The following is a 142,821-nucleotide window of genomic DNA, read 5'->3' as shown; positions in this document are numbered from 1 at the left end:
TGCAGAAGCCCACACCCTGGCCCAGGCCTCCCCAGCACCTCTGCTCTGGGCTCCTGCTGCCCTGTCCTCTGCTCATTGGCCGGATGAGATGATGGTCAGATTTCCAGTCCAATGGCTGGTCCTAGGTCCTCCCCCACCCCACCCCCCAGCCTTGATGACTCATTGGCTCAAGTTTCCGTTCTCGCCCCCCCCCCCCCATGGACTAGAATTCTGTCACTCCAGGTTTACAATAGAAAAACTGCTTTCCATATAAGGTAATAAGAGCAGACATCCCCACCAGGAGTAAGGGAAGAGGCCTTTGACTGTGATTGCCAACGCCCTTCTGTGGCACCCCCTGGGCCTGCAAGGAAGGGGGTAATGAATGATCCTAGGCTAAGATCTGTACCTAGTGGCAGTTATTGAATGAGTGCTGTGATCATAAGATTCTAGATCGAGGACAAGAAGGAAGCTTCCAGACCAGCTAGGCCAACCAACCCCTCCCCCCACCCCGATTTTACAGATAAGGAAAGTATATTCTTATATCAGAGTTAGAATTTGAACCCAGGTCCTCAGACTCCAGTGCAAAGTGATCTTTCCACTGTGCCAAATGTCCCTGGAGAAATAGAGCAAAGTTTGAGTGGTGATGGGGTCAGGGTCACAAAGGGAGCATTAGGAGCAATTGGAATGGAAAGATCACTGGTCTTGGCTTTAGAAAACCCCAGGCTTATGTCCAGGCTTTGTGGCTCATTCTGTGACCTTTGGTGAGTCATAGGATCCTAGAGCTAGAGCTGAAAAAGCCTTCAGAAGCCATCTAGTCCAACCCTCTCATTTACAGAGGGAGAAACTGAGGCCCAGGGAGGGAAAATGAGTTGTCTGAGGTCACCCCTAAGATCCTAGCTATAGAGCTGGAAGGGACATCAGAAGCCATTCAGTCTAACCCCCCAATTTTACAGAGGGGGAAAGTGAGGCCCCAGGAAGAAAGTGAGTTGTCTGAGGTCACACAGTTGGTAAATGACAAATGGCAGAATTGTGACTGGAGACCAAGCCCTCTGATTCCAAAGCCAATGTTCTTTCCACTTTATCCCACTGCCTCTTGTCCTCTCTGTGCCTTGGTTTCCTTATCTACCTAGAGCTGATCATATCCTCATTACCTGCCTCAGCTGAGGTCAACGGATACAAGAGACTTTCCTGGAACCCAGTGACATCTATTTACAGGGTTAATCGGTGGAAGCATCTTGGGGGAGTTAGTGGATAGAGGACAGCCCTTGGAATCATAAAGGCCTAGGTTCAAATCCTGCTAGTACTTCCTGCTAGTGTGTTAATCAGTTTACAAACACTTGTTTTTTTTTTAATATTTTAACGCTTTTATTTAAAGTTTTGAATTCCAAATTCTAGCCCTCTCTCTCTCCCCTCCCCCTTCCCTGAAATGGTAAGCAATCAGATATACATGTTATACCCATGTAATTGTGTAAAACATATCCATATTAGTCATCTTGTACAAGAAGGCTCAAATAAAAGAAAAAATGAAGGTAAGAAAGTGAAAAGTAGCCTGCTTCAGTCTATATTCAAACAACTTCAGTTCTTTCGCTGAAGGCAGACAGTAGGCTTCATCATTAGTCCTTTGGGATTGTCTTGGATCATTATAATGCTAAGTCATTGTAACAGCAAGGCAATAAACACAACATCAATAATAATTGTGAATATACCTATGTAGTTCTGTATCACAAAGTACAAAAGACTCTCCCTATAGAAGGTAGAAGTAAAACATTTATTCAGACACCAGATAACTAGATCCCATAACCAAACAATCTGTTCCCACAACCAGTCAGCCCACTTTATCATAATAGCAAGGAACTTAAAACACAATATCATAACATGGAGCCTCGCCATCCCAAAACCTCTCCAACCCTCTGTTGGGGTCTTCCCAAAAACAAACTCACAGTACAGCTATCATAGGTCACCTTTCTTTACCTCAGCTCTAATTATCATGACGTCCATTAACAGCCATTAACAGCCATAAGGGCTCTCTCTGCATTTCCTGTGATGCAACTTCTTTTTCCTCTCAGGAAGCTCCTCCCACAACATGTGACTTAGCTTCGTGTGATGTAAGCAGGTCACATGGCCTATTAATGGGTGGGAAAGATCTTTAAATCTAAATTGCTATTACAGTCATTCACAATTCTTCATCGAACAATATTGCTGTTACTGTATACAATATTCTCCTGGTTCTGATCACTTCATTATATATCAATTCATGTATGTCTTTCCAGGTTTTTCTGAGATCATCCTGCTTGTCATTTCTTATAGCACAATAATATTCCATTACAATCATATACCACAGCTTGTTTAGCCATTCCCCAATTGATAGGTATCTGATCTCCAATTCTTAGCTACCACAAAAAGAACTGCTATAAATATTTTTTATACAAATAAGACCTTTTCCCTTTTTTATGATCTCTTTGGGATATAGACCGAGCAGTGCTAGTGCTGGGCCAAAGGGTATGCACATTTTTATAGCCCTTTGGGCATAGTTCCAAATTGCTGTCCAGAATGGTTGAATCAGTTCACAACTCCACCAATAGTACATTAGTGTCCCAGTTTTCCCACATCCCCTCCAACATCCACCATTTTTCTTTATTTTTTTTGTCATATTAGCTAATCTGATAGGTATAAGGTGGTACCTCAGAGTCATTTTAATTTGCATTTCTTTAATCAATAGCAATTTAGAGCATTTTTTCATATGACTATAGATAGTTTTGATTTCTTTGAAAACTGCCTGTTCATATCCTTTGACCATTTATTAATTGGGGAATGACTTGTATTTTTATAAATTTGACTCAGTTCCCTGTATATTTGAGAAATGAGGCTTTTATTAGAGATACTTGTTGCAAATTTCCCTCCCAGTTTTCTGCTTTCCTTATAATTTTGGTTGCACTGGTTTTGCTTGTACAAAACCTTTTTAATTTTCTATAATCAAAATGACATATTTTACATTTTGTAATGCTCTCTATGTGTTCTTTGGTCCTAAATTCTTCCCTTATCCATAAATCTGACAGATAAACTATCCCATGCTCTCTTAATTTGCCTTTGGTATCACACTTTAGGTGTAAATCATGTACCTATTTTGACCTTATCTTGGTATATGGTATAAGATGTTGATCAATACTTGGTTTCTGCCAAATATTTTTCCAGTTTTCCCAGCAGTTTTTGTCAAATAATGAGTTTTTGTTCCAAAAGCTTGGATCTTTGGATTTACCATATACTAGATTTCTATGGTCATTTACTATAATGTAATTTGTACCTAATCTGTTCCACTGATCCACCACTCTATTTCTTAGCCGTACCAGATTGCTTGATAATTACCACTTTATAATACAGTTTGAGATCTGTTACAGCTAGACCACCTTCTTTTGCATTTTTTCCCATTGATTCCCTTGATATCCTTGAGCTTTTTACAGAGCACTTGTACCAGACACTGTGCTAGTTCTGGGGCTACAAAGAAAGGCAAAAAACTTTGTCTCTGCCCTCGAAGAGCTCACATTCTAATGGGCTAGACAACACATAAATAACTATGTACATGCAAGATAAATAAATACCATGGAAACAGGAGGTTGTTGCGTTTGTCGTTCCTCCCTCCCTTCCTTCCTTCCTTCCTTCCCTCCCTCCTTTCCTCCCTCCTTCCTTCCTTTCTTCCTTCCTTCTTTCCCTCCTTCCTTCCCTCCTTCCTTCCTTTCTTCCTCTCTTCCTTCCTTCCTTCCTTTCTTTCTTCCTTCCTTCCCTCCTTCCTTCCTTCTTTTCTTTCTTCCTTCCTTCCTTCCTTCCTTCCTTTCTCTTTCTTTCTTTCTTTCTTTCTTTCTTTCTTTCTTTCTTTCTTTCTTTCTTTCTTTCTTTCTTTCTTTCTTTCTTTCTTTCTTTCTTTCTTCTGAAAGCTGTCTACTCCTTTTCTGATCCATGGTTGCCAACCATGTATTGACTCAGCTTTCCTCCAAGTTAGCAACAAACTGTACCTGCTCAGAGAAGAACTCTAATCTGTTAACATTAAGCCTTCTGGTAGTCATCTTGCCTTGGGGCCTCTGCTTTTGTTGAATGCAAATGTTTAGCTTGGAGAGAATAAGTCTATGATCAGTCCAGCACTCTGCACCACACATTGCCTTCATCGCTCACACATCCTGTCTCTTCTCCTTATAATGACATAGTCTATTAAATGCCAATGTTTGCTATGAGGGTACATCCATGAAGTTTTATTGCCATTTAGGTAAATGGAAGACAGTGTTGGTGATGAGGTCTTGAGACACACAAGTCTTCAGTATTAAGTGACGGTTGCTGTTGTTTCCAACTCCATTCTTCCCAAGGACCACCTGCTATGTCCGATCGTCTGTGCCTACTCTGGCATTAAAATTATCCAGAATGATGAGTTTGCCCTCTTTCAGCATATTGATGATGAGGGTCTCCAGGTTTTCATAAAATTTTTCTTTGACCTCATCAGTGTTTGTCATGGTGGGAACATAGGCACTGATGATGGTGGCATGGGCTTTCTTCCAAGTGGCAATCACATTGTCATGAGCCTGTCATTCACTCCTTTTGGGAGACATACCAGCTTGTTGATTAGGTTAGTTCTGATTGCGAAACCTAAGCCAGCTTTGAGGTGCTCCCCATCACTGCAGCCACCCCAGAAAAAACATGTATCCAGCTCCGACTTCAGTGAGCTGGCCTTCTTTTGCCAGCCTTGCTTCTCTCGAGGCTGCTATTTGGACACCATCCCTGCTCAGTTCTCTTGCAACAAGAGCTGTGTGCACACATTCCATGTACCAATGGTGAATGGAGTCATCTTTATAAAAGTTTTTGTACATTTTTGTGTTTTGACCACAGGGTAGGATTCCCACCTGCCACAGTAAGCAGACCAGGGTTAGGTTAGGTGAAGCAGACAATTTTTAGGGCACTTTTCCTAGTCCCTTCCTCACCTCAGAAGGTGAGCAGTGCAGTCATTAAAAAAGCCGCTCAAACACCCAGGTGGATGCTGCTTCAGTCCAATGAGAAAATGACCCTATACCCTGGGCCACCTTTATGCAGGGTTGTGACCACAGCCCCCAATGTATACATATCTGCTTTGGCACTAGCCCATTACCACAGGATTTCCAGGTAGGTCAAATAGTAAAACAGTACACAATAAAATAGTGAAATAGTTGAATAGTAAAATAATAAACTAATGAAATTGTAAAATGGTAAAAGCGACGTCTTTTGACTTGTGTGTAAATTGGTTTTAAGTGAGGCAGACTTGCATGTAGCCGTCAGCAAGACAACTGGTGATAGCTCGGGATGCAGTGGATGACCTTGGCATCTTTGATATCTGACCAAGCTCTAAGCACTCCACAGCTCTTGCTTCAGCCGCCCTCATGGGCATTGGAACAAATTGTCCTCATCCACCCTTTCCGCCAGGGGGAAGTCTTCACATGCTTGGGGTAGACACTCCCCTAACTCACAAGGCTGGTTGGTTAGGTGGTGCAGTGAGTAGGGTACCAGCCCTGGAGTCAAGAGGACCTGAGTTCAAGTCTGGCCACAGACACTTGACACACTTACTAGCTGTGTGACCTTGGGCAAGTCACTTAACCTCAATTGCCCAGCCTTCTCCCCTCCAAAAAAAAAAGAGAAAGTTAGAGAATCATGAGAGAATGGTGTCATGAAAACCTAGAGAAAAGTGAGTAATCAACAGTGTCAAAGGCTTCAGAGAGTTTAAGAAGGCCCTTTAAGAAGGATGCGAATTGCAAAAGGATTTGGTAGTTTAGAGAACACTGCTAACTTTGGAGAGAACAATTTCAACCCAATGAGGTCAGGAGACAGATTTCAGAGAGTGACGGGAGAGAAATTGGAGTCTCCTATTGTAGATAGATTTCTCGATGAACTTAGCCAAGGAGAGGTGGATCAATCGAGGGTTTCTTGAAGATGGGGAAAACATGAGCATGTCTGAGGGCAGCAGGGAAGCAGCAGAGAGAGAGAGATTTAAGGTAAATGAGAGAGGGGATGACAGAAAGGACAGGTGTCAGAAAGGATGGGATGGAATGGGATCACTGGTGCCTGTAGAGGAGTTCTCCTTGGCAAGGAGAAGGGCTGCCTCGTCATGTGCCAGGGATGAAGGAGGAGATAGTGGGAAAAGGCATCTGAGTGATGTGACATGAGCAGAGAAGACTGAGCTCCTGGTGAATGGCCCCCAATCATTTCAGTTCAATGGGAAGCAAGGTTCTCAGCTGAGAGAGTGTACGGACGGGGAGCAAAGGGAGATTTGAGCAGCTTTGAAAAAGTTTGTAAGAGTGACCGTAGTGATCAGGACAGTGAATCGATTAATATGACATCAGTTAACATAACGAGACAGTACCATAAAGCTGCGGTGGACCCAGTCAGCATGGTTAATCTCCAGAAGTACTGGAGATGGAATATTATATACTCTGTCTCCTATCTCCATGGTTTTTACATAGGAATGCCCTCCCTCCTCAAGTCCTCCTCGATCTGCCTCTTGGAAAGATGGCTTGTCTTGGGCAGAGTCAAGAAAACCTTAGTTTAAAAGTCACCTCTGTTATTTACCAACTGTGGATTCTGGGCCAGTCTTTTAGTCAGCCTCAGTATCGTAATCTGTAAAATAAGGTTAAAAATAGCACCTATCGCCCAGGGCTGTTATGAGGATCAAATAAAATAAGGTCTGTTAAGTGGCCTGTAAACCTTATAGTATTATAAAGGTGTCAGCTGTTATTAAGAGTGTTGCTGTAAAAACCTTCAAGGAAGGGAAGACATTCCACTTCTTAGCTGGTGGTGTTCTCTTCTTCCTCAAATGATCTGTTTTATTGCCGTTCTTCAGTTGTTTCAGTTGTGTCTGACTCTTTGTGAACCCATCTGGAGTTTTCTTGGCCAAGATACTGGGGTGGTTTGCCATTTCTTTCTCCAGTTCATTTTACAGATGAGGAAATGGAGGCGACCAAGGTGAAGTGACTTGCCCAGGCTCTCACAGCTAGCAAGTGTCTGAGACTGGATTTGAACTCAGGTCTTCCTGACACTAGGTACCAGGTGCTATCCACTGAGCCACCTAGCTGCCCCTGATCTTCTATTTACTTATCAGTTTATATATTATATTCTTCCCACCCCAATAAAAAACAGCCCCTTTAGGGCAGGGACCTTTTTTCTTGTCTTCATATGTCTTATTGTGTTTGTCCTTCGTTCTTGAAGAGGACCATGACATTAGGGAAATGATGACATGACTTGCAGTTGACTTTGATTTGAGTGAGGGAGGGCTGTGCAAGGTCACTACCACTAGTACAGTGCCCTGTGGGTAGGTGTACCCACAGAACAGAATACCCAGAGGTGCTCTCAAAAAATGCTGGTGGAATTGACTTGAAACGAAGTGGCAATTTGCATCTATTGTTTGTAGGTCTCTGGGGGCAAAGCAGAATAGGTCTGATCCCCCTTTTGTATGACAGCCCTTCTAATATTTCAGGGAGACTCTCCTCTCTCCCCTAAGCCTTCTCTTCTCCATCCTAAAGGTTCCCATTTCCTTCAACCATTCCTTCGAAGGCACGATCTCCAGGCTGTTCCCCATCCCATTTGCCTTCCTCTGGATGCTCTCCAGTTCATCAATATCCTTCCTAAAATGTGCCAGAACTGAACACAACCTGCATCTCCACTCTAGTCCTGGATACTACGCTTCCTTTAATAGAGTCTACAATTGTATCACACTGTTGACTTATGTTAAGCTTAAAGGTCAGTAAAATCTCCAGATCCTTTGTCAATGGGTACCTTCCCCCTCTCCAGTCTCATGCTCTCTCTGTTTCTGTCTCTCTGTCTCTGTCTCTCTGTACCTCTGATACAGAGGTATCTGTCTCTCTCTGTCTCTCCCTCTCCCTCTCCCTCCCTCCTTTCTCTCTCTCTCTCTCTCTCTCTCTCTCTCTCTCTCTCTCTCTCTCTCTCTCTCTCTCTCCCCCTGCCTCATCTTGCACTCACTTGTGAAGCTGATTTGTTGAGTCAAGTATAACATGTAATGGTGGATCCTTATTATATTGCATCTGATTCTGTTTAGCCCCATGTTCTAGTCCGTAAAGATCAGAGGATCCTAACTTGAGAACCACTTAATTTCACAGAGGAGGAAACTCATCTCTAGAGGTGCTAAGTGACTTGCCCAAGGTCACAGGGTTAGTAAGTGGCTGAGCTGCTATTTAATCAAATCAATAATTTGCACAAAAATGCACTATAAACATTTATTAAGCACCTACTATGTGCTATGCATTGTGCTAAGCCTTTGCAGCTGTTATCATTTCCTCTGGGCTTTGTATCAGTTGTCATTTGTATAAGCATTCTATCTATGCCTTTATCAAAGGCATTGATAAAAAATGGTCAGCATCTGTTGTGTAAAAGGCACAGCAGCAAATCAGCCAGTAGAGCTGGCTTTTAGAGTAGGAGAGTAAGGTGGAAGAAGGTTGTAAAGGTAGGACTTTATGTTTGGTCTTGGGGGTTAGTTGGGAGCTACTAGAGTTTAGAGTGCCAGGCCTGGAACTCATCTTTCTGAGTTCAAATCTGATCTCAGACACTTACTAGCTGTGTGACCCTAGGCAAGTCATCTTACTGCGCTTACCTCAGTTTCTTCATCTGTAAAATGAGCTGGAGAAGTAAATAGCAAACCACTGTTATAATAAATTATTATCATAACATATTATGATGGGAATACACACAGTTACTGGATGTGACCTGAGTGAAGATTCAGCAAAGTAGACTTGAGTGGTCAAACAGATAGGAGGAAAGTCAGGAGACAACAGTGTCATGAACACAGAGAGAGGAAAGAGCATCCAAGAGGAGAGGGTGAATCACCAGAGTGAAGGCCGGTGTCTTGAGAAGTCAAGAAAGCTGAGGATTGAGAAGAGGCCATTTAGATTTGGCAATTAAGAGATCAGAGGACACAATGGTTTCAGTTGGATGATGAAATTGGAAGCCAGATTGCACAGGCTTTAAAAGCAAGTAAGGTGGACATGAAACATTGTCTATAATTTCCATTTTTTAATGTTTTGCTGAATTTGTTTCTTCTCTTCCTCTTATTTTGAAAGATTATTTGTTAAAAAAAACTAAAAGGAAAAGAAAAATTATTAGTTAGTAAGGATGTTTCTCCAGGAGGGGAGAGAGGAGGAATCCAGGGAGAAATTTAGGTGATGTAAAAACAAATTGTCCTTCTGACCTTTTGAAACATGAGAGGTCATAGTCTCTAGATTAATTGCCTTTATCTAAAACAGAAAAAAAGAAAACTTCAAGGCAAAAGACTGTGAGGCCTGTTTTCCCAGGTCGACTTGTCAGCCTGCAGAGGCGAGAATGCCTAAGGCCTCTTCCCTTACAACATTATCTCTTACTGGATCCTGTCAACAAAAGACTGAAAGAGAGGTCATCCGAAGAGAATGGCCTTTTGAAGGCAGTCCCAGTTCCTGTTCTGTAACGATGGCTGCCATCCACCATGTAATGATCAGCAGACCAGAACCAGTTACATAATGTTTCCATATGCTTCAATGTCTTTTCTAGGTACCTCCATCAGACGTCATCACGATTCTCCCAAGAGCACCCTCCCCAGCCTCTTCCACATGGGTTACTGCTGTCAGAGGCACTGTGTGACATTACACAAGAAAAAAAAAAGGAACAAGTGAAAGGAGAAGCAGCAGAGATCCTGAGTATACATTGTTTTCTCAATTTTAGCCCAGTAGGGGAGGAGAAATATTGGAGTGGTGAGATCAAGTGACTTTTTCTCAAGGAGAGAAACACGAACCTGCTTGTAGCATCACAGAAGGAGTTGGTAGATAGATAAAGACTGAAGATACAAAAGATGATAGGGAAGGCAATCTGATAGAGAAAATGGGGGTCCAGATAAACAAGAATAAAAAAGACTCTCAGTATTTGATAAATCCTAAAATATAAACTACTTGGGGTGAGGTTGGGGAAAACTCTCTATTTAATCAGAACTGCTAGGGGAAAAATTGAAAACCATTTCAGAAAAAAATACGTTTGGACCAGAATCTGAAACTATAGTGCCATAAATTCCAAATAGCTGATACAAGACCTAAATATAAAAGATTGCATAAAAAATAATAAGAGGAAACTGGAAGGAAGTAGATTTCACAGCTAGGGCTATGGCCAGGTGGAGAATTCATAACCAAACTAGGAATAGAGATAACCATAAAAGAGAATTTCGGTTATGTAAAATTAAAAAGCTTTTATATAAACAGAAACAATGCAGCTAGGATAAGAAGGAAAACTAATACCTAGGAAAATCATTTGCATAAAATAGTTATTATAAAAGCTTGATATCAAGGATAGATATGGAATTTACATAAACATGTAAGTCCAAGAACTCATTGGATAAATGGTCAAAGGATATGAAGTTTTTTTGAATTATCAGTGATCATATGAAAACAAGCTTCCAATAACTAATAGGAGAAATGAAAATTAAAGCAACTCTGGTATTATCTCTTACCTAGCAAATTGGTAAATATGACAAAATTCAGAAATAATCAGTTGTAGAGTGGATATGGAAAGATAGGCACGCTACTGGTGGAGCTGAGAATTGGTCTGATCATTCTGAAAAACAATTTGTTTATATACTTTGATCCAGAGATACCTGCATTATGCATATACCTCAAGACAGAGCTAAAGAACCTATATAAACCATTAGCAGTACTTGTTGTGGTAACAAAGAATTGTAAACAAAGTATGTGCCCATCAAATGGGGACTGGCTGAACAAATTGTGGTACATGAATAATGGAATGTTATAGACACTATAAGAAACAATGAATACGAGGAATACAGAGAAACATGTGAAGATATATATGAACTGATACAGAGTGAAGTAAAAACAGAACCAGAAAAATAATTTATGCAATAAATACAATGATGCCAATGAAAACAGTAAAATAAAGCTGAACACTATGTAATGACCAGTTTTGGTTGTGCAGAAGAGATGAGATTGAAAGCCTTCAGAATTTTCATCAACGTAATGAGCAATCTTGACTTCAGAAAATCGTTGGAGAAGCATGGTTCTGATTTTAATAGGAAGTGACAATAATAAGGAAAGGAAAGGAAAGGGAAGGGAAGGAAAGGAAAGGAAAGGAAAGGAAAGGAAAGGAAAGGAAAGGAAAGGAAAGGAAAGGAAAGGAAAGGAAAGGAAAGGAAAGGAAGGAAAGGAAAGGAAAGGAAAGGAAAGGAAAGGAAAGGAAAGGAAAGGAAAGGAAAGGAAAGGAAAGGAAAGGAAAGGAAAGGAGAGGAAAGGAGAGGAAAGGAGAGGAAGGGAGAGGAAGGGAGAGGAAGGGAGAGGAAGGGAGAGGAAGTGAAAGGGGGAAGGAAGAGAAGGGAAGGGAAGGAAAGGGAAGGGAAGGGAAGGGAAAGGAAGGGAAGGAAAGGAAAGGAGAAAGGAAAGGAAAAAGGAAAGGAGAAAGGAAAGGAAAGGAAAAGCCATTAATAAATCATTTTTAACAAGAAGATATGAGGAAATTCACCCACCTCTTTCCATTGAACATTTAGGGGAACATGGGTTGATAATGGTACATTTGCTTTCAGGTACAGTCATAGTGTCAATGGGATTTGTTTAACTGTTACTCTTGGTTACCAGTGAGGTAGATGCTCACTGTGTGAAAAGCAAGGGAAATATCTGGAAATACTGATGCTAAAACAAAAGTGGCCAATAAAACTTATTATTAGAAATACAAAGTTAAACAGCTCAGAATCAAGCATAGCTCTCTGAGGCCCTGTACTTAAGACCTCTTTTTCCAAATTGACATTGAATCTTTCCCATGGTGCATGACTACTTTCTGAGTCTAGCTATTCATTTAGTGCTGAACCTGACTGACTGTACCAGTGTCTAATGCTCATCTCTCCATCTTTTCTCCAAGAATGGCTTGATAAACTTTGTAAAATGCTTTTCTCAAACTGAGATGACTTTTGTCACTCACATTCCCCTGATCTACGCATCTAGTAAACCTTTTAAAAAAATGAAGTTAGTTTAGTCTGGCATGACCTGTTCTTGATGAAGTCATGCTGGATCTTTAAAGTCATCACTTCCTTTTCTAGAGGTTCAGTTCCTTTCATTTAAAGTTCCAATTACACATGGTATGCTGGAACCAATTGGAACTAGTGACGACTGATTGTTAAATTTTCAGCACCAACATTTAACATCTCAGAAATCGAAAAACCTTTTTTTGAATGTCTACACCAGTGATGTCAGCCTCAAATAGAAACCCTACATAAGGATCTCTACAGCCAGATATTGACTTAGAAAATCACACATTAACATTATCGACGTTCGATTATATTTTATTTATTTTGTTAAATCACAAATTTACAAATATTACACATATTTATTTTGTTAAATTACAAATTTTATTTGTTAAATCTTACTTATTTTGTTAAATTTAAATTGGTTAAATTTAATCTGGTTTGGGCTGTACTTAGTGTTGTCAGCAGGCTGCATGTTTGACACTATTTGTTTAGACTAGAGATAAGCAAGCTTTTTCCATAAATGGTCATATAATAAATATTTTAGGCTTTGTGGGACAAGAGGCAAAATTGAAGATACTTAAATAGTAAAAGAGAAAATAAAATTCCACATAATTTTGTTGATGAAGTTCAAACTATAATGATAATTTATTATTTTTTGGTAATATAAGTCTACTAATAAAAAAAATGGAATTTTTTGGGGAGAGGGATAACATTTCTGTTAACTGGGGATTTAAGTTAGTGTTCTCTATAATCAAAATTGATTACTAACGTTTATCTGTTAATGTTGATCTGTAATGAGATTTTTCATATTTCATCTTTGAAAATGTCTTTTCACACAAATAGGTACTGCCAAATACTGATATCAGTCACTGAGCAGGTAATTTTAATTGAGTATATTCATTCGTTGGAAGGCATTCATAGAATTCTATTAGATTCTTCTCTTGACATTTGCCTTCTGGCATGTTGTTACATTACAGATTAATCACTTTCAGTGAAAGGTTAGGTAAAAACTCCTTGATTACACAGATAAGTGGCTTTTGCAATATGGACATTTCCTTTGTTCTTCCCTCAAGGTCCTAAAAATGCTGCTAAAACTGTAGTTTGAGCTCAGAAAATATATCCAATGCAAATTGGTGGGCAAACGGAGATCTTGCTTCATGTTTGGACTTTTGACAGCACGGGAAGTGTGTAAAGCAGACTATTAGTTGTTTTCAAATTGACTTTAGTGTTCGATAATAGCGGTTGAGGGTGGTTCTTCTTATTCAGAAAAATTTCAATTTCATCCCCGAGCTAAAAAAAATATTATTATAAAATGAGTTTTTCTTCTTTTTGTGTTTTGATATGACGAGTATGGGCTAGATGTAAAAAAAAAAAACCAAAAAAACGAATGTCACAGTATGGTAATATGCATGGCGCTTGAAATGCTGTCAAGTTCTAACTGTGTCACTGCGGGTTGTGGTGTGCCAAGCAACAGTAAAAATGATGCCAGTCTCTGTCACAACTACTATACTCAGTTCTGCTGTTGCGATTCTGTCTCTCTTCAATCCGATTCACTCGCAAGTCAAGACATCACCCTCTGATGTCGGTCTTCTTCTAAAACAAGGGAACAAACAAACGACAACGCAAAAGCAGTCAACAGACAATATGTAGACGAATGAGCATAGCTGTGTTCCGATAAAACTATTTAAAAATGTAAAAACCGTTCTTAGCTCATGGACCACACGAAAACGATGGCCAACACCTGGTCTACAATTAAGAAAGTAATGAAGGAAAATGTTAATAATGCAGATTAAAATTAAAAATGCATCATGTGCACATTTGGGGGGGGCAGGGAGACCCAGTTGTTAATTACCAGCACACCACTGGAATTTGTTAGTAATTTAAGTTAAGCTTATTGACCTACAGTTTTCAAACTAATAATAACATTTATTAAATATTATTATTTATTTTAATTATTTATTAGTTTTGTTGATTTTGAAATTATTTGACTGATTAAACGAGCATTTATATAGCACTTATAAGTTGGCAAAGAAAACTATGTTATTTCATTTGATCCTCACAACAAAGGTAAATGCTATTATTATCCCCATTTTATAGACAAGAAAACTGAGACTGAGAAAGGTTAAGGGATTTGCCCAGGGTCACACAGCTAATGAATGACCAAGGCAAGATTTGAACACTAGTCTTCCTGACTCTGAGCCCATGACTCTATCAACCAGCCCACCCAGCCGCCGATATTCACTTCCCCCTTTTTTTAATTCAGAATTTAACGAACACCTAAAAGAGAAGAAAATTTCCATATATACAAGGTAGAACAGAAAAAAGATTATATGTGAAATTATGAATCTCTGAGGTTTTTTTGCTTCATGCATCTTATTTATTTTTAATTAATAAGCATTTATTTTCTCTCCCCTCATTGATTCTCTTTGTTCAAAAGCTTTTCAATTTTATGTAGTCAAAATGACCCACTTTTTCTGTTATGGTCTTCTCCATCTGTTGCCTTGTCCTGAATACTTCCCACGACCGTAGTTACAAAAGATATTTTCTTCCTTGCTACTTTAATTTGTTTGTGATACAATCTTTCATATTTAAGTCAAGTATCTATTTGGAGCTTATTGTGGTATACGTATCTTTGTCTAAGCCTGATTTCAACCGGATTACTTTCCAATTTTCCCAGAAGCTTTTGTCAAATAGTTAGTTTTTATCCCAGGCATTGGGGTTGATGAGTTACTGAGCATTCGTAACTATGTTCGTTTGTTTCCGGACACTGTGTACCCAATGTGTCCCACGGATTGACTTCTTTGCTCTTTGGCCAGTTCGAAATCCGGAACCACTAGGTCCCACACATTCCCTCTCATTTTTCCCCCCGTTATTTCTCCTAAGATTTTTGAGCTTTTGCACCTTCATATAAATTTTCTTGGTTTTTTTTCAGCTCTCTAAAGAAATTCTTTGGTAGTTGATTGGTATAATGCTGTATAAGTAAATTAATTTAGAAAATATTGTCTTTTTTATTATATTGTCTCAACCTACCCATAAGCAATGAACATCTCTCCATTTATTTAGGTCTATCTTTATTTCTCTAAAGAATGTTTTGCAGTTATATACATATAGTTCTTATGTGTGTCTTGATAGGTGGATTCCCAATTATTTCATATGCTCGGTAATTATTTTAAATGGAATTTCTTTTTTTTTATTTCTTCTTGCTTGGTTTTGTTGATAAAGTCTGGAGATTTGTTATTTGATTTTATTTTATATCTTCTTTCTTTGCCAGCATTGTTTCAATTAATTTTTAGTAGACTCTCTAGAGTTCTCTAAATAAACTATCACTTCATCTGCAAAAATTATCATTTTATTTTCCCTTTGCTTATGCTTAACTTCTCAATTTCTTTTTCTTGCTTATTGCTACCACTAGCATTTCTAACACCATATCAAATAATAGCGGTGATAATAGACGTCCTTGCCATTAACCATATTAAGGGATGGTCCACTTATTTCTAATCTTCTTGTTAATTTTTTAAACCAGAAATATTGTTGTATTTTCTTCCCTCTTTTGAAAATTATGAAAAGATTTGCCCTTCTTTAATCTTTTGGAACATTTTCCATTTGCTGCAATCTTTCCAAGACCATTGACATTGACTCAGGAATAACATCTGCCTCTTCTTCTGATTCTTGAGAATCTAGTTGGGCAAGTAGATGTCATCTCACTTCTTATCCTGGGAATCAACTACTGCTCAGCCATTTTTGCTCTCTCCTTTCTAATCCAAAGCCCATTCTGGTTGGCATACAAAACAAAACAAAAAACAGAAGCCAGATCTGAGTTAAGCAGCTCTGCCTTAGTAGTCATCACTGTCCTATCTATCTAGAGCAGTGGGTCTGTTCCTTCTTTGAGACTCTTCCCCAGTAAAGCCAAAACAAAAGAACATAATTCTACCATTTTGGTAGTTCTTAGCTTTTCTTCTCATTTTGAGCTTCAGCCTTCCTCTCATTCTTCTCTCAGGATGGAGCCATTCAGAAGCATTCTGGAGCCAGCTCAAACTGGCTTATGAGAGCCAAATGTTAAATCTTCAGTATGAGCCTTTATACCTCAAAAATTAGCAAATGCTATAAATCCGGGCTTGATTTTGTTGCTTTGTTGATTGTCTAGATTTAAGAAAGCTATGGAGAAAATGTTAATAAGGTAAATTAAACTTTAAAGTGTACCATATGAATATCCTCTACCTCTATCCGCAGTGCTGGGTCCTGGACTGACTCTACTAGGGGTAGGGGAGGTGTTAGAATTATATTCCATAGAATCCCACCTATATTTTCTCTGAACCCTGTACAATCTGCTTTCCCAAAATGGAGGGTGGGTGTTAGCTTTCCTCTCTTCTGTCACATACTCTAAAATGCCCCAGTCACTTCTTCCCGTTATTCCTCTCGCTACAACCCCCAATAACTTGGTCTTCTAACCTGAGACTCAGATCTATAATACAGTTATCCCTTCCACATCACAGCTTTCCCCATCATGGTTTTGATATATTATGGGTTGGCATAAGAAATTAAATGGGAATTTTGGGGGGATTTGTGGAAGCCAAAAACAACATGTAAAGGCCAGCAGACGACACAGAGCCTATGACCAAATACTTAACTCAAATTTTATAAGAAGGTACTGTAAACATCCCATAAAAGGAAAAGAAAAAAAATCTGATTTCTTCTTTGCTATGAAGAGAGGGTCAAAAATTTTTATGTGAATTTTCCAGATCATGGGTGCCCCTAACCCTCACGATTGTGGAAGAGATAAGTCTAGATTTCCCCCTCACTGAGTTGCAATGATAATGACAAGTCAAGAACTCATTAGTAGCTCTGCTCTGGGCAGACGACTCCAGCAGAAGCAAATTTCCCAGCCCTGAACAGCTCTGGGCTAGGCTTAAGTGTCAAAGCACTTGCTAATACCAAGGAACCAGCCCTGTTCTAGGAGGAAATGCTTGGTCTGATGCTAGAACTAAGTGCTAGAACAAGTTTGTAACTGTCCTATGACTAAGTGCCCAGCTTTGTTCTAATGTGAATGAATAGAAAAGCATTTTTTAATCATTTGCTTTATGCTTAGAGTTCTTGCTCTCAAGGAGCTGACATTCTAAGAGTGAAAACAACACGAAGAGGAGGGTTCAGCTACAAAGCAGATGGAAAGGCCCTGTGGTCCAGCAAAGCACATGTTAACTCATTTTCTTTAGCATCTTGTCATTGATTAAAAAACAAAATAAAACAAAACCCTATCAATTCCCAACAATGAAACCTTCAATTGTGCCAAGGACTTCAGTTTGTGAGACCTTTCTTTTCTGGGTCTTCAGAAGCTGTGATCTGGGGAGTGCTAGGCCTATGGTCCAGCAAGTCCGGCTGCTATTCCCCAGCGGGGGCCCTTATCTCAGAATCCTTGAGGTGTCCCCACTCGGGTCTGAGATTCAGCATGGGCTATAGTGCCTACAGAACCAGTTCCCAGAACCAGTCCCAAAAGGGTTGCTTCCCCAAACTATGGTTTCAGGGATTGGGCTACAAGCAAAGACAGTGGTCGGGGCGGTGGGGTGGGGAGGGGGGTGGTGCAGTTGTTCCCAGGGTTCTTGGGCTTACTCACTCATCTGTGGCAGTTGCTTGGTGGTTGATGGTGCGTGGTGGGGGTGGGGATGGCAGGCTCTTTCTCTACAAGGGTTGTTCCCCTCTATGATGGCTGTGGGGCACAGACTAGAAGCAGGCCTATGGTCTAAAGGGTGCTGCTCTTCCTGGGACTTGGCTTATCTCCACCAGGGTTTGACAGGAGATAGTGGCAGTGGTTTTACCTGCCTAAAACATGCCATCCCCTGTCTTTCCTTTAAGGTACCTTGCTACTTCAGCTAAATAAGTTGCAATATATTAGTACTTATTTCCCAGGCACCATGCTAATGCTAAGAAGTTACTCTCAAACTAGAACTGAGTTACTGGTCACATACCAGGAATAAATGCCCCAGTTTCTGCCAGGGCCTAAGTGCCAAGTTCTGTATTAAAACTATGTGCCTAGCCCTGGCCTTGGACTTAGGTCTGGGCCCCATGCCTAATGACCTCAGAGGTTCTTTCTAGTGCTAAATCTATAATCCTATGATCCTATTACTATATGCTCAGCCCTGAAATAGGATTAATTGCCTGTCCTTATGCTAGCATCCAGTGCCTCTCACTTATGCTAACACCAGGTACCCAGCTTTGTGCCAGGCCCAAAGGCCTGACCCTGAGATAATATAAACTGACTAGCCCTAAGTTAATACTAACTGCTTAGACCTGTGCAGGTACTAAGTTCTGCCCCCTATACTAGAACTAAGTTCCCAACACTGTTCCAAGACTAAGTGCCTAGGAATATACTGATACTGAGAGTCTAAAGGCCCAGGCCTTTAAAAATATATATTAAATATATGCCCTGTATAGACCAATTACCTAGCCCTGTCTCTGGAGTTCCATCATGTTAAAACTTGGGAAATCAACCCAAGTGTATGTCTAGATCTTCAACAATGTGAGTAAAAATGTCCCCGGTTCCCATATAAGCATTCAAGGTAGTAATGCATATATTGGGTATAGGACAGCCTTTATTCCACTCCACCGAAAATGCAAAAAAATAACAAAAAAGATCCACAACAGTTTGTAATCAGTCAAGATTCCTCTTTTTTTCTCCAGTGGGTCTGAATTTCATCCCAGGGACTACAGTCTTTCAGAGCCATAGTGTTACCCTATCGTTTAGAATCCCCTTGAAAGGGAAACAAACTTGAGGTTCTGGAAGGGCACTCTCCCAACATCCTAGTAAATTTTACTTTCACTCTAGAGCCTCACATAGCATCTAGTCTTATAGACTGTCTTAGTTTATTGAGACCTTGGACTCTCCATGGGAAGGGAAAATGCAATTGGGGGTACTAGATAGGCAACCTCCTTCTTGTCAGAGCTATACTATCTGAATAGCTCATATTAATAGCAGAGGGCAAACTTCAGGTTTATTGTGTCCTCATATCATGACTTAGACTCTCCTGTTGCTCTTCCAGATTTGGCTATCCTACATGAGATGCTCTCCTCCCCAAGAGTCAAGAGCTGCCCAGGAATTCGTATCCATTTTCTCTAGAATCTGGGTCCCCAAACTTTGTATCCAGTAACTTTTTTCTCTCCTTGTGGGTGAAAGTACATGCAATTTTCATGCACCTCTGTCCCAAGGTAGCTCCTAGTAGCTCCCAGGACCTATGTCTTCTCTTTAGCTCTGTTGCTTCTAAACATAATACCCAGAAGGAGGAGGAATCATAAAAAGCCTCTTTTAGGAGATGATATTTGGACTGGGCCTTGAAGGGATGTAGGAATACTAAGAAGGAGGGGTGAAGAAAGTTATGGAAGTTCTTAGAGGATGTGGTGTCCCCTAATTAATTTTACAGATGGGGAAAATGAGGCATTTAAATGCCTTGCTCAATATCACATAGTAGATATATAAGGGTGGTATTTGAACTCAGTTCATCTTGGCTGTAAGCTCAGTGCCTTACTATACTACATTCCCTACCAAGGTCATTGCATTTAGGGTCTCAGACCACATGAACAGAAAGAGGAAATAGATGAAGTAGAATAGATAGGACTTTACAGCTGATTGTATATTGGGGAGGAGGAGGGGAGGGAAGAGTTGAGGGTGAATTCTAGAATGCAAATCTGGGTGCCTGGAAGAACCATAGTAGGCTCTTCAGAAACAGGGAAACTTGGAGGAGAGGTGGGTTTTATATTGGAGGAAAGATGAGTTCTATTTTCAACATGCTGAATGGAGAGACAGAATGGTAGCATGGAAAGTATTAGATTCAGAATCAAAGGTCCAGGGTTCACATCCCTGCTCTGGCACTTACTCAGCTGTGAGACCTTGAGCAAGTCACCAGACCTACAAGTCCCTCAGTTTTCTTCTCTGAAAAATAAGGAAAGCCAGCCTAGAGGGCTTCCAAGGTCCTTTCCAACTACCATCCTATGAGTGCCTATGGCACATCCAAGGGAAGATGTCCAGTAGACAATGCCAAGATGAATAACTGGAGAACATTTGGATAAATATCTTGGGGTTTTTTTGGGAAAATTTTTAATTTTTATTTTCAGTTCCAAATTCTTTCCCTCCTTCTTCCCTCCTCTACCCACTGAGAAGGCAAGAAATATGATATTGAGTAAACATTAATGGAGGGTGAAAGAGATTTTGTCATTGGTGCATACTACAATTCTTCCTTCACATGGCTACCAGCATGTTGTTCCTTAAGTGCATATTTGGCCATCTCTACCTGCCCTACCCCAATAAACTTCAGTGGCTCCCTTCTGCTGCTAGGATAAAATAGAAATGCTGTTTAGTTCTTAAACTCCTTTACAATGAAGCTCTAGCCTATCTTTCTAGCTTACACATACATACACACATACATACACATGCATATGAATATACCTGCACGTAGATATGCATACACATGCAACACATACACAGTATACATACACATACATACACACATACACATGCATATACATATACGCATATGCATATGTGTATGTGTGTATACGTATGTATGTCCTCTATTATTAATATGTATGTATGCATGTATATGTATATATAGCCATATACATGTGGCTATATATATAGAGGAAAAATGAGTTCTATTTTCAACATGCTGAATGGAGAGACAGAATGGTAGCATGGAAAGTATTAGATTCAGAATCAAAGTGTTATACCAGAAGCGAGTGAGACATGCCACAGAGTATAAGTTTTGAATGGAGAAGTTTATTAGCCGGCGGTCATTTGGGGAAAATTCCCAAAGCAAATGACCACGTTTAAAGGGAGAGGGTAGTTTGTATAGACAATACAGGATTCAGTGCTTAAAAATCTCTTAAAGTTTACATATGTTACTTTGCAGACTCAGCAAGCCTGTGTTATTTCACTTTTTATGACCATGATACGTTAGAGGAACCTCCTGAATAGATTGTAAATACAACATATCAGATAGTTGACAAAGTGTCAATTGGAATTACAACCCAGGATCTCTGTGTCCAGTTTGCCATACATCCCACAACATGACTCATGAGATAAGAGCTAGGAACAGTCACATAATTCAAAAGAATATCTGGGGCTGAGGCTTTCATCCTTCAAGGCCATAGGCAGACTGAGGGATGCTCCAGCTGGCTTTGTTAAGGGGGAGACAGAGTTGTCTCTCAGCCCACACAGTTAGTTAAAGGAAGATCGTTAGGCTTTCCTGGTAATCAGCTTACATTCCTTGGAAATGTCGTAGGGGCCCAAGACACTCACCAAACGCCAGGACTGGGGTTTGCAGTTAGTAGCTGGGGGCAGGGTTTTTCTAGCAATAGCTGGCTACTCAGGTATCACAAAAGGTCCAGGGTTCAAATCCCTGCTCTGGCACTTACTCAGCTGTGAGAGCTTGAGCAAGTCACCAGACCTACAAGTCTCTCAGTTTTCTTATCTGAAAAATAAGGAAAGCCATATACATATACACATACACATACATATACAATGTCCCATTGGGTAACTCGACGATCTAACCAAACTGATGAACTCTCTGTCCCTCAAACAGAATATTCCATCTCTTGTCACTGACCAATGCTTTTGCAGAGGCTGTCCCCTATGCCTGGAATGTACTCTCTCCTTATCTGTACCTCAAAAAATCCCTCTCTTCTTTCAAGAAGCCTTCAGCCCTACCTTCTATATGAAGACATTCTTTATCCCCTTAACTGCTCATGCCCTTTGCCCTAATTATGTTGTCTTTACCTATCTTCTATTTATTCCTGTTTATGAGAGGCAGAAGGATATCAAGGATAGAGAGCTGGCCTTGGAGCTAGGAAGACTTGGCTTTCAAGTCCCACCTCTGACCCTCCTGGCTCCATGACCCTGGGGAATCCACTTAACCTAGTACTCAAGGTGACGCTCTAACATGATGGTTCTGTGAACTCCTTTCTCCAAAAAAATTGTCATGAATCCATAGGGTAATTTAATACACTAGTGATAATATTCTTTTATTCATTTAGTTCTCACAATAATGAGAACTTTTAGTCCCCAAAAGCTCTCAATTAAAATTTACATTATATAATTATAAAATATAACATTTTATTCTATATACAATTACGAAGATAAAATTATAAACATAATTATAAAATGATTACAAATATATTATGTGGAACATTCTGTAATAATTAAAAGATATAATCCAGCAAGACCTCAAATGCTTATTATTATCTATAAGACCTCATATTAAATTTTGTTTAACTAAATTTGTGTTTGACAAAATTTACAAATTTTGTTGAACATAACTAACATTTTTAATGAAATAAGTTATCACTTGGAAGATGTTTAATATTCCATAACATTAATAGATGAACTTAAATTCGATGATGGACTTTTTTTTTATTTGAATGAGGTTTGCGATATTTGCCTTAACATCAAACACAGTCTTAAATCTTTTCTAAATCGAAGATTTTTCTGTATTTTGATTTAAAATGAGGATTATATGAAAATGCTCACTCATACAAATATTTGATAGAAAATGGTAGGGGAGTTTTATAAGCTCTCGTGCTGAGATGGAAATTATTTTAAAAAATTTTTAGCTAGGTAACCACTCAACGAAAATTAGTAGTTAGTTATGAAATAAAATATTCACTTTCCTACTGGCTAATGACAAGCACTGTATTAAACGATAAATGTACTTAAAGTTCAATTGCATATATTGCTTCATTTTTAACAATGTACGTATATTCCCATCTGTCGGGAATTGATTTGCGGTTGAATGTTGAACCGTTGTGTTGGTTTGGAAACAATTCGATGACGGGTTGAGAAACAATTCGATGACGGGTTGAGAAACAGAAAGAATTGTACTTAGAAGCAGTCAAAGTTTGATATGATGGTTGCACAAACACCAAAATTGTTGTGCACATGATTATAATGGTTGTCAATTGTTTCAGAAACAAACCTATAATGCTTCAGACATGTGTATGCTTGTTGTCGCAAAGAAAAAAATACGTTTGTAATATAATAATATAGGCTAACTTTTGAAAAGAAAGAATCTCTTCAGATGTGACCTTTTCTTCTACTGCTGGCACACTAGCTACACTCTCATAAAATTCTACTAAACGACTGACCAGTGTTGCCTACCACTTCATTTGAAAATACGCCAGATGGAAGAATAGTAAGCTAAGCGGATGACAAGTTTGTCAGAAAACAGCCTTAATACTGCAATGAGAGGTGATATAAGGTTTGTTTCTGCAGAACATTTGTGATCGTCCATTATGGTTTCAAGATGGCTTTTAATTAGCATACTCTTTGATCGTGGTATTTAAATAGCCTGATATTTACTCTGCAAAAAAAGCAAATGTTTGTAACATCTTGGCCATATGATTTCCAGCTGATGAGGTATGATTGCGGGGTAACAGAGGGGAACAAGGTAGCTACTCTGGTGTAGTGCACAGAACACAAATGAGGGTACATACACCTGAGTCTGACCATCCATTGAGAATTGGTTTGGGCTTGAATTTTGAATCCTTATGTTGGTTTGGAAGCAATTCGATGGCAGGCTGAAAAATGGAAAGAATGCATTGCCCTTAGAAGCAGTCAGAGTTTGATATAATTGCTGTGCAAACACCAAAACTATCGTGGGCATGAATATGATGGTTGTCAATCACTGCAGAAACAAACTTTTTTAATGCTTCAAACATACACGTACTTGTTTTCACAAAGGAAAAATACATTTGTAACATAATTGGACAATTATTTGCTACCTAAGGTGTCATGAATGATTTTTCATTTATTTTAATTTAATTTTCAATTATGCATTCTCTCTTTTCCTCTTCCCCCTCCTCTACCCACTGAGAAGACAATAAAAACAAAATCTGTTATAAATATGTATAGTTATACAAAATGAATTCCCACATTAGCCATGTGAAAGAAAAGGAAGAAAGGAAGGAAGGAAGGAAGGCAGGAAGGAAGAAAGGAAGGAAGGAAGGAGGGAGGGACAGAAGGAGAAAGGGAGGGAGGGACAGAGGGAGAAAAAAGGAAAGAGGGAAGGGAAGTGCTGGAGATACAAAAGTAAGAAAATGAGCCACTTCCTACTCTCAAAAAGTTTACATTCTAATCAGAGAGGGAAGACGATACATAGAGGGGAGCTGAAAAGTTTACGTATTGGGAGGAGTATGACTGTTCCAGTCAGAGACTCACCAGTCATTTAGTCAGCCTCAGAGTGGAGTCATCCTTAGCAGGGCATGACTTGTCTCCCTTAATAGAATAGCTCATTGAGATTAGGGATGATTTCATTCTTTGTGCCCCCAGCATCTAGCACATCACTTGGCAGAGAATGGGCACTTAGTGCTTGTTGGTTGACTAACTGATGGATTGGTGGCTGAGTTTAACAAAGAGGTCGCTATTGAGGTATGGAAGAATAATGTAGTAGCAATAGGGTATTTCAGTTATCCAGTCTCCTACTGAAAAGTTCTTTCAAGAGCAGGGCAGTTAGTAGTTTTTTGATTTGAGGATCATTTCATAGTAGAAGAAGGAAGATGGGGAGATTCTATTCTGGGTCTATTTTGCCAAAATGGAGGAATTCATTGGCGAGATGGAAATGTCAGGAATCTTGGAGGAAAGTGTTCATTATATCTTAGAATTTGTGATAGAAGAGAGAAAAGTTGGGAAGGGTCAAATTTGTGTTCTAGATTCTGAGAAAGCAGTTTCAAAGGGTTCAGAGAAAGGATAGGAAGGAATTCATGGACTATGATTCTACTGGGCTAATCATTCATTCTGGGAGGGATGGGAAACTCAAGAATGAATTTCTGAAGACACAATGGAAAATAATTCCAATGAGGGGAATAAATGGAGTTGTTTACTAAAACCTATGAGGACACACAGGGAACTCACCAATCTACTTACATTTATAAAAGTCAGGTACAACGGATACAAATAAGCAAATAACAGAATCAATACAAAATCATGGCATGCTTCTGTAAGAACAGTGTCAGGAGTGTGAAAACTCAGAATCAGTGAAGGTGAATAAGGAAAGCTGGTGAGAGCAAAAGGGATTTTAGGCGTACTGGGGAAAAGAAGAGAATCAAAGAGGTGATAAGACCCCTGGTCAGGATGAATGGGACAGTAAACTTAGAGCTATTTTGCTTCTGCCAAGGAAAATGATCTTTGGATTGGAAAGGACAGAATTAAAAATAGCAAATAGGAAGTTGATATGCAAGAAAAGTGAAGGGATAGTAGGAGAGTAATTAGCACCCTTCAATGAGTACAAGTCACCTGTCTGAGACGAAGGACATACTTAGGTTCTTTTGGCTTAGCTGTTGCCAGCGATAGCTAAAGATAGTGGAGAATGGGAGTTGTGCTGCAGGATTGGAGAAGGGTAAATATCCTCAGTTTTCCAAAAGAAAAAGACGAAATTGTACCCACCCTACAGACATTGCTAGTGTACTGAATTTTGACACCTGTCAAGGATCTGGATTATGTTCATGGAAGGGGCAGTTCACGAAGATCTCAAAAATCAATGGTGATTGTAAAAAATCCCCATAGCTTCCTTAAAAACAGGTCCTGCCTGACTTCCCTTTTTCAGCTAGCATTACTGAGCTTTGGCACATGGCCACATCACCCAAGATGGAGCCATCCACATGGGAAACACAACGAACTTGCTTCTCTAAGAAGGGATTCTGCGTTCCCATACCACGTGAATGGGAGTAGCCCCTTTCCATTGGTCGTGTACCCGGAACTAGTTGCGCCTTTAAAACTACCAGACAAGGCTAGTTTCTCGCTCTTTCTTTCCGGTGGCGCCTAGGAGTGAAGGTCTCGTTCGCGAAGTGTGGGCACCACGTACTAAGCTGGATGGGGGAAGGGTCACCTTTCCCTTCCCCTTATGCCCTGTGGCGAGAAACGTGCTCGGGGCTTTGGTAATTTGTTCTTTTCCATTCTGGGTTCTGGGAGTTGTGAAGATCCCGGACCTAGGAGCTTGAATCATGGAGACTTTGGAGCCAGGATTGCAGAGTGTTGCCGGATATGGCCACCACCCCAGCAGGAAGCCATTAGAAGCCAGCGACACAAGCCCAGTGGGGCTTCAGACTTGGAACTTGGTGGAACTGATGCTTTACTAGAACCGACCTAAGCTGGAATCTAATGGATTACCTTCCCCTCCCCTTTCCCAGAGACGAAGAAGGCCATATCTTCCAAGGTAGGCATTTGGGAGAGAATATTTGTACGTTTGTTTTTGTTATATCTTTGAAGTCAATATTCCTCTGTAAAAGGTAATCCCCCCCCCCCAAAAAAAATGATGGAATACTCTTTGTTGGGAGGCTTCGGCTCATGGTAGATACTAGATAATTCCCAAACCGCTTAAGAATACTGGAGATCCCTGAAGGAGGAGTGCAGTGTAACTTACCTGGCCTCGGGCCAGTAAGGACCAAGGTAGATTCTGATATTCTAGAATCCATCAGAGGAATGCCTACAATAGCCAATACAGGTTACATAAATCTGTAGTCAAACATTTGATAAATTTTTGCAGAAAAGGGAAAGGGTGGGGTCGATGCCAGTACCGTTAGTAGATTTTAAACTAGTGAATATTCAAACCTATAACTGTGGACTTTTGAAGGAGGCCCTTAGTAGGGTGTGTCTGGGATCTGTGCTTGGCTGGGCCTGTACCTTTTCACATTTGGTCAATGACTTGGATAAAGATGGGAATACAAACCTGGGAGGGACAGCTAACACACAGAACGACAAAGTTAAAATTTTCAAAGATCTTCATTGATCAGAACCAGAGTTTAAGATCTAGAGCTACCGGAAATGACTTAGCATATATTTCATATTCCATGTCTATTTTGTTCCATGCCCCCCCCAAGCTCCTTGAGTACAGATACTGTTCTGTTTTTGGCCTTGTATTTCCAGAACCTACCACAGTGCCTGACACATAGGTGGCTTAATTAATGCTTGTCGAATTGAATTGGATTGAAACTCTGCTTCGCCACTTACTCCCTGCAGATCTTGGTCAAATAATTGAACTCCTCTTGTCTTTTAATTTGCTCATCTGTAAACTCAGAATCTGGGATCCAATTAAACTCTGGGCTGAACTGAATAAATGAAATCTAATATGGATCAGCATAAAACCTTCCACTAGGTTTTTTCCACATACACACACACACACACACAGATACAAAAACCCAACCCCAACTTTGCAAGTACCAGATGGGGGTGGGGGTGGGGCTAGACAACAGTTCAGCTGAAAGAGATCTGGGGGTTGGACCGCAAGCTCCATATGAGTCAACAGTCAAGGTGGCTGCCAAGAAATCATCATTAAGAGAGCCGGAGCTTCCAGGCTTAAGGAGGTGATTGTTTCATTCTCCATTGCCCCGGTTGTACCACATCACAAGTATTGTGGTCACTTTTGGGAGTCACCTTTTTGGCAGTACAGTGACAAGCTAGAAAGTGTCCAAAGGAGGGCAACCAGGATTCTGAAGGGCCTTGAGTCCAGCTATATAAAGAAGGGTTGAAGGCACAATTACAGCAGATTCATGATGAAAAATGCTGCTGGCCTTCTGGCAGGTAAGGGATTCGGAGTTCAAACTGAGACTTATTCTTAGACATGGTCAGGGAAGAATTTGTTTTGCTTGACTATATATCTTTATAAAGGGGTTTATTTTTCTTGCTTTCTCCATGGGGGGGGGGAGCTTGGAAAGGTGGGAGAGAGAAAGTTTTGAGCTCAAAGTAAAATGAAATTGGATTTAGAAAAAAAAAACAAGATTGAAGGAACTTAGGATCTTGAACTTGGAAGATAGAAGAGTGTAGGGGAGAGGTAGTGGGCCCATGATACCATGTTCAGGTATCTGAAGGGATGTGAGGTAGAAGAAAGGATTAGGCTTGTTCTGTTTGCTCCTGTAGAGCTGGGTGGGGAACCTGCAGCCTGAGGCCACATGTGGCCCTCTAGGTCCTCGAGTGTGGCCCTTTGACTCCAAACTTCACAGAACAAATTTGTTTGTGTCACTTCACCTGTCTGCCTCAGTTTCCTCACCTGTAACATGGGGACATCCTAGTATCTACCTCCCAGGGTTGTTGTGAGGATCAAATGAGATCATATTTGTAAAGTACTTAGCAAACCTTAAGCACTATATAAAGTAGTAGTAGTAGTGGTAGTGGTAGTGGTAGTGGTAGTGGTAGTGGTAGTGGTAGTGGTAGTGGTAGTAGTGGTAGTGGTAGTAGTAGTGGTAGTAGTAGTAGTAATAGTACCATCAGTAGTTGTTATGGTTGTGGTTGTGGTTGTTGTGGTTGTTGATGTTCTATGGACATTGAGGTCTCTTCCAGTTTTTTCAAAGCATTTATTAAGTGCTTACTATGTGTCAAGAGTGGGGCAGCCAGGTGGTGCAGTGGATAGAGCACTGGGCTTATAATCAGGAAGACTCATCTTCATGAGTTCAAATGTGACCTCAGATACGTCCTAGCTGTGTGGCCCTGAGCAAGTCACTTCACCCTGTTTGCCTCAGTTTCCTCATCTGTAAGATGAGCTGGAGAAGGAATGGCAAACCACTTCACTTTTCACACCAAGAAAACCTCAAAATGGGGTCACGAAGAATTGGACACGACTGAACAACATGTGCCAAGAGCTGTGCTAAGCACTTTAGATATTGCTCAGGCCCTTGGCACATCCTTGCCCATTTGGCCACCTAGGCAGTATTGAGCTGTGAAAAATGAATTCGGGTACTGAAGACATTTCATTAAACAGACACTTGTTGTTCAGTCATTTCAGTCGTGTCCAACCCTCTGTGACCCCATTTCAGGTTTTCTTGGCAAAGATGCTGCAGTGGTTTGCCATTTCCTTCTCCAGCTCATTATACAGATGAGGAAACTGAGGCAAACAGGGTGAAGTGACTTGCCTTGAATCATACAGCTTAGGAAGTACCTGAGGTTGGATTTGAACTCAGGTTTTCCTGACTTCAGGCCCTGTGCTCTATCCACTGAACCACCTATCTGCTCTAAACAGATACTTAGAGATGCTTAAATGCTTACTATGTGCAAAACACTGTGTTTGGCTGGGGGTGGAAGTTGCATCTGCTTACCAATTCTGAGAGTATGATCCTGAAGAGAATTTGAATTTATTCAAGCTTAACTAATTGAGACAGAGCTGCTTGGAAAGTATTCTTGGCTATGCTACATTCTATACTGGGTTCTTAGCGCTTTCTAGGCCTATGTAAGTACTAAGGCCTCGTTCCATACTGGGCTTAATGTAATTCAACAAACATATATTCTGTGGGAAGCACTGTGCTCAATCTCTGGCCTTGCCCTGGGACCTCATGTCCAGTCCTGGGCTGCTCTTCAGTGTCCTGCACTATGGGAGCATTATGAGGCCTCCTCTGGGCTAGACTCCATAGTATGTTGTGGTGGCTAGAGCACTGGACCCGGAGTCAGGCAGGCCTGGGTTCAAATCTAGCCTTTGTCATAACCTCTCTTTTCTTTCCATTGAGGACAATAATCTCCATTGTACCTGGCTCCCAGGGTTGCTATGAGGCTCAAATGACCTAATGGACATAAAATGCTTTGGAAACCTTAAAGTGCTGTTTCAATTTCAGTTCTTTTTATTGCTACTCTAAGCTCTATTTGGCTGGATTTTTCTTTCCTCTGCATATTCTAGTCATCTCTTGGTGCCAGATTTCAATTGCCAGACTGCTGAAGCATCAAATTGGAGAGCTTTTGCCTGGCTTGTTGGCCCAGAGCAGGAGGAGAACTGGAATGATTTCCTCTTTTTTTTTTTCATGAGACTTTGAAAGTGGAGTCCTGGAATCAGGGCTGTGGTGGTAAATGTTTAACAACTGGCTCTCCAAATACACACATGTAGGACACACTTTTCAGCTTAATTTGCAAATTTAACATTTTCTCCATTACTTTCTTAGTTCTACACAATCGACAAAATAATAAATCACGCCCTGGTTTGTAGCAGTTGTCAATTTCCAAGGTGTGATTGCTCACACTGAAAATTTAACGATTGGCTCTCATGAGCTGGTTTGATCTGGTTCTAGCACATCCCTCACTGGAAGGGTTCTCAAAAGAATTGCAAACTATAACAGTCATGAAAGAATGCTCCAAATAGCTAACAAAAAGAGAAATGCAAATCTGAATAATTCACGCCCAGCAAATTGGCAAAAATGATGAAAAATGGGAATGGCCAGTGTTGGAGGGGCTATGAGAAGACAGGCATGTTAATAATGATGACGCTGTGGATTGGTCCAAGCATTCTGGAAACCAATTTGAATTTATCCTAAGAAAGTGACCAAAATGCCCAAACCTTTTGGATCCAAAGATTCAATTGCTGGGGATATACCCTGATGTGGTCAGTGAGAAAAAGACTCTATGCACCAGAATGTTCCTATCAGCACATTATGTGGAAGTAAAGAACTGGAAACAAACTAGATGGTGCTGATCAGTTGTGGAGAGACAAGACAAATTGCGGTAGGAGTGTGATGGAATATCACCAAGTTGTAAGAAATGTAATGATGAAGACCAAGAATTGTCACAGAGTGAAATCAGCAAAACCAGATAAAGAATGTATACGTGATGGCTGCAACAACATTTCCGTTGGGAAAGAAGCTCAACAAATCCATCAAAACCAAATGTCGTGAAATTGTAATTGATTTGTGATTCCACTCTCCATAGAGGCTCTTCCGAACCTTTCCATCCCTCTTCAAACCTCCCATGGCTCCCCTCCCTCTCCACTCTTAGATGAGAACCTCCCCTGCCAAATGGGAGCCATTTACCTTGAGCTGTCTCTTGTCCTCTCCACCACATATCCCATCATGCATCTAGATGCCTTCTGCCACTGCTATCTCTTTGACCTCTGACTCACACGAAGAGGTGGTCTTTCTCCTTATCAAGGCAGACCCCTCCATTCTATCCCTCTGTCTTCTGCACTCTCTCACTAATCTTCAATATCTCCCTGTCTACTGTCTGCTTCCCTATTGCCTTCAAACATGCCCATGTCTCTCCCATTCTCAAAAAACCCTCATTTCATCCCTCTATCCCTCCTAGTTATCACTCATGGCTAAACTCCTTGAGAAAGCCATTAATAAGTTGCTGCACTGCCTTTCATCCGGCTTTCTTCTTCACTCTCCACAATCCGCCTTCTGATATCATTGTTCAATTTAAAGTACTCTCTCCAAAGTTACTAGCAATCTTTTAATGGAAAAATCTAATGGCCTTTTCTCAATCCTCACCCTTCTTGACCTCTCTGCAACCTTTGACCCTGCTGTTGATCACCTTCTCTTTGATACTCTCTTCTCTAGGTTTTCCTGATAACCACTCTCTCCTGCTTCTCCTTTTACCTGTCTGAATATTCCTTCTCAGTGTCCTTTGCTAGGTTTTCATTAGATCATGCCCACTAATCATGAGTGTCCACCAAGGTTCTTTCCTTCTCTTCTCCCTGTATATTAATTCACATGGTGATTTCATCAGCTCCTGTGGATTTAACTATAATATCTATGCAGATGATTCTTGCTCTCCCAGATTGAGATCTGCTGTATCTTCCCCCTCCTGGTTCTAGGGGCACTCCAAAGGGTTTTGGACATCTCCGCTGTACTGCCACCTACTCAAACCCTCATTGACTGTGTTTCCCTTACTATTAAACCAGTGACTGGTTCTGTATAGGCATTTAACATCAATTAGCTTTTATAAAGGAATGTTTATTTCAAATATATAGCAATAACAAAAGTACAAATATTTCCCCTTAAACACCTTGGAGACGTCACTCCCCCATCCCACTTCAGTCACTGAGGAGAGTGGACTCACTCTTAACATAGCTTCTATATAACATTGGTCCCACCAGGTTTTAGTCCAGATATATCACAACTCCTGAATGTATCAGATGGGTCCTCATCTCAGCTACCACTGGGCTAGGTCCCAAAGGTCACACCTAGAGGTCAGTCCTCATTCTTCTGGACACTGATGCCAAGATAGCTACAAATTTAGATGCTAGGATGATGGGATGCCCAGATGCTTGCTCTCTTTAAGGTCTGAGGCTCCAACCATTAAACCTATGATGAAAAAGGACAAATTCAGAGGCCAAGGATCCAGGCCCATTTTTTACGGAGCCACATGTTGGCCTCAATTGGATTGGCCCAAGGCCATAGTATTGTTTTTCACTGGACTCTGTCAGTGAAGGATTTGAACTATGAGCAGCCAAAAGAATGGCCAAGGCCAACTGGGGCCTTTTTGAAGATGTTCTCGGCTCTTAATACAATTAAAAAGACTCCTCCTAACCATGCGGTTAGCACATCAGAAGCAGTTATAGAATGTGTCCAATGCTCCATGGTGTCTCTAAGGTGCCTGTATTGTATGCCATCATGACTCTCCCAGAAGCAGGCTTTTAGGCCTGTCCCAGGTAAGGGATTCACTCCATTCAAGCCTAGCGTTATGCTCTGTGCATATGGGTCATATATAAAAAAATAAAATAAAGTGGGGTACCGAGAAGTGCTTTTCCAAAGAGACATTTGGGTATGACTGGGAAGACATTGAAGAAGATAATGAATTGGGGGAAATAGAGACTTCAGGCCTTACCAGGAGGGAAGGGGTGCTTCTGTAAGGCAATGTTGGATCTGACGTTATTCATTTCAGCTTCATTGTAATGAGGAGTGAGTCTCAGAGAATTCTGATTTCAACGTCTGCTCAGGAAGTCTCCAGATGGTTGACCTTGCTTGCCTGTATTTTGTTTATTTTGATTCTAACCTGTATGGGAGTGAATAATCAATCCACATTTAGTAAGCACTTACTAAGTGCCCCCTTGTAGCTAGGTGTTTGCTAGGTGTTGGGGATACAAAGGAAGAAGTGAACTGGTCCTTGCCTTCAAGCAGCTTGCATTCTAATGGGGGAGAAAAGATGCATGCATATGAATATAGAGAATGCATATAAAATGCATGCAAGGTAGTTTGGGGTGGAGTGCTCTAGCCATTCTGGGGGCTGGATTGGAGACAGATAACTTGTATGCAGAATGGAAGGAGGACAGTATAGCTGGAAGGCAGAGTTAGAGGAAGGGAATAATGTGTTAAAAGCTCAGAAAGACAGGAAGTGGCCACCTTGGGAAGAAAATGCCAATCAGAGGAGTTTATGCTTGGTCTTTGAGGCAATCGGGGACCACCCAAGTTTATTGAGTAGAGAGTTGATTTGATTAAACTGTCATTCAAAGTCGAGAAGGGGATTAGAATCTCAGTGGAAAAAAAAATAAAATAAAAAATTAAAAAAATTTAAAAAAAATTTTTAAAAAAGAATCTCAATAGAATAGGGTCAAATACCTGCCAAATAAATTATAATTATTGTCAAGAACATATTTATACTCCTTAGACTGGGCAGGGTCAGCCAGGTGGCAGAGGGGATAGAATGTCGGCCCTGGAGTCAGAAAGACTCCTCTTCCTCAGTTCAAATGTGGCCTGAGACACTTCCTAGCTGTGTGACCCTGGGCAAGTCACTTCACCCTGTTTGCCTCAGTTTCCTCATCTATAAAATGAGCTGGAGAAGGAAATGGCAAACTGCTCCAGTATCTTTGCCAAGAAAACTCCAAATGGGTTCAGGAAGAGTCAGACACGATAGAAATGACTGAACAACAACAGACTAGGCAGAGATCAGGGTTTTAACACTAACAGGAAAAGGTAGAAGGTACAGGAACCCAGCTTCAGGGCTCTGCAGAGGGACTGAGAGAGGCCCCCGGGGTTCCGAGGGTTGGATCAAGGAAGGACTTGGAGCTTGATGGCTTCACTTGAGGTTGTTCTGAGTCGCTATTCTAACTCTCCCTCTACATCTGTCTATGGTTCCTTCCAGTGCTCTGTCTCTAACCCTATGATTAAATGAGGGAGAAGGAAGACTTCAGGAGCTTTTTATCATTCTATCTTTCCTTCTGCCATGTGACCCCTAAGCCTCTTCTTCATCCTCAGTGGTCCTCAATCCCTCCCCCTTGCTTCTTTCCTAAGCCATCACTCCTATACTGTCTACACTCTCCTCCTTCCCCAGCTTGACCCCTTAATGAGCCAGCTGAACTCTATACTGTTCTCTTCTCTTAAACCCGTTGCCCCTCGATCCCCGATCATATCTCGCCAGCCCCAGCCGGGGATTAGTGCTCCTGCCATCTGCTGCCCTAATTCCTATTCACGTGCAGCTGAACAGACCTAGAAAAAAATGACAAAACTCTGCTGCCTGGGTCTACTACATATTTATATTTTATAATCACAAATAGGCCCTGGCCGGAACAAGGCAATGCTTTTATAAAAGCTTCTTGAGTGATACTCTGTCCCCCTCACCACCACCACTTTTCCAACCCCTTTCTCCTCTTCTCAAGCTTCTCTCACACCTCTCAATGGAAAACCTTGACTTATACTTTGCTAAAAAATGGAGACCATTCAATGAGAGCTCCCTCTTCTTCACCTTCTCCTCAGTCACTCATATGCCTTCCCTTATCATCTCCTCCTTCCCTCCTGGCTCACATGAAGAGGTGGCCCTTCTCCTTGCCAAGTCTAACCCTTCTACATGTACCCTTGATACATTCCATCCCATTTTCTCCAGTAGATTGTTACCCTTGATACGTCCTGTCTCGTCTTCTCCAGTGGACTATCACCCTTGATACATCCCATCCTGTCTTGTCCAGTGGATTGTCACCTTTGATATAGCCCATCCCATCCTCTCCAGTGGATTGTCTCTGATACCATTTCCACTCATTAATCTTCAACCTTTCCATGTCTACTAACTCCTTCCCTGCTGCCTACAAATATCCCCAGCAAACATCCCTCACTTGATCCATCCATCCACCCTACTTGTTATTATCCCAAGTCTTCTGCTTTTTGTGGCTGAGAAGGCCATCTACCATAGGTGCCTTCACTTCCTTTCCTCTCATTCTCTTCTTAATCTTTAGCCTGGCTTCCAGCCTCATCATTCATCTGAAGCCTCCCTCTCCCAAGTTACCAATGATCTCTTCATTGAGAAATCCAATTTCAGATTTCAAATCCAAATTTCAAACCATTTCTCAATGCTTAGCCTCTTTGACCTCTCTCCAGCCTTGGTGGCAGTAGATCCCCCTCCTCTCCTGGATACTTTCTGTCCTCTAGGTTTCTATGACCTGACTGTCTCTTGGTTCTCCTCCTATCTGTCTATGCAGCCTTCTTCTGCCTCCTTTGCCAGAGCTTCATTCTGGTCATGCTTCCTAATGGTGGTTGTCACCCAAGAGTTTGTCCTTGGCCCTCTTCTCCCTCTCTACTCTCTTACTTGGTGATTTTATCAGTTTCTATGTGATCATTTCAGTGATCATTTCTATTCAAATAACTCAGACTTGTCCAGCTCTCTCTAGACCTCTAGTCTGACATCTCCAACTGCCTATTAAACATATTGAACTGAATGTCCTTAAACTCGACATGTCTAAAACTGATCTCATTATCTGTCCCCTCCAAATGCTTTCTAACTTCCCCCTAGCCATGGAGGAGACCACAATCCTGTCAGTCACCCTGGCTCACAACCTCAGTATCTTTGACTTCTTACTTGTGCCCAGCCACACATATCCAATCTGTTGTCCAGTCTTCTCCTTTCTATTTTCCCAAGGTCCCTTTCTTTTCTTCACTCACACAGGCCCACCTAGTCACTTCATACCAGCAACATTGCAATAGCTTGCCATGTGGTCTCTGTCTCAAGTCTCTCTCCACTCCATTCCATCTTCCAAAGTGATCACTATCAAAGTGATCTTTTTAAACTGCAGGTCTGACCATGTCATTCCCCTACTCAGTAAACTCCAGTGGGTCCCTCTTACCACTAGGATCCAATAGAAAATTCTCCATTTGCCTTTTAAAGCCCTCCATAACCTGAGCCCTTCCTGGTTTGCCCATCTTCTCATATACCCACTGCTTTCTTGCTGGTCTCTTGCTGGTCCTCAATGAGACAGTCCATCTTCAGCCTCCTTTCACCTTCACTGGCTGTTTCCCACACCTAGAACTCTGTCCCTCCTCATCTCCACCTCCTCATTTCCCTGACTTCCTTCAAGAATCAACTCAAATCTCACTTTCTTGCACAAAGTTTTTCCCAGTCCTCCTCAGGTCTTTGCTGGAGATTACCATTTGTCCCCATTTACTTTGGATATACAACTATATGAAGGTGTATGAATAACTTGTATAAAAATTGTATTTACAAATTATGCATACAAACATACCATGATGTACATTGTGTGTGTATACATATATACATACATATACACATATGTACAGTGATTTATGTGTTGTTTCTCTTATTAGAATGTGAATTCCTTGAAGAAAGGGGCTGATTTTCCCTTTCTCCACATCCCCAGTATTTAGTACAGTGCCTGGACATAGAAGGCACTTAGTAAATGCCTGTTGATGATTGGCAAAATTGGCAAAATAATACGGCTTGGGGAAGAAATGAAAGATTATGTAGTTGGTTTGGGATTTGTTGAGTTTGAGATATCAATGGGACAGCCAGGTAGAGATGTCATGTCACTCCTCTGGTCCAGAGTCTTCAATGACTCCCTAGTGCCTGGGAAAAGACAAAGGGACTAGAGATGAAATGATAGATAGCTAACTAGTCTAGGAACCAGGAAGACCTCTGAGTTCAAATTCTATCCCATCTGTTAGCTGCATGATCCTGGGCAAGTCACTTAACCATTGCTGGCCTCTGTTTCATCATCTGTAAAATGGGAATACTAGTAACACCTACCTCCTAGGTGTTGTGAAGATCAGAGGAGGTAATATGTATAAAACACTTGGCAGGCCTTAAAGCTTCTATAAAAATGGGAGCTATTATTATCAGAGCCTCCTAAGTCAAAACTTCAGACTCTTTTGGTTGACCTTCAAGGCCCTCTACTTTCTGGAGTGTTGGTTCCAGCCTTGGTGACAGGGAGTACTTTGGAGATTTTGTTGTTGTATCCCCAGTCCTAAGCCTTGTGCCTTAACACAAAACAAATGATTTGAGTCAAATATTATTCCTCTGCGTGCACTCTATCCTTCTGTCAAACTGGACTCTCTGTCTTCCCCTTCTCCTGCTCAGACTTTCCCACCTCTTTGTCTTTGCTCACACTGCTACCTTTGCCTGGAATGCCTTCCATCTCTTTCTTTCCCTGCTGAATTCCTAGCTTTTCTTTAGAGCCCAGCTTAAACGCCACCTATTTCAGGAAGCCTCTTCTGATTCCCTACTCTAGGAATGGCCTTATTCCTCAGTTAGTAAGCATTTATTGAACACCTACAATGTGCTAAGCACTAGGGAAACAAAGAAAGACAAAAACAGTAGCTCCTGCCCTCAGAGAGCTCACAGTCTAATGAGGAAGACAACATGCAAACAACTGTACAAACAAGATCTAGACAGGAGATGCTAGAAGTAAGCTCCCATAGCACTTGGGTACATGCCATCCACCTATCCATCCATGCATCCACCCACCCACCCACCCATCCATCCATCCATCCATCTATCCATCCATCCATCCATTCGTCCATCTATCCATCCATCCATCCATCTGTCCACTCATCCATCCACCCACCATCCATGCATCCACCCACCCATCCATCCATCCATCCATCCATCCATCCATCCATCTATCCATCCATCCATCCATTCGTCCATCTATCCATCCATCCATCCATCCATCCCCATGCTTTTGCCCTGGTTGACTGCCATGTTTGTACCTCCACCTCAGCTCCCTAGCTTCCTTTAAGACTTGGCTCAAGCACTTTGTGCAGGAAGCCTGGTCAGTGCCCCTCATTAGCACTCTCCACTCTAAAGTTACCTTGTATCTACTTGGGATGTCTTTTGTATATGTACACACATGTTGTTTCTCCCATTAGAATGTAAGCTCTTGCAGGGCAGGTTCTAGCTTCCTTTTTTCTTTCTATTTCCACTCCCTAGTACAGTTCCTGACACATAGTAAGTGCTTTAGAAATGCTTGTTGATTGATTACTGGAGTATACCACCCTAGTGTCCTTATCATATAACATCATATATTATAACATAGTTTGAATGTCTCCAAGAGCCCAACACCTGGTACTATACATAGTTGGTGCACTGAACAAATGAATGAATGAATGAATGAATGTGTATATACCATGCAGCTGGAGCTAGCCCAGCCCTGTTCTTCTCCAGGATTCTCTCATATTCCATCACCAAGCATATGTATACTTGTTGGTAGGAGGAGTGTAGGGGCTGGTCCCACCGTGGGTGGGCCAGGAGATTTGGAGACCCTCTCAGTAAGGCAAGCTTGACATCCCTGAAGGATAAGGACCCCAAATTGACCCTGGGAAGGTAAGTTCCTGAGAAGCTTTCAATTTTATTAGAACCACCAGAGAGAAACTTTCATCCCTCTCAAACTGTAGCTTATAATTATGATTAAGAATAAATATTCATGGACACTATTGGCAAGATGCCTCATCATCATTCTTCCTTATTATCCTTTTGGTATCTCCAACCACTTAGCCTGATTACTTAGGTACTGCAATGATAAGCATCTTAAATACAGCCCCTCCTTTCCTGCCTTTGCTTAACTAGTTCAGGCTAATAGAATTAATGAAATTAAGGGCATGGATTCAGCCAGCCCTAAGCCCCAGCTCAAAGGAGAACAACGTGTCCTCATCTTTCCTCCCTGGGTCCTCAGACACGAGGCTGGAAGTGAACGTGTCCTAATATGGCACCAGGTATTGATACTAATGGCCACATCATGGTCATTGATGGCCAAAGTATAAAGTATAATGGCAGGACCCAGCTAGATGTGTTTGTTCAGTGGACAGTGAATGCCTGGCTCTGGAAAGCTCCTGATTCCCTGACAGCCCCAAGCAGGCACAGCCCAATTGGGAGGAGCAGCAGCACCACCAGCAGAAGCAGCATAGTACATAGAGAGCCAGTCTTGAAATCGCAAAGACCTGGGTTCAAGTGCCATCTCTGACATATACTGGTTGTATGACCTTGGTAGGTACTACAACTACTCAATGCCCATTGGAGAGCACCTGCCCACCTGCACAGTAGAGGGTGTGTCCTCGGTGAGACATCCCTATGTGAAATCATGGGTCCAGTCCCTATCTCATCCACCATCATTGTGATTAAGGCCTCAAGTCCTCTGATGCCTCCCTGTGCTTTGGAGGTAACCCCAGGACTCTCCAGAACCTTGTCAATGATGCCCCAAGTCCCACCAGGCCCTCTTGAGCTTGAAAACCTCTGAGCAAGGGCCTTGCAATGGGCTGGGGGGACTGATGTCTGAGGACCAGCCGAGCTAAGGTCAGAGGCGCTTGGCACCCTGGGCTTGGCTATAGAGTCGTGAATTTGGGGGCCACAGGAAGTGGCCATTTAAAGACTATTGAAGACCATTTACTGAGTTGGAGAAAGGTTGAAATCTACATGGGGAGAAAGATTTGCATCAAAGACATCGCAAGTCCTTGAAGTATATGCCAATGCCTCTGTGATCTCATCGATTTGGATATTCCTTCCAAGGATGTAGATCATAGCCCACGCATGCCTGCCCATGTCCTTCCATAAGAAATATGATTAGTACTACAAGTCCACTCTCACTGCGCCCTTGGATTTGGCACACAATGCCTCATAAATCAGGCTTTGCAGTCCCGCAGCCTACTGCAGTAATTTCAAGACTTAAAGGATGTTTCATAGAAGAGTTAGAAAGACCAGTAAATGCTCAAAGCTCTGGGCCTTTGTTGCCAAGGTCCCTCTTCACTCATACAAAGGAAGGCTTAAGGAGACACCGATATCTTGGAGCCATGGCCTATAGCCTCATAGTGGAGGCAGGGAACTTGGGTTCTACCCCCCAGGGAACTGGGATTCTATAGGTAGGAAACTTGGGTTCTGCAGGCAAGGAACTTGGGTTCTACCCTCAGGGAACTTGGGTTCTACATCAGGGAACTTGGGTTCTACACTCAGGCAACTTGGGTATTATAGGCAGGAAACTTGGATTCTGCAGGGAGGGAACTCAGATTCTATCCTCAGGAAACTTGGGTTCTATAGGCAGGAAACTTGAGTTCTGCAGGCAGGGAACTTGGGTTCTACTCTCAGGAAACTTAGGTTCTATAGGCAGGAAACTTGGGTTCTACCCTCAGGGACCTTGGGTTCTACACTCCAGGAACCCAGCTCTGGTGGTTGAGACCTGTGTGACCCTGGGTAAGTCACTTCATCTTAATGGGCCTCATTTTATTCTAATATAAAAGGAGGCACTGAACCAGCTGCCCAGCCTCTGGGGTCCCTTCCATTTCTATCTATGGTCCTTTAATCCTAAAATGAGAGCATCTAGATGGCACAGACTGGGGCCATGGCTCTTAGAAGGAGAGGGTGAGTTCTCAGCCAGGACTTCTGGTTAGTTAAGCTTCTCATCTGTTCTATTGCAAGTGAGGTATTTGGGATTGGCTACTGAAGCCTTAATTGTATGGTAATAGGGCATGGGTACTTTGAGAAAAGAGCAGGGTGGGATGCCAGGAGGAAGAGGCAAGTCTAGAGCAGAGGCTTACAATCATCTGGTTTGCTTCCTACTTCGTCTTTCTTTCTCCCCCACCCCCACTCTCCCCCAGCCTTGGTCAAATGTCCATACTTCTGATCACTAAGAAGAACATTGAAGAAGTTAAGTCTTAAAATTTTTTTTTAATTTTATTTATTTCTTGGCCCCTGGTCCATGTCTATGTTTCAGACTGAAGCTATTGTCTTTAAAGCTATTTCGTGGCTGCCAGGGATTTTGTCCAGTGAATTTCCTTCAACTAGTCTCTTCCTTTCAGACCACACAAGCCAGGGTTCTTCTACCTTCCTCTATTCATTCTCTCTTCATGATTTCTGAATCTAGCATCTCCAAAAACCAAAATGTCTTTCATACTTTCCTACTTAACAAAGTCTTTTTCCCCATTTATAGCTGAGAGGGATCTTGGAACACCTGATGTCAGAGTTTGGAGGTACCTTAGAGCATATAGGGTAAGAATTAAAAGGGACCTTAGAAATCCTTTAGTCTGACCTCTTCAATTTGTTTTATTTTAAAAATAAGTTTGTCTTGATGTTCTTTGGAATTTTTTATATCTTTTTTTTTACATCCAACATTTGCCCCAGTATCCCCCACCTCTCCCAAGAGCCATCCCATATAATAAACAGGGTTTTTTTTTAAGACAGAGAGGAGAGGATGATGGGGGGGGGGGAGAGAGAGAAGGAGAGAGGGGAGGGAGAGGGACAAAGTCCACATAACCAATCAACATGTTGAAAAAGTCTGAAAATTTGTACAATGTACAACACTTAGGAACTTCCCACTGCTTCAAGGGAATGGTGTAGGAGTATCTTCTTACATCCCTTCTTTGGGGACACATTTGTTCTTTATAATTTGGGAACATTCACTTTTGATCATTTTGTGGTTCTTCTTTGTTCATTGTTGTAATCATTGAGTATGTCGTTTTCATGGCTCTATTGACTTCACTCCACACTGGTTCATATAGATCTTTCTAAACTTCTCTGTAGTCATCACATTAGTCATTTCCTACATCTCAGTGATATTCCATTACATTCATGTACCATAATAGCTATTCCCCAATCAATGAGCATCTACTTTGTTTCCAGTTCTTTGCTATCACAAAAATGTTTCTGTTGTCGTTCCTTCTTCGTTCTCAAAGAGGACCTTGACATGAGGAGGGTGATATCATGACTTGCAAGTGAATTGGATTTAAGCAAGGGAGGGCTGTGCAAGGTCACCAGCCCCACTTTCTGGGGATGGGGTTGGGGGGAAGGTGTAAGCCTAGTGGGAGAATCTCTGGGTCAAAGGGTATGCATTTCATTCGTATAATCCCAAATTGCTTCCCAAAATGCTGGAACATTTACTGCACCAGCCACTATGCTGCAGCACCCCTATCTTCCCACAGCTCCTCTAACATTGGCCGTTTAATATCTTTTGTCATCTTTATCAATTTGCAGGGTGTATAAGGAACTCCAACTACCTCTTCATTTAAAGAGGCCCAGAGGAGGGAAATTTTCCTATATAAATATTAACTCAAAAATCCATGCATCTAAACTCAATTGCATTTTGAATATTCTGCCCCTAATAAGTTTGGGACTATTTTCCATCCATATATAATGTTGGGGTGTTGGGGGTTGAGGTTTTTGTCACTGGGACATCCCAGTTGGTTACAGAATGGTTACAAAGCACTATTTCCTTGGAGAACCTTAAGAATGGATGGGATTTCTATCTTACTCCTATTCTTAAATAGTTCTGCTCAAAGATGGTTCGACTCTTGAGGAAAATCAGAGATTTGCAGCAGCCCCTGAGGTTGGGTGCACAGAGACCCCACATGTTCCAGTGTACGGGTGGCATGGATTATTAATTCCTAGGAAAGCCCAAGAGGAAGGTAGAGAGGGCTTCAGTCATTGGCCCGTTGAGCAGAGTGTCGCCTAAAGGGCCTGGCATGTTCTGGTTAAAAATGAGTAGGGATGAAAGGCTCCATTCGAAGTGGGTCTGCTGACCTAGACTGACTGGGGAAGGAGAGAACTAGGGAGAGGGAAGTCCTACTCACCCTGGGAAGAGGCTGTATGCCTTAGGTAGCCCATCCCAATGTGTTTTGCAAAAGAACTGGGACTGGGGCTGAATGGGGGGGGGGAGGCAAGGATCTGCAGGGAGTGTTCAGGTTATTGGCAATGCTCTCTAGCCAGTGTGTGGGGAGGGGCTCCCCTCAACATTGTTCCTCTTGCCCAAGCCCCCTCTAGCTGCCTTCCCCATGGTATGGTCCCCTCCTTTGTTGGCCTATCTCCTCCCAATGTCCTTCTGGCATTCTGCCTCCAGAGTCTCCCCCATTCTCTAAACCTCCTCCCTCCCTCTCTCTCTCTCTCTCTCTCTCTCTCTCTCTCTCTTTCTGTTTCTCTTTCTTTCTCTATCTCTGTCTCTGTTTCTTTGTCTCTCTGTTTCTGTCTCTCTCTTTCTCTCTATCTCTGTCTCTCTGTGTCTCTCTCTCTTTGTCTCTGTCTCTCTGTTTCTTTCTCTATCTCTGTTTCTTTCTCTCACTGTCTCTCTCTGTTCTGCCTCTCTGTTTCTGCCTCTGTCTTTCTCTGACTCTCTGTTTCTCACTGTCTCTTTGTTTCTCTCTCTCTCTGTTTCTGTCTCTGTCTCTGTCTCTCTGTCTCTCTCTCTCTCTCTCACACACACACACACAAGAGTGGGACAGAGGAGAGGAATTTAGCCATTGAGCAGAGATTGGCCCGAGGGCCTGTTCTGACCAAAAGGGAAAATGAGCTGGGGTGGAGGATTCACCGAGGTGGCCATGCTGACCAGTGCACTGGAGGGAAGAGGCAGAAACTGAGGAGGGAAGAAAGAACACGGGAACATGGTGTCCTCCTCCCTTCCAGGGATGGGGCAGGGGATAGTGATGCAAGCTAATATCTCCTTTACAGACAAACATTTTGTAGATATTATCTCATCTGATCCTCACCAAAACCCCATGAAATAGGTGCTGGTATTGTCATATTTTACAGATGAGGAAACTGAGGCTGAGAGGGTTCACACAGCTAATAGGTATCTGAGGCAGGATTTGAAATCAGGTCTGAGTCCAAGTCCAGTTCTCTATCCTCCATAAGCATCTTACCTTACCTTTCTGAGTCTCAGTTTCCCAATCTGAAAATTGGGGACAGTAAACCTTGTACTCCCCACCTACCTCATAGAGTTGTCTCCAGAAAAGTACTTAAAGCTTAAAGCTCTGTCTGTGTAAGTTCAAATGACCACTCTTTAAGCCCCTGCCTTGGATTTTGGTGGCCTTGGCCCTCTGTGATCCAGGAATGCCTAGTTTTGATTCCTGGTTCTAGAACTCGCGAAGACTTCGGAGACCATCTACTCCAACCCCCCATTTAACAGAGGTGGAAACTGAGGCCCAGAGAGGGGGGCTGTCCTGCCTAAGGTTATGGAGCTAGTAAATGGCAGAAGGTGGATTCAAACCCGGGTTCTCCAAATCTAAATCCATTGGAGGGTGGGGGAAGGAAGGGAAAGATACTTGCTAGAGAGGGGCTCAGGGCTTTATACTTTCCCAGGTGTCTGATGTTCTGTGACTAATGATTTGGGGAAAGCCAAGGTATGTTTGGACCCCCTATACTATAGCCATCTCTTGAACCTCTGGGAAGAAAGAACAGTGTCAGTGAGTGGGGCTGGGAGTGGATTCCATCGTTAGTTTGTATCTAGTCCCATCATCATTCTGAGAATAATGAATACTTTCTTACTTACTGAGAATACTTTCTATCGAGTCTCTTGTTTCAAAAGTAGGCTTTCAAAGTCAACATATTATGAATTTAGGGAGTCAGGTTCCAAATGTTCTCAGCTGCCATTCAATGTAATTTTTTTACATCTTAGAGATTTCCCAATATCACTCCCTCCCAACCCTTTGGGTTTTTCTCACAAAGAAAAAGGCAAGCAAAGCTAAATGATACAGTACCGTTATCTGAGAATTTGTTGCAACATTCAGCAGCCAGAGCTCCCAAAGGGTGTGTTTCACAAGGTGGTGGGGTGGATCACTGGGGTAGACCTTCCCAGTCATGTAGTCTATCTTATAGATGGGGATACGGAAGGCCAGAGGGGGAAATGCTAAGTCCAAAGATCAGGGATTCACACTCATCTCCCAGGATTCCCAAGTTCAGTTCTCTGTTGGCCACTGTATCCTGCTGTATCGGCTATTTCTTTTCATTGGAGTTCAGCTGGCTTTTAGTGTTGTTTCCATTTATGTTATTGTAGTGATTGTGTATGTATACTGTTGTCCTGCTCTGCTTTCTTTGTACAAGTGTTCCCAGGCATCTGGGAATTCCTCATGGTCAACCTTTGTTATGGTGTATTAATATCCTATCACATTCACATGTCATCAGCATAGGTTCAGCTATTTTCCAACCAAGGGCATGTACTTTCTGTTTTTTTTTTCTTTTTGCTACCACAAAAGTTTGGACTCCACTTTACAGGTAGGGAAAGCAAGGCCAGGAAGTAAATGATTTCATTTGGAGAAAGAATAATGGGGTTGGGGCTAGAATTCCTGGGTCTTGACTGTATGTTTAAGACCATTTTCTTGGCATAGAGCCCACTTCTTCTTTCATCTTGACTCTTTCAGTTGTGCCTAGTAAGATGGGGAGAATTCAGTATCCTCGAAGTTCCCAGGCTCACAATCTGTTATCCTCCCCTCCTCACTCTCACACCCCCACATCCAGTCAGTGTCAAATCTTATTGTTTCTACTTTCATAACATTTCTCTCATGTGCCCCCTTCACTCTCCTGATGCTGCCACCACCCTGTTGTGGGTACTTATCACCTCCTACCTAAACTATTTCCATAGCTGCTGGGGGTCTGCCTGCTACAGTACCTTCCCCACCATTGTGGTAGCTGCTGGTGGGGCTGCCTGCCACAAGGCCCTTCCCACTATTGTGGTAGCTGCTGGTGGGGTTGCCTGCCACAATGCCCTCTCCACCATTGTGGTAGCTGCTGGTGGGGTTGCCTGCCACAGTGCCTTCCCTACCATTGTGGTAGCTGCTGGTGGGGCTGCCTGCCACAAGGCCCTCCCCACCATTGTGGTAACTGCTGGTGGGGCTGCCTGCCACAGGGCTCTCCCCACTCCCTTCTATCCTCCACTCAGCTGTCAAACTGACCTTCCTAAAATCCGGGTCTGACTGTTACCTCCCTACTCAATAAACTCCAGTGGCTCTTTACTACCTGCAGTATCAGGTATAAAATACTCTGGCATTCAAAGCTTCATAACCTGCTGTGCCCTTCCCCCAGTCTTCTTATACCTTATTCCCACCCCCACCCGACCTCCACCCACCATGATCCAGGGACAATGGCCTCCTTGCAGTTCCTTCCACAAGATCTGCCATCTCTGATTCTGCATGTGCTGTCTCCCCTTCCATGAATCCTTTCCCTCCTCATCTCTGACTCCTAGTTCCCTGAGCATCTTTCAATTCTCAGCTATAATCCCACCTTCTACAGGAGGTCAGCTAGTGCCTTCTCACTGATCTCGTTTGTACATAGTTGTTTGCATATTGTCTCCTCCACTGAGAGCTTCTTGAGAGCAGGGACTGTCTTTTTTTTTGCATTTTTGTATCCCTAATACTTAGCACAGTAAGTGGCATACAATAATTGCTTAATAAATGCTTGCTGACAAATGATTCAAGAGGTCCCCCCCCCCCATTGAAAATGAAAGCCCGCAGCCGAATGTATACTGGGTAGGATCTTCCTAACCAACAGAGAATATCAGAACTGGAATGGACCTTCAGGAAAATTTAGTCCAACCACCTCATTATATAGTGGGGGAAACTGAGTCCAAGAGACGCAGGGAGTAGCCTGTGTCACACAAGAATTAGCAGAGCTGGAATTAGTGGGTACCAATCCCAGTTTGGAGTCCAGTGCTCTTTCCACTTTTTTCATCATTACCAAGTCCCTTCCCCATTCTGAACCTCAGTCTATTTCTCTATAAAATGGGGGGATTGGACTAGCTGATCTCTAAGGTCCCTCCTGTCCTTAAGATTGGTTTTGTCTTTTTGATCCACACCTGGGATTTCATCAACTTAAGGACCCCCACCCCACCAGGAAATCCATTCTACCAATGGAAATCAGCTGCTTCTCTGCAAGGTATAGTCTTAAAGAGTTACCCAGGGCACTGAGACATTAAGTGACTTGAAAAGGGTCACAAAGAGGTATGTCAGAAGTGGGATTGTCTCATTCCCCCTAATACAGTATGCCATTCTTCTGGTAGGTAGATGATTGTCTAATCTCGAGTTTCAAGGGCACTTCAAGGTTTACAAAGCACTTTCCGCCCAACAATAACCCTTTGTGGCCTGAAGTGTGTGTGTTACCATTTTCATTTTACAGATGAAGAAACTGAGTCTCAGAGTGGTTGAATGATATGCTCAGAATCATTCAGTCAGTGGGTCAACAAGCATTTATTAAGCACTTACTATGTGCCAGGCAGAACTGGGCATACAAAGAAAAGCAGAAAACAAACCCCAATACCCACAAGATATGTGTACAACCAATGAAAGGTAATCTCAGAGGAAGGCACTTGGTGGTGGGGGGAAGGAGGGCTGTGGGGGACCTGGAAAGGCCTCCAGAACAGGAAGAAGCTAGGCTTTGAGCTGAGTCATGAAGGAAGCCAGGGAAACTGAGAAGTGGAGGTGAGGAGGGACACATTCCAGGCATGGGGGACAGACAGTCAGTGCAAGTCACAGAGATGGGGGGAGTGTCATGGAAGAGAAATCACAAGTGTAGCTGGATTACCCAGCGTTTGGAGGGGGAGTAAAGTGTAAGACTGGAAAGAGGAAGGAGCCAGACTGTGGAGAACTTGAAATGCCAATCAACAGGCATGTCTTAAGCACCTATTATAAGACTAGAGTCGAAGTCTATGCCCCCCCCCCAGGTGCTTACATTTTATCAGGGAAACATCATGTATACATGTAAGTTTATACAAACCATAAACGAGGTAATGGGGCGGGGCAGGGATTAGCAACTGAAACTAGGGATCAGCTATACTTTAGAGAAAATTCGGGATTCCATGAGACATCATACAACCCTAAATCTAGAGTTGGGAGGGGCCCTTGTAAAATGGAGATCAGAACGTCTTCTCCCTCGCAGGGTTCTTGTGAGGGTCGCACGAGCTAGTATTTGTAAAGTGTTAGCACAGTGCCTGGCACATAAATGAATGCCAGCTAGGCCAACTCCCTCTTTTTACAGACTGGGAAACTGAGGAGGAAGGCTGCCTTGCTAAGTGTCTCCCTGGTGCTAAATGGCAGTGATGAGATTTGAGCCACCCCACGTCCAGCTCTAGTGCCCTGGTCCCCCTAGCCTTGGGGAAGGAAGAGTGAATTGAATTACACGCACGGGTACCGGGGTGGGAGATGGAGCATCTTCTATGCAGAAGTAAGTGGCCAACACAGAACTGGAGACGAGCCAGACTCAGGGAGGTGGCAGAGCCCGAGGGCGGCTGATCGGGAGAAGGAAGGAAGGAAGGAAGAAGCCCAGGACGCTAGAGGAAGGCCCTGGGGCTCTGGGGCAAGTACGACGAGGAAGGGAGAAGGGAATGGGGGCCACAGGTTGCCCTGGCAGCCCGCGTCGACCCGAAGGGATGCGCCGGGGGCTGGAGGGAGGAAGGGCGGGGCCCTCGTCGGGGAGAAGCCCGAGTGCGGGCGGGTGCGGGGGGGCCCGTGGGGGTCTTCCCCCCGTGCGGGCCGGGCCGGGCCGAGCCGGGAGGGCGGGCTTGGGGGCGGGGCCGGGCGCGGGGGGCGGGACCGTAGGGCGGGCGGCGGGGAGGGGCGGGGGAGCCAGAGCCACATAAAGGAGCGGCCGGCGCGCCCGGGGCGGCTCTTTCCTGGGTGGGGTTTGCCGAGTCAGATCCGTTAGCAGGAAGCCGAGCAGCAGCCTCTCTGCCTCTAGGGACGCAGCCAGCCCCGGACCCCCAGAGCTCGAGTCGCGGCCGCCGCCTGTCTTCACCGCCTGCCGCGAAACTTCGCCAACTCGCCCGCCACCATGCCCAAGACGGTGAGTGCGGGAGCGAGCAGCGAGCGCGTGGCCGCCGGGGCGCGTGCCCGCGGCAGCCGCCCCGGGGGGCGGGGGGCGTACCATCGTGGAGCCCGAGGCGGGGGTCGCCGGGGTCTCCGGGTGCCCGGGCGGCTGCACCCCCGGTGGGGTCTCCGCGTCCCCGGCGCCCCTGGGGCCGGAGCATGCGGGCCGGGGCGGGGGGGGGGCCCTCGAGGAGCGTGGCTGGGGGCGGACCAGGCTCGGAGTTCCGGCCGCCGCCCCCTCCCCCCCACTCCCGCCTGTGGTCGAGGCTGGGCTGGGCTGTCGGGCGGGGTGGGGGATGCCCCGCCCTGCGCAGCCGGCATCCTCGGGGCTGGAGTCCGGGGCGGCGGGCTAGTGAGCGCGCTTCCCACGGTCCGGGTTGCCTTTCCCCGCTCCTCGCTGTCGCCCGAGTCATTCGGCATTCAACAGGCATTCACTTGATGCCCGCCTGCCCGGCCCGCCCGCTGTCGGGCACTGGGCTGCCGCTCCTGGGGGCGGGGGCTTACGAAGTTTGGGGGAGGATTGGCCCATAACCACTGTGGGGGGTGTGGGGGGGTGTCAGAAGCTAGGCGTGTGGCGGAGCGGGAGGGCATCTTAGGATGGGGTCACAGTGGAAAGCGTGGTACAGGACACTCCCTCATTTTGTGGGAGGGGGGAAAATGAGGCCCAGAGGGGCTAAGTCACTTGTCCAGGGTCACAGAGGCACTAAGTGAAATAGCTGGGCTTCCATTTGGGGTCGAAAACCCCAAGTTCATCCCTCTGTCTCCTGTACCACCCTGCCTCTTGCTCGATTTCTAAGGTTCACTAGGTGCTCTCTTCTCCATTTGAGAGATGAGGAAACCGAGGTACAGAAAAAGAAATGAATTGCCCAAAGTCACACAGAATCTGAACCCAGGTCTCCTGACCAGAGCCCTTTCTAGGACCCCACGATTCCCTTAGCTGGGGTACTGCCCTGCCTTGCCACCTTCTTTGGAAAGAAAATGACTCTCTCCTCTTTTCTTACCCTCATCTAAAAAAAAAACCCCAAACCCCACCTTTAAAGCTCTAGTTTGATTGGGTGGGGGAGAACCTCTGGGGATTAGGTGGCTGTAGTTCTGGGGGCTTGGGGGCTGGCTCCTCTCTAAGGAGCCCCACCTTTTTTGGAGAGGCTCTAGAATCTGATCTCACCCTGGCCATGCAGTTGTGAGATGACTCTTCTAAGGAGTAGGGCCTGGGGGAGAAGGAGGGGAGGGGGGAACTGTGGCTGCATGCCTTGGGTATGTGTGTAGGGAGGGAGGGGTATGTGTGAGTAAGCCCTACATGCATTATGCAAGTCACCTCTCTTCTTCCCCACCTGCCTAGATGATTCCCTTGCTTGGGGGGGCTGGAGGGCCCAGGGCACCTCCCAAGGTGCAATCCTAGCCCAAGCACCAGACACAGGCTGCTATAACTGTTTTCAGGCCTTCATCAGCCCCAGAGTCTAGGGCTGCTTGCTGCTAAAACCCAGCCAAGATGGTTTACTGGGTCTTTCCCTCCCCAGTCCTTGCCTTTCTTCTGTGGGCTTTTGCTCTTACTGTTTCTCATGCTTCAAATACTCTTCCTCCTTCTGTTCACCTGTGGACCTCAGACCCATCCTTTAAAGCCCAACACCAGTGCTACCTATCTGCTTCCTGCCCCCCCCTTTTAGTGGCACTTTTTTATTATGCTTATAGCATCATATTAGTGGGGTCTCTGGTGTTGCATCCATCCAATGCTGTACCCTGCACACCAAACACTGGGTGATTGCTGTAGATCAGAGACATGGAGCGTGGAGAGCATGTGGGTGGGTGGGGGTGTGAAATTCGAATAGGCTTTTGGTGGCTGGCTTCCGGCCTCACCCAGCCTTAGCATTTCTTCCCTTCCCAGAACTTGAGTTGTCAGAAAACACCCTAGCTTTCCTCAGGCTGATACTTTAAGGAATTATGTGTTCATTATTGTTTCGATTCTGATTTCAAGCTAGGGCATTTCCAAACTCTCCTCCTCTCCTTGCATCCAGAGTAGAAAGTAGCTTTGAGAACAGAACTACACACACACACACACACACACTCACACACTCACACTCATACACACACTCATACACTCAATCCTCTGTCTTGGTTGCTAGCACTGAGGATTATTATTAGAGAGCGTTCCAAGGGCCTGTAGGCTTTTAAGGTAGGGTTTTTCCTGAATAGTTGGGGGAACTCCGAAGGCTGGAAAAATGAGTCTGAGGTTATCTGTCTCAATGGCCTTTGTTAATTTCGATCGTGAGCCTTTTTTAAAAAATCTACACAAGGTTGCCACAGAGATAGGAAATTGGGAGGTGGTAGATAATTGTTACCCGTTTCTACAACAGATGAAAAAGGGGCCATCGACTACATCTTTTATCCTCACAGAAGTCCTGAGACATAGGGAAAGCTTGATTTCCCGAGTTAGTGATATGAGGAGGAAACAGAGACTTAGCTGTGAGAAATGACTTACCAAGATTCAACTAGGTCTTCTGAGACCAAGCTTTTCTGCTATGTCGTGCTATCTCCACTTCCCCCAAGAGGGGGAAAAACAAAGGGGATAAGATAAGGTAGCAGTTTTGCTCAGTGGAATGGCTTTCAAATCCCGCCTTTGCTCACTTTCTTTGAGACCTTAGATAAGTCGCTTCACCTGCATCCATAAAATAATGAGATAGGACTGGCTGGCTTCTAAGAGCTCTCTGCTCTAACACTGTGTTGCCCAGCGAGGGGCAGAACAGCTTAGAGGCAAGGGATGCTAATTGGGGTCTGCATAGTAGGTGGGGTTAGGGCTTGGGTAGAACTGCAATCTGGAAAGACTTGAGGCTTCAGGAGGGCATCTACTTGAGGCTTAATTTGGTTGGCCCTTGGGCATCTTTGCAAATGAATGCCCATTGGTTCTGAGGGTAGCTCAGAGCCTTACTGGCTCGATGAAATCGATCATTCTGTCACTTTCATTGGGGGCTGGCTGCAGTGTCGAAGGCCGAGGTGGGGCTGCTTTCTGCTGGCTTAGTAACATCCTTAAATCACATCAGCATGGCTAGCATGCTCCCTGGTGATGCCTTCCTCCCTCCTTTTCCTCCCTTCTCCCCCCAAAGAAAAAGTCCATTTTCTCTCTGTGAGCAGGGTTCAGAGATGGGGGGGGGAGGTTCCCAGGACAGAATGGTGAATGATGGGAGTGTGAGCTGTCTGCAGATGTCACTCACTGCAGAACAAGGTGCTTCCTGTTAATTCCTTTCTGCTCTAGTGCTGGGAATCCAGGGGCACGCCCTAGGCCACTTCTTACCCTCTAGCTACTAGCATCGCAAAAGGGAGGGGGGGCTGCTTTCCCTCCCCCCCCCCCCAGGAGCTTTTGGCCATTTCTAGAATATTACCAAGCAGAGGAAAAGGGAGGAGGCTGGTAGTGCTGATAATGATGGGGGGATGGGTGAATCACTGTCTTTCAATTTAATTCCATAAGCATTTATTAAGCGCCTTCTGTATGCCAGATGCCATAGCTGGCTTTGGAGATACAAAAAAATGACATACTGCTTTCTGCCTTCAAGGAGTTTATGTTCTGCTAGAAGTAATGTGGTAGTTGAATAAATACGTAGAAAATTTTGTATTCATTTCTTCATTTATTTAGGTAAAGGGGGTTAGGGTAGCATTAACAAGTGGGAGAATCCAGAAAGGCTTTTTGTAGAAAAGGTGGCAGTTGATCTGGGTCTTGAGAGAAGCTGGTCTGGAGACCCACCATAACAGGCTTGTGGATTGGTTGGCTCAGACCTAGGGCCCTGTCCGATCTGGTCTTCTGTTTTTGGTGCTGCTTCTGCCCGGAGGGCTTGGAAGACCAGAGTGGCTACCCTCCATCTGTTGCCTTCCATACTTGATGGGTGATTTTGCAGCTATTTAAAAAACAAAAGCCCTCCCCCCAAAAAACCCAGAACCCCCCCAAAACCAAACTTCCCTTGTATTCTTGTATTTGAGAGCCAAAGAATCTTGAGGAAGGTAGTCAAAAATTCCATCCTGTTCCCCCTCCTCCTCCCCCTTCTTCCCCCTCCTTTTCCCTTGCCTCCTTCACCCTTCCCTCTCTTCCCCTCCCCTCCCTTCCCTCCCCTCTCTCATTTCCTCTCTCCTTCCTCTTCTCCCCTCCCCCTCTTCCCCTCCTACTGTCCCTCTCCCCTCCCCTCTCCCCCTGTCCTTTCTACTTCTTCCTTCCTCCTCCCCTCCTTTCTCTCCTCTTCCTCTCCCCTTCCTCTTCTCCCCCTCCTACTGTCCCTTTCCCCCTGTCCCCTCCCCTCACTCCCTGTCTTTTCCACTTTTCCTCCTTCTTCCCTTCTCCCCCTCCCTCCTTTCTTCTTCCTCTCCCCTTCTTCTCTCCCTCCCCCATCTCCTCCCCCCTCCTTCCATTTGCCTTCCCCTTCTCCCCCTCCTCATCTTCTCCTCTTTCTTCTTTTCCCCTACTCCCTTTTCTCTTCTTTCCTCCCCCCTTCCTCTCTCTCCACCCTCCCCATCCTTTCCCGATGGGAAGGCCTTAGGATTCATACAGGGGCCACTTGGAAAGACTTTGTTTTTAGTTGTCAAAATATTCTGGCAAGTAGAAACAGACACCCCAAATTCTGCCCTTTTAGTTAACATCATTTTTTTTTTGCAAAGCCCTTTAAAGACTTGCAGACTAGCAGGCCCAAAGGTACAAATGAACCAGTTTGTGAAGGGAAGTGATAATAACAGAATGCCAGAGCCAGGTGGCCCAGTGGAAAGATCTCAGGACTAGGAGTCCTAAGGCTCCAAGGGTCACTTCCGCTCTCTGGGCCTCAGTTCCCACATCTGTAAAGTGGGGCTAATAATGTCAACCAGACCTACCATCCAAGCTCAGTAAGCTCATATGACATAAGAGCCCTGAAGATCCTTTGTAGACAACGTGAGCTGTTAACAGTAATTGTCCCCCCTACTCTTGGGGGCCCTTCTGAGGGAGCAAAGGATGCAGAAAGCCATTCCTAGCTTTGTGAGTTCCCCTTTGGGGGCCTTAGCTCCCTCCCCTGTGGCACGGATGATCTCTGAGCATCTTTCCTTCTTTAAAATCCCATGATCCTCTTTTCTTCTGGGTATCCCTTTATCTTCTTAAGCACTAAGGTTGGTGGGACCCTTTTCGTGAATAAGTGTAAGGCACAGTTAAGGGGGGGTAGGCAGGGAAGAAAGGGGGCTCACCTTTAGCCTCACCAGCCTTAGTCACACTAAAGCTGAAAGGCTGAGTCCCAGAAGCCTCTTCTTAACCCTTTGTCCAGCCCTGCTGGTACTCTGGAAGGGCACTGGGGCTGTGTGTACCATCTCTGGAGGGCGAGGAGTAGAACACCAGATTTAGCAGGGCCTCACTCCCTGCCCCACCAGACTCCCTGGGTGATGAGGCCTTGGTTTCCCACCCCGAAGTGTGGGAGTTGGATCTGATGATTTCGGAGGCCCTTTCTGGCCCTAGGATTTCTTATTTTTTTTTTCAGGCTGGCTGCTCTTTCCTTTGGAAATGGCCTCAGTGGTACATCTGGCCTTGTACAGATAAGCTCCGCTGTAATAAGTACCTCCCCTCCTCCTTCCCCCATCCCCTTCCAAAGCCAGGAGCTCTGAGTCTCCCTGTGGTCACTTCACGGGTAGTCACAGTGAGGGGGCTGGTTTTGTCCTTTGCTGCTTCAGTTCCCTGCTTATCTCTGGCCCATTTCATGCTCAGTGGAGCCAAAAAAACCCGGCTTTTGATTTCAAGTTCTAATTTGTGGTAAAGGAGTAGGCTTAGGAGGGAGGGTCAGCTCAGGACTTGGGTGGGGGGAGGATGCAGAGAGGGAAAGGAAGAATGAAAGGAGTGAGATTTCCCTCCCCCTGGAGCTTTTCCTTCTCCCTGCCTATCCCCTGGACCTTTGAGGCCCTTAGATTTGGTAGGGCCAGACATGTAGTCCTGGCTAGTTGTTGGTTTGGTTTTTTTTTTTGGTAGGGAAGGGGCTGCCTCGGTTTCCTTCATAGTCTGGAGTCCTGACTTTGTTTATCTATTTTATTTTATTTGCATTATTGTGGCTTTGATGAGGTGTCCTGGTGATGTGAATAGGGACACCTGGGTTCAGATCCTGCCCCTGACACATACTGACAGTGTGACCCTGGGCCAGTCACTTAATCTTTTCATCAAGGCACCCACGCAAGTCTAGAATGAGAAATTCACCCTAAAGGCGCTGACCTGCAGTGGTAGACAGTTCCTCACCCAGGTCACTCTACATCCATGAAATCACAGGGCCTGGGGGAACACAATGAAAGAAATCATCCATCTGGTTAGGGCATCAAGAGCCCAATGCCTCAGAGTGTTCAGGCCTTTGAAGTCTAGGAGAATTAAGGCCTGAGTGTCCTCAGTTTCCAATTAGGCCTAAACAGGAAGAGACAGGGGAGATGGTAGTATTTCCAGCTCCAGGTTGGCCTGCTAGGGCCAGACACCAAATGAAGTGATTTCATGGCCTTGGGAGAGTATGTAGCTGAGAGCTGGGTGGGTGGGGAATGACTAGCCAAAGTCTTGGGGTTCATGGGAGATGTCTTCATAACAGAAAGCTCATTTGATCGCTACGTCACACTGGCCTCTGCCCTTCTCCTTTGAGTTCCAAGGTTTTCAAGAGCCATAGACCTAGTTCTCTATTTTTTTCCTCTTTTTTGGGGGGTGGGAGTGGACAGGAGCATGGATGGGGTTTATCACATGTGTACTCTACAGAGTCGTTCTGAGGAGAGTAGCCTTGTGGGTAAGTAATATTAGCTTCAGTTTCTGTCCCACATGGAGCTGGGGTCCAAGTCTCCCCCCTCCCCAGTCGGTGCCTTAAAGGAGGTAAGTGGCTTCTCATTGACTAAGGGGTGGATGGGGATTAGGAGGTGGGAGAAGATGGACTAGAAATCACTTATCGATCCCTTTGCTGAGTGCAAAAAGAAAAAAATGAGATCATTGCTAGCTTTTGTTTTTCTATCACCTTCAGTTCCAAAAATAGCCCTTTCCCCTCCTGTCCTCAATCCGCCATCCCTGGTAACAAAAAAAAAAAAATGAGAAGGAAAGGAAAGAAATCAACTAACACAGCAACCGAGTCTGACAGTGTATGTAGCATTCCTCACCCGTAGTACCCCCCCCCCTTCTGAAAAGAAGTAAGAGGGGCACATTTTCTCATCTCTTCCCCCCACATGCACACACATACTTTGGTATTTCCAGAAAGTGGTATTGGAGAGGTTGAGATTAGACCCCAGGTAGCCTGATTCCCAGGGCTGTTCTCTTCATGAGGTAGTCAAGGCTTAGATGGTCCCCCCCCCCCTCCCCCGGGGCCCCAGATTGATATCCTGGCAGATTTTCCTTTCCTGCCCTGCTAACAAGATAAGATGGCCCCAGCCACATGGCAGTGGGAAGTCAGCCTAGGGCTTTTAGGCCTCTGCGGATGACTCAGTTCTTCTGAGGACTTGTAATGACTTCCCGCCCTTCCTCCTCCTTCCCCCCCCCTTTTACACACACACACACACACACACACACACACACACACACACTCTCTCTCTCTCTCTCTCTCTCTCTCTCTCTCTCTCTCTCTCACACACTTCTCCCTCCCAGTTGGAGTTTTGAGCGCTGAGCTATAAATATGTATGCACATCATCGGAGTTGGAAGGGGTCCTTAATGGTCATCTAGGCTGGCCCTCTCCTGAGCAAGAATTCCACCCCCACCCATCCCCCCCAAAGCCTCCCCAACAAGTCCTCATCCAGTCTCCCCATGTCTTGTTGCTCGGGCCTGGCTGCAGGCAGGGTGAGCTCTTTTGGCCCTGTTCTGTGAGACTATGCTGAGCTCTTGAACTCGCTTGGTCATTCACTGTGCCCATCTGGGCCGGGCAGACAGCAAGAGGGAAGGCTTCTGTGAAGGTGAAGATCCCCGCAGCAGCGGTAGGGACCTGGTCAATAGTTATTGCTGTGGGCCTCGGCTGCCCTGGCCGTGCTGCGGGAGCTGGGGAGGGTGGGAGGAGGGCACGCCAGCCAACATTTATGGAGCTCCTGCTGAAGGCCAGGCCACAAGCAGTGTGGCCTGGTGGATAGAGTGCTGGATTTGGAGTCAGGAATATATCTGAGGTCCTTAATTTCCTCACCTATAAAATGAGAAGGTTGGACACCATGGTCTCTGTGATCCTATGATAATTAGGATTGGGGAAACTGAGGTTGAAAACATGGACCCTTGCCTTCAGCAAGCTAACCTGGAAGCTGGGGGATCTAACACTTTTGGAGGGGGGAAGGCAGGGCAGTTGGGGTTAAGTGACTTGCCCCAGGTCACACAGCTAATAAGTGTGTCAGATGTCTGAGGTCAGATTTGAACTATGGTCCTCCTGACTCCAGGGCCGGTGCTCTACTCACTGCGCCAACTAGCTGCCCCAGATCTAACACTTTTGAAGCAATTGGTCTTGAGTTGTAAGATATGGGAAACTGTCCCTGTTCTGCCACCTTCTGTGTGCCCCTAGGTAAGTTTCTTCCCTTTTCCGATCCCCAGTTTTCTTAGCTTTTAAATGGGGATAATTTACACAGTGGTGAAAAGGGGCCCAGATTTTACAGTGCTTGACTTTGAGCAATAATTTTGTGCTCCCCCCCCCCCAGCCAAGTGACATGGCTCAGAGGAGAAGGGGTCACTGGCGGGGAGGGCAGATGGGATTTGGCTAGGCATTGGACACCTTCTTGCTAGGGAAGAAGATCTGAAGGTGGCTCGGCTGGCTGCCAGGTAAGTGAAGTCTCTTCCAGGTGAATTAAATGGTGGTAAGTAAAAGTCTTAAGGTGGGAGACCACTGAGTGGCTCAGAAATGATAAGCTCTCTCTCTTTTTTTTTTTTTTTGGAGGGGGGAAGGCAGGGCAATCGGGGTTAAGTGACTTGCCCAAGGTCACACAGCTAGTAAGTGTGTCAAGTGTCTGAGGATGGATTTGAACTCAGGTCCTCCTGACTCCAGGGCCAATGCTCTACTCACTGTGACACGAAGCTCAGAAATGAAGAGGAAGGTGCCTGGCTGGTTCTTTCCAGGCCTTGCCATGGAGTCAGCAGCCAGGAGTCCTCCTGCCTCAGCTCCCACAGGTGATTCTGAAATACCCTAGCCAGGGTCTGCTTGTGACCCCCAAGAAGTGAGCCACTGGGCTCTAATGTGCCACCCTTCTTGTGGTACAGAGAGCCTATCCCCCCATCTTCCAGGTGAAGGGTATGTGTCTATGTGTGTTTGTAAGTCTAGGCTGGCGTGATTTTTCTCAGCAGGGCCCAGAGTGAGCCCTGGCAGTTGTCCAGCCTGGGATTGGGAGAAGGGACTGAGTGTTCCTTAAAGCCAGATCTGCACGTGGTTTTTCCTTAGCCTGGTTGTGGTGTGAGCTGCCTTGTCCCCAGAGGGGACTGCTCTGTCCCTCAGTGGCAGCAGCATTTTCTCTGGCAGCTTCTGTGATTTGGGGGCTTGTACAGCATTCCCTCCCAGTGCCCAGTCACCCATTGGTTGTCATCACTTCCAGATGAGCTCGTGTGTTCCCAGGTGCTCAAGTCTTAGACCCTGGGGTCAGAGAGCGACCTGTAGGCAGCTGGGTACAAAGTGAACCATGGGCCCTCCTGGAAAGAATGAAGGTAGAGGGGGAAAGAAAGGACTGGAATGAATAGGAGTCACTGGGAAAGCCAGTGACTAGCTAGGCCTCTTGTTCTTTCATCTGTCAAAATGAAGAGTCTAGACAAAAGGTCAGAAGGCCCCTCTAGCTCTGACCTGTTCTAATTTCAGTGGCTTGGGAGGGAGGGGTTAGAAAGGAGGAAGGCCTGTGTCAACATTTCCTTCCTGATTTTCCATCTTCTACCACAAATACCTAGATGTTCCCTGAGCCTGGCTACCTTCCTTGAGGATTATTGAGATAAACCTTACTTGATTTCCCCCCTCACGGCTAAGCCTTTCAGAAAGGACCTTGAAGAGACTGATGTGGGTGAGACAAGAGTGAAGACTGGGAGAATTTCTATTGTCAGACCTGGAGGAAAGAGCCTAGAATGTAGCAGGGCAGAGTCAGAAGGGAAATGGCTTACTTAAGGACACACATTCATCTAATAAACGGTGGAACCAGGCCTAGTGTCCTGGGCCTAGACTAGTCCAACCCCAATAGAGTGTAAGCTTCTGGAGGGGAGGCACTGTCTTTTGCCTACTTTGTATCCCTAGCACTTAGCACAGTGCCTGGCACATAGTAGGTACTTAATAAATGCTGACCGATTACTCTTTCCCACGGCAGCCTGGTGAAATGGTTGGAGTGTTTATTAGCAAGTAGTGGACTATAAGGGGAATGTCAGGGTATCTACCAGTTCCCCAGCTTTTACCTAACCCTGGCCATGTTTAGAGCTCGTTTAGCTCCCAGAACTCATAAATAACTGGGCAATTAATTGAAGAGAACCCAGAGAGACATTTCCCTATTCATCTACTGTTTCATCAACGGTAACATGGGATGGTGAACACAAGTGGCTTGGCCATGGAAAGGAAGCCCCTATTTGAGGGGGCCCCTCTCAGGGGTGTCTGGTTGTTGTGATCCGTGGATGTCTGGGTCGGATGTGGTGTTTGGGGGGCTCGTAGTTCTGAATCATTTGTATATCAGAAATGCAGGAGATGGGTGGCTGGAAGGGTCCTTAGATCAAGTAATCAGTCAATTGATGAATGCCATGGCAGGCACTGTGCACTGTGTCCAGGAGTGAGAAGAAAAAAGCAAAAACAGCCCCTGTCCTCAGGGAGCTTCTGTTCCCATCTAATGCTGCTTGCCGCCCCGCCCCCCTTCTCACTTCATTTCCCAGAGGACCCTGAGGCTCATAGAAGTACTCACTCAAGAAGGTCACCCAAGTATTAAATAGCTGGGCTGAGATTTGAATTTGGGTCCTGGGATGCCAGTTGCACAGCTCTTTCCACTAAGTTGTTTCAGCAGGGAGGGCCCCGGCTGAGGCTGAGTTAGTTCCCGCCTCTCTGCTGCAGCACAGATGTTTGCTGGCATTGTTGGGTAGGCGGGTTGGGAGCTTGCCTCTTGGCCCCAGGCCAGCTGCCAGAGGAAACCAGTGAGTAAAGGCTTCCTCCAGGCTCTGTTCAGTTCTGGGCCTTTTCCTGACTCTCTAGCCCTCAAATCTTTATTTGACTAGGTCCCCATTCCCTTCCCCAGCACCCCGCCCCAGCATAGAGACCCTTAGGGGGTCAGAGCTGGAGAGACCAGGGAGAGCCAGCTGGGCAAACACCTTTGGCAGGAAAGGCCCAAGAAAAAGAAATGACTTGGCCAAGGTCACCTACTCAGCCAGGTCTGTGGACTGGAAATCTGGAGCTTCTCCGAGTTCTATCATCTTCAGCTCGTTTTCTTTCCCCTAGGTTTGTTTGCCCAATCTGTAGTGAGAAGGAAGGACAGGGTTCAGTTTGACTTATTTCAACTCCCTCCCTCAGCTTTTTTTCTTCCCTTATCTTTCTCTTTGTCCTTATACTTCTGGTTCATCACTGGCAATATTTTGCACAAAGTTTAATTGGGCTCAGAGTTAATCCTTCCAGGTCACAAGTGGGCAGGGGGATGGCTTTGTGGGGAGAGGGAAAACAAGGCACTTCTCTCTCCCCTAGAAATGAAATAATCTGGGATTCTTAACCATTTTTTGTGGGGGCAGGGGGTGTCAGTTTGGTGGTGAAACCTATGAACCTCTTCTTGGAATGATGTTTTTAAAAAAAAAATCACGATTGAAGGAAATGCTAGATTCTAGTTAGAAGTTAGTGAAAATAAAGATGTCCTTTCCCCCCCCTCACTTCCAAACTCACAGGCCCCCTGGAATCTCCATGGATCCTAGGTTAAGGCCCCTTATTACCCGTGACATCTACCAACCTGTACCTTTCCACTCTCAGGCCCCTGGCCTAAATCCTCCCAAGCCACCCGAACTGACCGAGCACCAGCTACCTCAAGCTTGGGCTGGCTTTGAGAGGCCATGCCCTTCTCTCTTTTAATTTTTTTCTCCCCAGAGTGCTGTGGCTTTCTTTGTGATGGCAGTTCTGATAAGGTTTTGAGTAACTGTTCTCAGGGCTTCATGGGATCATAGGCTTAGAGCTGGCAAGGGATTCTGGGAAATAGCAAAAATCCCTCACATTTGTATTGGGCTTAGAAAGCCTTTTTCCATACAGAATTGCATTTGATCCTTCTACTTCTGACTCAGGTAGAGCAGATATTAGGGCTGTTTTAGAGACAAGGAATCCTAGCCCCAGAGATGTGACTCACAGTAAGTAGTTGATGCAGTGGGAGAGGGGGAGACACAGACTTCAACCCCGGTTTTTGGACTTAGACTTGAGGATTTTCCTACCACAAAAGTAGGAGTGGCATCTTCCTGTTAGGAAAATTGGCATCCGTTCTTCCCCCTAGATGGCCAGTGGCAAGTTTTTTGTCTCTTCCCAATCCCTTCATAGGATTGCTAGCTTTAGCATTGGAAAGACCCTCCGAGACCACCCCCCTCATCTTACAGAGGAAGAAACTGAGGCCCAGGGAGGAAAGCGACTCACCCAAGGTCACACAAGTGGGGTTTGAACCCAAGTCATCTGCCTTCAGAGCTGGTGCTCTGAGCCCTTTCCCAATGGCCATGGACCTAGCCCCCTCAGGAAGATGCTAGCCATCCCCCTCTGCTTAAGTAGGATCTACTTTGGAGCTGCCACATCTTAGTGTTCCATGAGAATCCTTAGAGCTAAAGGCTCAGAAGAAACCTCAGATGGTGAACCTGGGGCCCAGAGCCTGGCAGTGACTTTCCCTAAGTCACAGGGCAGGTGTGGAGAGGGTGAGAAAGAGGAGCCATTTGGGGAAGTGATGGGGAGGCCCCGGGGCGGGGTCTGGCCGGGGCATTCCAGCCTGCACACTGCTATTGCTGGCTATTTTTGGTCTTTGGCTACCCGACGAGCCTCCCACTCTGTTTCTCAGTCATTCCCCTTTCCTGTTGGAACTTAGGCCTGAACGTGAACGCAGATGCAGAAGAAACTATGTTCATATCGTATCCTGGGAAAAGCTCTGAGTTGGGAGTCCAAAGATCTGGGTTTGAATCACAGCTTTGTGAGACTTTGGGCAAGTAATTCCTTTTTCCTGGGCCTCAATGTACTCTTCTGTAAAAGGTGTTTGACTGGCTCCCAATGGTCTCTCCAGTTCTAACCCGAGAGTCTTGATCTTAGAGGGGAGTCTGGGCAAAAGAATGGGTACCTAAGGCAGATTTGAGGCCTAGAGAACCAGCTGACTCCCAGACCCTAACACAAGCCACTCACTGGCCTTTCTCCTGAAGCTCCTCTCAGCTGGGCCTGAAATCCCTGCACTTCCCTTCCTCACTCCCTGTGCCTCTGGCTGAGTCACTTCTGTCTGTGTTGCCCTTGGCTGGAGAGAGCTCGCTAGAGAGAAAGGGAGGGCCTTCGGATCCACACAAGACTCCCCGGGGAGTTTCTGCAAGGCTCCTTTGGCCTTGGACTAATTTGGTGCTTTTGAGTGGTTGCTTTGGGGCTGAAGCTGTGCTGAGGTAATGAGGCTGGCTTCTGGACTTCCTGTGACTGCTAGTCACTCCAAGTGGCTCCCTGGGGAGTGGGGGATGGGCTGGGAGGCTGTGCTGGTGACTCACTCCTTCCCACCCTTCCTCTTCCTCCTTGGCCCTGCCCCTGTAGGGAGAGCCAGCCGGGACACTCATTTCTGAGTCACAAGGCCCTGGGTTTGAGTCCCGGCAGCCAGCCCCATAGCAGCATTCTTCGCTGTGGGACCTTGGGCAGATCCTATTTCTCTGGGCCTCAGTTTCCCCTGTTTATAAAATGGATTAGTGCCACCAACCTCTGATAGTCTAGTACTCTCCATGTGGAGACCATTTGACTTTAGGCAAGGCCTCTCATGGCCTCCAAATTGGAGTCATCTTAGAATAAAGAATGTTGGAGGTGGCACTTACTAGCTGTGTGACCTTGGGCAAGTCACTTAACCCCAATTGCCCTGCCTTCCCCCCTCAAAAAAAAAGAATGTTGGAGATGGGAGTGTTCTGATTTGGGGGTGGGGTTAGGTGGGTACCCAAACACCCTTTGCTTAGTAGATTAGATCCCATCTTTGGTATCATTAAGGCTGTGTGCCCTGGTGGTTAGAGAGCCAGCCTCAGAGGCAGAAAGACCTGGGTTCCAGTTTTGCCTCTGACACAGCCTGGCCGGGAGACCCTGGGCAAGTCACTTTATCTTTTAAACTCTTCAGATCATAAGTTGCAGGGGAAAGCACCTATCCAGTAGAAACTTGTGAAATCACCCATTCATCCCGCTCACCCCCAACACACGTGAATGGGAATAAGGGTCCCTGAGAAGTAGCTGGGTCAGAGGACCTGGATCTAAATCCTGGCCTAGGACTTTGTGCTTCAATGTCCCCCTCCATCAGAGGGAATTCAGCTAGTTGCCAGTGTTCAAACTTTGTGGTTTCAAGACCCCATTTACATTCTTAAAAGTTAAGGTGGACACATCCTGAAGAGCTTTTGTTTCTGTGGGCTAGATCTCTCAGTTTTTACCATGTTAGAAGTCTCAGTATTATAATAAAAAGAGTTTTGACCTCTTGGACCCCCTTCAAAGGTCTCAGGGACCCCCAGGGGCTCCCAGACCACATTGTGAGAAGTACTGGCCTAGGCTCTGATCCTATAAGCTCTAGAGGGTGAGAGCTATGGGAGTCAGATGTGCCTGGAATTCCAAGGTGGTGCTATCAGAGGCTTGACCTTTAGCTGTGACCTTCAGCTTGCCTTTCTCCCTGATTCTTTCCTCAGGGAATAGTTGGGGACAGATTCTCTGCTTTATCTCTTCCATCCCAAGCCCCCTTAAAAAGTCCTAAGGGTGGTTTGAGGAAGGAGCTTTAAGTGGGCTATGAAGGGCCTAAGGTAACAGGCCTATTAGGAAGAGCTGGGCCGGAAGGCAGACCTGAGTGTCAATCTTGGCTCTTGAAGCTTGTATAATCCTGGGCCAGGCACCTAACTTCTGAACCTGTCTCCCAGGCTGAAAAATGGGAATATTCTTTATCAAGGAGAATATTTGTGCTAGGATGGCTAGGAGCCGGCCTGGGAAGCCCTGGGTTTGTGTGCTGCCCTTGACGTATCCTAGCTGGGTGAGCCTGTGGTCCAGACCTTTCACGTCTCAGTAATGAGAAGGTGCTGATCTGTGTTGGTGGAGGGAAAACCTCTATACTGGTGGGACCACACGTCTGCCCCATTATTATCTCCCTGGCCTGTTGTAAGAAAAGCACTCTCGAAGCATTAGGGGGAAAATCTCTCTCTTCCCAGGACTTCTCTGCTCATGTGGAGTGGAACCACCCATGCCCATGGGGCCAGACTGGGCCCTCGAGGGAGCTTTCCTTTCTAGAAACTGCCCAGGTTCACTGTAACACTTTGAGGGAGAGAGGAAACTTATGGCAGTTTATGTCTTCTATAACACTTTTTGGTTAGGGCCTCTTTCAAATCTGTCTTTTTGCTCCCTGTGGCCTCCTTGGGAGGGAGGCAGCCAAGGGTTTTTCACAGAGGACAAAACAGGCCCGGAGAGGGACTGAGGTCATATACCAAGTTAAGGGCAGAGCCTGGGCTACAATTAGGAGCAGTGCTGTGTGTGTGGAGGGGGGGAGGCAGCCTGGCCAGAGTCTAATGTCAGTGGGGGCTGAGATGGGGAACCCCATCCCCTAGAGGCCGTGTGACCTATGTGGAGTGAGCCCTGGCATCCTTCCAGCCACTACTGGAACAAGCACTCCCTCTCTAATATCCCCCACAAATAGGCCTCCAGCCTTTGTCTGAAGGCCCAAGGCAGTCCCTGGCACTTGGGCAGCCCTGAGGAGGATATTTTTCAAGCTGGAAGGTCATCTAGTCCTCAGCTCTTGATGTTCCTAGTTCTGCCCCTGGGGCCAAGCAGACCAAATCTACGCTGTCTTCAGTATGAAGACAGGCAGGACCTTGTCCTCCCTCCTCCATCCCCTCCCCAACCCCTCGTTTTCTCTTTTCCATGCTCATTCTTCCCTGTTCCTTCTCTTGGCAGCCTATCAGGATACCTCCTTCCCAGAAGGGGAGTGGGAGGAGATACTATACCTGCTTGTTTTGTAGGGGTAACTCCAGGGAAGCCTCGAAGGGCAGGAGGAACCCCTTTCCTGAATAGGAGGCCTGCCTATCCCATGAGGGACTCCAGCAGCCTGACCCTGAATTAACAGCTTCATCTCGTCAGTTGTGAAGCAGGGAGCCTGGGCTGGATAAATTTTTTTTTTTTGGGAGGGTTGTGGTGGTGCTGTGGCTATACCAGGGTCTGTTGGCCTGCAGGTCCCAGGAGTCAAAGGCCTTGGGTTTGAATCCTGGCTTTGCCACTTTCTGCCTCAGTGACCTTGGGCCACCTTTCTGTCCTCTCTGGGCCTTTGTTTCCTCATCTGTGAAATAGGACTGTTGGACCAGATGAGATCTACAGTCTTTGCCAGCTCTAAGGCTTCTCCGATCTTTGTTCTAACTTTGTGTTGGCATAGGTGACTTTGACCCGAGAGCCCCAGCCCTAGGGGAGAGGGTGCTGTAGAGGCCCTGGCTAGAGAGCTTAGACCCCCTGGGGCTAGTGAAAGGGGAGCTTTGAACACTGGGCTAGGGTCTCTGGCTGCACTGGTCAGCCTTTAAGGACCCTAACTGGAGGCCTTCCTGCACAGTGAACAGTGGATATGCTGGCAGATCTAGAGAAACTGAATTGTGAGGTATTTGGTGAGCTCCCCAGGGGGCAGCTCTAGGGTCACCTTAAATGGGCTAGGCCCTGGCTGCCATGACTTGTCTTTCCTTTAGCCAAGCAGTAAACATTTGCTGGCCCCTCCTAATAGGCATTGGGAGCCCCTGCCTGCTGACTAGGCTGATCCTCGATCCGAACACTCTTAGGAGTTACAAAGGCCCTGGAGATCGTGGACTTACCCATGGACGAGACCTCAGAGGTTATCGCTTTCACATTGGGAAACTGAGGCCCAGAGAGGGGAAGGAACTTGCTTTCGGCCAGCATCAAGAGTCAGGACTAGATTTCACATCTCTGGTTCCTAGGACTGACTTTAACCTGAAAGAAAGCTCACTTTATGACTTGAATCTCAGGAAAATAAAAGATTACAGCTTCCCATATCATTCAGATGCTTGTAGAACATACCCATGTGCAGTATGGGACCGAGTAGCATAGCAGTTAGAGGGCTGGAGATCTGGGTTCGATTCCTGCCTCTGACACATGCTAGCTGTACAACCACGGGCAGGTTATATGATCTCTTGATGCCCTCAGATGAGCCTCTCAGTCTATAAAGTTATAAACCAGATGCTAACTTCTATCAGTGGAAGGAGTTTTCTATTCCAGTTAATTTCAGATCCACAGCTCCTCCCTCCCCACCAACACATACATGAAGTATAGTGTTTTGTACACGGTACTGAAGAGATTGAAGAAGATAAGATACATAGAAAAATAAAAGACAGCTTATAATAGCATAAATAGATGCATGAAAGAGTATTAAATGCTGTGAGAGCAGAGGAGGAAGGTATCAGTCCTACCTGGGGACACTCAGCAGAGGCTTCATGGAGGAGGAGAAGGTATCAGGCCTACCAGAGGGAACTCAGCAGATGCTTCATGGAGGAGGCAGCATTTGAGCCTGGCCTCAAGGGTGAGCAACATGGCAGCAGGCTTTATATAGTGCTTTAAGCCTTTCAAAGTGCTGTCTTTATGACAGACCCTAGGATTTTAGGATTTGAGCTAGAAGGGGCTTTAGCAATCATCAGATCCTATTGTGTCAAACTTAAATAGAAATGGATCCCCTGCTGCTACATATTGACTTAGATAACCACTAATTACCATTATCTGGGTTTTATTCTATTTTGATTGATTTTGGTAGGCATTTCCCAATTACTTTTTCATCTGGGTCTTTCCTGTGAATTTGCTACTTCTGAGCTAATCCAACACCCTCATTTCCAGGGAAGGGAAACCACTGGCCCAAAGTCATTCAGCCATTCAAGGTCATAGACCTTGCATTCAAACCCAGACCCTGCTACTCCACTCAGTGTTTTTTCCATTACACCTGTGTAGTTCATACAAGAATCGTTACCGCTTTGATAGATGAGGAAGCAGGCTCAGAGGGACTTAATGCTTGGTCCTCTAGAGTGAGTATTGGAAGTAGGGCTAAAAACCTAGTTCTGATTTCCGAGTCCAGCATTGTTTAGATGGTGGGTACCAGGCTAGTGGTAAGTTTCTTTGCTTCTCCTGACTGCCGCTCTCCCCTCCCCCTCCATAGCCTTGTTTTCCATTCCTTCAGGCCCAAGAGGCAAATGTGAAGCCTTAAGACACAGCAGCAGCTCTGGTAGCAAGAAGATTGGCCATTTGTCTTTCATAGCCTTAGCGTTTTTTGTCTGATGGGCCGCCAGGCCGCAGGCTTCCAGCCACGGCTGAGGCTAGGGGGCAGAGAGGGAGGTTGAGAGGAGAAGGCTGGCTTCCAGTATAACTCACTCCTTCTCTGTCTGCCTCTGGTGTTACCCCTTGCTGTCCATGTTCCACCCTCTGTGTTCTCTGTTGCTAGATAGCAGTTTTAAGGAATCTTCAGCCTCTCTCTTGCTCTCCCCCTTCTCCTCCCCACCCCCCAATCTCTCTAGGAGCCCTAGCCTACCTGGTATATGCAAGCAGTCATTAGTCAGCTCCATAGTACATCCAGCCAAAGATGTGGTTTGTAGGTCTGTAAAAGAGCATGGGTGAATTGCAGGAGTTCACCTCAGTTCTTTGTCTCATGCTACTGTATGTTGAATGGGAAATCGTCAGATGGCCAACTGAGTTATTCACTATGAAGTGTAGACCTGACCATTATCTAGTTAATCTGATCAGTGTGGAGCTCTCAAATGGGTCTGCAGGCCCCAGATTGAATGCCTGGCAAATAAGGTCATTACTCATTAATTCTTGCTCTAGACTCCACAATGGTTCAACTCCATTTCTGTGGTTTGGCTGCTTCCCTCAGGAAAGAGCAAGCCTGTGGCAAAGAGGGAGGCAGTGCCCAGAAAGAACTCCCAGGTCTGCTTACATGCTGTGTGATCTTGAGTAAGTCTCTTCCCTGGGCCCATTTGCACAAGGAGAGGGTTCAGCTAGGTCAGGTGACCTCAGACCCCTTTGTCATTTTAGTAAGCCTTCTCCTAGACCTTATTCAGTAATTTTTTTTTTTAAATTTGAGGCAGTTGGGGTTAAGTGACTTGCCTAGGGTTACACAGCTAGTAAGTGTCTGAGGCCAGATCCTTATTCAGTGTGAAAGGAAAGACATTCTCCCATTTACCATGCATATATGCATGGAAGAGCTGAACTAAAAAGAGATTAATTTGTCTTCTCCCAGGGCACCTCCACTGATGTGGAAATCACCTCAGAGTTTTGGGGGTATTTCAACAGACTAGTACTAGGGACTAGCATAGGGAATTCCCAGGTGAGGAAACTTTCCTACCCATGCAGGTTGGCACCGTTTCCGCAGCTTAGTCCTTAAGCATTTCTCAGCCTTTTAGGGTATCGTGACCTCTTCTCAAGAATCAGCTTTGTTACCTACATTCATAATTGAAACAGGTACTAAATTTTAGTTAGTGGAAGTAAAGATGTAATTTTTTCCCACCCAAGTTCTCAGATTCCCTGCAATCTGTTCACAGAACCTAGACTCCAGGTTAAGAAGCTGTGTCTTAGAGAGTTGCCCGTAAGGCACTGTGGCTTGGCCAAGGTCACCCCGCCAATGTGTGTCAGAGGAGGGGTTTGAACTCAGGTCTTTCTGGCTTTGAGGCCAGCTGTCCATCCACTACAGCACCATACCTCTTAGTAGGATAATCTGGTTATTTACCCACTATTCCCCACACTCTCTGGAGGTGTATGTTCTCCGGTTTGGAGCCCCCTGAACTAGTTGGTCTCCAAGGTCCATTCCAGCTCTGGCATTCTGAGGTTGAGTTGTAGTTATAGCCACCTGCCACGCCAAGGCCGGATGCTGGGCATGCAAAGATAGGACACGAATGGGCCTTGCAGGACACTAATGGGCTTCGCTGTCCAGGAGCTGACATTTTGCTTGGCCAGGGGCAGGTAGAAGTAACAGGTATGGAGCTATGTCAATTGGAAATCAGTCCAATATGTGTCCATGTTTTCCCCCCTCAGTAAAGTGTAAACTACTTGAGGGCAGACATTCTTTCATTCTTGTTTTCTTTCAGTTTCATGGGCCTGGTGCATGCCAGATGGGCACTTGATAAATGCTGCTTTAATTGCAATCGAGTCAATTTCCTATAGGAGGTAGCACCCAAGGTGAGTTTTGGAGGAAGCTCCAGGATTCTCCGAGATAGAATTAAGGAAGGAGTGCCTTCCAGGCATAGGGGACAGCCAACACAAAGGTATGGAGGAGGGAGATGGAAGGGATACAGAATTCAGGAGGCCAGTTTGGCTGCAATTTAGGGGTTACTATGGAATGAGTCTGGGGTCAAGAACATAAGTGAGGAAGTTGGCTTTGGCTTTTTCAGATATTAGAACAAAGGAAGAGAAAACAGCATGCTAGGGAGGAGTGTTGAGGTACAGAATATAGGAGAAAGGAGAACTGTTTCTTCAGAAACTTGGGCATTCACTAAGAAGGAAGGAGGAGAAGGTGCTGTAGGAGGTTTGAGAAGATAAGGTTTGGAAAAGCCATTATGTGGAGTGGAATCAGGGAAGACTAAGGATTGCCATTCAGTGGTTGGGGCCCAATTGAGTTGGGATAAGCTTAATTCACCACAGGCCTGATTAGGAGAGTTGCAAGACTTCTTCCAGGGGCATTCACTAAGTAGCCTGTGAGTAGGATCGCACAGAAAGTGTATAGTGGGGATAAACCAGGGTTAAGACACAGGGAGATCAGGCAGGGTCATAGAATAGAAGGGGGCATGTATGAGAAATGCCACCCAGGTAGAAATGACAAGACTTGACAATAGATTGGATGACTTGATGACAATAGATTGGACATGGGGGTGGGGCGTGAGGAGTTCAAGATGATGATGACATCTATGTTTCAAGCCTGGGTGACAGGAAGGATAGTGTTGCCCTCAACAGTAGTCGGGAAGTTGGGAAGAGAGAAAGGTTTGGGGGGACAAAAAGATAATGAGTTCAGTTTTGGACATACTGAGTATAACATGGCTATGGGACATCCAGTTGGAGATGTCCAGTAAGTAGTTGGAGATGGGAGGTCAAGAAGAGAAGTTAGGGCTGGATCAATAGATAAATCCTCTGCATAGAGTTCATTGAATCCATGGGAACGGATGAGACCATCAAGTGAAAATGGTATAGGAGGAGAAGAGAGTAGGGCTGAATGTTAGGAGGGAACCACTCTGAATTAGCCAGTGAAGCCTGGATGAAGACCCAGCAAAAGGAATTGAGGGGGAGCGCTCCGACACATGGGAGGCAGCCAGGGTGACCCTAGTGAGGTCCGAGCGGGAGGGGCCAAGGGACTAGGTTTGGGGAGGAGTGAAGCATGGGGAGAGATGAAAAGAGAGAAAGTTGTAGTCAGGGAATTTGAGACCTCTGGATCAGGGAGGTAGCTTGGGCTGGAGAGGCCATCCTTCTCCATTTTTTTTTTTGGAGGGGGGAAGTCAGGGCAGTTGGGGTTAAGTGACTTGCCCAAGGTCGCACAGCTAGTAAGTGTGTCAAGTGTCTGAGGCCGGATTTGAACTCAGGTCCTCCTGTCTCCTGGGTTGGTGCTCTCCTCACTGAGCCACCTAGCTGCCCCGAGGCCATCCTTCTATGCAGCCGATGGCTGGTGAAGGTGTTTAAGGCATGGATGGGATTTGAGGGGATGTCAGCCTGTGGACTGAAATCCCAAAGTACCAGAGCGGGTGAGACATAAGGAGGAGAAAGGGTCTGCAGTCATGGACTGTGCTTTTTTCGTGTTTAATTTCCCAGCACTGATCATGGCTAGGTCCATAGCAAATGCTGGTAAAGGTTGCACTTCGCAGATCAGACAGTGGGGTCATTGTAAGGACCTTCCTGCCAGGTAGTAGGCCTGAGAGAGGGAGTGAATGGTAGCCGAGTGATGGTCCTGGAGGAGTCTGGGAGGAGCAGTGAAGAGCTGGGATCTTGTCGGCCTCTCCTTCTGACCTAGTGGGTCAGGAGGCACGAAGAGAGCTTTGCCCGGTCCTGGAGAGGATGGCCAGGTATTGATGTCTCCTGGAAGGGAGCAAGAGTGCAGTGCAGGGTTCCATGAATGCACAAAGGTAGAAATTGAGAGGAGGAGATCCCAGGTGAAGGGCAATTTAACAATAGAACCAGACTTCCAGAGGGCATGATAGAAGTGGACAGAACTGAAGTAGTTGGGACTGGAAGAACAGAGAGTGGTAGCAGGTGACTCTGAAACACAGGGATTAGGAGAAGAGGAGTAGATGGGTGTTTGCTTGACGAGCAAGTAGTACAGTACCATTTGGGGCTCCCGGACCCAAGCATCTTGTAAGGACAGAAGGTGACCTCATCTGTCTCTCAGCCCACCCACCCTCACTGATGGACAGAATTTGTCCTGTAGTGTGGGAAGGGCTACCTCGGAGAGGCAGTGAGTCCTTGACACTGAGAATATCCCCCTCTCATCTTTGCGGAAGTGGAGGACTGTGGATTTGGAATGGTATATACATTGTTGAACTGGGTCAGTGTATTGGTTAGTTTGGCTGAATTGCTTTTTGTCTTTTCTCTGTAATAAGTAATGGCTCCTCTGGTTGAAAGAGAGGGAAAGATATAGTAGAAAAGGAATGTGATAGAAAAATAAAGCCTATAACCAATTTTTAAGGGAAGTAGAGCCCTTGTAATCAGACATCCCCTTGAGTTAGTCACTTAAACCCATCTTTAAACCTCAGTTACCTTATCTGGAAGATGGGAATAATGCTTGTCACTACTTATCTTAGAGCAAATGAGAGGAGTACATACAGTAAGCATTTAGAGAGCTTTTAACTCCTCTAGAGACAACTGGAAGGTGGAATTTATCTAAGAAGAGAGGGCAGGGCAGGCAGCAGTTAGCCCAGGCCTAGCCTGGATGAGGGCTTGAACAGAGGCAATCCTCCCACCCCCTCCAAGGGTGCTTGCCCAGCTGCTGGGAATTTGTCACTGTAACAGCCAAAAGGGCTTAGAGACAGGAAGAAGCTGTTATCACCTTCTACTGGGAAGATCAGTAGACCTTGGCACAGAGGGCCTGCTTCAAAAGACACTCAACTATTTGGCCAGACCTGCTTGGCCTGCTAGCCACTGGCCCCTAAAGGGAAGGGAGAACTGGAATCCAAGTTTCTGTTTGGCTTTAAGTCACGTGCCCTTGCGTTGTGGTGTTGGGAAAAGAAGACTAGATGGAGTCAGAAGATCTGGGTGCAAATCACTTATTAGCCGTGTGACCTTGGACAAGTCACCTCCCCACCCCTAAGACCTCTGCCTCTTTCTTTGTCAGATGATGGCGTTGAATTAGATCAGACAGTTTTTTTTTTATTTTTAGATCAGAGATTTTTAACCCGGAGTCCATAGACTCTCTGGGGTTAGATTTCAAGGGGTCCATGAATTTGGAGGAGAAAAGCAATGCTATCTTTATTTTCACTGACTTTGAACTGAAATTGACCATTTCCATCACTTATGTACAAATATGATTATCACAGCCTGTGGTCTGGGTTACTACACTTTAGTGAAGAGATGCATTGTAGCCATACAAAGGGTCTCTCCCACCCTACTGGACTGTAGTTTATCTGAAGAAGATTTGGAGTGGGTTTAGTGGACCACAGACACAGGATGAACCAATAGCGTCAGATGATAGCTAGCTTAAAGACATTTTGGGGATCCTGGGCCCCCCGGAAAGAGTCAGCTGGAGGAACTGAGGATGTTTGGCCTAGAGAAGACTGGGATAGCTGTCTTCAAGTATTCGAAGGACTGGCATTTGGAAGAAAGATTAGTCTGGTTGTGTTGGGCTCTGGAATGCAGGGGTAGAGGTTGCAGAGAGGCCAGTGTTGGCCTCCTCCTTTATTTACTCTCTGACAATAAAGACCATCCGAAAGTGGAATGGCCTACCTTGGGGTAGTGGGGAGGGCTTCTTCTGGGTGGAGGCCTTGAAGCAGAGGGAGGCTGGATAGCCAGTGGAATGGCCTACCTTGGGGTACTTAGGAGGGCTTTTGCTGGGTGGAGGCCTTCAAGCAGTGGGAGGCTGGATAGCCTTTTGTTGGGGATTCTTTTCCAAGTACTGATTGGACTACGTGGGCACTCAAGGCCTTCCAACTCTTGGGATTCTGAATGACAGTGGAGATCACACTGGCCTTGGATCTGGAGACCTGGGTTTGAATCCTGGCTCTTCTCCTAGAACACGTGCTGGCCCTGTGGCCTTGGGCCAGTTACTTTCCCTTCTCTGAGCTTTTTTCTCATCTACACAATGGGGATGCTAATACCGCCTCTTAGGGTTATTATAGGAAAATGACCTTATAAAGCACTTTAGCAGTGTTTGTTTTGTTTTGTTATTTTGGGTCTAGGAGGGAAGGGTACAACCCATCCTAGATTTTCCAGGGCCTAGTTAAAACTGCCTTCATAGAATATCTGAACTAGAGGGACCATTAGGCAACACCTAGGCCGTCATCTGTTTTTTTCCAGATGTGGAAACTGAGGCCCAGAGGAAGGAGATGGCTGGTCTGAGGTGGGCCTGAGTGTGGATTGTTCAGCCTTTTGGTTTCTCCCTCCAGGAATTTCACTGTGCCCTCAGCCCTCTGTCTTCCAGAGGGAGGGGATGAAACTAAGGGCTGCTGGCCAAAATGAGGCCTTTGGTTTAGCCCTTGGCACTTGGGAGGCCTACTGGCTGAGGTGTACTTGGCATCAGAGGTATGCACTGCTAGTTACAAGTACTTCATCTTAGCCAAGGAGAGGAGCCGGGCGTGGCAGGGACTCAGGGGCAGAGTGGAGATTGGAATGAGAATGTTGGGATCCCAGGGTGTGCCAGCTGCTTGTGTACTAGGATAAGTGCCAGGCTCTCCCCAACTACTTGGGAAAATGCGTGGGGTGCTTGAGACCTTAGAGAGCCTAGATCTAGCAAGGGAGGGGGGAAAGAAAGAATTGAATTAAGAGTTGGGAGGTCTGAGTTCTAACCCCAGCTTTGCTATTAGCCAGAAGGCCTTTCTTTGGGCCTCTTTCCTCACCTGTCAAGTGACATGTTTGGCCTAGAGGGTCTCCAGGCACTTGGAGCTTTAGCATTCTGCATCTAGCCATTACCGGTGAAGGCCTGGTGGCTACAGTCCCTTTTGGACTTTGCATGTGGCCAGGGTTAGAAGCCTGTTCCCCACTGACTTTGGCAACAGAGAAGGAGGGTCAGTGACTTTGTTGTGTTGCCAAGTAGAAAAGGGTGATTTTGAGACCAGCATGTCCCTCTCTGGAAGAAGAAAACCTCTAACTAGTGAATGGGCTAGTGAGGGAATGTTGGGCCAGGACTAATTGTAACCTAAAAACTTTGAGGCTGGAAAGGCCACCATCAAGGTCATCTAATCCAGCCTTTTCATTTTATGGAGAAGGAAACTTGAAGACCAGAGAAACTTGCCCAAGGTCACATGGCTAGTGAGGGACAGAACTGAGACTTGAATCCAGTTCTTCTGGTTTGAAACCCAGTGCTTTTCCCATTATGCTCCAAGCATTGGTTTGTGGGGTTGAATTCCCCATCTGGATCCCCATTGCTGGCAGGGACCCCCATTGCTTTTCCTCCTCTGCCTTCTGAATTTCAAAACCTGGATTGGGGGGTGGGCAGCAGGCCTCCAAATCCCAAAGGCCAGGCTGGGGCGGATGTGCCATGGTTTAGCTCTGCCTGGTATGAGGAGCGCTCTGGGAGATAGGTGCCAACTCTGGATGACTAGTCTGCTAGGCTTTTTCCAGTGTCTTGTTCAAGAGGGGAGGAGTGAACAGAATGAAGCTGCTGGGTAGGACTGCTTAATACCAGGGATGAGGCAATCCTTGGTCTGGACCCAAATGAGAGACTGCCTTTCCCATCCATCTCCTGTGGGAAGTAGCCCTTGGGAGGAGGGGATGCTCTGATAGATTCAGTGGAGCCACCGTGAGCCTACCAGCCTTGACCACACTGAGCCATTCTTCCCTTCCTGCTGTCTCTCTTCCCCTCCTTTCTGTTCATCTCTCCTTTCCCTCTCCTCTCCCTCCCCCCCTATTTCTTTTCCCTCTCCCTCTGTCTGTCTCTGCCTGCCTCTCTCTCTCTCTGCCTGCCTCTCTCTCTCTCTGCCTGCCTCTCTCTCTCTCTGCCTGCCTCTCTCTCTCTCTGCCTGCCTCTCTCTCTCTCTGCCTGCCTCTCTCTCTCTCTGCCTGCCTCTCTCTCTCTCTCTGCCTGCCTCTCTCTCTCTCTCTGCCTGCCTCTCTCTCTCTCCCTGCCCCCTCCTCCCCCTCCATTTCTCTCCTGAATTGGGTACTTACTAGGCTTTCAGGATGCATGACCTTGGGCAGGTCATTTCTCTGGACCTAAGGATTACTCACCTGCAAAGTAAAGGAGGCCGTCTCTCCAAGTCCCTTCCAGCTCTGATTTCCCAAGATTTTCCATATTTTGTGTGCTGTCCCTATCCTTCCCCCCAAATCCTGCCACGTAATGTTGCCCACCAATAAACGTCTGACCCCTTCTTGCTAGGGCCTGGGTGTCTCGGCCCTGACATGGTAAACAGAAGCTGGAAATGGCCTGCAGCCATTTGGTTCCCCTCTTTTTTTTTTGCTAGCCCAGCACCTATCCTCCTCACCCCACCTGATCCCCAAATAACTGTTGTGGCCAGCAGGGATCATCTGGTCCTTTAGGCTGCAGGAGCTCAGCTGGGGAGGGTGCCAGAGCTGGGGATGAAAGGCAGGCCTGGGCCTCGGCTCCTTCAATTTAACAGACACTTGGTGAAACACTTTCTATATTCTTAGTAGAAGCAGTGCTAGAGGGCCACCTTTGGATACCTGGGTTCAAATCCCGATTCTGACATTTTATGTGTCCAGATGACCCTAAGTAAGTCAAATCTCTCATGCCTCAATGAAGACTTAAAGTTGGAGTTTCTCATGCCAGTGAAATCCCAGGCCCACAGGGTAACAAAATAGTCCCGATTATTATTGGGGGCCAGTATGGTCCAGTAGAAAGAGTGCAGAATTTGGAGTTAGGACTTGAGTGTGTCATTCACTACCTGTGTTACCCTGGGCAAGTCTGCTTCCCTGCTTTGGGCCTCCGTTTGCTAGCATGTTTCGGTAGTGCTTTGAGGTTCGCAAAGCGCTTTATAAATGTCATCTCATTTTATCCTTACGGCAGCCCTGGGATGTGGGTGCTATAATTAAAATGCCCATTTTACACCTGAAGAAATGACTATTAAAGGAGAGGGTTGGCTCGTCTCACAAACAGGGAGATTTCAGATTCCAACCTGATCAGTTGGGTCAAGCCCCTCCTTGAGAAGGACTCAGGCCTAGTTGGGCCAATCTTGTGGCGGGTCTCCATTGCTGCTTCCTTATGTGTGTGTGTGCCAGGACCAAGGAGCCATGGTATATTATGGCCTTCCTGCCTCTACATACACTGAAATTATCATAGGATTTCCAGTTGGAAAAGAGTCTTTAGAGACTAATTCACCCCCGTCATGGTACAGGGGGAGGAAGTGAAACATAGAGGGCAGGATTTGACTTGCCCAAGACCACACAGCAAGGTCAGTGCCAAGCTGGGGCCTCCTCCCCAGCCAAGGGGGGAGGGCCCTGTCCTCATCCCAGATGAGGGGGGACCTCGTCCTGGCCACTTCAGTCTTCCATCCATGTGTTGTTCCTCCCGTACCAGGCTATCCCCTAGGCTGCCCAAATTTCATAGTCCATCCTCTACCTACTTGCCCTTCAGAGGCTAATCTAGAATCTTCTCCCTGCTAACATGGAGTGGGGAAGGAATGTAGGGTGAGTTTACCTCTCTGTCCTGATGCTGCTCCCAGGGGGTGTGATTGAGCATTCTGAAGTCCTCCCAAGTGTGGACACTCACTTTCTCCCCTGTTCCTCAACCACTTATTGGCTAGGAGTTCCCTATTAAGAAAAGCTGACTGTAAGGTTTTTTGCAAAGTACTTTCATATCCAGCTTCATTTTTTTGGTAACAATTGCTTATGTGTAATGCTTTGATTATGAAACTCCCACAGTTTCTCATCCATTTCTTGGGTCATGAACCATAGGCTTTGATCTAGAAAGAACCTTATAAGCCATCTATTCTATCCACCTCTCTTTATAGATGGGGAAATGTCATGCAGGTAGTGAGAGGGCAGGATTTGAACTCAGGTCCTCAGACGCCAAAGCCAGTGAGGGAGGCAGGTTGGGGATCATGATTACCATTTTCCAGGTTCCTCAGAGGAGCAATCACTTGCTCTGGGTCACAACAGATAGCATAGCTCTGTGAGGAGAACCTAGGCCTCCGAGGCCTTCCAGGCCAGTGCGCTTTCTGGGTATTCCATGGCAGGATGGGTCTAGAGAGAAGGCTTGCAAATAAATCAGGTCCCAAGCAGCCCCCTCAAGTGACCTGCCAGCTTGAACTGCCTCCCCCCGAGGAAGAAAATGAATGAACCCTGCATTCTCTCCTTCCTCTGGGGTGTGGCTGTCTCTGTCTGAGGCCTGAAAGTCTCTGGGGGTTGTGGGGGGGAGGCAGGGTAGATGGGGTGCTGAAGAGGAAATGAACAGAGGAACCCTTACCCAAGAGGACAGACTGTTTGTGAAATACTGTGGCCACGCCTCTTTGCAGAAGCTGCTCAACTTTCAGGCAGCCTGGGGCTCCACCCGTTGGCCTGCTGGGAGCTCAAAGCTTTCAGTTCCCTTTCTTGGGGTGCCCCTAGTAGGGGGCATCTGTTTATTTAGTCCGTAGGCCTGATTTCCACACGTGGGCCAGAGCTCCATAAAGGCCTGAGGATCTCAGAGGATGGAATGTTGAGTGGGCCCTTAGGGACTATCCAGGCCAATCCCCTCATTTGTACTCAGAGAGTCTCCAAAGTTTATGGTATGAGCCTGGCCCGCCCTGTGTGGTTTGAGTGGGGCTAAGGTTAATGAGATTGGCCTCATTCCTTGTGGTGGATCACTTCTTTAGTCTTCCATCCCCCCATGCCCACCCCCAACTCCGTATTGTTCTTCCTTGGTTCTCAAAGTATCAAATCCGAAAATGGACCTGGGAGTTCCTGGGGGATATAGGTTAGGGTTCAAGAGTAGTTGGTAGAAGGAATTTGTTTACTGGGAGTACCCTACATCAATAACATCTTAACTTGGGATGGAGGAGTGAGGTGGAAGAGCAGTTATTTTTGTAAGCCCAGGGTGCATTTGGAAGCCAGGATGTCTAACCTTTTATTGTATCCTGGGCCCCCTTCTCAGAATCACATTTTTAAATGCATAAAATAAAATACAGAGGATTACAAAGGAAACCAATTACTTTGAAATGCAATGATCAAAGTATTGAAAAAAAAAGTTTACAGTCCCCCAGGCTAAGAAACGCTGACAGTCTAACCCCTTTCACTTCAAGTCAGTAGGCATCTACTGTGTGCAAAAAGCACTGTGCTGGGCATGGAGATAAAAAGACACGCTCTGGACCCTCAGAGAATCCCATTTCCATGGGTATGTGCAGGGGTGGGAAACCTGTGGCCTCGAGGACGCATGTGGCTCTCTTAGGTCCTCAAGGGCTGCCCTTTGACAGAATCCAAACTTCACAAACTTAATGAAATAATTTGTTCTGTGAAGTTTGGATTCTGTCACTGGGCCACCCTTGAGGACCTAGAGGGCATTTGTTCCATGAAGTTTGGGTTCATTCAAAGGGCCACACTTGAGGACCTAGAGGGCCTCATGTGGCCTCCAGGCCGCAGGTTCCCCACCCCTGGGTATGTGTATTATAGTAACAGTTGGAGGAGGAAAGGGGGGCTAAACACTGGGAGATCAGGGAATGTTTGATGGAAGAAGTAGCAGCTGAGGAGAGCCTTGAAAGCAAAAGAAGATTCTGAGAATTAGAGGGGAGGAGGGAGAAGTGAGGTGGTGGATCTAATTAATGGGAGAGAAGGGGGCAGATGGGAGCCATAGTAGAAGTTGGAGTGATGAGGATCAACGTGAGGGGGAAGGAAGAGTTCAGAATGCCTACTAGTTTGTGGCCTGAGGTGCCCAGGATGATCAGTGGTGCCCTCGGCAGGAAGTGGGAAGGTTGGAGGAAGGTGATGCTTTCGGGAGTGAAAGGAGAGAGCGAGTCCCAGTTTTGGATATGGCATGTTTTGAGATGCCTGTGGGACATCCAGGAAGTTCTGCCTTATAGGCTCGCTTGAGAGAGCTCGCTCTGGATATTACTGGCATGAAGGAGTCTAGGCAAGTCATGGAGCGGTCCGGGCCTGTTTCTTTGCCTATAAAACAGTAACATTACTCCTGTTACCGACTTCCCAGGGCTCTTTAGAGGCAATTGCTTACTACATGTAGAGTAGTAGCAGTAGGCGGCCCAGAAGAATGTCTGTGTGCAGCTTAGGCTGGAAGGGGCCTTCGAGGTCATGCAGTCCTCCCTCATTTTACAGCCACCTAGCCGAGTGATGTGACTTGTCTAACGTCCCCATGAGCAGACAGAGGGGTTCCTTTGGAACTGGCCCAGTGGGAGGAGCTCTCAATTTTCAAATCCGGAAGCTTTCTGAGCCTCTTTCTTCATCTAGAAAAATGAGATCGGCCTAGCTCATCTCCCTGGCTTGTTTTGAAGATGAAATGAGATCCCTTAAAGCTCTACTTGAAAGAAAGATGGGGGATGGTGTGTGGACCCCATGTTCCTTCTCCAGACACCTGCGAGCTGAGTGGTCGTGATGGTGACAGGGAGTTCAAGACTGGGTACCTGCGAGTGTGTACCCCCTTCTATCACCTTTGTTTTATTACATACATATTCCGCCCCCCCCCAGTAGAATATGAGCTTCTTGATGGCAGAGATCCTTCTATTTTTCATCCCCATATATCCTCAGAGGGTCCCTAAAGATCTTCCTCATCTTCTCCTGCCTGACTTTGGTCCCATCCTCATGGAATGGAACCTTATCTTCATGGCCTTGGCTGAAGAGCTCATGCCTTGAACAGTTCCTAACCAGTAGCATGGCCAAAGAGAGAATGAGATATTTGAGTTTGTTCCAGGCCCGACTTTCTGAGGGAATGTTAAATTTTCTGAACCAGGCTGTAGATTGCACTTCAATAAGTGGAGGCATGTGTAGGGGGTGGTAGGGTAGAGGTTGGCCTTACATCAAGGTAAAAAGCCAGCAGGCATTTTCTAGGGGGCTATAATGTCTCCTAACCCCACTGGGGGCCAGACTGAAGGCCTAACTTAGGATAGTTCCTGGTGGAAGGACTGTTTCTTTCAATGGGTCCAACTAAGATTAGATAAGATTTAGGAACTTAGGATCCTAGGGGTGGTAATAGATATGTATTGGAAGGGCTGTAGGGTGGAAGGGAAATTGGATTTATCTGGTTTGACCCCAGAGGACCAAACTAGGAACAATGGGGGAAGGAGGGTTAGGCCTAAAGACCTGAGATCCTTTTCATCTCTTAAAAACTTCCTGAGGATTTGAGAACCAGGAGTACAATAAGGGCTTCTTTTCATTGGAGGTCTTCAAATAGCTCTTATGGTTTGGGGGTGTGAGTCGTGCTCTGGCCTCCCAGGTCCCTTCCAGTTCTGAAGGTGGCAGTGGGCAGGGCAGGGGTCTTGGGTAACATGAATTATGGGAGTAGGGCAGGGGTGGGGAACCTGTAGTCTGGAGGCCACGTGTAGCCCTCTAGGTCCTCAAGTTCGGCCATTTGACTGAATCCAAACTTCACAGAACAAATCCCCTTAATAAAAGGATTTGTTCTGTAAAACTTGGACTCAGCCAAAAGGCTGCACCCAAGGGCCTAGGAGGCCACATGTGTCCTTGAGGCTAAGGTTCTCCACCCTGGAGCAGGAGGTACAGATTTGCTAGCCATAGGTTGAGACGGAACTTTCCAGGGCCTAGTATGATGGGGATGGTATGTGGATCCCATGTTCCTTCTCCTAACACCTGTGAGCTGAGCGGTGGTGATGATGACAGGGAGTTCAAGACTGGGTACCCAGGCACTAGACCAAGGATTCTTAGCCATTTTTGCAGCCTGGTTGTTCTTGAATCATTTTTCAGTTATGTCTGATTCTCCATGACCCCATTTGGGGTTTTCTCGGCAGAGACATTGGAGTGGTTTGCCATTTCCTTCTCCAGCTCATTTTACAGATGAGGAAACTGAGGCAAATAGAGTTAAGTGACTTACCCAGGGTCACACAGCTAGGAAGTGTCTGAGGCCAGACGTGAACTCACAAAGAGGAATCTTCCTAACTCTAGGCCCTCTAACCACTGCATTGCCTAATTAATGCTTTTAAATATATAAAATAAAATATGTAGGGTACATTTTATTGAAATACAGTGATCAAATTTAAAAAAAAAAAAGTTGATGGTCCCCAGGGTAACCCCTGCACTAGACTATATATTTTTTTGTATATACTTAAGAATAGGTTGTTTCTCTGATAGAACATAAGCTTCTTGAGGGCAGGGACTGTGTAGCGTAATGCCTGGCGCACAGTAGATGATGAACAAATGTTTATTTGACATGCTTGAACAGCTTGTTACATTCTGAAATTCATTTAAAAGGTAGAAAGGAAGTGAATTACCCAGTATTCCCTGGAAAATTTGGGGCAGAGCCTAGATTTGCCCCTGTTTCTGAACCCCCACTCTTCCTAAGGCCCCACGCTGGCTTTCATAGAAACATTGTCTGAGGTCATCTAGGTCAACCCCCTGTTTCCAGAAATGTGGCCCTCCTGACTTAGGAATAGTCAGGCTTCTAGCCAGTCAGAATTTGGTACCAAAAGTCCAATTTGGCTTCCTTTTCTTCCAGCCTGAGCCTGGAGGCAGTTGAGGGCAGGTAGGGCTCTGGCCCACTCCAGGGACTTGAGGTTGTGGGACCGACAGGCTCCTAGGAGGCCTAGCGCTTCAGATTGTCTGCCTAGTGGGCTTCTCCTTTCCTTCTTGCCCTCCTGATTTGGGTGGGGGTAGGCCAGGAGAGAGATGCTACTTACCTTAGGGTGGCTGTGACCCTTACTTCTTGTGGGGGCCTTGGCTCTGAAATGGAGCAGCTGGGAGGAGGGTGAGGGCTTCCTGCCAGATGCTGACAGTGAGGCACAGAAGCTTCCGGCTCTGCCCTGCTTCCCCCCTCCCCCTCCCCAGGGATCCTGAGGCACCAAGTCTCTGTCTCCACTCAGTGGGTCTGTCTGGTGGTTCAGTGGAAGTTAGGGCAGCTGGCTGCTCAGGCCCAGCCTCCTGCCTGGCCTGGGCAGGTGGCAGCACCAACGGTGTCAAGAGCACCAATGACCAGGGCCTTGTTTGCCTCCCACATCTGAGCTGCTAAGTCTCTTCTGTTTACACTATGGAAGGCTGGAATTGGAAGCCCAGAAAGACTGGGTTCAAATCCCCCCTCAGATACTTAACAGTGGTATGACCCTGGGAAAGTCACTTCACCTCCGGACTTCAGTTTCTTCTGAAAAATAAGGCCTTAGGTGGCCTCCAGATGTCAAGCTTGTCACCTAAGTGTGACCTTTGGCAAATCACTTTTTACCACCTGGGTATCAGTTTTCTCATCTGTAAAATGGGCTGGGGGGGGCGGTGTAGATGAGAGGGCCTCCAAGATTCCTTCTAGCTCCTAGATCCATGATCTGTTATCCCAATGAAGAGAGTAAGGCCCAGGGAGGGGAAGACACCCCGAAGGCACTGACTTGCTAGAACCCAAACCCAGTCCTCCTAATAGAATGTGTGACTTTATTGGGGAAGGGGGGTATGTGTGGGAGGGGGGCAGCATCAAAGAAAAGTTCTTGCTGCTCTCTCTGAAAGAGACTAATTCTGTATCAGTTCTGGGGCTTGGAGGGAAGAGGTCATGGACTCTATCCTATTGCTTACCAATATGACCACACTTCAGAACATTCTAGAAAAACACCCTTCTCTGGGCCCCTGCCTCCCCTTCCCCCTCCCAGCTATATTCTTTCTGTCACCTTCTTAGTCACATAAGCTAAGAGCTAAGAGGCCCTATAGCTTGGTGGGTAGGGCACGAGGCTCAGAGGCAGGAAGATCTAGGTTCAAATCATGCCTCAGACCCTTACTGGCAAGTGAATTTACCTTCTGGGCTGCTGTTTGCTCATCTAGAATGTGAGGGGGTTGGACTAGATGGCCTCTTGAGACCTGTGTTCCCATGATCCTTCACTGCCTGTAGACCAGCCTTGACTACTTGAGGAAGGCAGGGAGTGGGCTGAGGTAGGCTGGTAGCAAATGGTAGCAGTGACCCAGTAGGCTCTTTAGGCCAACCTAGAGACACCATGGCAGGAGGAGAAGGTGGAGCTCTTTGTCTGCCCTGGCAGGAGGGCAGGCTGTTTTCAGTCTGGGCCCCACAGCCAGCTGGTGAGGGAGCTGGGCTGGTGGACAACCCACATTCTCCTGACTCCCACCTAGTCAGTCAATCAATACCAAGCATTTTGTAAGTACGGCCAAAGCAAAAACAAAACTGCTCCTACCCTCCAGGAGTTTATGTTCTCTTGGGGGCCTCACACTATGTATTTTAACTATCTCCATTCTAATCTCTCAGGTTGGGTTTGTGTGGGGGAAGAGGAGGCAAGCTAGTTAGGGAGTACTTCCCCCACCCCCACGTATCAGAGCCTGTTGTGGGGAGGGGAAGTGTGCTAATGAGCCTGTCTCTCCTCTCCCCTCCACTGCCCCTGCCCTTTGAGAACAGGATGTGGGTAGCGCCACATCTTGTATGGTACCGGCTGGTAGGAGAACACCCACTGGTCTAGAGGGGCTGGCTTGGAGACCTTGAACCCTGGGAAAGAGTCTTGTCCTGCCTTGGCTCCACCCATCAGACTAGGTTATGGGCATCTTAACCCCTGGTGCTTTGCTTTGTCCTGGGCAATAACATGGGCAAGAATCTGCTTTCTGTTCAAATGTGGAATCCTCAGAGATTAGGAGCCCCTTGAGGAAAGGGCCTGTCTCTTATTTTCTTCATTCCCCAGGTGCTTAGCACAGTTCCTGGTACATAGTAGGTATTTCATAAATGTTTGTTGACTGACCCACTGGTCCTCAGTTTCCTCCTCTGCAAAGGAATGTGGCCACTCTTGATCTCCAAGGGTCCAAGATTCCAGTGCTGGGGCTGATTAAGCCAGGGTGCCAACTGTGAGATTGCTTAAAGTTAGTTTGGTGTCCCTGACGCCTTAGGTTAGTGCATTTAAATGCCTGAAAGTAAAAAACCCAGAGAATTCAAAGGAAGCCCATGATCAAAATAGAATAAGAAGTCCACAGACCCCAGATGAGGAAGTCCTTCCCTAAGTCCACTGAAAGAAAGTGATAAACTCCTAAGGTCAATTCCTCAAAGCCAGTGGCATGTTCCAGAGATGCCCTTGCCCCTTGGAGAACCTGCCCCTGAGCCTGATCTGTTATTATTGTGGGGGCAAGACTTTAACCTGAGTATGGAATGAAATGGGCTGCCTTGGGAGGAGATGGCTAAGTATATGGTAGAGGGGATGCCTACCTTGTGACCAGCTGGCCTAGACTCTCTCTGAGGATCCTTCCTCTAACTCTGGGATGCCTTGCCTCAGAACCAGCCTGCCGGGGGAGATGATACCCCTTTCCCCCTTCTCTCAGGTCCCTGCCTTTTGGTAGGCCTTGTTGGTGCCATAGTGAGGGCACAGGAGTGACTTGGGTTCTGCCTTCCTCCAGTCTTCATTTTCCCCTCCATTGACTTGGGCCCTTTCATGGCCTCAAGAGCTGAACTGGGGTGGGGAGAAGGAGGATGTTGCTTATTTCCCCAACAGGGGAGGGTGGGGTCTGAGGCTCGTCATTCTCACTCAGGCCTTCCCAAAGTGGCCTGACCCTCTGCTGGCCCTGGACACCGGGAGCTCCTCCCTCATCACTTCTGCCTCTGGGCCCTCGAACCCTTCCCTTTCTGCTCACCGCCATCCAGTGCCGTACAAGGCCATGACCTCCAAATAATAGCCATCGCTCTCATTTCTGTAATATCAGCTATAGTCGTCACCAATCACCAAGCTGTTGTTAAGCTCCTACTATGTGCCAGGCACAAAACAAAAATAGTCAGGGGGTTCACGTGGAGGGGTGAGCTGGGAAGGAAGACAACATGTACTCATCAAAGTAGATGCAAACTCAAACAAAATAATTTGAGGTGTTGGGAGGGAGGTAGAGGAAATTGAGTCTCAGAAGGCAAGTGTCTAGGAAATGGTCAAGGCTGGTTTCAAACTTAGGCCTCTCCTGGCTCCAAGTCATAAAATCATAGATCTCAATCTGGAAGGGACCTTGGAGACCATCTAGTCCAGGCCCCTCATTTTCCAGAGAGGGAAACTGAGGCCCAGAAAGTTGGAGGATTTGAACCTGAGATCTCTGATTCAAAACCTAGCACCAGTTCCAAAGGAGCCTTCCCTGTTTGCCACTTCCTGCCTCTGTGGCCTTGGACATATGACGCCACCACTGGGCTGCGGTCTCTTCCTCTAGAAAATGAGGTGCTTAATTGATCCCTAAAGACCTTTCCGGTGCTTGGTTTAGTCCTAGGCCTTTCCCAGTTCACTGCCAGGCTTTCCAGCTTTTCCAAGTGATTTCCTCATAACAGCTGTGTGGTCAGCACCAGAAATTGCAACCCTGCTTTAGAGAGAAAGGAACGGAGGCTTAGAGAGACCCAGGGGCTTACCTCAACTTCCCCAGCTGATGATGCCTGTCTCTTGGGTCCATCCTGCCTTTTTTCTCTCCTCAGTCTTCTCAGGCCCCTTCTTATGCACATGGCTAGTCATCACATGTTACTTCTTCCAGGAAGCCTTTCCTGATTTTCCCCCCTTGCCTTCCTCACTAAGGAAACATGTGTTTGTATCTTATTCTCTTCAGTCTGAGCACCCTAAAGGCATGGAACAGGTCTTCTGGAAACTTTGTTCCTCTGAGGGCCCTTCCAACTCAAATGCTGGGATTCAGAGCTCTGGGTGGGGGAGTGGAGAAGGGGAGGGAGAGAGAGGGGGGAGGAGGGGGAAAGAGGGGAATGGGAAGGGGAGAGAGGGAGGAAGAGAGGGGAGGGGGGAGAGAGGGAAAGAGAGGAAGAGGGGAGAGGGAGGGGGAGGGAGGAGAGTGGGGAGGGGGGAGAGAGAGGAAGAGGGAGGGAGATAGGGGGGAAAGGGGAATGGGAAGAGGGGGGTGGGGAGAGGAGAGGGAGAGAAAAAGGAAGGGGAGAGAGGGAGAGAAAAAGGAGGAAGAAGGAGGGGGAGAGAGGGAGAGAAAAATGGGGAAGAAGTGGGAGAGAGGGAGAGGAGAAGGGGGAAGGGGAGAGGAGGGAGAGAGAGGAGTGGGGAGGGGGAGAGATAAGGGGGAAGGGGAGAGGAGGGAGAGAGAGGAGTGGGGAGGGGGAGAGATAAGGGGGAAGGGGAGAGGAGGGAGAGAGAGGAGTGGGGAGGGGGAGAGATGCATTCTAGCCCAATCTGTGCCTGAGCAAGAACCCCCTCTGTGATATTAAAAAAAGTCTTGATAAACTGTTTAAATGTCCTATCAGTCCCCTGATCTTCCAGTCTAGGAAGCATGTCCTGAGAGGAAATGAGCTTAGTCTGGCCTGCTTGTTCTCCATGGAGGCAGGCTAACTCTGTGTGAACACCTGGAAATGGAGCGCTGCTCACTGTCCAACCCCGTTGATTCTCTTTTTAATTTTTGTTGCTATCTTGTTTTCCTATCACTTGAATTTCCCACTGTGTCCTTTCACTCCCTCTTCCCCTGTCTCGACAACCATCGCTTGGAACAAATGATCAAAAAAGAAGAAAAAAACCTGTTTTTTTGGGGGGAAGTCAGCTGAGCAAAGTAAGCACTCTAGTAAGTGAATCTGAGCAGATCATCTCCACCCCCCAGCAGCCTCTGTCTGCCCTTGCCCCTTTTCTGAGGTTAAGCTTTGACCAGCCTTTCAATAATTTCCTCTAGGTTTCTGCCAGAAATGGAAGTCCAGGCTCACATCCCTATAGTCTGTCCATTCCTGCCCCCCTCTTTACGTTCTCATTTCTCCTTCTGCTTCCGTGACCCTCCATTCCCTCAGAGGTCCCTGACCGGATGGAGTCACAATCACTGGGTCTTCCCATTTACGCCATAGGTAGTAAATGCCTTCGAATTAAATTTATTCTGTTCACGGCCTCTTGCCATCTAATGTCCTCATTCTGTTCTCTTCCCTGGCTCTCCTGAGTTTAACTCCTAGTACTTACAGGCACTCCGTTAGCCCTAACTAGCTTAGAGTCTTCATAGGGCTGGAGTCAGTTGGCCTTGTGCTTCCTGCCCTGTGGAAGGCCCCTTCCCACTATGAATTGGTGCCCTGGGTAGAACCTGTGGCCTTGGGCCTAGTGACTGGGTTTATGGGGCCCTGCCTTGAAGAGGGGCAGCTGGGTGGAGTGAAAGGAGTCTGGGATCAAACCCTATCACTTCCTAGTCATTTAACCTTAGATTTTTTTTCCCATTGTTAGGCCTCAGTTTCCCATACTATCGTATCGGGAAGATAATACCTGCCCTATTAGTCCTTGCCCACAGACAGCTTCCATTTTACTAGGGCACATACCACATAAGCAGATAAGCATATGCACAACTGTTTGAGGAAGAAGGAGACAGCATAGGCTTCCCATAGGAGGTGGCTCATGAGCTGAACCTTGAAGGAAGCTAAGGATTCTAAGAGGGAGGGCATTCCAGGTAAGGGGTGGGGGGCACAGCCTGGGCAAATGTGCAAGAGTGGGAGATGGAACGTGGTACGTGAGGAATGGCAAGAAGGCTAAGTATGTGAAGGGGAGTGATGTGCATAACACCTCGGAACGTGGGCTGATGCCAGGCCGTTGAAGGGCTTTAAGTGCCAAGATGAAACATTTCTATTTATCCTAGAGGCAATTGGGAACCATTGAAGATCCTTGATCAAAAGAGGGACATGGTCTGTTCTGTCATTTCTCTGCCTTGAGTTTTGGTTTCCCCTCCGTTGCACTGGGTGGCCTTTGTGTTTGGTTAAAGGAAGTACCAGGGACGGAAGACTGTAACCTCTGCTGGGCTTTTGCAGGCCCTTCTGGATGATAGGGCTTCAGGGCAAGTGTGGGAGAAGAGAATGGTACTATTTACACAGTCCATGTGGGCGAAGGAAGAAGTGATGTGTCCTGGGATCCTACAGATCCATGGGAATGTCTTGTAGAAGTGGGAGCTTCGAATTGAAATAAATAGAAAGCACTCGAGGTGACTTGCTGGTGGGTAGCCTTGTAGGAGCAAGAGCTGGAGAGAGTAGGGGGTAGAAGGCCTTGGAGGAATGTGTTATAGATGATAGAGGGATGATGAGGGAGAATCCTAGAGCTGCTTGAGACCTTGGAGATCATCTCATCCAACCCTCACTCCCCATTTTACAGATGGGGAAACTGAGTCCCAGAGCTAGGCAGTGGGTGACCAAAGCTGAACTTTTGAGTCTGTGCTATTAGAGGTGCAGGGGCCTTTAAATTTTAGATGGTGCTGGTTTGGGGTGGGGGGAGGGGAGAGGAGGAGGTAGATGCTAGTCACCAGAGGGTCTAGAACATCTGAGGGCCTTCGTCTGTAGCACATGATCACTCAAAGTTTGTCAGAAGGTCTTTTTAAATGTGTTGTGGTTTCCGGTCCAACTCCTCCCTTCATTGCTCCCTTGCCACAGCCGCAAGTGACTCTGGGTGGAGTAAGTCAGGTGGCCTGTTACCATCCTCTCCTCTTCCCTTCCACATTGCTTTGTCCTCAAGACTCCCTTGGTGACTTGGTCTGGCCTTTCCTTGGCATTACTTTGTCTTTTTTAAAAGATTTAAAATTCTCTTTTTAAAAAAGTTTTAACAGCTCCTTTTTGTTGGCTTTTCGGAAATATCCTATTTTATCTCTGCCTGGTGTCTGAAAGGATACCAGTTAAGCAAAACTGAGATATAGATCCATCGAGCCCTTTGGACAAATGCAGACAATGTCTTTAGGAGTTCAGCTGCCTTTTCTCACTGTGGGCATCATGGACCTTCTGCCTGGTTCAGCTGTCTTCATTCTGTATCAGTTAGTATAGGTCTTCCCACACTTCTCTGAATTCCTCATTCATCATTTCTTATGTCACGTTGCTCTATCGCATTCATGTCTCTCTTGTCCCTCTGTTGCATATAGTACATGGTCACCCACTGTTTCTTGTTTTGGATCACTATGTAAAGTGCTGCTGGGAACATTTGGGTGTACGTGGGACCTTCTCTCCTGACCCTGACCTCTCTTCGTAGCCAGCCAAGCCCCCAAGGTTAGCCCTCTTTTTAGGGCAAGGCATTCTATATTTTGGGGGCTGGGGTGGGCTGCTGGAATCCCAAGTAGGAACCACGACTTCAGCAATTTTAAGTGCTCACATCTGATCCTGGCAAGTCATGTCCCCTCCCTAGGCCTCTCCTTTGTCCCTCTGCAAAATGAAAGATTTGAACTATAAAGGTCAAAAAAACTGTTTTTGTTTAAAGAGAATTGACCCAGATCATTGAGGTCTTGGTTAGATAGAAAAAATCCTGACTTGGAACCAGGCCTAGTGGGCCTTGGAGCCTGCTCAGCCCACCTCCTATCTACCAATCTCAGACAGCTTTGGAAAGGAGCTGAGTCTATTCAGGGCCTGAGAGCATTCCAGGGAAAGAAGGGAGTGTGAATGAGAGCCTGGGAGATAAAGACCAAAGGCTTTTCCTGGGGCTTAGGAGGGCCTGGTTTCTAGGCCTAACTGTGCCACCGAGCAGCTTTGTAACCTTCAAAATGCCTCCCTGCACTGGAATGCAGATTTTCCCATCTGGAAAATGAGGGTATTAGAAAAGCGGAGCTCTGAGCTCCCTTCCAGCTCCAGGGTTCTGGTTGGGTCTGAGAGCTTGGATTGGGAGACTAGCTTGAGGGAGTCTTGGTCATAGCCCATCTTGTTGTGTCTGTTCTTGCTGCCCACCGCCTGCTGATGAAATAGGTTGGCAAACAGCCCGGGAGCCTTCAGCTCCTTTAGGGAGGCCGTTGACTCATGGGTGGGAACGTTTAGCTGGATAAAGGCAACTCGAGGGTATTTCTAGGAAGTGTAGATCTGGGGCAGAGGCTTCCTCGCTTGTCTCCTACAGCCCCCACACTGGTGGGGTTCGTGGCCTTCTTCCCCAACCCTGGGACTAGTGTTTGGGTTAACCCAGACGATGGAAATGGAGGGAGGGCCTTGGAGGGCATGAGCCCCACCCCGTGCTTAAACAGGAATCAACATGTCTAATATCAGCCACGGGTAGGGTAGCTTTCCAACTTTCACTTAGAGAGACCTCTAGTGACAGGTCAGCTACCCACACCCTGAACTCCATGTCAGGCCCCATAGCTCATCCCGCTCAGCCTACTTTGAGCTACTGCCGACTCTTAGGAAGGTTGTCTTTGCATCCACATGACTTCTGCTCTTGCGAGGTTCTTTTCTGGTCCAGTCTCTTCCATGAGATGGCCCCTCAAAGACAGCTAACCTGTCCTGCACTCCTCCCCTTCAACTGATCATTGTATGGCCTGGACTTCAGTCATCTTAAACATCTAACTAGACGTGTTCCACCTTAGCCATGGCCTTCCTCAGACATGGTCCTTAGAGTATTCCAGATGTGGGCTGATGAGGTGAGGGACAACAGGTCTCTCTCTCCCTCGTTCTGGCCCTCAGAGTCATTGCTATCCCTGTGACCCAGGTGTGTGGTATGAGTAGGGAGGAGAAAATTCCTCATTTTACAAATTGGGATTTGCTCAAGGATTTCACCCATATCTTCAGTTTTCCTTAGACCTTCTACTTCTGAACAGGAAGTCATAACCTTGAGTCAGCCCCCTGGTGGTAGCCAGTTGGCAGTGCCATCTCTTACCATCTATTACAGTGACTAGGACCCTATCCTGTGTTTGATCTTTGTCGAGGAGTAGTTACAGCCACTTTTAGGGGAGCCTCTCACCAGGCCCCTTGAGTCTGAGTTGCCCACTTCCTGTGGTTCCTTTGTGAGTATTCCCATAATGCCATTCACTAAGTCAGAATTGCCATGGAAGGGTCATTGGAACATCAAGTCTTAAACTGGAAGATTGTTCAAGTAAATGAACTATGGGTTCCATAACAGTGATCTTATCCAGACCCATAGTTTTATGGAAGACCAAACTAAGATGCCCCAAAACAAGACCAGAGTAGGAGTCCGGAAGACCAGGAATCAAACCCCAGCTGGACTACTGTTACCTTAGGCAAATCACTTATCTTGGCCTCAGCTTCCTCACTTGTAAAGAAGGCATAATAGTTACACTTCCTTATGAGATCATGTGTGTAAAATGCTTTGTAAAGTGTAATATAGATCTCAACTTATCAATGAATGAAAAGATTTATCAGATTCTTGCTATGTGCAAAGCCCTGTGCTAAATGCTAGCTATAGAGAACAAAGCAGCAAGGCCCTAAAAGGGGCGAGGGGGAAGAGTACATAGGAAGGCCCAGCTGCAGGCCAGATGGAAAGGCCCAGAAGTGACAGGGCTTGGAACATGTACCCACATGCTCATGTGTGTGTGTGTGTGTTTGTGTTTGTGTGTGTGTGTGTGTGTGTGTGTAAGAGATGGGGAAGCTTTTGGACAAATGAGTTCAGCCTCAAAGGAAAGGAGATATTTCAATAAACATAGATGAGGAGGTTTCAGGCCCGAGGCAGCCATGGGGCAAAGGCCCTGGCATCAGATGAGTGTCCTGTTTAGCTAGACTGAAGGGTATAAAGAGAGACGGGGGAGCGGGTTGGGGAGCCTGGCAAGGCCAGAGCCCAAGTGTTTGGTGCTACAGGGAACCTCAGAGACTGGCTAGGCCAGGGGTCTTTCACCGCTTCTGTGTGGTGGCTCCCTTTGGCAGGCAGTCTGGTGAAGTCTGTGGCCTCCTCACAATCATATTTTTAAATGTGTAGAATCAAATACACAGGGTTACCAAGGAAATCAATGATCTTGATTTTTTAAAAGCAGTTCACAGAGCCCAGGTTGGAAAGCCCTACTCTAGGCCCTGTGTTGGGAAGGTAACTCCGAAGAACTCCCAGGACTCGAAGGCATTCTGGAGGCCATTGAGTTCAACCTGGCTTATGTGACCTTGGCCAAGTCACCTCACTTCCTTGGGCTTTCTTGCTCCTTGGCCTAGCTGGCCTCTGAGATCCCTCACAATTTTAGGTCTGGCATGCTCTGATTCTCTAACTTGTCCTAGAGAAGCTTGTGAATCCTCCAATCCTGAGCCCAATAGTCTGTCCCTCAGAGGCGTTTAATATGGTTTTTGAAACTACTTGGTTTTCCCAAGCTCATGGAGTCAATCCAGGGACAGGCCCAGGCCTAGAACCACGGTTTCCTGTCTCCACCTTATTCTTCTTGACTTTACTACTAATGTCTAGGCTTGACAGCCCCCCAGGCTTGCTCTCCCATGTTCCATTCCCCATCTCACTCTGAGGGGTAACAGTACAGAACCCTGTGTTCAGAGGCTCTGATGCAGAGACAGGGAACTGACGAGACAGGCTGTGCGGTGAGACTGAGCATCTTGGGAGCACACCCAAGACATTTGGCATTCTGCCTATAAATCATACCAATGTCAAATATGTGGATGGTGCTTTTAGGTTTGGGGGCCCCCCCATGTCTCAGTCATAGTAATTTGGGGTCAGAAGACCTGGATGTGAATCCTGGCCCTACTCTGCGCTAGCTGTGTGACTTGAGGCATTTCATTTAATTGGTCTGATCCTGAGGGAGACAGCATGGGCTGGTGGATAGAGAATAGGCCTCAAGGCCAGGAAGACTGAATGGCTGAGAAGATGCCCGCCTGCATTGGTATGTGGCATTTCCTCACGCAGGACTTCCTTTCCCATTGCAAACACAGATCCAGTCACTGTCCCTAGCAATGAGCCTCAGTTTCCCCATCTGTAAAGGCAAAGGTTTGAATCTGGTGGTCTCCATGTCCCTTTTGAGGTCAGCATTCAGCAGTGGAGCTGGTAAGAGTCAGTTTGTGGGAGGGACTGTGCATTTTGTTGGAAGAGGCCATGGAGTGGAAGAAGCTAAGCCTGGCCAGGCAATGGACTCTGAAAAGCCTGGGAAAGCAGGAGGAAGGGCTTGGCTGGATAACTGTACCAGGTACTGGATCTGGGCTGGGAAGGAACGGAAGTACGGAGGGAGGGAATGAGTCAGTAGGGCCAGTGGAGGGGAGCTGGGGATTAAAGCCGCCCTTGTTTCTCTCTCTGTGGAAAACAGCTGTTTCAAGCAATGCCCTCATCTTGGAGGGAAGCTGGTCCCGTCCCGTCCTGCCCTGCCCATGGCCTTATACCGGGCAGGTGGCAGGAAGTGGGCATTGAGGACTGAGTATAGGGAACAGGGGAGGCCTAGATGAGACTGGTGACAGCTGCCTGAGGGCAGAGTCTCTGGGTAGTTTAGTATGATGAGGACACTGGATTTAGACTCAGTCGCCCTCAGAAGGGAGGTTACATCCTAGCTCTGTGAACTTTTCCAAATTACTTCCTTGGCCCTGGGCCTCAGTTTCCCTCTATGATATGGTAGTGGAAAGAGCCATGGATTTGGAGTCAGAGTGCTTGGCTTTGCTATTTACTAACTATAACCTAGAGCAAGTCACTTATGGAAACTGAGGCCCAGAGATGCTCTCTAAAGGACTGCTTGGACAGACTGTTTTCATAGGCCTCTTTAAGCCCAAAATCAGTGACTAGGCAGATGCTCTGAGGTTCTCCTATTCAGAAGCCCTCTTCACCTCCACCCCACCCCAGTGCCCCTCTTCCTTAGAGAATATGCTGGAACCCTGGACCTGGGCCCAGGGCTGTGTGTATGACTTTTCCTAATGCTACCTGCACAGTGAGCAGCTGCCTTTCTTAGCCTCACTATAAGAAGATGGTGCCATTCATCTGAGGAGGTAGCCCTTATCGCAGAATAGTCAGTGAAAGCATGCTGTGGTAGAAAGGATGCTAGACTTAGAGTCAGAAGACCTGGGTTCAAATCTTGCCACTGCTACTTACTCTATCTGTGACTTCAGGCAAATTACTTCCCCTCCATGGGCCTCAGTTTCCTCACCTGCAAAATGAGAAAGTTGGCCTCAGTGGCCTCTGAAGTGCCTTTGGGCTTGATCTAGGATCCTGTGATAATGACAGGGGTGGGGGAGGGGGTGTGGTGAAGCCGGTTGAGGCTAGGCATGGGAACAACTCCAACAAAGTCCTCCGAGGTCTTCTTGAGTGTCATGCTTCCCTTGGATAAACCACTGGAAAGTAAGGAGGTGGGAAAGCCACGGTCTTCTGCAGGACACCGAGGGTGGACCATGTGTCTGTGCTCCAGGGTGGGGGCTTCTAGTCCCCAGAGAAGGGCTTAGTGTGGGAAATTTCTGTGTCCAATTAACAGCTGGCTGTTCCTGACCCTCTGGGTGGTTTCGGGGTGGGGGTGGGGGGATGGTGTGACGGCTCAGGGGAGGGATCTTGTCCCCCCACCCCCGCCACCTCAGGGCTCTCTGTTCCTCAAATGTCTAATATTCTCCAGAGGTGTTGGCTCAGGCCCAGAATTTTTTCCCTAATTCTCAGGCCTGGGATGAAGCTGTATAAACAGTTCTCCACAGGGGGCTTCCTCATGCGACTTTATTTCCCCCCCACCCCCTTCCCTCCCATCCCTTCCACTTGGGGCGCGACTGGGAGGCTCCTTGGGAAGATTTTCTGCTGACTCTGGAGGTTCTATTTTTGGTTTGGGGATGGCGTGTGCTTCACGGGCCTAAATGGAGCCAGGAGCTATTCTTAGTACTGGTGGAGGTGGGAAGGGGAGGCCCAACTTTCTGCCTATTGGCAGAGGCTAATGGCCCACTGGACCAAGAGCTGGGGACCCATTCCCTACTCATTATGGTGAGATGCCCAGGGCAGTATGTTTCCTAGGCCACAGTACCAGCCTCTGAGGTGTTTGTTCAAAGTGCCAAGTTATGAGTTAAGACTAGCCTAGGCCCATGGCTGCAGTACATCTCAGGTGGTATCTTGAAAAGTCAGGCCTGGGGCCAAGCCCTAGCTGTGTAGTCATGGGACATGTTTTTCAAAATTCTCTGAGCCTCAGTTTCCTCATCTGTAAAGGGAAGAGAATAGTAACACCACTTCTCAAGGCTCTTCTGGCCCTCAAAATATTCTAGAAACGGCAATTGTTAGTCCTTGGAGGAAGCACTGGAGGCTTCTGGGCTTGAGACCTTCTTCTGCATTAATACCCCCACCAAGATTCCATAGCTTCCTCTTCAGACTCTGACATTTCCTCCTGGATTGGGCAAGGAGACAGAAAGGGTGACCTCCAACATGAACGTTCTTTCAAATCTGAGGCCCTGGAAAGGTGCCAGCAGAGCTTTTCTTTGGGCCTCAGTTTCCCCATGTGAAGGAGCTTGAGTTGGATGGTTCTCTTCTCAGTAGTCAGGGCAGGAAGCCAGGCCTCTTGCCTAGCTGTATCACCACTCTTTCACCTCCCTGGGCATCAGTTTCCACCTCTGTCACATAGTTGGACCAGATACTCTCTTAGCTTAACTTCCTATGACTGTCATTTAGAGCTGGGGGCAGCCGGTTTCTCCTTCTTAGCTTAGACTGGAACTTTCTCAAGGGGCCTGAGTCACTGTCTTTCTCTCCCCCCCTCACCTCCCCCCATAAGATTCTTCCTGATAACAAGACTTAGAGTACTTGGGTTGTAGAATTTTTCTTTCTTTCTGGCAGTCACACCCTTTCCTCTGTTCCCTCCCCTTCCTCCCAGATCTCTTCTCTCCCCAGACTCCAACTGGCCTATCTCGCTGGTAAGGGGCAACTGCAGCCCCCTTTGCCTCTCCCCATCTTGGCCTCCCCAGAGTCTAAGAGAAGTCACTGGTGGTAGTTGACAGGATTTCATTTCCATATAAGGAAGTGCTACTGGAAGGTACCTAATGACCCTTTTGGTTGGCCAGTTTGGAGTGGTGCCTGAGGAGCAGGATGCTGGGGGACAACGCCCAGGTTAGGGGTTGGCTGGCTTGGCGGATGTCTCCAGATTTGGAGTCATTGTAATGTCAATGTGGGTTTGGGGAATGCTAATGTTTGTTCTAGGCTGTCTCTTCCTGCCCTCTGTGGCCTTCTCTTGTTCCTCTTTTCCGGGCTTTTCAATCCTATTGTCAATCCCCAAATAGATTTCCTTTTAGGACAAAGTTGCTTTTCAGGACTGGTCCGAACATTGTGAAGGAAGGAGCCCATTAAGGAAGGCAGCTGAGAAATCAGTGCCCATTAAGGTGTGAATGACCCATGAAGCAAATGGGTGTTCTTTCCAGTTGGCTTCCCCACCTTCACTTTGGTTGGTTGGTCACTTGGTTTTAAAAACTGGGCAGAGCCTTAAGGCAAAGAAAAGGTGGCTAGACCCATGGTAGACTCTGAAGACATCAGTGTTCTGAGGCCACGGGGAGGGTGGGGGTGGGGAGGGGGCAGGGGCAGGGTTATACAGTGATGAAACAACCTTCTCAATGGCCATACAAATAGTTGGTATCACTGGATTCAATTTCCTCCTGGGAAAAATGAGGGCCTTGGATCGAGTGGTTTAACTGGTCCCTTTGAGCACTGACCTTTTGTTCCAAGTTTCTTGTGAACAGCCACTACGGTACCTTCGTCTTTGGTCCAGCTCACCCTGGCCCCTTAGCCCCGGAGTGGAGGCTAGACCCCAGGTGGCCCAGCGTTCTCATCCATTACATCAATGGGCCTGGCTCTCCGGCTCTGGATGTTCTTTCTCTTTCTCCGTCTCTCTCACAGCTTCTTCTCTGCCTTGGTACCCTTACAGCTGTAGAATTCCAGGGGAAGGAGACAGAGGGAGACCACTGCTTGGCCCCGAGTTGAGGGTACAGATGTTGCTGGCTATTCCAGAGGCCCCTCCAAATGGCCAGCAGCTCCCTGTAGCCAGAATCTGGAAAGCCAGATGGGCAGGCTCTCCAGCAGAGAGCAGAGACCTGAGGAGCCAGGTGTAGAATAGGCACATAATAAAATATAGCAAGCACTTTGCCAACCTTCAAGCGCTCTATCAATGGTAGCCAGTAGGATTTCTTTTGGAAGGTGCCTCGGAGAAAGCTGCATGATGTAGTCAAAAGAGCCCTGGCCCTGGAGTTTGGGGGACCCAAATCTGATGCTTCTGACCTGTGAGACCTTGGGCCTCAGTTTCTCTAATTGTAAAATGAAGGACTTGAATTCTGTGGCTGCTCAGGTCCCTTCCAGCTCTGCAATCCTACGTGGCCTTGAGCAAATCAGTTTATGTACACAGCGAGTTCCTCGTTAAAATGTTAGCTCTCCAAGGGCTGGTGGTGTTCTTAGCCTGGTGTCTGGTACATAGTGCTTCAGTAAATTCCTGGGGACTGAGAAGTTTGTTCTCCTTTGGCCTCTTTCGTCCTGTCCAATGAGGATGCAGCATTGACTGGCGTAGATGGCCTCTGCGCCCTGCCATCCTCTGGGTAGCCTTGGGCAGGTCATTGGCTCTCTCTTGTTCTTTGTGTTCTCAAGTGTAGTTTGAGTGTAACCTCAAGAAGTTGAATCGATGGCCCCTGGGCTCTCTTCTGCTCCTGTGTGTGACCTAGGCATGAGGAACCACTTTGCTACCTACTCTGTACGTGATCTGGGGGAAGTCACTTCTCTTTAGGCCTTGCTTTGCCCCTTTGGAAGATCACTTTCAGATTTAGAGTCTGTGATCTAAGGCTGTCTAGACCAGTGATGTCAGATAGAAACAGGCACCACTAAACCAAACAGAAGTATTGCTGATCAACTTGGCAAACACACATGTCCATAGCTTTCTTTTTCTATTAATAGACCCACATGTTAAAATCCAGTAGGAACCCATTTGAATGTGGTTGGGGCCCCACATGGGAGTGTTGGCCTCACATGATCGCTTACCAAAGGCCCTGGGTTTGTCACATGGTCTAGCTGGGCCCTCACAGGCAGGAATCCCTTTCTTAATTCCCTTCACAAGCTGCCATCCTTCTTCCGCTTCCTGAAGCCCGCTACCACATCCTTATATGGAGCTGAAAGCCTGTCCATTACCTCTATGTATTGTTCCTGGGGCTACCCTCTGGAGCCAGGAAGAGCAAGGTCACTCCCCTTCCATAGCCTTGCAGACATCTGTGGGCTTCTCTTCTATGTTAAGTCTTCTCTTCTCATGGCTCCCAGTTCTTTACAACTGAGCCCCTCATGCCTTGGGTCCTAATACCTCCCCACAAGAACCCCCAGGCTTCATCAAACTTAACTCTTACTATAAGATTCAGTCTTCACCTCCAGTGAAGAGATGAGCTCCAGGCCAGACAGGATACCCTTTTAAAACCCTGAACCAGCCCCACCGATTTCTGTCTTATCCTACTGGGGTTACTCCCAGTCCTCAGCCCTAGAGGTCAAAGTTCAGCTGTGAGCGTTGCCCCCTCCCCCTTCTTCTAGGAGTGTTTGTTTTACCAGGCATAGCCAGGGTGTGTTGTGCTGTTAGATTAGGCTTCCTAGAGCTTGTCTCAGAGGTGGAGAAGCTTCTAGGGTAGGAATTCCTACCCTGGGGCCCATGGACTGCTAAGGAGCCTATGGATGGATTTCAGGGACTTGGTGAACTTAGGAGAGAGATATAGCATCTTTATTTTCACTTTCCTCAAACCTAAACTTAGTATTTCCTTCAATTATTTAGAAACCTGATTCCAAGAAGAAGGGGTCTGTCGATTTCACCAGACTGGCCAAGGGGACCATGACAGGAAAAAGGCCTCAGAACCCCAGTCTAGGGGAAAACAGCTTGGAGAGGGAGGATGGGAAACCCAATTGGTAGAAGCTTAAGATAGGCCCCCCAAAAATCTGTGCAGTAGAATCCTCCCCCCATAAATTCCCTGATGCTCCCTGGGTGTGTAATCAGCCCTCATTCAGGGGAATCAGGAGGACCCAGATTTGAATCCTGCCTCAAATGCTAGCTGTGTGACCCTGGACAGGTCATTTAACTTTTCTGGGCCCCAGTTTCTTCATCTATAAAAATAAGGGGTTGGAGTCAGTGACCTTCCATCTCTAAAACTACAATTCTTTGGTCTGTATCGGGGGGAATTAGTATCCAAAGAAAAGATAACTGACCAACATTTAAATCGTTTTTTCCAGCTGCCAAACATAGGAATTAGAGATGGGAGTCCAACCACTTCATTTTACAAATGGGGATACTGAGACCTAGAGAGAGGAAGCAGTTTGTCCCTAGAGTGAGTAGCAGAGCTGGGGCTTTGGGCCTAGGTACCTCGGTATCTTCAAGAGTTGGAACAGACTCGAGGGGCTGAATGGTCAGACCCCTACTTGAATCCTCTAGATGAAGTACCCAGTTCAGTCATCCAGCCTTTTCTTGGAGAATCCCCATTATCTTTGTGATTTTGATTTTCTGGGGTGGCCAAGTACAGGATGAGGGAGGCACAACCGGACGATACTTTTTCTGAATGAGATCTGGGAAGGAGGATGGCATCACAATGTGATGTGGCAGCCCAGAGGACTAGTGGGAGCTTGGGAGATGGTATCCAGGTGACTTAGTTCTGTTCAGGACTTCTTGCAGCCCCTTATTTTGGGTGGGAAGGGCACGGATAAGCTGGAGAGTGCCAAACAGAGCGCCGTTGGGATGGGAAAGGTCTGCATTTCATGCTAACAGGGATTGAATAATTAAGGGAGTTGGGGTTAGTCTGTCTGGAGGAGAGGCGCCTTGAGGGTGGGGGTGTTCAAAGGTTTCTGACGCAGAAGAGGGATTACACTTGCTCCGTTGGGCCCCAGAGGACTCAAGTCAGGAGCCAACACAGAGAAGTTTTGTTGCTGTTAATGTCATCTTCATTTCCATAATTAGAGTCATTGTGCATATTGTTCTTGGGGCTTTGCATTCTGCCTGTGTCATATAAAGACAGACCCTTTCCTGGAGCCGGACTAACCCCCTACTCCGTGTGTGTGTGTCTTGTTGCAGATCAGCGTTCGGGTGACCACCATGGATGCCGAGTTGGAGTTTGCCATCCAACCGAACACCACTGGAAAGCAACTCTTTGACCAGGTGAGCTGTTTGTCCCCATCCTTCTAAGGGTTATGGCCCTTCCCCTTGGAGTAGACACTGGGAGGGTGTAGCTTTGGGCCATCTGGGGTGGATGGTGTGCCAGCCAGCAATGTTCTCTCCTCTCTGGTTCCGTATTCCCCACTGCCACCTTGCCTGAAATTAGCCAGAGCCTGGCGCCTGAGGATGGAGAGCCAGAGAGGGACTGAGAAATCTTGTCCAGCCCCCTTCATTTTACACTCAGGGCAGTTTGGAAAGTGGTGTGTAGCAGAGCTGCCCTGGGCAAAATGGAGTGATTTGTGAAGGTAGATCCTTTCCTGCACACTTGGAGCCCATTCTCCCTGCTACAAGATGGGATCTGAGCACTTGATTTGTTTGTGGCTTTTATTGGGTATGTTTTTGTATAATCTTTAAAATGTTGTATTGATGCTTTTTCCCCCCATACCAATCACTTCCCAATAACCATGGCCAACCCACCTCAACCCATGGCATCCTCCCTTATAACAAACAAAAACAAAATTTAGCAAAACTTTGAGTCCTGGCAGAATTCTAGAATGGGTTATTAGTGAATGTCTAGAAAAGGAAGCAGTGATTACAAAGAGCCAGCCTGGCTTAATCAAGTCATTTTGCCTCTCTGGGCCTTAGTTTCCCTTTCTGTAAAATGAATGGGTTAGACTAGTTGGCCCTTGAATTCCCTTCCAGTTCTAGAGCTAGGATCCTATGACAGGTATAAAGATCTACTGTGCTACTAACTACAGATGTGACCTTTGCTAAGTCATTTGTCTTCGGTCCTTGGTTTACTCCTCTATGGGCGCTAGGTGGCGCTGCAGTGGATAGAGCACCAGGCCTACAGTCAGGAAGACTTGTCTTCCTGAGATCTAATCTGGCCTCAGACACTTACTAGCTGTGTGACCCTGGGCAAGTCACTTCACCCTGTCTTCCTCAGTTTCCTTGTCTGTAAAATGAGCTAGAGAAGGAAATGGCAAACTCCTTCAGTACCTCTGCCAAGAAAACCCCAAATGGGGTCATGGAGAGCCAGACATGGCTGAAAACGATTGAACAGCAACAAAATAACCCCTCTGCAGAGGGGAGATTAGATGATATTCTCAAGGTGCCTTCCCGCTTTCGATTCTGTGAACTTGGGCCATTTGGGTGAGCCCCTGGAATCAGGAAGGCTGTCTGACTAAGCCGTTTGACAAGTCTGGCCATGCCCAACTGATCTTATTTCCTGGAATGGTAAAGTGAGGGACTGCTAGAGATAAAGATTGTCTCAATTTTAGGGAAGCTTTTCATAAAATCTCTCATGGTTCTTAAGGAAAAGTCAAGAGAGGTGGGGCTAGAGTGGCTTTGGAATTGGTCAAATGACCTGACTAAGTGTGCTCATTAACAGTCCAGCATCAACTTGAAAGAAGGTCCCCAGCAAAGTGCCCAAGGGACCTTGGCTCTGCCCCATGAAGCTGAATGTTGGGGAAAGAGCAGGTGGCATCCTCCTCAGGTTTACAGATGATGTGAACTTGGGAGGGATGGCCAGCGGAAAGACAGTGGCCGAATCCAATAAGGCGAAACTCACTAGGGGTTAATGGAAAGTCTTACACTTGGGTTCAATCAACTGGAACAGGGTGGGGGAGACCTGCAACAGACTGTCTGAAAGAGATCGGGGATTACAGTGGAGTCACTAGGAGTCAGTGGTAGACCATGGCAGTCCCGAGAGTCCATTCGGTCTTGGACTGTATTGAGAGACATGGCCTCCAGGAAGGGGATATGTGAGTGCCTTTGAAGAGCCCTCACGTGAAGAAGGAGCAGTCTGGTTCTCTTTGGCTCCACAAGGCAGAAGCAGAGAAATGACTGGAAATCACGGAGAGGTTGATTTTGGCCCAATGTCAGGAGAACGCTTCTAACCATCCCCAGCTGTCGAAGTATGAAGAGGCTGCTCCTGGTCCCTACTGAAGATGAAGGTATCCCAGGCACCCTGCCTCAGAGCACCCACATTGGCACACTTATTTTCTTAGCTGAAGTTCAGTAGAGGAGACTTGACTTTGATTTTTTAATGAAATAATATTTATTTACTAATAAACCTCATACTGAACATTGCCCCCAACCAACTCAACTTGTTTAATAAGGATTTATTTTTCATTTATTGCGGGCAGACATGCAGTTCCATTGGTAGAAGGGATGCTCAGCTAGGGAATGCTACCAAAGTAGATCTGTACCTGCTAGAGGGCTGGCTGCCTGGGCTACGGAGAAATCAAGTGACTTGGCCAGGGTCACATAGCCAGGATGGCAAGATTTGAACCTGAATCTCTCTCTTTGATTCTGAGGCTAATCTTTTAGCTATTAACCCAAGCTACTTTTCCATTTAATTTGAAGGCATAAACTACTATAACTTTTTGTTTTTTCTAATTTATCTTCTTTGTTCAGCCTTTTAAAAAATAAGTATCATAACTTTTCAGCTCTTTGGGAGCTTATGTTTTCTACCCCCTTGTTTCTAATTTGGACTATCCCTAGCTCAGGCCTGGAAGATCAGAGGATTTTAGGATTTAGAGCTGGAAGAGACCTTAGAGATAACCTGGTTCAACTCAAAAATTTTACCGAGGAGGAAACAGTCCCAGAGAAGGAAGTGCCTTATTCAGAGTTGTCCACGTGGGCAGACGGCAGAGCTGAGTTTCAAATCCAAGACCTCTGACTTTGAGGTCGTTTGAATCTTTAAAAAGCAGAGCTGTATCTTGGAGGTCTCCCAGCAGCCTTTGTAACCTTCACTACTCAGGGACCTGTTCTCTGGTAGGGGACAAGAGAAATGGCTGACCCAGGTGAATCTGCCCAGTTTGCAGTGAGCCTGGCAGCAGAGGCCTAGGCATAGGACTGAGCAAGCTTTCTCCACAGCAGGTTCTGGGCCTGTCTTTGGGCCCAATGGGAGCAGCAGGCTTATGGTGGCCAGCTTGAGAGGGTTCACAGCCTCAGACTACATTCCAGTGGGCAGGAGAAGGGGAGGTGTCAGCCTGTTCTCACTGGGATCCCTAGTGGGTGCGGGGGCTAGAGGCTAGCCCTTGTCCAAGGGATGACAGTCCCTTGCCTTCGACAGTGGATGCTTTGTCCATCAGACACTGGGATGGGGGGCGGGGGTGCTTGGGAGAGTGAGGAAGACGTAGATGGGGGCCCAGGGCAGAACTAGTCCAGAAACAATGAAGGGTCTTAGCTTGGTGCCTTCTCTCTTCCTCCTCTCTCTGCCCTCCCTCTACTATGATGCTGCTGGGGCCCTGGTGTCCCAAGTGGGCTTTGTTTCTGAAAAGGGTGTGGCTTAGCGGAAAGCCCAGAGGTTAGCGGCTGTGCCCAGCCTCAACTCTCTAGACAGCCCAGATGTTAGCCTCAGCTCTCCATTCATCCCTCCAAATGGAGCCCAGCAAGCTTGGGAGCTGGCTCTGCTGGGGCCTGGTGCTCTCACAGGGCGCCTTTGTTCAGGGGGATGGTACCACTACAGAGACAGCCAGAGTTAGGAGACAAACACCAGCCTCCCAGGGTTTCCAGACTCCAAGTCCAGCTATGGTATAGACCTGGCAGGCACCCCCGAGGCCACTGAGTCCAACATCTTCATTTTACAGGTGAGGAAACTGAGGCTAGGAAAGGGAAGTGAAGGGACCAGGGCCATGCAGCTAGCATGTCTCTGAGGTGGGATTTGAACCCAGCTCTTTCTAGTTCTGAGACCCACTGTGCTGTTGTGTTGCTCCCTCTGAGAAGGCCTAATAAGATAACAAATATGAAGGTGTTTTAAATCAGTAATTTAAAATTATTTTTTTAACTGACAAAAGTAATCAAGATAATCTTATTTAAATGAACTGAAAGAACGAACAGACAACAAACAAAAAATGAATTTGTTCTGTGTCCCCTTCCAAGTCAGTCTGACATTGACTTCCTGGCATCCCTCCTCTCTCTCTCCCTCTCCCCTCTCCCCCTCCTTCCCCATCCCCCCTTTCCCCTTCCTTCCCCCTCCCAGTCCTAATTGGCACCTCTCTCTCTCTTTGTGTCTGGGAGCATTTTATAAACTGTGACAATAGGCTGTCCTGGCAATGCCCCTCCTACCACTGTGGGCAGCCCTTTTGGGTCTAATGGCTCCTTTCTCCCTGGGCTTCAGGCTTTACAAAGTACTTCCTCCCCCCATGGCTCCAGGAGAGCGTTGCATTCACCCGTTCACTCAAAGTCAATGAGTGTGTGGTGGAGTGGAAACACTCTCGGATTGGAGTCCTGGCTTCGCCACCTGTGGGGTTCATGGGATTTCGAACCGGGAGGGGCTTTAGTTCATTTGGTCTTACCTCCTTATTTCATCGAGAAGAACATGGAGCCTATGGGAAGAGGGGAAAGACCCAGGCCAGTTGTGTCCCCTTCCTGTCCTCAGTTTCCTTAATCTGTAAAATGAGGGGATTGGAACAGACCCCCAAGGTCTGTTCCAGCTCTAAATCTTGTGCTTATATGATGAAGTGGGAAATAAGACATCTTCCATCTGTCAGGCCCCTGGCGAGCTTGGGCCTTGGGATGGAGAGGGCTGCCCAGCCGGCTGCTGTGTGGAGGTGTTGACAGGCAGTGGGTCCTTCCTGGATCCCAGCAACTGTCTGGACAGTGACCAGCACAGGAAACAGAGAACAGAGGAAGGGCCCTACTTGGCACTAGCAGTTTAAGTAACAGCAACAATGGAAGCCCAGGCCATGGGCCTAGGGGACAAGGACCATCGTGCTGTTGGCCTTAGGAGTGCCCTAGCTAGAGAGAGACAGAAGCTTTCTTGCATGAGTCACTCAGGCATGTGCCTATGGCCCCCCACTCCCCTGGCGGGACAGCCCTTATATCGGGAAGGCCAGTTGGCATGGCCCACCCCTCACCATAGCCTTTAAGGTGTCAACCCCTCCCAATCTCAGTCAGCTTAGCTAAGGCCCCTTATTTGGGCCTATGGTGGGAGCCCCAGCCTCACTGTGGATCAGGAATTGTGAGGATTATGAAATAGCTTGAGGAAAAGGGAAGGCCATGGGAGTGGGGGGCTAGTCCTGGTAACCAAGGAGACGATCTGGAGCTGCTGAAGAGAAGGGGACTTGAGTCTTAGCAACATAAATCAAGGCCTTTGAGCTAAACCTCCTTTTTATGGTTGGAAATCGTCTTCCCACTGAAAGCAGCCCTCAAGTATCACCCAGAGAGCCCCCCTGATCCCCAAGTCTGGGCCTGAGATCTACAGTGGGGACAGAAGATCCGGCTCTTCGGAAGGGCCCTGTCCAGAGCCAAGAGCTCGGGGAGATGCCATTTCCTTCCCTCTTTGCTGAATCCATTGCCCTCCCGTAGCCCTGGCTTAGCTCTTGTCAACTTCAGATAAGGGCTTCACTCTAGTCCTGGGCCTTAGGCCCTTACTTGGGGTTCCTCAGAGCATTGATCTGGGCTTTTTCCTTTGTGGAGGAACCAAAGACCTGGCTTAGAATCCTAGCACTAGTATTTGGGAGATCTGTGACCCTGGCCACGTCACTTTCCTCCCCTCTAAAATGAGGGGATTGAACTAGGCCTAGGTAGGATTTAGGGCAGCAGGGGGCCTTAGGAATTATCCAGACTTGGTGGGCAGTTCAGCAAGCAGTTCGAAGCCTTGGGCCTTCCTTCTTGGCCTTCCCAGAGCTTGTTTTGCTCTCTGGGTTCAGAGAGATGTCAACCTCATCCTTAATTATCATCTTCCTTTCTGCCGATGGCATCACAGCTGGGTTAACCCCTCGGTAAAATGAGGGGATTGGTGGCGATGATCTAAGGTCCTTTCCAAGGCTAAAGCCTAGGATTCTCTAGATAGCCTGCTCTGGCCTGTGTTTTCTCCTCTCCCTGCCTCCCCCTGCTCCAGGCTTGGCATTCTCCCAGCCACAAGAGTGCTTTTTTAGGGTATATTTATGTGGGAGAAGAGAAGTCACAAACTTAGAAGTTATATACTCCAGCATAAGGGGCAAGTTGTTGTTGTCAAAGCGTTTCAGTCGTGTCTGATGCCTCATGCCCCCATTTGGGGCTTTCTTGGCAGAGATACTAGAGTTGTTTGCCATTTCCTTCTCCAGCTCATTTTCCAGATGAGAAAACTGAGGCAAACGGGGTTAAATGATTTGCCCTGGCTCACACAGCTAAGAAATGTCTGAGACTAGATTTGAACTCAGGAAGATGAAGTCTTCCTGACTCTAGGTCTGGGTGCTCCCTCTACCTAATACTGTAAATCGAAGAAAACCACCTTAGCCCTGGTTGTTGATCATTGACTCAAACTGTCCCTACTAACCCTGAGGGAGAATAGTATACAGGAAGCCTAGAAAGATAGGCCAGATCTTGAAGGACTTTGTGTCAAAGTGAGGTGATGATGACTTATCCAAGAGGGGGTCAGAGCTTGAGCAGGATGCCAATGTGGGGTCCCCTGTTCAAGGAAAATCTCTTTAGTAGCCAAGTGGAAGATGAATTCGAAAGGGAAGAGACTGGAGGCAGAGAGGCCAAACAGGAGGCTATTGAAATGGTTGAGGTGGGAGGTGATGAGGACACGGACCAGCATAGCTGTGGTTTGGGTGCACAGAACGGGGTGGGATCTAGAGATTCTGGGTAGGTGGAATCATCAAGACTTGGCAACTAATTGGGTACGGGGGGAGGGGAGAGTTAACAACTGAGATGGACTCTGAGATTGCTAACCCATCCCCCCCCCCAGGTAGGCCGCCCCTTTTTGGATGGCTGGAATTGTTAGAAAGCCAGTGGACTTCTATGTGGTACGACTTAATCCTTAATAAAAGGATTTGTTCTGTAAAACTTGGACTTAGTCAAAAGGCTGTACCTGAGGACCTAGAAGGCAACATGTGGCCTTGAGGCCATAGGTTCCCCACCCCTGGCCTAGCCCTACCAGCTGGTTTCAGAAGGAGATCACCAACTTGGAGGATTCAGAGGCATAACCTAGTCTGGTCCAACCCCCTCAGTTGTCAGTTGGTTTGTGAGCATTACTTGAGCTCCTACTGTGTGCCAGGCTCCCAAGCAGTCTGTGAGCATTACTTGAGCACCTACTGTGTGCCAGGCTCCCAAGCAGTCTGTGAGCATTTCTTGAGCACCTACTGTGTGCCGGGCTCTCAATCAGTCTGTGTGCCTTTCTTAAGAACCTATTGTGTGTCAGGCTCCAGCTCTGGAGCCTTGTCTGAATCATAACTTGGGTGAGTAGCAGGACTGGTTTTCACTGCAGGCTCCTACTTCCCTTTCCAGATGGCTGTAGCAAGGGCCCAGAAGCTAATCTCTCTAGGAAAGCTGAAAATGAGATTAGTCTTGTTCCCTCTTTGGAGCAGTATTTGTCCCTAGCTTGCTTTCTGCCAAAGCCCAAGGGTCGATGGGAGGTGGGAAGGGAGGGGATGATGGCTAAGGCCCACATTCCACATCTTTTCTGTTTCATGTCCTGGGCCTAGAATTTGTGAAGAAAACACTTGGCAAGCTATCGAGATGGGGACTGCTATTTCTTCTGCTACTCTTGGGGAATCTTCATGTGTCTCTCTTTCCCCAAATACCAAGGCAGCTGGACATTTGGCTGAGAAACAGTTCCCTGAGCCCCACTGGACCCAATGCCCCCTCACCCTCCCAAGTTCTCCCTGGCTCTTCCTTAAGTGAGGAATTCCCAAGAGCACCTGACTGGCCTCAAACCACAGGCCCAGTGTCTGGTCCATCTCTGCCCTCTCTGGGGCCTAGTTCCTGGAAAGAATTCTCTCCTCTCCCATGCCCTGGTTTCTAGCAATCTGAGTTGCCTTTGCCCCATCTGTCAGCAAACCTCAACTGCCCTTAGGCAGGCCTATGAGGCCTGACAGCCTTCTTGGCACAATGGCTAGAATGCTGGATTTGGAGTCCAAAAGGCCTGAATTCAAATCCCACCTCCGACACTTACTACTGTGTGACCCTGGGCGTGGCAGTGAACTCAGTTTCCTCATTTGTAAAATGTGCGTAATGTAAGCACCCGTCTTCCAGGGTTGTTGGGAGGATTAGAATGAGTTGACAAACAAATCTTGAAGCTCTACAGAAACGTAAGCTACTATTATTAGGCTTCCTTTCAAAGAAACCTTGGCTTTGTCCAACATGGCAGCCCAGCCAGAGGCACCATGGGGGAGTGAATAAAGCGCTGCCCTTGGAGTCAAGGCCTGGCTTCAAATTCTACCTGAGATACCCACAGGCCTCGTTGCCCCATTCAAGTGCCTTCACCTCCCGAAACCTGTTCCCTCTCCTCCAAAACGCAGGGGTTACCCTAGATGGCCTCTGATGTACTTTCTAGCTCTAGATCTAGGATCCTGTGTGTGACTTTGGAAAGAAAGGAAGGAAGGAGGGAAGGAAGGAAACAAGCATTTATTAAGTGCCTATTATGTGCAGGACTGCACTAAGCATTTGACAGATCTCTTATTTGGTCCTCACCATAGCCTTGAGAGGTAGGTGGACAATAGTCCAGATTTTATACTTGGGCAAGTTCTTTGATTTTTCTCTGCCTCAGTTTCCCTCCTTTGCAAAATGCAAGGATTAGACTAGCTGGCCAAAGGTCCCTTACGGCCTGAGATCCTAGATCCTCTGATTTTACCCATGGGATTTCACCACTGATTTCACTTCTTCCCCCCCCCCCCAAAAAAAAACAAAACAAAACTAGTCCTCTTTCTCTGGGTATTTTCTGAGTTGGACTTAGTTTAGTTAGCTTCCCTCCTAAGCCCTTGGGAACCCATTAGAGCTGGTAGATTTATCCTGCTCCTTTTTGGGAGCACCCCACCCCCAAAGCTAGGGTGAGGTATTTTTTTGGTCACTCTTAGTATATGAAAACATACTCTCTCTCTGTCTCTCTCTCTGTCTCTCTCTCTGTCTCTCTCTCTGTCTCTCTCTCTGTCTCTCTCTCTGTCTCTCTCTGTGTCTCTCTCTGTCTCTCTCTCTCTTTCTGTCTCTGTCTCTCTCTCTTTCTGTCTCTCTCTGTCTCTCTCTCTGTCTCTCTCTCTCTCTATCTCTCTCTCTCTGTCTCTCTCTCTGTCTCTCTCTCTGTCTCTCTCTGTCTCTCTCTTTCTGTCTCTCTCTGTCTCTCTCTCTCTGTCTCTCTCTGTCTCTCTCTCTCTCTGTCTCTCTCTCTTTCTGTCTCTCTCTCTTTCTGTCTCTCTCTCTTTCTGTCTCTCTCTGTCTCTGTCTCTCTGTCTCTGTCTCTCTCTCTCTGTCTCTCTCTCTCTTTCTGTCTCTCTCTGTCTCTGTCTCTCTCTCTCTCTCTCTTTCTGTCTCTCTCTTTCTCTCTCTTTCTGTCTCTCTCTGTCTCTCTCTCTCTCTGTCTCTCTCTGTCTCTCTCTCTCTCTGTCTCTCCCTCTGTCTCTCCTCCTGTCCCCTGCAGAGGGTCAGGGCTCAGGGTCCAGTGTAAACATTCCCTGGAAGCTCTTGGCTTCTGGACCCAAGGACTGACCAGGCTGCAGTTTGACACCCCCTTCCCTTCCCTCCCATGGCCCTCTCTCTGAGCTGCCTCCTGGGTCCCAGGTCAGCAACAGAGGGAGGTGGGACGGGCCCAGTTCCATTTGGTCCCCTCTGCCTCCCTAGGGTTTTTGTCCTTCCATACCTGATCTAAAGATAAAAGAAGGCTCCTCTTGCTGGAGGTGTCTGGGAGTAGGAATTAGCATTCTGTTCGTTTTTTGCTGAACTGTTCCTTGGTGTCTGGGAGGAGTCTGTGTCTGGGGGGTGGGTTTTTGGTGGGAGAAAGGGGTGATGGACCTAAAGCAGAAAAAGAAGGTTTAGAGACCGAGTTCAGCTTGGGGCCCACAGACATTACATCTTTATTTGATGGAGTCAGTTTTCTTTGCAATCCTATTGTAGTTTTGTTTATGCCCCTAAAAAGGTTCTGAAAAGAGTTTTGGATACTTCACTAGACCGCCTGCCAAAGGGGAGTGGGCATGGCACCATAAAGGTTAGGAACTCCTGATTTGGAGGGAAGAGTGGCCAAGTCTGTCCCACTGCAGTTGGGATCAAACCTTCCCACAATCCCCATGAGGCTCTAGGTGGAATGAGGCAGCTAGGTGGCACCACGGGGTCTGGAGTCAGGAAGACCCGAATTCACATCCTAGCTGTGTGACCCTGGGCAAGTCATGGGGATCATAATAGTGCCTACCTCCCAGGAGATGGTATTTGTAAAGCACTGAGCACACACAGAAGAGATTAGGTTTGCTCTGCTTGGTCCCACAGGGCCAAACTAAGAGAGGGTATAGTAGGGAAAAGACTGCATTTGGAGTCAGAAGTTGTGGGCCCGAATTCCAACTCTGTCCACTCATGACCTGTGTGGCAAATGATTTGACCTTTGTGGGCCTCAGTTCTCAGGGGTCAAACCCTTCAACCTGGGTCCCTTGACTGGAATTCAGATGAAGAAACTGAGGCCCAGAAAGGTTGAGTGACTTCCTCAGGGTCACACAGCCATTGAGTGTCCCCATAATGCACAGGCCAGCACCCTCTCCATGAGGCCCCATGCCACACTTCTAGTGTAGCTGCCCTGTAAACCCAGAGCTGCCACCTTGCCCCCACCCCAGCCAGGGCAGGCTGTCAGTTTCCCTGGGGGTCATTAGCATCCTCCTTGCAGCCAGGCTTCTTCCCTGCTCCCCCAGATTCTTTGTGTTTGGGTCCCTTCATTGTGATGCTTATGAACTCCCCTGGGGCCACTGCTGGGGAAGCCAGAGCTGGCCCCATTGCCATGGTGATGCCCAGAGTTAGAGAACAGAGGCCATTTGTCTCTGCCGGGGCTGCTCCATTGGCTCCGACCCCCCTCCCCAGCCCATGGAAAGGTCTGAGCTCTGAGCAGCCACCCGACTTGAGTGGGAGCCGGCCCTGGGGAGGGAGCCAGGCAGGGAAAGGCTCCCTCATGAGCTCATCTTTCTGTAGCATTTTCATTGAGATTTCTGGAGCACTGCATTGTGGGTACAAGCAATTTGAACCTCCATTTTGCAGAGAGGAAATTGGCCAGACCCAGGATCCTGGCCAGCAGAGCTCTGCCCTGTTTGGCCTGTTCCTGGCCTTTCAGGACCTGGGTTCAAATCCTGCCTCTGGCACGTACTAGCTGTCTGATCTTAAGCATGCCATTTCCCTTCCCTGGTCTCAGTTTCCCCCTCTGTAAAAGATAGGGTGGAATTAGCTGGGGTTCCTTCCAGATCTAGACGTAGGAGCTTCTTTGTGACCTTGGGCAAATCCCTTCCCTTCCCTGGGCCTCATGAAGGGGTCAGATTTCTGCTTCTACAGTCCGGTTGCTGATGGGACCGGAGATTAACCCTGTGGCCTCCCATGGGAAGTAGCAAGAACTGCTTGGGCATCCCTGGCTAGCTCGATTTGGGACGGCCACTGTAGGTCTGGGCTTTGGCTGTCTAACTCCCTTGGGCCTCAGTTCCCCCATCTGCAAACATATACATTGTGATCTATGCTATCAGCCACTAGGTCAGAGAGCCTTTGTATCTCCAGTTTTCCCTTTGTGACATTCCTTACCATGACCTTGTGTGAGGGAGGGAGGGTGAATGTGGTTAATTCCCATCATAGTGGAGACAACTCTTGTTCAGAGAGTTCATGACTTGCCCAAGGTCACGTGGCAGAATGGGGATTTGATCCCGATCTTCCTGACTGGCCAAGTCCAATGCTGCACCGTGCGCTGCCCACCTCCTCCCAATGCCAATGCTATGGAATCCCCAAGGAACTGAGGGCAGTAGGCTTAATGCCTCCCCTCGATTCCCCACCATTGCCCATCCTAGGACTGACAGAGAAGGATTAATGGTATTTCCCTGCTTCCCCCAGGTCGTGAAGACCATCGGCCTGAGAGAGGTTTGGTTCTTTGGCCTGCAGTACCAAGATACCAAGGGTTTCTCCACATGGCTGAAACTCAACAAAAAGGTAAGTACTTAGACTGAGGGTGGATTTGTGTCCCCCCTGGGACCGAGAGTGCGTGTGAGTGTGCGTGGGTGTGAGCTTGCAGATTTGATGCTTTCTAAGGTCCCTTCCAGCTCTCACCTTCCTTGCTCTATGGGCCCTCCCAAACTGGAACATTTTGTACCTGTCATGGCTTCCTGGCATGGCTGAAGAGAGGCTCCAGGAGACACATTTCTTGCCTTCTTATTTCCCTCTGAGCATGAAGAGGGAGGCCCTGAATGTAGCCCTCGAAGGGCCGGCCCTCCTTTCCCTGGGTAAGCATTCACAGCTGGGGCCTAGCAGTTGCTGCTGAACAGCTTGGAGAACTGCTGGGCCTAGCGTGTGGTCGAGCGATTGAGAACTCTTCCCTCTGAAGCTGAGCTGCCCAGAGCCCCTCCAGAGCTGGGAAGCAGGGTGATCAGAGGTGCCAGGCCCTGAGCCCTGGCCTGCTCTTGACTGAGGTGGCTTCATGGATAAGGGGCCCAGGAAGGACTTTCTGATTGGAAGGGTCTGGATCACAGGACTGCATGCCCTCAGGAGGGGGCATCGCCTCATTCCTGTCTGGTACCATCTTTTTGGAATGGCTCAGTGGTCTTTGATCACTTCCTTTTCTTTCATTCCTTTTGTTTTAGTTTTACATCAATCATTTCTCATCCACTGTCTTGTGCATTTTAGCAGAATTGCCTGATGAGACAGCTGTGTCTGTCAGAGTATGCACCATTCTGTATCTGTGCTCCCCCCTCTCTGCCAAGAGGGATGTGCATTTCACCTTGGCTTCTGTAGAAGCAGTCTTGTGAAATCGACCAGAGCTCAGCTGTCATGTACCTGTCACATAGGCGCATGGGCTTGTCTTGGTTCTGCTGTCTTTGCTTCGCTTCACATGAGTCTGCTCAGGCCTCTCTCAACGTCCTTGAGAGAACTGGCTGCCCCGAGGCAGTAGGCACAGACGAGGTGACTCCAGAGAGGGGCTTTTTCCTAAGCTTGTTTCCCGATCTCAGGTGACAGCCCAGGATGTGCGGAAGGAGAGCCCCCTGCTCTTCAAATTCCGGGCCAAGTTTTACCCTGAGGATGTGTCCGAGGAGCTCATTCAGGACATCACCCAGCGCCTCTTCTTCCTGCAAGTGAAGGAAGGCATCCTCAACGATGACATCTACTGCCCTCCGGAGACTGCCGTCTTGCTGGCCTCCTATGCGGTCCAGTCCAAGTATGGCGACTTCAACAAGGAGGTGCACAAGGCTGGCTACTTGGCTGGGGACAAGCTTCTGCCCCAGAGGTACGACCACAAGGGCCAGGAGCTCCTCCTCCTCTCCTCAAGGGCACTCCTGCTTGCTTAAGTCTCACTTTTCCCATCTGTAAAATGGAGAGAAAATACACACCAAATCTCCCCAAGTGGTTGTGGGGAAAATGCTTAGGAAACCCTTCCATGTTATAGACATACTTCAAGCTGGGCCTTAATGTTGTAACTCTTGGCTTTCTTTGTAGAGTCTTGGAGCAGCACAAGCTGAACAAAGATCAGTGGGAGGAGAGGATCCAGGTGTGGCATGAGGAGCACCGGGGTATGCTGAGGTGAGGCAGCTGGTCCTGCCCTCTGGCCACCCTCATTGCCTGGCCCAGGCAGCTTGGCCTAGATGGCTTGGTCTGGGTGGCTTAGCCCAGGCAGCTTGGTCCGGGTGGGTCTGGGCAGCTTGGTCCGGGTGGCTTTATCCAGGCAGTTTGGACTAGTCATGTTTAACACTCCATGTGTGAAATTCGCTGTGCTGGGCACTGGTGGAGGGCCCTGTCTTCAGTCTAGTCACAGTCTAGTAAGGGCAGAGGATAGAAGCAGATTGCCCAATCATTTAAACATTAAACATCTATTGTGTGCCAGGCACTAAGAGACCAAAGAGAGTCACTGCCCTCAAGGATCTTCCAGTCTAATAATAGCAGCTATCCAGAATAAGACAAGATCCTAAATTCCTCAGAGCAGTTCAGGGAAAGTGTGCCAAGAAGTCTGTGGGGGGGTGGGGTGGGTAATGATGGATAACAGAGAGGATCAGGGGAAGGTTTTGAGGACTGGTGCTAGAGATTCAGTAGGCGAGGCGGGAAAAGGGAGGAAGCAGTGGGAGATTTGGTGCCAGTTCGAATCCCAGGTCTGTGACTTGCCCATAGGCCCTTTGGCAAGTGGCTTAGCTTCCTTGGGCCTCAATCTTCCCTTCTGTAAAGGGGAGGGTTGGAGAGCTGGACTCCACTTCTCCAGTGCCATTCTGCTCTATTTCTGCTTCTCTGAAGACATTTCAGGTGTAGGGAAGTGTGGGCAAAGGCAGGTGGGAAGTAAAGCTCAGTGGGCATTTAGAGGAGAGCGGGAGCCACATAGGTTTGGCAGAAATTAGAGATTGGGTAGAATGGAAGTAACATGAGTGAGAAGGAGAGGCTGGGACCAGGTAGTGGAAGACCCCGAATGCTAGGCAAGAGTTTGACTTTTGCCCTGGAAGGCTCCCTAAGCCTACCGGGCAGTGCCAGGCGCAGGCCTGTGGTGAAGGAGGCTCCCTCCTTCTCATGTGTGGTGTGAAGGATGGATGAGAAGGGCCTGGGAGAAGAGGGGGCAAGGCCACTTAGGTGACTCCAGTAGTCCCAGCGTGTGTGTGCACCCTTCCTTGGCTTTCAGGGAAGATGCTGTCCTGGAATATCTGAAGATAGCTCAAGACCTGGAGATGTACGGGGTGAATTACTTCAGCATCAAGAACAAGAAGGGTTCCGAGCTGTGGCTGGGCGTGGATGCCCTGGGACTCAACATCTATGAACAGAATGACAGGTGAGGGAGGCCCAGGCCTGTCCTCGTTCCTCCTGCCCCTTCCGGCCGCTCACTGGGGCCCTCTAGGCCGGAGTACGGAGGAGGGGAGGTCATCGTGTCCATCCCCCTGCCTCTTAGGCCAACATCTAGTTGATGTCCAGGCCAGGAGACATTACTGTCTTCAGGTCTTTCTCGTGTCAGCTGGAAGCATTATCGGCCAGATCTATTCTGCTTCAGCTGATTTCCACAATAACCCTGTGAAGACTTAGATCTTATTTTGGGTTCTTCTCTCCTCCCCCTCTGCCCTTCCTGCCCTACCCATACAAAGTAGGGGCTAAGGAGTGTGGTTCTTTTAACCTTTGCTTCATCACAAGGACTGTTGTGGGGGGATTTTGCTCCTGCCTGACAAAGAAGAGAGCATGCTGGGCTTGGTTGGGACCAGAACATCTGAGTTCGAGCCCAGGTAGAACTCTCCCTTACCACAGTCCCCACCTCCTGAGGCCTTTGGGTGGAGAGCACTTGCTAAGCCAGGGCTGAAGAGCTCTGCCAACACCACCGGGGCTCCCTTCTGTACTGATCTTCTCTGTCTCCTCCTCTAGGCTGACCCCCAAGATTGGCTTCCCCTGGAGCGAAATCAGGAACATTTCCTTCAATGATAAGAAATTTGTCATCAAGCCAATTGACAAGAAAGCTCCGGTGAGTGACCTTTGCCCCCCTGGCCAGGATCCGGGCCTGCTCGGCCCCAGGATGGCAAGGCAGCGACACAAACCAATGGCATGACTGGATTTCTTTAAATGTCCCTTTAGGGAGTAAAGAACAGAGAGGGAATTTGGAATGGGGGAAGGAAGATAAACGAAAAGTTTCTATGACTGGGAAAAAGGCAGGCAAGATGATGGAGTAGAAAGACTATTTGGTGTGGAATCAGAAGCCCTGAGTTTGACTCCAGGTTTCCATGGTCTTGGGGGACCTTGATTTTGTGAACCTCAGTTTCCCTCTCTTAAAATGAGGGGCGTTGCACTTGAGGTCTCTTCCAGCTCTATGTGGGACCTTGGGTAAGTCCCTTTCCCTTGGCCTGTTTCCTTCTCTGTAAAATGTGAAAGCATTGGGCCAGCTGCCTTTTGGGATCCAGCCCTCCCCTTAGCATCTCTTTTGTGCTATGTTCTATGATTCTAAGCCTGGCGACCTTGCTGCCAGGTCAGACATCTGTAGGCCACGGGGTGCCCCAAGCAACCCAGATCTAGAAGAGTGAGGCAGAAGGGAGTTGGTTCGTATAGGCCTGGCCTTGGACACAGATGTGGCCATAGCGCCTGCAGGCAAAAGAGAGTGTGGCAGCTCAGCCCCTAGATGGTCTATCCCATTTTAGGGCAATCGGATCCCTTCCCTCACTGAGACGGGATCTTAGACTTGCCCATTTGGAAGTGATGCCAGACAGAGGCCATCAGATCCTACCCATGCCACCCACCCAGTGAGGAGTCATCTGGCCTTCCCCTCCTCCCCAGCGAGGGGGCCTTGGGCACCTGGACTGTGGCCTGTTGTTCTAGCTGGGCCCGCCCTGACGTCAGCTTTTTTCTCTTTTTGACCCATCCCGAGGTGTCTTGATCAGTCTAAGTGGCTCCCTCTCCCAGTGCAGGCATGCAGGGCAGATGGGCCACCATCCTGCTATTTCTGTTCTTAGAACACTGCTGCCCAGGACCATGCGACGGTGCCTGTCCCAGCTGGGGCTTGCACCCAGCTCCCGCTGACTCTGTGCCTGGGCACTCTCTTGCTCTGCCAGGCAGCTTCTTTGTACCCACTGGGCACTATCTCACGATTTATAGGTGTATTGTTGAACTTAAAACTTCATGTGATGCTTCTTCTGATTTTAAACCATTTATAAAAGTCATTTCCCAATATAACCCCCACAGCTCTATATACCATCTTCTTGGAACAAAAAAAGGATACCCACCAACCAGTTGACTATATTGGGAAGGGTATGCAACACTCCATGCCCCTAGCACCCTGCCTCTCCCCACCCCTACCCTCCACCTCTTTGTTAAACATGGGGAAGCTTGGCCACTCCCATGTCCTCCATGCCTAAGAGTGGGCAGCAAGGCTGCTCTGGGCTTGGCTGCCTTTAGGGATTGTCTGTATCATTGTAGGTGGTGGATGTGCTTGCTTTAAGGCCTATGAGTCTTCTCTTTCTCCGAATTCTTTGTGTTTGTCACTTCCTTACGGTGGAATTCTATTTTATTTCATTCAAATGCCACATTTGGTTCAACTGATGGGTGCCTGTTGGTTTTCCAGTTCTGTGCCATGATTTAAAAAAAATGATTGCAATGGTTTTGGTTTTAGGGGGTCAACAAGCCATGCGGCTGAAGCACTGTTCTTCCAGCCCATTAAAACCCCCAGATCTTCCTCACCAACTGCTGTCTAACCAAGTTTCCTCTCTGCTTGAAATGGGTTGGTTTTATAACCTGCGCCCAGGACTTGCTTGGCTCCTCCCAAGCCCATCAGCATGGGTTTTGGATCCAGAGTCTTCAGTTCATTAACTATTCCTCCTTGTCTTGGGTCACCTGACGCAACATGATAAGCATGTTATCTATTTTTAAAAAAATGAAACATATGTATGTTCACATTTTCTTGAAAGCGGATTCCAGAATGTCACCTGTAATGCCAAGCCCCGAGGTGGTAGGATGCTGGCCACCCTGGTGTAACTGCCAGGGTTCAAAGACAGGCCTGTGTGATGCCATGGCTGATAAGAATTCACAGCTCTCCCCTACTTTGCCCAATTTGCGAGCCAAAGATGGCAACAGCATTGTAAACTGCAGTGTGGCCTAGTGGCCCAAGAGCCAGCCTTAGAGCAAGGAAGTCCTGCCTCTGACACGTAATTAAGTGGCTGTAAAAGTCACCTAACTTCCTGGTGCCTCAGACAACAGAACAGGTGCTCACCTGTGTTGGGGGATGGAGTTTCCAGTGACATCAGAGGTCCAGCCCCTGTCCTTAACTGGACCCTTTTCTCACAGCAGCCCGATGAGGTCCATAGATAGTAAAGGAAGCTGCATATTACGGATGGGAAGCTAAGTGACTCATACCTAGGGGCAAGTTGCTCGTTGCTCTCAAATGTTTGAGTCTGGACTCAAGGCCAGGCCTTTACAATCCAGGTTCAGGGTTCTTTTGTCACACCATGTTGTCTGTTCTTAGCCTTCACCTCCTCAAGATCATTCTCCTTCTCTTCCCTCCTCCGTCCCCTGCCACCACCAGGACTTTGTCTTCTATGCGCCCCGTCTCCGCATCAACAAGCGCATCCTGGCGCTGTGCATGGGGAACCATGAGCTGTACATGCGGCGCCGCAAGCCAGACACCATTGAGGTGCAGCAGATGAAGGCCCAGGCCCGGGAGGAGAAACACCAGAAGCAGATGGAGAGGTGGGTACCAGGCTTTGGGGGTGGGGTGGAGCAGGGTGGGGCCAGGGGAAACAGACATAGGGCCTAACCAGGTGGGTGACCTCACTGGCAGTGCCCATCTGTGAGGAATGGACCTCCTCTGTAGGAGGCCCAGGAAAAAGGAAGTCACTCCTTGAATGAGAAAGGGGCATAGAATATTGATTAAAGTACCGACTCAGTGCTGGGGATGCACATAGAAAAGCAAGCTGGTCCCTGCCCTCGAGAACTTTACATTCTTATGGGTGAGATGCCACAGAATGAAGAGTGGCTGGGGTAAAGAGATAGGGTCGGAGAAGACTCCAAGAGGGTCAGTGGACACACAGGCAGCCTGCTGGTGGCGCAGGCCTGATCCCAGTTCTCTGAGCAAGGCCTGGAAAGGACTTAGAGGTGGGAGAGAAGGATGGCCTGAGGGGAAGAGGGAGCTGCACAGTTCTCAGAAGAGGCAGGCATGGTGGTGGTGTTGCTTCCCACAGGACTTGTGTGGAGGATGGAAAGTGGTCACTTAGCCACATGTAATTTGGGGTGTTAGAATGCACTGGGGCGGGGGGGTGGGGCACCATATTGCACAGAACACCTGGAATCACGAAGACCTCAGTTCAAATGCGGCCTCAGGCACTTACTAGCTGCGTGACCCTGGGCAAGTCACTATACTCACTATGTGAGGCACTGTGTGCCTCAATTTTCCCCAGCTGTATAGTGGGGATAATAATGGTACCTACCTCCTAGGGTTGTTGTGAGGGGCAAATAAGATAATAATCGTAAAGCACTTTTCAGACCTTAAAGCCATAGAGAAATGTCAGTCTTTCTTATTATCGTTGATATGGCTGCTGTCATTCTGAGCAAGGTTTATAACTACCCACTAGATGGAGCTCTGGGAGGGCAGGCACCCGGCCTGTTTAAGCTTGCAGTTCCACCTAGTTCCCAGCACATAGTAGGTGCTTAATGAATGGCTATCGAGAGGCTGTCAAGCCAAGGTCTCCCTGGTTTAAAGGCCAGACACACAGGAAATAGCAAAGGCAGGCTTTGAACTCTATCTTAGGGACATAGATTGAGATGGAAATGACCTCGGTCATCATCAGCCCATTTCCCAGGCCCTCAGAGAAGATCACTTAAATCAAACCAGCTGACAGACACCGACCCCTGACAGTTTGCCCAGCAGAGTATACAGCCTTCTACTCTCATAGTCCCTCACCCCTCAAGTGAAGGGAGGGAAATGTGCTTGGCCAATGTTCTGAGGCCTGCTGTGGGAACAATCCCTTGGGAATCCTCCCTTCTTTTCTAATCTTTAGCCTCTGTCTACACTGCCCTTTCTATGCCGCCAAAAAACCTGCCCGGGTTCCCCTCATCCTTAAGCCTTTCCTTGACCCCGCCATCGGGGGATCCTCAAGCCATCGTCCCCTTGTGCCGCCACCCTCCTAGAGGAAGCTGTCGGGGGCTGTTGCCCACAGCCCTCTCCCTTTTCAACTCCCCAGACGGGGATGGAGAACCTGTGGCTTTGAGGCCGCATGTGACCTTCTAGGTCCTTGGGTGTGACCTTTTGATTGAGTCCAAGTTATTCAGAACAAATGCTTCTATTAAGAGAATTTGTTCTGTAAGGTTTGGATTCGGTCAAAGGGCCACACTTGAGGACCTAGTGGGGATTTGTTCTGTGAAGTTCGGATTCCGTCAAAGTGCTGCCCTTGAGGACCTAGAGGGGATGTGTTCTATGAAGTTTGGATTCAGTCAGGGCTGCCCTTGGGGACCTAGAGGGCCACATGTGACCTCCAGACTGTAGGTTCCCCACCCCTGCCCTAGAATCTGGCTTCCAACACCACCACTCAGCTGAGATTGCCTTCCCTAAAGTTGCCAGAGGGATCTTTTTGCAATCAGGAGCACTTTCATTCTTGTCTTTGTAACCCTAGAGCCTGACACATAGTAGGTCCTTCATTGAATTGAACAAAACAAAAACAAGGTCCAGGGAGAAGTGACTCCCAGGGTCACGCCATGACCTCTGCAGATGTAGGAGCAGAACTCTGCTCCACTGTGTGCCTTCCACCAAGGGGCCTGGGGTGCTGAGTACCTTAGTCTGAGTTATGTTCCAAGGCAGGGAGGAGGGCTGCGGGAGGGCTGGGTGGTCCCCTGTGCCTAGAATGGGTTCCTTCCTCATCTCTGCCTTTTAGAACCCCTCCTGCAGAGCTCAACCTTAGGTAGAAGATCTAGGGAGGCTTCCTTGAGCTCAGTTTCTGGAATCACAGGACCTTGGTTCAAATCCTGTCTCTGCTATTACCTCTGTGACCATGGGGAGAAGCATTTTACTTATATGGGCCTCAGTTTACCTAACTCTAAAATGAGGGGGTCAGACTAGCAGCTCTAGTTTTAGGAGCCTGTTGAGACCTTGGACAAGTCCCTTCCCCTCCTGGGCCTCAGTTTCCTCTTCCTGTCAAATGAAGGTGTAGGTCTAGCTGGTCTCTGAGGTTCTTTCCAGCCCTGGATCTAGGAACCTCTGATCTCAGCTGAAAGTTGGGGAAATCCTTCCTCAAATTTCCCAAAAGTGTTTTGTCTGCATTTGCCCAGGCCTACCTCACACTCTGCCTTGCCATGTACTTATCTGGAAGAAAATATTCCTTGTGATCTTTGGCTCTTCCCCTTTGCTCCCCTCTCCTTAAGGAGTGTGTTTGTTGAACTGAGTTGTAAGGACTTCCCAGCCAGGAGACCCTGGGCGGAGGCAGGGATGTGGTCCCTGCCACGTTGGGGACCCAGGGTAAGCTGGGATCTCAGCCTCTTCTTCATGGATCTAAGTGTTGGCTAACTGCTGTTTCCCATTCTGCTCCCTTGCCCCTCCAGGGCCCTCCTGGAGAACGAAAAGAAGAAGCGAGAGCTAGCTGAGAAGGAGAAGGAAAAAATCGAGAGGGAGAAGGAGGAGCTGATGGAGAAACTGAAGCAGATTGAGGAACAGACCAAGAAAGCTCAGCTAGGTACCTAAGGGCCTTGGAGGGTGGGGAGGCCCAGGGATGACTGAGCCCCCGAGGCAATGGGTATGGGACTCCTTGCCCCATTGGAGGAGCCAGCTGGGCACCTTGTCCATTATCCCACTGTGATTCAGTCTCTTCAGCGATCCCTCCTGGGGAAGGGCTTGAAGGAGGGTGGGGGGTGGGTGATGGTATGGAAAGGCTGAGAAAACTCCCAGCGAGGAGAATGGGGTGCCTCCTCAGGTAGTGAGCTTCCCGCCACTGCCTTCACGGAGGAGGCCCTCGAGAAGAGGCTGGCTGACCCCCCTTGTGGGGGATCAGCATGCTTGGTCAGGTATGATTGGAGAGTTTGGGGCTCCAGAAATGGGTACAGGCGTGGTGGGGGTGGTGGGGGGTGGGAGAGAGATGGCCTTTGCCTCATCCTCTACCTTCTGCCATCCAGAACTGGAAGAGCAGACTAGGAAAGCTCTGGAGCTGGAAGAGGAGCGGAAGCGAGCCCAGGATGAGGCCGAGAAGCTGGCCAGGGAGCGGCGAGAGGCCGAGGAGGCCAAGGAGGCCTTGCTCCGGGCCTCTCGGGACCAAAAGAAGACCCAGGAGCAGCTGGTAAGGTGACCCAGCGAGCTCTTTGGGCTGTGTGTGCACGTGTGTGTGTATGTATATGTGAGTGTGAGAATGGATGTGTGTGAGTGTGGATGCGTGTGAGCAGGTGTGTGCCGGTATATGTCAAGATGTGTGTGTGAGTGTGGATGCGTGTGAGCATGAATGTGTATACATATATACGAGTGTGAGAATGGATATGTGTAAGTGTGGATGCGTGTGAGCATGAATGTGTGTGAGTGTGTGTATATATATACGAGTGTGAGAATGGATGTGTGAGTGTATATGTAAGAGTGAGTGTGGATGTCTGAGGGTATATATGTGTGTGAGCATGTGTTTGTGCATGACTATGGATGTCTGTGTGTGAGGGTGTGTATGTGCCTGAGTGTGAGCACATATAAGGAATATATACATATGTGTGTACGTATGGGTGAATATGTACATGGCTGAGCATGTGTGTGTGTACCCACTTACGTGTGCACCCCTTTGTGGACTGGTATAGTCCGCAGCAAAGGGCAGAACACTGTCCCTGTGGGCAAGGCGGGGTATGAGTAGGAGCCCCTCTTTGTCCCTAGCTGGGCCAGATTGCAGCAGCTCCCAGACACACATGGGCAGCAGCTGCGGTGGGGCCCTGACTCCATGGTCTCCAGGTGGAGGTCTCAAAGGGGCAGGGCCGTGCACAGCAGGCATGTGACATGGTAGCGGTGAGAAGCCCCTGAGAACCCCTCAGGAAGTGCCTTCCTGAGGCACACCTCATTTCCCTTCCCAGTAGGTGCCCACGGCGTGGCCTAGCAGCTAGCTCTCGCTGCCCTTGAAGTGAGAGAATCTGGCCAGAATCTCAACTCCATTGTTAAGCCTTTGTGACCCTCAGCAAGTTACTTAACGTGCCCAAGCTTTGTGAGGGGCCTGGCTTGAGTAGACTGTAAGGCAGCATCCAGCTCCATACCCAGGGTCTGTAGGGTGGAAGGAAGAGGCTTTTGTGTGATCAGTGACAGCCAGATCTCTGTGGAGCCCCCCTGGAGTGCCCGGGCCTATGCCAGGCTCTCCTAGCCCCAAGGACACAAAAGTCTGGAAGCTTAGATCACAGTTTGTGGAAGACTTGGGCTGAGTAAGCCAGCAGGTGACACGGCCGCCAAAAAGCTCACCCGCTCCTGGGCCACATTCAAAGAGGGAGGTGAGAGTGAATGGCTCAGAGAATCTGTGACCAGAGGGTCAGCTTGGCAGGGCTGTGATGTGGCAGAGGGACCTCGTGAGGGCAGTAGGGCTTGTACTAGATGCCTCTGAAATCCCCTGAACTTGGCATCTAGGGGCACAGACTGTGGGTGGGGGGCCTTGGAGGCCAGACCCAAGAGTATGGGTTATACACAAACATCAGGGCAAAGAGGAGTTTAGCCCAGTTGCTTTTGGGGTCTTTCAGTGGCTTGGCTATCCTCATTCTCCTTGGGTCCCTTCCAGTGTTTAATCCAGTGCCTGGCACATAGTAGGTGTTTAATAAACATGATTGATTCTAGAGAGGCTAGGAAGAGCAGCAGTCCAGCACCTGTCCTGGGGAGGTTGGGGCAGGATAACCCCAGATCTTTGTGCTGGGTGTGGGTGGGAAGGCCCAGAGCCCTTGGGCTCATAGCAGGCCCTGGCTGCCTCCCTCTGTAGGCATCTGAGATGGCAGAGCTGACAGCCCGGATCAGCCAGTTGGAGATGGCCCGGCAGAAGAAGGAGAGTGAGGCTGTGGAATGGCAGCAGAAGGTGAGGCTGGAGCTACCGGGTGGGGTGGGGGTGGGGGAGCCCCTGGCCATCCTAAGTGCCCTGGGTACCAGCTGGCATGAGCATCCAGGGGAGGCCCAATCTCCGTACGATGGGTCAGGGCACGGACTCGATTTTGGGGCTTGACCCCCAGGGCTGAATACCCCCAGCCTCCACAGCTTTAATGGTGGGGGAGGCCATGGCAGGGACATATCCTGGCTCTGGTCCCCTTCCTAGCCACATGCCTCTGAGCTAGGCATGCGATGTCTTTGAATGTCAGCTTCTTCCTTTTTAAAAGGAGGATAATACTGGAAGGCCCCTTGCTCCCTCAAGAAAGCTCTAAAGCCTCAGATAAATGAAAGTGATTTCCACTTGGGTCCTTCTGCCTGCTGGTCATCTTTGGGTTCTGATGCAGTGGTCAGATTCTGCTGGCCACATGTCAACCTAGAAAACTACAAATGAACATTATCTATGTTGTGTTGTATTTTGCTTTCTTTTGTTAAACATTTCCCAATGATATTTTGCTTGGGAGTTTTGTTGGCCTGGAGTTGAAACCTATTCTCTAGTGGGTAGAGAGTCTTCCTTGGTTTGAAACCAGGCCTTGGTTTCAAATCTTGCCTCTGACACCTACTGGTTGTGTGACCCTGGACAAATCTCAGTGCTCTGGGTGGAGAAGGTGCCAACCTGCCCTGCTTCACCTAGCAGTTGAAATCCCAGGTCCAGTCTCCCTCCTGGTTCTTTCCCTGGCTCACATTGGCATACCTTACCATGTAGGCCCAAATGGTCCAGGAGGACCTGGAGAAGACCCGGGCTGAGCTGAAGAATGCCATGAGCACCCCCCATGAGAATGAACAAGATGACGAGCAGGATGAGAATGCGGCTGAAGCTAGTGCTGAGCTGCGGGCTGAGGCCTCCACCAAGGACCGCAGTGAGGAAGAGCGGACCACTGAGGCCGAGAAGAACGAGCGGGTCCAGAAACACCTGAAGGTAGCTGGGGGAGAGAAGGGGGGTGGCCACGGGCTCAGTGAGCTAGCCCTCCCTGCCCGACAGTGCCAACCTGCATGCCCTCTGGGTGCAGGGTGCCAAGCTGACTAAGAGTCGGGCGTGTGGGTGGAAGATGGGGGAGTCCACAGGTAGAAGGTGGGGAAGTCAGGAGGAGCAAGTGATGAGGGTCACCAAGTTGTTAGTGTGATACAGAGAGATCTGGGTTCGAATGCCACCTCAGATACTTCTTAGCCATGTAACCTTGGGCAAGTCCCTTGAATTCTCTGGGCCTCAGTTTCCTCATCTGTAAAATGGGGGAGGTGGGATTGGGTGTGGTGATCTCTAAGGTCCCTTCCAACTTAGATCTGTTATCTTTGGTCCAAGGAGCCCTGTGACCTCCTGCATGCAGCCTGATTGCCATCTCCTTTCTTTGAATGGAATTTGGAGAGCTTGAACCCAGATTCCTTAAGCTCTGGCTGCGTCCAGGGCCCTGTGCTTGGGCTTGTAATTGGAGGGTGAGAAGGGGAAGTTCATTTTCCTCAAGGAAGGACTTCCTCCTTCCTCCAAGACTTCCTCAAAGGAAGAGGGAGGTTATTTCCAGCAACCATCAGTGAGTGTTGCCATTAGAGAACACCGTGCTGGGTGTTAGAGGAGCCAAGGCCCCTGTCCTCATGGAGGTTCCATTCTAGTGGGGGGAGCAGGTGCTAACCCAGCTAGCTTAATGTGCCACATTACACGGGCAGCACCATTGCCAAGGGGTAGAACAGACATCTGGGCAAAGGACTCTGGGAAATTGGAGGCAGGACAAGAAGAGGTGACTACTACATAGGGCCAGGAAGGAAGGCAGACATGGAGGATGCATGCTGGGTGGACTGTGGGTGGAGGCGTAGAGATGATGGCAGTGGGTGGCAGGGGTGGGGAGGACCAGGAGAGAGAAGAAGTGTCCCATCCCCTCCCCTTCTGTCAGGAAGTTCGGTCGAATCCAAAGCCCTCCTGTGGCTCTGAGGCCGTTCTTTCTGTCCTCTCCTGGAGGTGAGCAGCAGCGCCCCATCTTTTAAGTGACCTGGATTCGAGTTCCGGCTTCGACACTTACTATCTGAGTGACCTAGGCAAGTCACCGCTTTTCTGAGCCTCAGTTTCCTCTCTGGGAAATGTACAGGTTAATAGTTGTGCTGTCACCTGTTCAGGGATTGTCATGAGGGAAAGTTCTTTGTCAGTCAATACATGCTGTGTACATGTGAGTGGCCATCATCATCATTACCAGGGCTCAGGCTGGGACGCTCTTGTGCCAGCGTGCTTAGAATGCCCTTTTCAGCTTCTCCTCTGCTCTCCTTCCCACCCTCCCCCCCACCCCCCAACCTAGGCCCTGACCTCGGAGCTGGCCAACGCCCGAGATGAGACCAAGAAGACAACCAACGACATGATTCATGCAGAGAACATGCGTCTGGGGCGTGACAAGTATAAGACCCTGCGTCAGATCCGCCAGGGTAACACCAAGCAGCGAATTGATGAATTTGAGTCCATGTAATCCTCTTGCCCCGTCCCCCCCCTCCCAGCCATCTCTGACCTCTCCTCCTCCCCACCACCTTTCTGAACCAACCAATCGGCCCTCCAGGGACCCCAGAGCACCCTCCTCTCTCCACAGGAGAGGAGGAGGGAGAGAAATTTGAACCCCTTCCTTCCCTCTCCCTTGCCCTCAGCTGCCAGCTTAGTCCAGGCCCTGACTTGCCTTCTCCAGAGGCTTTGTTCCTATCCTTGTCCCCAGTGGTTCACTGCTGGGTTTGCCCCTTTTCCCTTCCTATCAGAGAGCCCCAGCCATAGGGCACGGTGTCTAGGCACATGTGGGTCTTCTCCAAGTTCTTGTGGCTCAGTGCAAATTAGGAGGAGGAGGGTTGGGGATGAGAATAGGGAACTCACTCCAAAGATCAGAGAGAGACATTCCCCAAGCCTGCTCTACGCAGAACCTTTCAGGCTACCAGGAGAGGGGAAAGCAGCCTAGGTGGGAAGAGAAATCCCTTCCTAGACCCCGGCCCAGTTAGTTGGGTTTGGCAACTCAGCACCCCGAGAGAGAAAGAGAGAGGGAGGGAGGGAGGAAGATTCAAGCAAGACACCAAAAAACATTTTAAGTCTTGGCTGCCCAGCACCCCCAAGCAAAACAGTGCCTTAGAGGAGCTGTTTGGGTGCCTTACGGGGGCTGTTGAGGAGGCCTTCTGATTGGCCACCTGTGCCTTGGGGGCTGTCCCTTCTCCCCTAGATGGGCCAGCCCCTCCCCTCCCTCCTTCCCTAGTGAGACTGAATGAAGAGAAAGCCCAGGGGAGTAGCCCACAGCTCCCTGTCCTGGGGAAGGGGTCACCCAGCTCTCTCCTGGGTCTGTGGCATCCACCATATCCTAAAGGCCTGAGCAGACAAAGGGCTCCCACCAAATAGTCCCTCCTTTCCTCTACGGAGAGATTGCCCAAGGTGTGTGTGTGAAAGGGTTAATTGGATGTTACCACTCCATACCAGAGATGCTCCAGTCTCCTAAGACACACCTCTATGGCATGTACGGAGGGGATGGGACCATGCCTGCCACCAGTGACCTCCCTGCAGACAGCCCCTCTCCTCACCACCCCCTTCTGGGGGGGTGGGGTGCTAGGGGGGAGGCTGCCTGTGGGTCACTTTTAAATGTCCTGGCCCCTCCCTTCCTACCCCACCCCACCCTGCCCGGCATGCTGTTGAGGCATCCTTGCCAGGCTGGCTGGGGGGTACCAGCACCCTCCCAATATGATGCCTGTATGATGTACCCTTCCCCCACCCACCATCTAATAAAACGGGGATTCCCTCCTTCCTCTTACGCATAAATAGAATCTCGTTCTCGTCTCGGAGTAGGGCTGCGTTTTGGCCTCCCATCCCTCCCACACCTTGAAAGTGTATACTGTATTATAAAGAAGATATTTTGCAGGAAATTAATGTAAAACGCTTTCCGTATCAGTGATGACATCATCACATTAGGTCACGCTAGATTGTTTTATTATTTTTATTATTTGTTCTGCAGCTTTTTTTCTGTTTCTGTCTGGTTTCTCTGGGTTCGACAGACCTGACTTCTTCTTCCCTTCCCCAGTTGGTCAACGGGACGGGGATGGGGGCGGGGCCCAGCTGCCATCTGGCTTCCTTCTGAAGTCATGTTTTGCTGTAAAACCTAACAGCCCTCTCGCTGTCCTGGGCCTCGAGAGGTTAACTTGATGTTGTGTCCCTGAAAGCAAGAGTTGGGGCAGTAATTCACCCCATGGGAGGCTGGGGCAGAAGACTAGACTTTGTGCGTGCGTCTTATGTGTATTTTTTTTTTGTTATTTGTCTGGAGGGGTTTATTCTAAAGTCACATCATGTTCGGTTTCAGTGCCAATAAAATTGAAATTACCCCCACCCTTTGGCTTGGTTTCAGTTATTCAGGGAACATTTATTTGGTGCCTACTGTGTGAGGGAGGGCCCTGGCTGGCCCAAAAGCTTGGGGGTGGCAGGGGGAAAGGGTGGAGGTTGGGATGTCACATTTTATGACCTGGATTCAAATGTGGCCTCAGTCACTAGCTTTGTGACCCTGGGCAAGTCACAAGTCTGTTTGCCTCTGGAGAAGGAAATGGAAAACCACCCCAGTATTCTTGCCAAGAAAACCCCATGGACGGTATTGGCATGTTAGGGACATGACTGAACAGTATTTTGTGCCAAAGCGTTTCTGTTTGTCACCTTAATTTCTTCTGGAATTCAGTTTTATTTTATTTCCAATTCTGAATTCCTTCCCTCTCCATTGAGAAAGCAAGAAATATTAAACCCTGGTCAAACAAAACCAATTCTCCCATTAGCCATGTCCCCAAACCCCCCTTCATTCTGCACCCTGAATCTGCCAGGGCTGGAGGTGGGGAGCCTGTTGCCTCATGAGTCCTCTGGAATTGTGGTTAGTACCACTGTGGTGTTCAGAGTTGCTAAGTCTTTCACAGTCATTTGTCTTCATGGTATTGTCCCAGTTGTTCTCATGGCTCTGCTTTCTTTCCTCTCCATCCGTTCATACAAGGCTTCCTAGGTTTCTCAGAGAGCATCTTCCTCATTTTTTACAGTGCACTTGTAGCCCACCACCTTCGTATGCCATAACTTACTTGACCATTGCCCAATTGGTGGGCCCTGCCTCAGTTTCTAATTTTTTGCCACCACAGAAAGTGCTGCTATAAATCATTGCCTTCATTTCTAGATATGCTCCTTCTTCCCCTTCCCAGCAAACTATCCCTGGTAACAAAACAAGAAAAAGGGAAGGGATGGGAGAAGTAATTCAAAAAAACCAACACATCAACTGGGCCCAACCAGATATGCCAGTGTTTTACACCAGTAGTCCACCACCTTTGCGAAGAATGGAGGCTGCTACATTTTCTCAACTCTTTTTCAAGGCCAAGATTGGACAGTATCATTGAATAGAATAGAGATAGGGACTGGTCTTGTCCTGGTCCTTGAATTACGTATAGGGAACTCCCAGGTAAGGGAACTCCAGCTGCCAATGCAGGTTAGCCCCTTCTTTGAAATTTATACAGGGTGTCCCCAAAAGTCAGTCTAATTTTAAAAGCTGTTGAAGAGTTGCCTGGGGACATGGCCATACGTGGCTGTGGTGGTATTTGAGTCCAGCACAGGGGTGGTGAGGCTGGGGCTTTGAGGCCACATGTGGCTCTCTCGGTCCTCAAGTGTGGCCCTTTGAATGCAAACTTCGCAGACATTAAACTTTGGGTTCAAAGGGCCGCACTTGAGGACCTAGAGGGCCACACGTGACCTCGAGGCTGCCGCTTCCCCACCCCTGCTCTAGCATATGTCGTCGCTCTTGCTAGCTGGCTATAGATCTTAAGACTTGTTTTTGCATCACTGTCTTTTCTGGATACATGTCTCTGCCCCAGAATTAAAGACAGAAAGATGGTCCAGCAAAACCGAGACAGTAACCCGGTCTGACCATGCAAGTAATAAATGAGTATCTGCAAAGCACCTTGGGAACCTTAGTGGCGTATGTAAATGCTAGCTCCTGTTATGATGAGGACTCTCTCTTCATTATTGTCCCCTGCTGCTCCATGGGAGGTTGGAGGTCTCCTGAGATAGTTTCACAGCTAACTAGATGAAATCCCAGGGAAAAGTCCCTGACTGGGGAAGAGCATTCGGCAGCAAAAGACATCCAAGTTTGGGCTTTGAAGGATGGGCAAGGAGAGGGGAGGGCATTACTGGTATCGGGAGTGGGGTGAGCCAAATGCCTGGAGGTGAGAAAAGTGAAGACTGTCCAGGAGACAGTCATTTGGTTGTGCATGGAGCGGAATAAGCAGCATGCACATTTGGGAACGTCCATCATGGGGTGCCTCACTAGCACCAACCTGGGTGGCAGAAGGCTAGGAGATTTCCTGGGCATTCCTAAAGGGTTCCCCTGGACCAGCTCAGACTTCTCCCTGGATCTGTTCCCCACCCAACTTTGCACCCTGGACAACCTGTAGCTTGGGAGGCCTCCTGTGTCTCAACTCCCACAGTCCTCTCTGGTTACCACCGATGTTACCAAAGATTCCGTCTTTCTTTGCCTTTATCCTACTGGTGTCCCTTGTAAGTTGGGACAGGGCTTCTCTTCACCACACCCCTCCCCTGCCCCCACCTCCCATCTTGGGTGAGTTCCTAAGTTCTGGCCCAGCCTCTTTCCTCAGGGTGCCCAAGGCACCCATCAAATGAACGTATCAAGAAGTCACAATTACCGGTGAGAGGCAGCTGGTTTGGAATCAAGATTTGGGTCCTGCTCATAGCAGAGCCAGATATTGGTCACCCTCTGTCCGAGAATCATCTCCAGCACAACGGGCTGGAGAGACAAAGGGTCTTGGTTTAGAGGTCAAGAAAGCTGGTCTAGAACCCCACCTCTGTCCCTATTCAGCTGTGATCTTGGGTAAGTCCTTTTTCTGGGGATCAGTTTCCCTCCTGTGAAATTAGGGCATCGGACTAGCTCTCTTCGGACTAGGTCCCTTCTTGCCATAACATTTCAGGACTCAAGTAAACTCTAAGGGGACCGGGTCAAGCGGGGCTGCTGACCTTGTCCTCATAGTGCCCTCAGCCTGGGGAAGAAAGAGGTGGACCAACCTCCCACCCCCCCAAACCCAGATGAAGAACTTGGGAGGTGCCAGCTAAACAAGTACAAGTGGGCATCTCTACCCAGCTTAGTGGGCTCTGGAAAAGTGGGCCTCTTCTGCCCCCTAGTGGACAGTCTAGATTGGTGCTTCAGAAGGGAAAGCCCCTGGCAAGGTAGCTGGCTGGATTCCCAGGGCCCAACCAAGGGCTAATGTTTTCCAGCCTCTGGAAGCAAAACATGAGTTTGTGTCCCGAGCTCAGGAGCAATTCTGCTCTTTAATCAGAAGTATGATGTAGTGGAGATGACACTCATCTTGAAGTCAGGAGGGTTTAAAAGATGGGGAAGGAGAGGGGAGGGCATTATAGTCACTGGGAACAGGGTAAGCCAAATGCCTGGAGACCTGGATTCAAATCCTACCTCGGATGCTTCTTAGCTGTGTGACCTTGGACAAGTCTCGTCCCCTCCTGCTCAAACCTCCTCCTCTGTAAAATGAGGGGGTTGGACTCCATGGCTTCTGATGCCCCTAGATCTATGAATCTATTTTCCTTTCATCTGGATTTCCATCTGAACAGTGCCTGTCAATGATATGGGATCCAGTTTGGGTCCTAATGTTCCTCATTCAAGGCTCAGGACATCTAAATAATGCCTTGACGATTGCCCTGATCCCCAACTGTGCCCGACTTCAGGCCTGTGCTATGGGGAGTCCTCGGAGGTCTCAAAGCCAGAGCTCCTGTGTCCAAATCCAGTGTTGTGTCTATTAGAGCACAGCAGCCCCTCAGTAACGAGAAGCTATCTCCGCTCCTCCAAATGCCAAGGATGTTCCCCCCCAAAACCTAGGCTTTCCTGAAGAGAATCTAAGCACATCTTATTCCAGATGAAGGCAGCCATGATGGTGAAGGAAGGGCCTTGAAGTTCATGCTATATGAGGATTACATGGAGGAACTGGGGGGATTTAGCTTAGAGAAAAGAAGACTCGGGGGACTTAGATGGCAGCCTTCAAATACTTGAAGGACTGTCACATGGAAGAGGTATTAGACTTGTGCCACTTGGCCCTGGAAAGAAGAACCAGGAGCACTGGGTAGAAGGTATAGAGAGGCAGATAAAGGCTTGATGTAGGAAAACAAAACAAAACAAAACATAATTAGAGCTGTCTGAAAATGGACTCAGCCGCTGGGTGGCGCTGAAGTGGATAGAATGCTGGGCTTGGAGTTCGAATAGGGCCTCAGACAGTTGTGTGACCCTGGACAAGTCATTTAATCCTGTTTGCCTCAATTTCCTCATCTGTAAAACGAGTTGGAAAAGGAAATGGCAAACCACTCCAGTATCTCTGTCAAGAAAATCCCAAATGAGGTCACGGAGAGTCAGATGTGACTGAAACAACTAAACAGCAACAACAAAAATGGACTGGGTGCTCTTGCTAGATAATGAATTCCCCATCACTGGACATATACAAGCAGAGTGAGAGCTACTGGAAGGAGCTTGTACTAGATGCAATCTGATGTCTCTTCTAGCTCTCCAATTCTGGGTTTTTGTCACATAGAAATTTGTGACTTCCTCCCCAACCTGCCATAACTATAAATATTTTCAGCCTTAAGTAGAAATAAAAAAATTTTCAGCATGAAATAGAAATATAAAATATAAATATTTTCAGCAGGAAATAGAAATATAAAATATAAATATTTTCATCAGGAAATAGAAATATAAAATATAAATATTTCAGCATGAAATAGAAATATAAAATAGAAATATATAAGATATTAATATTCTAGCATTGAATAGAAATAATATAAAATATAAATATTTTAAGCATTAAATAGAAATATATACAATGTAAATATTTTCAGCATTAAGTAGAAATATGAAATATAAATATATAAAATATAAATATTTTAGCATTAAATAGGAATACATAAAATATAAATATTTTCAGCATTAAATAGAAATATAAAATAGAACTATTTTCAGCATTAAACTGCTCAGTGTTTACTCCCCCTGGCAAAGAGGGTTCCTTTAATCTATCTCCCAAAATCTCTCCCCAGTAGCTCTTTGGAATGTCTGCTCAATAGGTAACAAATTTGCTTTCATCTTAAATCTCCACCCCCCCCCACTCCTTCCATCTTGTAGCTCTCCCTGAGCCTGGCTCCTTCCCTCCTGCGGGCACAGCCTCCCAGCCCCCCTTTCCATCACTGGCTGCACTCTTGCTCATTCCCCTGGCCAGGCAGGGGAGGTGGAATATTCCTTGCTCCCCTTTGCGACTTGAGCCTCTCCCTCTACGTCCCTCACTCCGTAATCTCGCCTGCTCTGGGGTTCGTATCTATCATCCAATCAAAATTCTGGCAGCTGTTGCCTAGAGACTCCAGGACACTCTCTTCCCTCCCTCCAAGGGTTCAGTGGCTGGCTCCAGGCCTTTCCTTCCCACTTCCTGCCCTCATACTAGGGTACTTCAGCAAACGTTCTTGCTTCCCCCTCAAGCACCCACACCTTCCGCTTCCTCATTCTGGTCACTTCCCATGACCTCTTCCTCTGCCCCACCTCAGCTACACACATGGAGATGGCCATGGCCTTGATCTTGCCATCACCTACAAATTCTCCACTTCCATATTTAGGAATTCAGAAATTCTCTTATCTGACCACAACTGTCATTCTACCCGTCCCTCCACCTTGTAGCCCCTAACCTGGTTCTTTGCCAACACCATGACCTCCAATCCCTCCCCCTTTTCCCCCCATCACTCCTGCATTGCTTACACTCTCCTCCCTTCTCCATCTCGACCCCTTGGTAAATCACTTTGACTCTATACTGGAGTCTCTTGCCCCCTCATCCTACTGTTGGTCTTGCTCTGCCAAGTCCCAACCTTGGATTATTCCCCCCATCTTTACTCATTTTCATGATATTGGCTCAACGATCAGATCTGGAGAAAATCACAAAACCATGCTGACTGGGTTGGGCACAAGTTCGTGTTCTATATGCCCCAATGGACCTCTGCCCCAGCCTGCCACTGCAGCAAGGCAATCCTTTCATGTCTCCCCAAATGACTCATTACCCCACTCATCACAGTGGATTTTCCAGATCTTTCTATCATCTCCCCCTCAAAACCTCCAGTGGGTATCTATGTCCTCCTCCTCCTGTGCACCCTCTGCTCAGCAAAACACCTTGTCTAGCATCTCACTGAAGAAAGGGAGAACGTTTGCTGGAAGATCCCTCCTCACCCCTCCTCCTCAGCTCACATCACTCAGATGCCTTCTCCCATGAGCTGAGGAAAGAACCTCAGTGGCCGTTATGTCTAACCCCCCTCGTTTGATGGATAAGGAAATTGAGGCCCAGAGAGATTGATTTGTCCAGGGTCAACTATAGTATCGCAGACTTAGAGCTGGGAGGGACCCTGTTGGAGGAGCTATTGAGCACAGCCACGTATAATATCGTAGGGTCACCTATAATATCATAGGGTCACCTATAGTGTCGTAGGGTCACCGATAGTATCATAGACTTAGAGGTGGGAGGGACCCCATTGGAGGAGCTATTGAGCACAGCCACCTGTAGTATCATAGGGTCACCGATAGTATCATAGACTTAGAGGTGGGAGGGACCCCATTGGAGGAGCTATTGAGCACAGCCATGTATAATATCGTAGGGTCACCTATAATATCATAGGGTCACCTATAGTGTCGTAGGGTCACCAATAGTATCATAGACTTAGAGGTGGGAGGGACCCCATTGGAGGAGCTATTGAGCACAGCCACACATAATATCGTAGGGTCACCTATGGTATTGTAGGGTCACCTATAGTATTGTAGACTTAGAGGTGGGAGGGACCCCACTGGAGGAGTTATTGAGCAGAGCCACCTGTAGTATCATAGGGTCACTTATGGTATTGTAGGGTCACCTATAGTATTGTAGGGTCACCGATAGTGTCATAGACTTAGAGCTGGGAGGGACCCCATTGGAGGGGCTATTGAGCACAGCCACCTGTAGTATCATAGGGTCACCGATAGTATCATAGACTTAGAGGTGGGAGGGACCCCATTGGAGGAGCTATGGAGCACAGCTGCGTATAATATCATAGGGTCACTTATGGTATTGTAGGGTCACCTATAGTATCGTAGGGTCACCGATAGTGTCATAGACTTAGAGGTGGGAGGGACCCCATTGGAGGAGCTATGGAGCACAGCCACGTATAATATCGTAGGGTCACCTATAATATCATAGGGTCACCTATAGTATCGTAGGGTCACCAATAGTATCATAGACTTAGAGCTGGGAGGGACCCCACTGGAGGAGCTATTGAGCACAGCCACGCATAATATCGTAGAGTCACCTATGGTATTGTAGGGTCACCTATAGTATCGTAGACTTAGAGGTGGGAGGGACCCCACTGGAGGAGTTATTGAGCAGAGCCACCACATTTTACAGAATTGCAAACTGATGCTCCGGAAGGAGTGACCTATCTAAGGTCCAAGGCTGTGCTGAGGCTCTCTTTGAACCAGCTCACAAGAACTGATTGTTCAATCTTTAGTGTGATTATTTACACCTTTGAAATTGGCAAACGCTACACACCAGGGCTTGCTTGTTTTGTTGATTGTCTTGACTTTAAAAATTATGCAGAAAATATTAATACTGCAGATTAAACTTAAAAGTGTGTTGTGGGTCCATCCCCCCCCCCAAGAGCCAGTTGTTAAACATGTACCAGCAGAGCCCTGTCAAGGTCACAGAGAGAATCACTGCTGGACAGCTAAGAGGTATTTCATAGGCCCTCTAGTTCAACTCTGTCATTTTAAAGAGGAGAAAACTGAGGCCCAGAGTTGTGAAGAGAGTTGCCCAAGGCAACTAGATCAGGACCTGGAAGTAGAGGGCATTGAATTCAAGCCCTCATGTTGGAGAGGAGGAAACTGAGTCACACATAGGATCTTAGATCTAGAAGCAGGTTAGGTTGTACAGTATACAGAACATTGGGCTTGGACTCAGGAAGATCTGAGTTCAAATGTGGTCTCAGATACTTTCTAGCTGTGTGACCTTGGGCAAGTCATGGTTCTTAAGCCTAGAGCTAAAATGAACCTTCGAGGCTAACTACTCCAACCTCCTCAGTGTACAGATAAGAAAAATAAGACATGGAGACATTCAGTGAGTTGTCCAGGGCCGCATCGCTAGGAATAGTCAAAGGCAGGAGTTAAGCTCAGGTTTTCCTGACTTTAAAGCTAGGTCTTAAACCATTAGCCCACACTGTCCCCTAAGTCGCAACCTCTTGTGGCCTCACTTTTTTTCCTTTTGAAAATAAGAGGTTTGGACGAGATTGATGGTCCCTTCAAACTTTTAATGTGATTCTATGAATCATATAAAATGTCTCCCAAGGCTCTTGCACTTCATTCAGGCAGATCCGCAATGACCTCATGGGCCCCCTGAATGCCCCCCCCCGGTGGCACAGCAGCCCATGGTGGCTGCTATGCCCTTCTTCCCATCCCCTTAGAGGGGAGGGGAAGGTTACCGTTGATGAGGTTAACTCATTAAATAACTAGCATGTGCTTTATAAATATCACCTCATTTGATCCTCACAATAACCCTGAGAAGGAGGTATTATTATGATCTCCATTTTACAGATGAGGAAACTGAGGCAGACAAGGGTGAAGGGACTTACCCAGGGTCACACAGCTAGGAAGCATCTGAGGCTGGATTTGAGCTCACTTCCTGACTCAAGGCCCAGTGCTCTATCCATCCAGCTGCCTCCTCAGAGTTCCCAGATGCCAAAGGTTTTTAGCTACAGGAGGAGGCAGGATTGAAGAATGGGTAGCTGTGGTGTGCACATGTAAGGATCTGAGTGATGTTAATGGTTGGTGGAAAACGGGCCACCAGATCCATTAACTCCCCCCTGGCCCTTTGCAGGTTTGCTCCTACATTGATGTGCATGGCAAGCAGGGGCATCATATGAGGTCTGAAAGGAATCTTCTCAGCCTGACTCTGGCCAGGTCCTTTGTGGTTTTTCTAAGTGGAATCCCAACAACCTGAAGGGTCCCAGAAATGATAGGAGTAAAATGGAATGGCGACCAGGAGAAAAAATAGTTCAAAAGACACCCTTAGACAGCTAAGGCTATACGATTCTGCTGGCTTTTGCTAGCTGCCTGACTAGGTGTAACTGCTGCTGGGGTAAGACCACAGTGGGGCCAGAGCTAAATGATCTCTCTGCATGGGAGAGGCTGCATGGCAGCTATCATCCAGCAGATGGCAGCAGAGAGCAACTCCATGGAGCCTGCGGAGGATGGTGGGGTACATGATTTCACTTTAGGGGAAGAGATCAGCTTGCTTGAGGACCTCAGTGGAGCTATGAGTTGCCCCAGGCACATAAGTGCCCTGGCCACATGTTTTCCCTTCCTGTGTGCCTATACATATATACACACATACATACATACATATATATATATATGTGTGTTACACATGTGTCTTATAGGGAGGGAATATACCCTTATGTGTCTTGGGGGCTCTTTCTTATTTATTTTACTATATTGTTTGATTATTTTTTGCTTCAGGTTACTATGTTCTCTATTTGGACTAATAAAATAAACACATCAGTAGAGGCCTCAGCCCTAATTCTGAGCTAGGGATATGAGTGGATGCTGACCATGATATCCTGGGGTAGTTTTCTACAAGGGGTTGAAATTTACCCCAATGAAGGTAGGGCCCACATGCAGAAGAGGACTGGGGTCAAGACCTAACAAAGAACTTCCTCTCCTAGGGAAATATAAAATATAAAATGAGGGGATGGTACCAGCAGAACCATAGGGTTACATCTGATGATTTTATGATTCTAGGTTGAAATGACCCCACTGAATTTGGCTCTTTTCAGGGGAGCCAAAGAGCCATCTTCTAGGGTGGTTGAGTTGGGAGGAAGGACAAATTCCCAGAGGGAGAGAGAGAGATGTGGACTCCCCTTTGTTACTTCTCCTTGGTTGCAGCAAGTGGGTGAAGGAAGGCAGGCCTCAGGCCCTCAGCAGAGACAAGACTGTATGATCCTCCTGTCAACAGGTCAACAAACATTTATTAAGAGCTTATTATGTGCCAGGCGCTGTGCTGAGGATGCAAATATAAGGAGCAAGAAAGACAGCTTCTGAATTCAAAGTGCTTGGAGGAAAGGAAGGGACCCAGCAACATGGCAGAGAAAGCCTGGCAAGTCAGGAGTGTAGCCTGGAAAGGAAAGAAGCCATGACTGACTTGGGTGTCCTCCTTAAAATGGAGCTTCTGTGAAAGACCAGTCAATGAGAGGGAGAGGCCCGAGGTGGGGAGAATATTTCCATGGGGCCCTTTGTATATTTCTCAGTCATTCTATATCTGTATATAACCTTGACTTTCCCAGATCTGGTCCTACCAGCATTCAATCAGCATTCACATAATTAGAAGCCTAGTACACAGATCCAGGGAGCAGCTAGGTGCCACAGTAGATAGAGTGCCAAGCCTGGAGTCAGGAGTTCAAATCTGGCCTTTGATACTACTTACTGGCTGCGTGATCCTGGGCAAGTCATTTAATCCTGTCTGCCTCAGTTTCCTCATCTGTAAAATATGGATAGGGGCATAGTAAATACGGGGTTAGGCCTGGAGGCAGGAAGACTCTTCTCCCTGAGTTCAAATCCAGCCTCAGACACTTGCTAGCTGTGTGACACTGGGCGGGTCACTTCACTCTGTCTGCCTCAGTTTCCATGTCTGTCAAATGAGCTGGAGAAGGAAATGGCAAACCACTCCAGTATTTCTGCCAAGAAAACCCTAAATGGGGTCACAGAGAGTCAGACATGAGTGAAAACAACTGAGTGACAACATACAGATACAGATTGGCGATGGGCCTACTGTCCTCTGCCCTAGTCAAGCAACATTTAGATCAGGAGTGGGGAATCTGTGGCCTGGAGGCCAAATGTGGCCCTCTGGGTCAGTGGGTGTGGCCCCTTGACTGAGTCCAAGTCTCACAGAACAAATCCCCTTAATAAAAGGATTTGTTCTGTGAAGTGTGGATTCAGTCAAAGGGTCACACTTGAGGACCTAGAGGGGATTTGTTTTGGGAAGCTGGGGTTCTGTCAAAGGGCTGCACTTGAGGACCTGGAGGGCCACATGTGGCCTTGAGGCCACAGGTTCTCCACCCCTGACCTAGAATACTGTGTTCTGTCCCAGGGACCACACTTTTTGGAAAGACAGTTATAAACTAGAATGTTTGCAGAGGGCAACCAGGTTGGGGAAGGGCCTCAAGATCAAGCCACAAGAAGACCAGTTGATGTTTAGAAGACTCGGGGATGTGACAGATGCCCTCACATATTGACGAGCTGTCACTTGGAAGAAGGATCAGACTTTCTACCTGGCTCCAGAGTGCAGAGCTGGGAGTGATAGCAGATCTGGGTTAGATGGTAGAGGGAAATTGACAAATAATCAGAGACACCCCAAAGTGGGCATATTGGAATTTGAGTCGGAAGAGGCCAACCCATACCTGAAGGTGAACCTCCTCTCCAACATATCCAGTTGGGTTTGTCATCTCTGTTTGAAGACTGCCAAGGAGGAGCCCACTGCCTCTTGAGGATGCCCATTCCAGGTTGGGAGGGTTCTCATTTCCAGGAAATTTTTCCTGGATTCAAACCTAATATTCTATAGGGATGGGGCGGGAGTGAGGTAGCATGTAGCCTAAGCATCACAAAACAAACACACAAAATACATCCAAGAGAAATGCAAAGTGATTTGGGAAGGAGAAGGGAAGGAAGGAGGAGAGGGGGCCAGGGCATCAAGAAAGGCTTCATGCAGAAGGCCCTGCTTCAGTTGAGCGCTAAAGGAAACTAGAGATTCTAAGAGCTGGAGTTGAGGAGGGAGGGTATTCCAGGCATGGAGCACAGCCTGGGCAAAGGCCTAGAGACTGGAGATGGAAAACAAAAGGCAGCTAAGTGGTGAATAGAACATTGGACTTGGAGTCAGGAAGATCTGAGTTCAAATCCTACTTGAAACTTAATAGTTGTGTGACACTGAGCAAGTCAATCATCCTGTGCCTCAATTTCCACCTCTGGAAAATGAGAGGGCTGGACAACCTCCAAAGTCCCTTCTAGGATCTGGGATGATGTTTATAAGAAACAGGAAGACCAGTTTGATTAGACTACAGAGTGCATGCAAGGGCATAATGGGCAGGAAGGTGGGACAGGTGGATTCGTGTTATGTTGTAAAGGGCTTGAATTGCCAAACAGAGGAGTTTGTAGTTGATCTTAGAGGTAATAGGGAGCCATGGGAGTTTATTGAGCAGGGTAGTGACATGAACAAAAGAATTGCCTCATCTATCTGGTTCCAGCCCTTCATTTTTACAGATGAGGAAAATGAGGCCCAGATTTGAGTAAGCCACATCACAGGATTGGAACTTATGTCTTTGCCTACAATTCAAATTCTATGAATTCTTCCTCTGCGTCTCTGTTCCTGGGAACACAAATCCTCTGTGCCAACCTCCTGACTTGCTGCTTGCTCATCCCTGAGACCGTGTGGTATGTGAGTACACACATGAATGCATTCCATGGGATCGTATGCATATATACAATGATACAATGATACTGATGAAACCTTGCTGGTAAAGGGTGGGCTGGCCCCAGTCTGACGAAACAAGGGAATGGGCTTAGCCAGGCTCTGCTCCCTTCCCTCCGAGCCCCCTGGCTGACCCCCTCCACATCCCCCTCCCCCTCCAGCACATGCCACAATTAGGGTAAAGGCTGAGGGCAACAGGCTTGCCCAGGCTCTCCTCACTGTCCTTAACAGTTCTTGAGACCCCAGGCCTGTGATGTGTCAGAGCTGGGCCTGCTGACAGCCTGGCCCTGGGGAGGTTTAACTGCGTCCCCTCCGGCTCCAAGAAGGCTGGACCCAAGCTTGGCCAAGCAATGTCAAGCAAGGGCAAGGGGCTTCGAGTGTGCGTCTTACGTGTGTGTGTGTGTGTGTGTGTGTGTGTGTGTGTGTGTGGTACGTGAGTATACATGTCAATGCATTCTGTGGGATTATATGCATATGTGTGTGTGTGTATGTGTGTATACACACATATGTATAGATGATGATGGTAGTGGTGGCAAAAACTGGATTCATAGTCTACCTTTGAAATTTTCTGCTGTATGACATTGGGTAAGTTGCTTCCCCTGCCTGAGTTTCCCTTTCTGTAAAATGAAGAGATTCAACTAGCTGGCCTCTGAAATCCCGACCAGGTTTCAATCTAGGGCCCCATGTGTCACCTTGGACAGGTCATATCACTTCCCTAGGCCCACTTTTCTCAGTTTCCCCTTCTGTAAAATGAGGAGATTCAACTAGCTGGCCTCTGAAATCCTGTCTAGGTTTCAATCTAGGGCCCTATGTATCACCTTGGACAGGTCATATCACTTCCCTAGGCCCAGTTTCCTCAGTTTCCTCATTTATAAAATGAGAGGAATTGGGGCAGCTAGGTGGCGCAGTGAGTAGAGCACCGGCCCCGGAGTCAGAAGGACCTGAGTTCAAATCCGGCCTCAGTCACTTAACACTTGATGTTTGACACATTTACTAGCTGTGTGACCTTGGGCAAGTCACTTAACTCCAATTGCCCTGCCTTCCCCCCTCCAAAAAAAAAAACAAGTAAAAAAAATCAGAGGAATGGATGAGATGGCCTCTAAGATCCCTTCCAGCTCTAAATCCATGAGACCTTGGACAAATCACTTTCCTGGGCCTCAGTTTCCTCCTCTGTAAAATAAGGGGGTTGTACTAGACTCATTTTATAGGAGGGGAAACTGAGGCCCAGAAAGTTGAGGTGACTTACCTAATGGTCACAAACATCAGTCAATTGACCAACTTCCTGAGCACCTACTATGTACCAAGAGCTGTGCTTGATACTGGCGATATGGAGACATAAATGAAACAGTCCTTGTCCTCAAAGAGCTTAGGTTCTATAGGGGGAGATGGAGTCACTACTGTGCCTACTATGTCACCTAGGTGGCACTGCAGGGGATAGAGAGCTGGGTCGAGAGTGAGGAAGACTGATCTTCCTGAGTTCAAATGTGGCCTTAGACACTCACTAGCTGTGTGACCCTGGGCTAGTCACTTCATCCTGTTTGCCTCAGTTTCCTCATCTGTCAAATGAGCTGGAGAAGGAAATGGCAAACCGCTCCAATGTCTTTGCCAAGAAAACCTCAAATGGAGTCATGAAGAGTTGGACATGACTGAAATGATTAAATGACGACAAACTCTCCCTTCTATACCATGCAATTCTATGTTAGCATCAGAATCAGACGCTCTTAGACTTGCATTATCTGTGGCCCAGCACCCTGGCCTCTGGACTGATATGAACTGGGTTCGATCTCGGTGGAATCTCCCCCAAATAATATTTCTTGAGTCCATCCACGCTTATACTCTTATTTCCCTCTGGAAATCTAGTTCAAATATTGTTTGCATCTTGGGTTTCTAGTTGCTATGCAAGTACTTGGGGTAACAGTATATATATGGGGTAGAGGGTAGCCTTTATTTCAACCCAAGGAAAATGCAGAAAAAATTAAAGAACTCCCAGTGAGCTGTAAACAAGTTGTAAATGATACAATTCTCCTTACTGTTCATGAGTCCCACCCCAGAGACCTATAGAGACCCCTCATCGCACTCATAGGACCAATGTGTGGTTTGGACCCCCCTCAGAAGGAAAACCAATTTGGTGTCTCCAAAGAAGCAGCCCCAGTAAAGCCCATTTTCCTGCCAGGACACATATATATGGGCCTGCAGCCTCATGGCACAACACTAAGGGCTTGGACTGCCCCTGGAAGGAAAATAAATTGGAGTTTGTTAGAAAGGCAACTTCCTCCCCGGTGTGCTGTCTGAAAAACTCACAGTAGTAGCAAAGGGGAAAGTCGAGGTAACTTTGGTCCCTTATGTTGGGTTTTGGTCCCTTGCTGCTCTTCCAGCAACTCAGTCACATGTACGTTCTTTCTTAATTTCCCAAGACCCTGTTGCTACCCAGGAACTCCTCTCTTGTCTCACTAGGAGGCTGGGTTCCAAGATCCTTTTCTTTCCAAGAAGTTGGAATTCCCCTTCTCTCAAGAGAGACCTCTCTAGAGTTCCTTGAACTCTTGAACTTGGGGTTGCAAGAGACACAACTCTAAGAGGGGTCCTACCCAGAACTCTGCCTTGTGCCCCAACCTGCTAGACACCAGAATTTTGCAGGAGAGAGTTGTCTACCATTGTCCAGGAAAACCCAGCTCCCCTGTTCAGGAGCCTGAGGGGAGCCTGAGGCATCTGAACTCAGGGGCCACTTACTGGCCTGTTTGTTACACCCTGGCAGTGAGAGGCCAAGGGTTGCAAAATGCCTCTGGACCAGAGCAACTATTTGTGGTGCAAGGAGGTTGCATGCACGGGCTGGGAATTGGCACTGTTCTTCCTCATGCTCCCACCCCAGGTTGCAGGCCTGCTTTTGGCTCTAGCTCTCAGAATGTCTCTGAAAAAGGAGAAAAGGACTGATTCAGCAACTGCCCTCAATTACCCAATCCTTTTAGAGGCCAAGCACAAAAGTGTGGCAAAGAAAACCAATGCATCCCAAATGGATACACAATCATCCAAGAATGGGGCGAATGGGTACAGCCATATATTTCACCAGGACGAATGTGGTTCAGGGGAGAGGGCATTGATTTGGAAGTCTGAAGCCCTGGGGTCAAATCCTACTTCTGCTCCTTACTACAATATGAAAAGCTCTAGGCCTTGGTTTCTCTCACAGTCACAGGACGGGGTCTGGCTCTAAAGCCTCTGAAGGCCTTGTCACTTTTGATCCTAGGCCCCTGTTAGTGATCTTACACACTCCCTTCAGCTCTCTAGACCTCACACAGTCACATGAGGGGCTTGGATTCTAAAGCCTCTGAAGGCCTTGTCACTTTTGATCCTAGGCTCCTGTTAATGATCTCACAACTGTCCCTTTAGCTCCCCATGATTCTGTTTCCTGCTCAGAAACTAAAAAGGGGCGAGATTT

At 47.5% G+C, this 142,821-nt stretch overlaps 1 protein-coding gene across 2 annotated transcripts; it reads left to right on the top strand.

Annotated features, from left to right (window-relative positions):
• The first annotated feature begins 25,793 nt into the window (after positions 1-25,793).
• MSN (moesin) lies at positions 25,794-127,179 on the top strand. Of its 2 annotated transcripts, none has more exons than XM_036740456.1 (13): positions 25,794-26,172; positions 99,356-99,439; positions 111,206-111,301; positions 112,315-112,589; positions 112,799-112,882; positions 113,961-114,107; positions 114,686-114,782; positions 117,327-117,490; positions 120,332-120,462; positions 120,899-121,059; positions 122,704-122,796; positions 123,568-123,780; positions 125,141-127,179. In XM_036740456.1, the coding sequence occupies exons 2-13, from the start codon at positions 99,377-99,379 to the stop codon at positions 125,303-125,305; spliced, it is 1,689 nt and encodes a 562-aa protein (XP_036596351.1). In that variant the 5' UTR covers positions 25,794-26,172; positions 99,356-99,376; the 3' UTR covers positions 125,306-127,179. The 2 variants fall into 2 exon arrangements, with proteins under 2 accessions (XP_036596351.1, XP_036596350.1); XM_036740455.1 differs by lacking the exon at positions 25,794-26,172 and adding an exon at positions 48,264-48,446.
• The last annotated feature ends 15,642 nt before the right edge of the window (positions 127,180-142,821 follow it).

The sequence above is a fragment of the Trichosurus vulpecula genome (genome assembly GCF_011100635.1).
Source record: "Trichosurus vulpecula isolate mTriVul1 chromosome X unlocalized genomic scaffold, mTriVul1.pri SUPER_X_unloc_1, whole genome shotgun sequence".
NCBI lineage: Eukaryota > Metazoa > Chordata > Mammalia > Diprotodontia > Phalangeridae > Trichosurus > Trichosurus vulpecula.
Note: the sequence above shows the minus strand (reverse complement) of the source record. Positions and strands in the feature narration are given on the sequence as shown.

Excerpts from the sequence above, each read along its gene's own strand:
- MSN (XM_036740455.1), top strand. Across the intron at positions 111,302-112,314 it reads GGCTGAAACTCAACAAAAAG|GTGACAGCCCAGGATGTGCG; the intron begins GTAAGTACTTAG and ends TCCCGATCTCAG. Across the intron at positions 120,463-120,898 it reads GACCAAGAAAGCTCAGCTAG|AACTGGAAGAGCAGACTAGG; the intron begins GTACCTAAGGGC and ends TCTGCCATCCAG.